Source organism: Cornus florida, unplaced genomic scaffold (assembly GCF_030987335.1).
Source record: "Cornus florida cultivar Cherokee Brave unplaced genomic scaffold, ASM3098733v1 CherokeeBrave_3.0.0_Hap2_Chr11, whole genome shotgun sequence".
NCBI lineage: Eukaryota > Viridiplantae > Streptophyta > Magnoliopsida > Cornales > Cornaceae > Cornus > Cornus florida.
In genome coordinates, this window is record NW_026775581.1 from 97,179,683 (window position 1) to 97,323,861 (window position 144,179).

At 35.8% G+C, this 144,179-nt stretch overlaps 4 protein-coding genes, 1 long non-coding RNA gene, 1 other non-coding gene and 4 pseudogenes across 6 annotated transcripts; 5 read left to right on the forward strand and 5 right to left on the reverse strand.

Moving 5' to 3' along the window:
• The first annotated feature begins 6,121 nt into the window (after positions 1–6,121).
• On the forward strand, positions 6,122–12,778 carry LOC132286156 (plastidic ATP/ADP-transporter-like). Its single transcript, XM_059788424.1, has 5 exons — positions 6,122–7,217; positions 10,523–10,777; positions 11,198–11,341; positions 11,439–11,786; positions 12,104–12,778. The coding sequence occupies exons 1-5, from the start codon at positions 6,456–6,458 to the stop codon at positions 12,455–12,457; spliced, it is 1,863 nt and encodes a 620-aa protein (XP_059644407.1). The 5' UTR covers positions 6,122–6,455; the 3' UTR covers positions 12,458–12,778.
• Positions 12,779–32,647: 19,869 nt separating this feature from the next.
• LOC132286282 (uncharacterized) lies at positions 32,648–37,311 on the reverse strand. Its single transcript, XM_059788591.1, has 7 exons — positions 37,111–37,311; positions 35,842–35,957; positions 35,637–35,755; positions 35,221–35,383; positions 34,901–35,127; positions 34,475–34,796; positions 32,648–34,376 (listed from the first exon to the last, which is right to left on the reverse strand). The coding sequence occupies exons 1-7, from the start codon at positions 37,267–37,269 to the stop codon at positions 32,834–32,836; spliced, it is 2,649 nt and encodes an 882-aa protein (XP_059644574.1). The 5' UTR covers positions 37,270–37,311; the 3' UTR covers positions 32,648–32,833.
• A 1,847-nt stretch (positions 37,312–39,158) lies between these two features.
• On the forward strand, positions 39,159–45,042 carry LOC132281625 (pleiotropic drug resistance protein 1-like; annotated as a pseudogene).
• A 128-nt stretch (positions 45,043–45,170) lies between these two features.
• On the reverse strand, positions 45,171–69,833 carry LOC132281626 (pleiotropic drug resistance protein 1-like; annotated as a pseudogene).
• On the reverse strand, positions 48,227–48,325 carry LOC132287357 (small nucleolar RNA R71; annotated as a pseudogene).
• LOC132287218 (5.8S ribosomal RNA) lies at positions 60,492–60,647 on the forward strand. The gene has a single exon (XR_009472950.1). It is a non-coding gene; the product is annotated as a 5.8S ribosomal RNA (ribosomal RNA).
• Positions 69,834–70,784, reverse strand: LOC132281628 (uncharacterized). The gene has a single exon (XM_059783318.1). The coding sequence runs from the start codon at positions 70,782–70,784 to the stop codon at positions 69,834–69,836; it is 951 nt and encodes a 316-aa protein (XP_059639301.1).
• Positions 70,785–71,140: 356 nt separating this feature from the next.
• Positions 71,141–72,592, reverse strand: LOC132285621 (uncharacterized). Its single transcript, XR_009472580.1, has 2 exons — positions 72,219–72,592; positions 71,141–71,393 (listed from the first exon to the last, which is right to left on the reverse strand). It is a non-coding gene; the product is annotated as an uncharacterized LOC132285621 (long non-coding RNA).
• A 25,281-nt stretch (positions 72,593–97,873) lies between these two features.
• LOC132281631 (pleiotropic drug resistance protein 1-like) lies at positions 97,874–119,043 on the forward strand (annotated as a pseudogene).
• An 8,305-nt stretch (positions 119,044–127,348) lies between these two features.
• Positions 127,349–127,870, forward strand: LOC132281632 (uncharacterized). The gene has a single exon (XM_059783321.1). The coding sequence runs from the start codon at positions 127,349–127,351 to the stop codon at positions 127,868–127,870; it is 522 nt and encodes a 173-aa protein (XP_059639304.1).
• Positions 127,871–144,179: the final 16,309 nt, after the last annotated feature.

Below are 144,179 nucleotides of genomic sequence, written 5' to 3' on the forward strand. Positions count from 1 at the left end.
TCGTGAGACTCCTCGGTCGTTTGGCGCAGAGCCTAGATCCGGTCATAGGTGGAGAGTCGTCCTTGAGCTACAAGCCAAAGGGATCCAGTAAAATTGGGAAAATTAAAATATTTAGTGCATGTTGAAAAAGTGGGGTAAGATAAATAATTTTGTGAAAATGGAAGGGCATCTTTGTTAATTAAGGAAAGCGAAACCTTTTTAGCAAGTGAGACCCTCTGATTGGATGGGCTTAGTTAGCCTAGGCCAATCCAATGTGCGCCCATAGATAAATAATTGGCCGAGACAAACTTATTTGCACAAATTGGATGAAAGGAGGCCCTGATAAGAGCTAATTGAGCATAATGGCTCATTTTAGTGGTGCATCAACTGCAAATTGCATAAAAGATAGCCATTATGACCTAAATTATGCAAACTCACAGATGATAACCAGAATCCTTATTGCGGCTAGTGGTGCTATTTTTTGTAGTTACATGGTATATTAATTAATGTATATGATAAGATGACTCGTAAAAAAATTTAAATTATGTTAAATGGTGTACGGTGTGGAGAATATATATATATTTTTTTGGTTGGGTCCAATGTGGGAAGAGATTCTTCTTTAATACGGAAACAAGTACTAAATCTTTTAACTTCAAATCAATTGGCTGAAATATCGAGCAAGACGAGACGAGAGGGAATCTATAAGCTCACAAGTTAAAATATGCACATTTTGCCAAATCTTCCAACGTTTAAGGACATAAGATATATTTTGGAAATTGAGCGTGAACATATAGTATGACAAAGAAACCCAATTAGGAGGCGGTCCTTAACTTATGTATGATATTATACATATATGTGCGTGATAACAATACTAATGATATTTGTTGAACTTTGTTCTTTTTATTACAATTTTTAATACATTAGTTGACTAATATCATCTATATACATCATATTCTCATTGCTTTTACTATGTTTTACTTTTGTGTATATTACATCATTACATTCACATTTCTAATAAAAAGCACATTTACACTGGTGGTCTTGTTATTTTATTTTTTAAATATTCTCCACTGTTATTATATTATTTTTATTTATCATAAAAATTATATGATTTTTTTATTTAACTTTAGGGGGGGAATGAATTAGAAAATTTTATTAAGGCTAGTGTGATTTTGATGGAGCTGTAGCATTAGTGGTTCCTAACTAACTTCCAAAAAATTGGAATTAAGAAGATGGGATCATCGTAGACTATGACGTGTCACAACTGAATGCCGTTTTTGTCCTCAGTAATAATGGAGAGATCACGTGTTGGACTTCGCGCTTTACGACTCTCTAGGTCTTGTGACTGGAGAACTTTGCCCGTACGCGTTTGGTCACGTGAGTTAGCTTCCAACGTTCATTTGCGGTGACATCCAAAATTTTGGACCGCTCAACTTGGTTGGCTATCTATAAAATTACCTATATATCTTCAATGTTGTTTAAAATTAGAGGTGAAAAAATAATCCATGAATATTTTTGTTTTTGGGAGGTAAAATAATCAATGAAATTTGTTAATTGGATTCAAGTAGTACGGGTCGAATTTAATTATTACACTCACAAATTAGTAGCGGATTTAAAAATATATATATTTGAATTCATAATTCAAGGATCGAATCACGAATTGAACTGTTAAAATCTGTTCCGATTCGATCCTTGAGTTTGATTTATATATTCAAATAATGTATTAATTAATTTTATTAGAATATCTCCAACAGTCTGTTAAAATACTATTTTATGTAAAATATACAGTGTTACGTATAATGTGTAAAATTTTTTTTATCTCCAGCAATCTCTTATGTATTTTACATCATCTTTTTACACAGTCACATCAGCATATTTCATTTTTCCTTTTTCATCATTTTCATTCTATTAACAAATCAACCATATATTAAATAGTTCGTAAAAATGATGTGAGGTCTGGCATGACACTGGTTGGTTGTTATTATGGAATATATTTTTACACAAAATATATAAAACAACCACTAGAGCTAAAAATAAATAATTTAAATTTTTTTTAAAATTTATTATGACACATCAAATATACAAATATATATATATATATATACACAGACAACGGTTGTAGATGCTCTTAGTTAATAATCATTTAATGAACTCTAAAAATGTATTAATTAATGAATATTTAAATATATAAATTGACGTTAATAAATTAAAATTTTATCTATTGATTATGATTAAAAAATAAACAATATTGGATTATTTTGGAAAAATTTCAACCCGCAGATCCGATCCAATCCGTTATCCTACAAATCAGTGGCGAATTCAAAAAATTTCAATTTGTTGGAAGTAGAAGGGATTAAGATTGATATCCAATCTAATCTTATCCATTGCCACCCTTATTTAAAACTACACAAATGTTGCAGCCTCAGTAGTTATAAACTTATTGTATGGAAATATAATTTATTTTTTCCAGATCCATCTTGTCCTATCATTATAATCACCCCCATTATAAATTTTTTTAAGAAAAATAATTTAAATTTTGAACAAATTTAAGATAATTTTTATGAAAAGAAAAACAAAAAGTATATACGAAAATTGTAATGTTAAAAAAGTTGTTAAAATTTAAACCTTTCATAGAAATAAAGAACAAAAAAGAAAAAGAAAAATTATAACTAATAAAAGAATATGTATTTATATATTTATTATTAATCAAGAGGGGTTGATGACTGTTTTAAACTCTTAAAAAACTAAACATAGAAGTAATCTCCTATTAAATTCAAAATTACAGTTAAACATAATTTTCCTTCTTACAGCTAATGTTTCCATTTATAGCATTAAAAGTAAATAAAAACAACTTTTATATTCTTTTTAGGTGGGTTCAGTTGATGCCAAATCTACTAATGTGGTCCAAACACACCAATTTGTTTGTTGCTCTCACGGTTTGCAAGCAACTCAATTCTTTGACAATAAATCCTTTCTCAATTTACAGATTCTATTTGGTCAAATTTGAATTAATAATAATTTCTCATTCCTACCTATGATTTTTATTATGGACAATAATGAATCTAAATGTACAAAATATATAGAAATTGTTAGATTTACTACTTTATTTAGCTAAGATGCTTATTGTTTTAAAATTTCTTAAATTAACTCTTTAATATATCTATTTAAGAATCTAAAATAAATACCAATGGTTAGTGGCCAGTGGCTAAGTAGTATCAAATCCCTACTTTCAAAAAGGAGGTAAATTTAAAATAAATAAAGATATAATAGAGCCTTTTGTATGTCATCAATACAATTAGAGAGTGTCATAAAAACAATTAAAGAATATTCACGCATATAACTGTCATCAAATCTTTTATTCACGCGATATGGGACTTTATAATCACGAATTACCCTATGTTAGAACCCAACATTTTAGTTGGTCTGACTTGTGATATTTATTTGTGTTACTTTTTGAAAAAAAAACAGAGAAAAGAAAAGAAAAAAAATTTATTTGTGTTAAACGCACTTTAAAAAACGTAAACTATTAAAAGAGACTGTACAAAATGAATATCTACATGCTGAGGGACAAATCCTAACAATATAAATTAGTGTACAAGGGAAGGCACCAGGCACATACATAGTTGCACCCATTGAAATTTTATTTATTTATATCATTACTTAAAAAGGCTAAGTAAGTGATGCGAGAAAAAAATTAAATTCTTATCTTTATTTTTTTTATTTTAGATATATTTTTCATTAATATATATATATATATTTTTTAAGCTCCCCAGCCCCTCAAAAAAAATTCATAAGCCCCGAGGGTCCTGCCCTTACCCAAAATTTTTTGTACTCAGCTTGCACTTTGTATGACTTATATCTCTATTTTTTTAATTCTTTTTTTTCACATCTCTATCTACCAACACACACTCTAAACAAGCGATTTTAAGTAATGGCCAATAAGCTTCAGGGTGGACCTTTGGTAGGCAAGCAGCCAACCAGGCATATAAATATCAAACTTCACCTCACGCGTGGAACGCATGGAACCGTTTATTAAATGATTAATCAAGGAGCTTGAAATACCCATTTGGAAAAAAATAAGGGAAAATTGGAACAAGCTTCCAAGGGCACAGGTTTTATGATAATTGGGCAACTTTGGAACTACATTAAGTGTGTGTGTGTACTCCCACCAATTCAAAGGTTTATTTTATGCAATTCAACTAATTATATATAAAATAATATTTTGACAATAAGTTAAAAAGTAACCCTCTCATTAAAATGAATTAGCTAAAGATGAAGTTTCATTTATGCTAATATATATAAAGTTTGAATGAAGTTTAAATAAATTTTAATATGAAATTTTGATTGTATAATTCTCTCTCAAATAATAGTAGGTTTGAAATTTATTACATAATAAAAGTAAAAAGCAGGAGTTTTGTGCGGTAGGATCAATTTCTTGAATTTGAAATGCCCAACTCATTCTTTTTAATTTCATTTTTTTGTTTCTTGGGCACTTGTGATGGCATGCTTGAATGAATATATACAAACACCCAGAGTAATCTAAATATTACTATTATATTTATTTCCATAAATACCGATGTATTAATTTAAAATAAGAAAATGACATATTTGACAACTTTTTTTTTATAGGATAATTAATGATTGACATAAATATTTAAGAAAAATTTCAAATGAGTACCACCATTTGTGTTTACCATGTGTATCATATAAAAAGCGAAGGCGGCGAACCTTTTCATATCTTAACCCAAAAAAAGAAAAGAAAAGAATGTTTTTTCATGTAAATAAATCATTAAATAGTCTCAAAGAATCGAAATATTTCATTTTCTGGTTCCAAACACCCCTGAAGAATTGTATAACCCACGGGTTACCTGTTTTGACTTTGAAAAGTTTGGTCTGAGCTAAGAACGTTGAAGGAAACAGACCAAAAGCACCAAAAGCTCCAAATTGGTGGTTGTGGAAGGACAAAATAAAGTTGTATTTGTTGACAAGGACTCACAAAAACACACTTACGCAAACAGAACACCAAAAAAATAATACAGAAAAAACATTAAAAGTAAAAAAGGAAATAATAATAATAATAATAATAATATAAGGAATGGGGCTTTTTTTAATAATTATTATTAATATCACATTTATATACTCTATCGTTACATTTATATATTCACACACCAATTTATTGTTAAATTTATTTAGACATTTTAAGATAAATATGCATTGGATTGTTATCAACATCAACTAACCTGATTTTGTTGGAATTTCAACTTAAATTCAAATAATTGAGCGTAACTCATATGAGATAATTTGAGTTAAAAGCTAAGTTTGTGAAGATTTTATATTTCAAGTTAAAAATGTTTGTCACACATGTGACATAATTAAAGATGATTGAATTGAAAGAAGAAGAAAAAAAGTCAGAAAGATATGCAAATCTCTCGTGCTCATTAATGCATAATATCATTCAAATAATATTAAAGGCAATACATAATATTTGAGTTAATTGTTCATGCTACGAATATTACTGTATTTATTTATTTTTTTAATTGGCACTTTTTTGAGCATAAAATTTAATGTACGCCTTATATCATCGTTTGATCATATTAAAATGAACGCATTATAAAAATATTATATTAAAATAATATAAAAGTTAAATGAATTTTGTTAATTACTTATGATATTTTAAGAGATCACAATTCATATATTTCACAATTCATATATAAAAACAATCTCTTCAACCTCACACATGCTAATTCCATTTAACTTGACCCATTTTTTATTTTATTTTTGCTTAGGTTTAAAAAAAAAGAAATTAGCAAAAGACAAAATGTCCCCAGATCAACACCACACGTCAGAAATCGAGGGTTGAGTACTTCCAATACTCAAGTGAAAAAAAAATCTCAAGTGCATTTTGGCCATTTACCATACCAGGGCATTTTGTGCAAGAGACACACACATGTATCCATCATGTGACTACCTTCACTCTTGGGGAAGATCCTTTCGCCACACCCTTTAATTTTCTTGACTATTTCTTTAACAACACCACTGACCACACTTTTACCTTACATTTGTATTTAATTCCGTACTTATCTCAAAAACTTAATTTCCAAACATCATTGTTTTTACAATGAACCGAAAGTTCAACCATTTGCTTACCCATTAATTGAGAGCTTTTTCAGAGTGATTACTGAAACTTCAAAAACAAAGAATTTCCTTTCATATTTCTTCTAATACCAATTTTAAAATTTCGATATCTTATTGTCACTTATCTTTCCCAGCCCTTAAAAGGGCTTTGGTTCTGCACTGATATATATATATAGAAAAGATATTTGTATCTACAACATAACCCCTCTCAGAGAACAATCGCCTCCTCTCCACCTTATCCCTCTCTGTCTCTCTCTGATGCTCTCTCAAAAATCTTATCTTTGGGTTTCTTGAGAGCGTTAGTTTGAGAGAGAGAGAGAGAGAGAGAGAGAGAGAGAGTCATGGAGGCTGTTCTACAAACAAAAGGGCTTCTTTCTCTTCCTTCAAATCCCCAACTCAGGGCTTTCAATCGACCCCAAAGTGGACTCAGGAACAGATTCATCACCTTGAAACCCAAAAATCTTGGTGGGTTCTCTCTATCTGTCAATGGGTTTCAAAAATTTCATGGGTTTGTCACAAAACCTCATGAGATTGGCCAAAAGAAGAGAAGTTTTCATATTTGCAGGGCTGAGGCTGCCGCAGCAGCTGATGGGCAGCCACTATTTGGAGAAAAGGAGTCACCCAAGTTTTTGGGTATTGAGCTTGTAACCCTCAAGAAGATTGTACCTCTTGGGTTGATGTTCTTTTGCATACTCTTCAATTACACAATCCTTAGGGACACCAAAGATGTTTTGGTTGTGACAGCTAAAGGATCTAGTGCTGAGATTATACCATTCTTGAAAACTTGGGTGAATTTGCCCATGGCTATTGGGTTCATGCTGTGGTACACCAAACTGTCTAATGTGTTGTCAAAGCAGGCCCTCTTTTATACTGTTATAGTCCCCTTTATAGCCTTTTTTGGGGCATTTGGGTTTCTCTTGTATCCTCTCAGCAATTATTTTCACCCAACAGCTCTTGCTGATAAGCTCCTTGCAACGCTTGGACCAAGGTTCCTAGGCCCTCTTGCAATAATGAGGATATGGAGTTTCTGTTTGTTCTATGTCATGGCTGAGCTTTGGGGAAGTGTGGTCATCTCTGTGTTGTTTTGGGGGTTTGCCAATCAGGTAAAATTCTGTCATCTAGAATATAATCTGTTTCTCTTTTTAATTTAGCTGCCTGCTTTGTTTTTTGAAGTTTTGATTTTCTGAGATTCTGATTCTGATTTTGCTTCAAGAACTTTTCTGTTTGATTCTTGATCCTTTAAAATTGAATTAATGGTTTCCGGATTCGTGATAGTTTTGCTGCTTAAAGATATTCAAGCACCTATGGTATCCGTATCTGCGATGGTAAAAGTTGGATCTGTCATTGGTTGAATGGTAATATTATATGACTAGTCTATTTGGTTGGGTTGTGAATTTTTTTTCTTTCTAAATGAAATAATGTGTGTTAAGGGCATTATGTTTGGGGATTGGTTCATGCTTTTGCTAACTTTAGCATCTCTATGTATTATGTGTGGTGCATGTATATTTTTGTTGAACTTCTGGTTTGAGATTCTCGGGATTGTTGTGTGGATTGTTTCGCTTATGTAAATTTTGTTTTTGATGCAGATGCTAGATCTTGTTAATACATTACAGTGTGATTGTTATAGGTGATGTATGTATTTGGCTCATGAATTCTGTTGCTTGCTAAAATTTTAAAGCGAAAGTGCTTGCACGTTTTCTTGTTCAAAACAATTTTGATGTTATGTTGTGTAGAGTCTGCTCAAAGACTAGGGGCTTTTGTAAATCTTAAAATGGGATATAGGATGTTCTGCCTGGCTCTAAAGTTCAATCAATTTGATTGGCTTGATGTTTATTTCTGATTAGGGAGATAATTTAATTCATCGTTATTATAAATGATTTTCGAAGTCATTATTTGCTTTGTCTGATTTTTCTAACTAAGGTTCTAAATGAGGGAAAAATACTGGTTGTATTTTTGTTTTGTTTTGTTTTTATTTTTTATTTTATCTAAGTGGGCCTTCCCTTTAATAGGAATGATTAAATAAATTTCTTTCTAATTATTGGTTCTTCACTATGACGTGGCACTTTTTTGTACCCTAATAAACTCAATATGGTAGAATACCTGGTTATCTGTTGCTGAGTGTCCTACACTCCAATTATTTTCTCCATGTGTAACTAATAGTTGGTTAAGTTGGGGCACTTTTTATATTGTTTTATTTTCCTGATTGATTTGAGCTGAAAGTATTTAATTGTATCTTCTATTGTGTGTCCCCTTGCTCCCTTCTTACCTCACGATTTTGGAAAGTATAATCATGGTGTCTGATTTTCATAGAAAGCAAGCAGGGAATAATATTATCAGGATTTACATTTCTGTCATAATTTTGAATTTGGAAATTGTGGTTAGGGTTGGACAGTGGTATTTCCTTTAAAATACGGAAGAGCCCGCTTTTTGTACCTCAAAAATGTGCTAAAGAACAAAAAAACTATTTCTTCTTGCTATGCAACCTATTCTCAAAAACTTATTACTTTCTTTCTTCGTTGGCAAAAACAAATGCATTGTTTAATATAGAAAATTGACAATAACACATATGCCTTTTGTCTTTGGGTTGAGGTATTATGAAGTTGGTGTTCCTTATGTTTCTGTGCAAAAGTCATACTCCTGTCCATGTCTACAAATTATTTGTCATCATCTTTTCATTTTAATTATAATTTTTGCATGTTGTGCAGTGTAAAATTTTATGTTAGCAGCAAGGGTCTTTACCTCTAGTAGCCAGATTACAAAAATTAATTTGTTCCATCATTACCTTAAGATGATTTGTACACTGAGAGAATTTATTATTTGAAAGTTTTGGTTGACTTTTTGTATGGTTCACTCTATTTGTATTAGTAATATCTCTTACTGAAAGGTGGCTGTATTCTCTATCATATCATGTATGCATCTAAGTAAATGGGTATTACTCAGTAGTCAGTACTGATATTGCTACGTGGGGTGTTGGATGATACCTTATATGTAGTTGTTGCAGTATGTAACTATATCATAAGTACACCTCCCATATTGGTTTAAAAAATTAACGTCAGCACTGCATGTGGGGTGCACTCGAAGTCTCGAACTTTGTTTAGCTTGAGAACTAAGTTTTCTGCTTTATTGCCAAGAAAGCAGAGGAAAAAGAAATAGTTGAATATTTAAGGGAAAAGTATATTTATACTTATCAAAAAAAAGAAAAAGGAAAAGTATATTTATGCCGAGTTGCAACATTGTCACTAGGCATAGCCTGCTTGTGGGGCCCACCATGATTTCTGGGCCCACAAACATGCTGTACCTGGTTGCAATGTTGTGACTCGGCACAAATAGCATGGCTCATATTAAAATTGTTTTGAATTGGGGCGTTATCACGAGATTCCTATTTTTTTCTTTAATTTCTTATTTTATTTTATTTTTTGGTTCCTTCTGTTGTCTTGGGAATCAAATGTAGCACGTGAAGATTTACCAATTAAATACATAATAGGAGAGATAACTTGTAGTAGAAAAGAGTGGAAAAAGAGAATTCAAGAAAATGATTGAGAAGTGATACTGGATGCTTGCGGAAAATGTTGATGAAACTTGCATTAAGCATAAAGATGCATTTAATTTGTTTAATGGCTGTTTTACTAAGATATTGAACTGATGTTGTCAACGTTGGAATGGAGTTGTGTAGCTATACAATCAGGATACACATGGTTATACTGCTGACATTGTCCAATAGAGATTCAGGTTCGGACATGTAGAAATCCGATAGCTCAAATGTATTATAACTATTGACCTGGGCGGGATTTTTGGGATCTAAATTCTAATAAGCATATGAGGGACCCAAAATGGCAATAATGGCTATATAGTTTCTGATTCCTCTGGTTCTGGCATATTAATAACAACATGCAGCGTCATGGACGAACTAGTTTAGTTTATCAAACTGAAGATATTTTTATCTGTATGTTTGCTTTTCTTTTTGGTTCTTTTTCTTCAGTTTCCCGTCTTTTATTTCTAGTATTATTAGATGTTGGAATGTTCAAGTTGTTTGAAAATATAAAAACAAAGTTAGGATTAGGATAAGACATAGTTATCATTACGTGTCCATGGTTCTTGCCAACGGTATGATGTTACCACTCTAGTCCACGGAAGTCTTCCAATTTCTCAAGACTTTAAAGTCTTTATTCTATATCGTTTTTTTCTAAAGTAAATGTTGACTTCAATCCCCATCCTAATGTCTTTGCAACTAGACTGGGAAAGATTGTGAGTTCTTTTATATTTGTTTGGTCTACAATTCTTTTCGTGCTAATGTTAGTAGTTCATAGAATATTCTATAATCTAGTTTTGAAAATATGTTTTTTGAAATTTCCCAATAAAATGAAGTGGTTGGTGCTGCAATTAATTATTGTTACATGAGATATTGCAGATAACCACTGTGGAGGAAGCCAAAAGGTTCTACCCTCTTTTCGGACTTGGAGCCAATGTTGCCCTTATTTTCTCAGGTCGGACAGTGAAATATTTCTCTAATTTGAGAAAACATTTGGGTCCTGGAGTTGATGGATGGGCCGTCTCCCTGAAAGCGATGATGAGCATTGTGGTGCTGATGGGGCTTATGATCTGTTTTCTTTATTGGTGGGTGAATAGGTTTGTCCCTCTTCCAACTCGTAGTAGGAAGAAGAAGGTAATCTTCAACTAGAAGACTCTCTCTCTTGCTTTATCATGCCATCTTTATGTTCATCTGGGGCCAAAAAATTGATTTGAAATCGCTTCTGTGTATTTCTTTACTATGGTACACTTGACACTCCGTCTTCATTAGATACTGTGAAGACAAAATTGAAAATTTATTGAACAGAGCATTGTCACTTCTAATATGAACCGTCTTCCACTTTATTATGGAATACTGGCTTTTATCATGTTTTGCCACTGACTGCTTGACACAAAAATATAATAGTGACTTATCAACGAGAAAAAAAAAAAAAAAAAAAATTTTAGATAAAATTATTACCCTATATAAGGTATTCAGTAAGTCCAGTCTTGTCATTAGGCAGTTTAAGTTTTTTTGAGTAATAGTTTTCATAACAGAGCACTGTTCCTTTGGCAGGAGAAGCCGAAAATGGGGACAATGGAGAGCTTAAAATTCTTGGTGTCTTCAAGATACATCAGAGATCTTGCCACTTTGGTGGTGGCATATGGTATTAGCATCAACCTTGTTGAGGTTACATGGAAATCAAAGCTCAAAGCTCAGGTAAAGTAAATAAGGCTTTTATAACATATTCTCATCTGAAATTTTCTATTATTATAACTTGCTTTCTCTCTCCTCTCCCTCTCACTATATTGTGTAGTTTCCAAGTCCGAATGAATACTCTTCTTTCATGGGTGACTTCTCGACTGCTACTGGAATTGCAACTTTTACAATGATGCTTCTTAGCCAGTGGATATTTGACAAATATGGTTGGGGAGTTGCAGCCAAGATCACACCCACAGTCCTGCTCCTTACAGGAGTTGGTTTCTTTTCTCTAATTTTGTTTGGCGGCCCACTTGCACCTATTATTGGGCAGCTTGGGATGACACCACTTCTAGCAGCTGTGTATGTGGGTGCAATGCAAAATATTTTCAGCAAGAGTGCCAAATACAGCTTATTTGATCCTTGCAAAGAAATGGCTTATATTCCTTTGGATGAGGACACCAAGGTTCGACTCTTTACTGACCTTAAATTAATTGAAAAAAAAGAATCTTTACTTACCATGTAAGGTTATGAATATTCCTTCTGTCATTTCAGGCATGCTTAAATTGATTTTTATTTATTTTTGAAATGCTAGATTATCCAAGTAAAGAAGCTTTACTTAGATAAGGAATAAATATTTTCCAAAGTAGTTTGAATGCAGAAAGAATCATTAAAATTCTTGGGATATCACGGAATCTAAAATCCACATTTCACTTGCTTTCCTTTTCGAGGTTCCATCGTCTTTTTCTTCAATTGAACTTAGTCCCCAACATCTTGTGTTAGGTTAAAGGGAAGGCAGCCATTGATGTTGTGTGCAACCCGTTGGGGAAGTCTGGTGGAGCTTTGATCCAGCAGTTTATGATCTTAACCTTTGGGTCACTAGCAAACTCAACTCCTTACCTTGGAGGGATACTTCTGGTAATTGTTCTTGCATGGTTAGCGGCGGCCAAGTCCTTGGATGGTCAGTTCACTGCAATGCGTCGAGAGGAAGAGCTCGAGAAGGAGATGGAAAGAGCATCTGTGAAAATCCCAGTTGTGGCTGAAAATGAAGGTGGGAATGGTTCTCTTGGGAGTGGGTCGGCACTAGGGGGCTCGTCCAGCAGTTCATCTGAAACCTCAACTCCCCGCAATATATGAATATTGTTCCAATACTCACGAGACAGGAAGAATAAGCCAAGGGGCAAGCGATATTGTCAGGTGATCTGTTGGTTGTAGGAATATATATATTTTTTTTCTTTCCTATTTATAGAAGTAATTAGAACCTGTTGGTTGTAGGGTTTTTTCAATTTATAGAAATAACTGGAACGAATGTGGGGCATATGGAAGACTTTTTAGTCGCGTCTTACTCCACTTCTTCATAGTTTTAATTTAATTTAATTTAATTTGACTTTGCAGAATTTGCTTTGGTCTTAAGTTGATGGATTTTGCTAAGTTATTGAAATTTTTTGACTTTATTCATACTGGTAGAGATTGAAGATGATGTTACTGGTGAAATTAAATAATGATTGGTTTTAATATTGTGTGCATGATTTATATATGTAAAGCTGAGAGGTTTATTTTATAAAATAGGTATTAGAGTAGTTTTAGTTAATTGGAGAGAATGTTAGATGACTAAGAAAAATCTTTATGTTCATGAAAGAAGCATAGTTGAAGTGCAGATGTTTTAGATGGAATAATTTAGAAAAAAAACGCATTTGAAGTATAACCTATTGAAGATAAAATACTAGAAAATTTATTAAATTAATATAGTTTAATTACATAGTGGAGAAGTGGAATGCCAAAATTTGCAAGATTGTTGAGGAAAATCTGAGAGCCTAAGCTTTTATGAAGTTATAGAATGTTGAAGCCGAACCTGTAGAGATGATCCGAGTATTTTGAGAAAGATTTTGTTCAGCTGATAATTTATTCCATAGCTCTTGAACATTTTAAATCTCTGGTCATGCTTATTTTTAATCGCTGATAATTTAGAAATGAATGCATTTGGTTATGATGATGAATGCTTTCAGGCTATGTCTTTCTTATGATTAGAGCCTGTTCTGTTGTGACACTGATTTATGTTGGGTGCACTGATAAAAAAAAGTTTGGTACTAATGTGAAAATGCAGGTTTCTGACAGCTATTTTATGTAAATAATGTCAAAAATTAGGATTACTGCTTAGACTATAATGTCACTGATTTATATTTGGATAATACTTGTTTACTCTCCATTGAACACAAAAATTCTTTCTTCTTATCATTATTTTTTTGTTGCAATACTTGTTTACTCTCTTGTGAGTAGGAAATTCTTATTTTACTGGTGGGTGGCAAAAATAAGAAATGTTAGGACACTTTTTCATGTTTGATTTTATTACTCACGGAATAAGCCAAATAATAATAATAATAATAATAAAAAAATAAAAAAATCTAAACCGTCACTTGGATTTAGTCATAATTGATTACACATGACTCTGATCCGAAATTCACATCAAATCATGATTCTGATCCTAAATTCACATCAAATCATGGGATCTGGTTAATTTGTAACTAAAACAATTCTAAAAAATTAAGAAAATAAAAAATTATTTTTTAAAATTTATAAAGAGATCATTTTTATAATTAGTTTTCAAAAAATCAAACTGAACAATCAACGGTCTAATGACATATAAGTATCAATCTCTTAAAGAGGGATCAGGTTCAAATATCATAAGAGAGAAGAGTGTCTACCAGCTAAAAAAAATAAAAAAAATGAAGTGAACAAAATTTTTTTTATATAATTTTTTATTTTATAATTTTCTGAAAATAAAAAACTGTTCAAAGTTCCAAATCAAGCACTCTAATGCCATTTTCATTTCAGTTTTCATTATCAATAGAAATCTTTAGAAGTTTTCTGAAAACTTCTCACAAATGGACAGGCGGTGTTCGATAAGCATGTATTTCGGCCATGGAAGTTTTGGCTTAGACTCATGCCATCTGTCAAATCTGCCGAAGCATGGGTTTTTGCAACAACCTAGTTTTTTTTTTTTTTTGGGATAATTAATGAGTTTATTAAAAAAGAGACAGAGTACAAGTTTCCTCTATCTCAAGTATTTAGAAGGTGATTTTGGAATATCTAGAAGGTGGGTGTGAGAGAGGGATAAAGATTTAGAAGATTTGAGATCTAAAATGTCATGGGTCTAGAATTTGGGTCGTAATTCGGGTCTAGGGTTTGGGTTGTAGTGTCTGAAATACACAATTGAGGGGATAGAAGAGAAATTGAATGGAGAAAAGAGAGCAAGGGTTGTCGGTGATGGCGGTGGGATGAGGTTGATATGTATAGAGAGAGATGGTGGCAACGGTTGGTGGAGGTGGTGCCGGATGAAGAAGGCGCCGGAGGTGGAAGGTGATAGCGGCGGTGGAAGCTTTCTTCCTCTTGCCGCTGAGCTAATCAAGGGTTAAATGGAGAGGAAAGAGAATTAAACAAGAGAGAAGAACGAGGCGGAGAGAGGACAAAATGAAAATTTAAAAATGGTGAGGGTAATATTTTAATTTGAAATGATTTTTATAGGGTGTGTTTGGTAGGGTTGATTGGAGGGATAGGGAGAGAAAAAAAAAAAGAGGATAGTGTGAAAGTGTGTTTGGGTGGGTTAAGTTGAGAGAAAAGAGATCCCTATCTTATCCCTTATATGCTTTCACTCCCAATTTGAGAAGATAGAGAGAGAAATAATAGTAGAGTAAGTTATAAATTATTAATACCAAAAATGCCCTCTACAAATCAACATATAGAAAAGTAATTTAATTTATGTCTCAATATGCTCAGTAGAATGCAAGGATGTATGACCATGCTAAAAGTTATTAAAAATTTTAGGATGGGAAGGGATTGAGTCGGATAGGTATAACATATACAACAAAAATAAAATTTTCACATGCATATAAAAAATGTAAAAAACTGCTTTTACCTTCAACCATGTTGAATGGTTCATCTTAGCCTTGTGATACTTTTTCTTTTTCTTTTTCATTTTTATTTTTTAATTTTGTTTTTACCTATGGAATTGAACAATAAAAAAGAAACAAGATTTTGGAAATGGATAATGTATGAAGTCGTTATGAAAGGGTATGACAGTAATTTGGTCATTATCGTTTCTTTTCTTTCCTCTTTCCTACCTTATCCAAATAAGAATAACTATCATTTCTTTTCTTTTTTCCCCTATCTATCCAAACACGAATAGAAATTATTATTATCATTTTTTTTCTTTTCTTTTCTCTCCTAACTAATACTACCATTTTTTTTCTTTTCTTTTCTCTCCTAACTAATACTACCATTTTTTTTTCTTTTCTCCCCTATTTATCCAAACACACCCTTAGTTAAAATATTATTAAACCAAATGAGGGTATAAAGGATATTTCATAGTATTAGGGAGTTAAGAGTAATATAAACTTAAATTAGTAGAAGTCAATGTAATTTACCCTTGTTTTTTTATATTTTAATTTTATGTATACTAATAATAAACCGACTCAACTAAATAAAATAAAATTGGATGGCCCACGTTGAACTCACCCCCCTCCCCCCTTTTTGTCAAGTTGAAAAACAAAATGAATAAATAAAAAGGTCAAAACATGATGGAGGTGTTATTAACTATCAAAATGAGGCATTTTCCCTTATTTATTATAAAAAATTTTAAAAGAGTTTTTCTTGATTTAGTTCAGAAACCTCCTAACTTATTTTATAATAATATTATACTACACTTTAGACAATTAATTGATAGGAATATTTATTTTATATTTAATAGTTGAGTTATTTATTTTATAATTATTACAAGAAATATAAAAGGGAAAAAAAGAATATTTGAGGAGGCCTTGGTGGAATTAATCGATAAAAGAAATAAAAAAATGCAGTGAAAAAGAATAAAAAAAGAAAAAAAAAAATAAAGGTAAAGGGTAAAAAATCCGCTCAAACTATACTCTCCCTTCCAAGAATTCCCTTGAACTTTTATTTTTATGGTTAACCCCCTAAACTTTTTTTTTTTTTTTTTCACCAAAAACCCCGACCTTCACTATTCCGACTATATAGTAACGGCACGTTGCCACGTGATCAACCCATTTATTCAAAAAGACATGATTGCCTTTTAAAAATACACAATGGTCACGTCATCAGTTTATTTCAGCAAAACAATCATCTCATCTCTACCTGGGCATCTTTCAAATTAACGTCTCTGTATCTTGACTCTCTTCTCAAAAGTCCAGTAAATTCCATCCCTCTTGCTTCCAATTTTTCTTTCTCAACCCTGATTGCTAGTTTCTACCACGTAGAGTTAAAGGGAGAGGATCCCAATCCCTAAGTCTTCTCATCTAGTCACAACCATGGAAGAAGAAGAAGATGTCTCAAACCCTAATCAAAACTTCACTTCCTGATAGCCATACCCAAGTTATAAAGTTCTATAGCATAAGTAGCTACCTCATTCCCAGATTTACACACTAACGTACACTCCAATTATCAATGATAAGAAAATGGGTTTATGAAATTACTCCCCAAAATCCTATAATTTTATGATTTTCAGCCTCTTAAAGGGGTTTGTCATACCCAAGTTGATGAGTTCATTCATCCAACAAAAAACCATCAAAATTCAACCAATTCTTTCATTTGGGTCTCTCAATTGCTCTAAAATCTTCAATTTTTGTGAGTATTTCGTATAGCTTTAATCGGTGATCCATACTGTTACAATGGACGATCCAAATGATGCATTGGTGAGTCAACTGGGAGAGAGCATCAGGGACATTTCTGGGCTACCCGAGTGCCGACACACCTTGAAGAAGATGTATGGAAATTTGGTTCAGAGGGTGAAGCTATTAACTTATCGAAAACAAAAAGAGTGAAGCTATTGAGCCCTCTGTTTGAGGATTGAACGACGGCGACGAAGAGCTTGGCGATGATGAGGTCCAAGGACTCGAATCATTAAGGGTTGCTTTGAATTCAGCTAAAGAGCTTATTTGATCACACCAACCCATCAAAGAAAATAAACCCATGCATACCACACCAACCTATCATCACCTCCAATTGTCCAAACAAAACGTTTTTGCCCAATTCTTCAAACCCAACAACTTAGGACCGCTCAATCATGACGGTGTCAGTTTCCGAAGATTCATATAGAAACAATAGCCATGGATGCTTGGAGAGGACAAGCAGCAATGACAATAGCAAAATACAGAGCTTCGCTCCATCAATGATTTAATTGAGGTTGATTTTGTAACTAATTTAGTTTGATTTGATCAATCAGGTGCGGAGAATGGCAGTTGTCGTTGGTCGTGGGCTGGTCGGTGAAGTCGGCTGCCGGAGGTTGCTATTGGTCGGTTATATCATCGGTTGCCGGAGAATAACATTGTATAGAATACAGAGAGTGTAAAGAGAGAGGGAGTTCTGTACATATGGCGCTAAAATAAGGGAGTGTTAGGTGGCGATTGTGATAAGGTGATGTGTCGCACTGCTATTAGGGGTTGAGATTGCATTTAACACATCATGAAAAATAGCTTCTAAATCATTAAAATTGCTTTTAAAAGTAAAGTGTAAATTTGTAATTTAATATTTGTGGTAACCTCCGGTAGGACAAATTTTTATTTTGTCCTCAAACTACACTTTTTTTAAAGTTTAGGGGCTGATATTTTAGTTGAAGAGGGTTTTATGTTTTTGGCCAATAGTTTGAGGGGGTTATTTGCTCTTTACCCAAAAATTAATGATGTTAAAAGAGGTCAAGAGCTACGAGCTCTTCATAATTTACCAATGAAATAATAATTCATTTCACCTTTGCTAATTTTAAGAAACTATCCCGATCCATTAATTACTTATGGAGAGTTGAGAGCATTACTTCAAATATATATATGTATTAGTGGTGATAAATGGGCGGGTTTGGGCGGGGTGATAAATGAACGGGTCAAATATTGGTCAAGAGTTTATATATACACACACATATATAAAGTAATCTTTTAAATAAATAAATCAAATTAAATATCACACAGGCACACGGCATGTGAAATAGAGAGGCATAAAACTCTAGGGTTGCTGTGAACTATAATCTCAATATATTTTATGTATGTATTTATTTATTTATTTTGATACAATTAGTATAACCCCTATATAATCGAGTCTGCACCCACTTATTTTCAGCGAGTCCAACAAACTACTCTCTCTCGAGCGGGGGCGCCCTAGCCCTAGGTTTTTTTGGTAAGTGGAACCCTAACCTAGTCTAATATATATATATATATTCCTTAAATAGAGCCAAAGGTTTGTTCTTTCAGATAGATTCTAGATATAGCATACATTAATACAACCATACTCTCAAGTTCTTACAGTACTCATCATCATCTTGTTTCAATTTTCAAGAACTGAAGACGAACACGTAAGTTCGTTCTTTTCTTTAATTGCCTCATTTGTATCTGCCTTTTGTTTGTTGTATATTGATCTGCGTATGTATTTACATGATTTTCTATATTGATTAATAAGTATACTTACAAAGATTGTGAACAGATGCCATTAAAACGATCGATTGATATTTAAGTTCTGTTCAAGATTTCTTGGTTTACAAAAAAAACTTTGCATGCATATAAATTAAGTTGGTTTTTAATCCGTTGATCGAGTAGTCTTAAAGCAGTATATACGTACGTAATTGGTAAAGAATAAAGATCTTCAAAGATTTGTACGTAGGAGTCTGTGTATGATATATAGAAAATATTAATAAAAAAAGAAAAGAAAAAAAAGGCGTGAAATCGGTCTCAAGTACTGTATGAGGAATTAATATATATGCGATGTGTGTTATTGTAGTGGACAGAAGAATATGACGGGTCAGAGTTGTGAGGGTTTTTGTGATGGTGTGCTTCCTTGTCCTCCGTGGGATGAAGCGGCGTTCTTGCTTACTAAAGACATTGTAATGGATCTGTCAAGAATGTTTGACGGCATCGACGACAATGGAAGTAAGTCAATATTCAGGGTTTTAGGGTTTGTCAATTTTCAGGGTTTTAGCTAGGGTTTGTCGTTTTAAATAATGATTAATTATTAATTTACTTTATTAATGTTATGTAGACATAAAGCAAAATCTACATCACGGCAGAGGCAAGAATATCAACATAATCACTCATGTTCTAAAGCCACCCACGGAGGAGATGAAGAAGCCAGAAAAGCTCATGATTCCTTCAGATGAAGTTTCTTTCGAATTTAAATTTGAGTCCACCAAGAGGAGACTTCGAGAATCCTATGAAAAAAATGACAAGGGTTGGTTATTATTTTGTGTGATATATTACTTTTTTTCACTTTCTATCCTCCGATCCTCTTCTTTTTTGTGAGTAACATCTTAATTCTGACTCTAAAGGTTTTTTTTTTTTTTTTTTTTTTTTTTTTTTTTTTTTTTTTTTTTTTTTTTTCTGAACAGCAAAGAGGTCAAGGAAGATTCAGGTTATTGATTTTCGGAATCTTCCCACGAAATGTCATAAAAAACCATTGTGATGAGAAGTAAGTGAGATAATCCATAAGTTTATTTAACATATATATATATATATATATATATATATAATTTTAATCTCCTGAAAATTGGAAGTAAAAGTATTGTTTAACAACAACAGGTCACGGGGATCGATCAAATGCTCATGAAGAGGGACAACGGACCACTGTCAATGATAATCATAGTAGTGAAGATCAAGGGAAAATCTCCGGACACCATAAATGATACTCCATTGTGAAGTTGTTTGAATATGTGGTATATATAGGGGGTTACCCATGGTATAGTATATCCCTGGGAGGTCATTTTGTTCCAGATAATTCATGGAAGTCTTTGTACATGTAACTCTTTTTCTTTTATATATATCACTAGTAGATTTTTTTCTTATGACAATAGTACCATAACTAAATCATTAGCTCCTTAATTTGTATGCATTTAAAAAACCGATACAGGAATGGCCTAGATATATATATACTCAATTACCCATTATATTAATTTTGTGGCTTCCTCAAAATGACTATAGGAAGAATAGGCTGCAAATGAATTGAGCTGTTCATGAACAGCTCGAGTTTGGGCTCGGCTCAGGCTTAGGCTCGTTCGTTAAGCAAACGAGACGAGCCGAGCTCGAGCCCAATTTTTAAATTTGTTTAGTAAACAAGTCGAGCTTGGACAACATTGGGCTCGGCTCGCTTAGGCTCGTGAACATGAGCTCGTTTAGGCTCGTTAATGTTCGTGAACAAAGCTCGTATAAGGCTCGTTATATTTATATACATAATATATAATATATATTATATATACATGATTTTATTATAATTTATAATATAAGTACCCAAAATAAAATAGATTAAATTACAAACTATTGCACACCTGTCAATTGCTCAAAAGTGGAAGAAGAATTTGATTGCATTGTGTTTGGCTCCAGCAAGTAATATATCCAGCTCATACTAATTTGATCTGCCGAATGAGTATATAATATTTACATATTGGTTCTTAGATAAAGATTGTGGAGCAGCCCACTAAAGTATTTGCCAGTGGACAGGCCCACTACAGTATGACCAAGATATAACATAATGAACCATTATGAAAATTTGCAAAAAAAAAAAAAAAAAAACCATTATGGAACTCTTAAGTAAATTTAGATGAACAAAGTTACAAAAGAGTGTATAGAAACAGAGCTTTCGCTCATTTATCATTCAATTCTAAAGAAATATTAAAGCTCGCCCATCAAAATTTTTAATTTTTAATTTATTTATGGTTACTAGTTATTAAAATTGGATTGCAAATGAATTTACTTGTAATCCCTTCAAAGTCTAATCAATCATTTGGTTTAAAATTATCAAATTTAATTTAAAAAAAATTGGTTAATTATTATTGTAATTCTTTGTTATAAAATACTGTATCCATTCATCATATACACACATATAAAAATTTGACACTTGACAAACCAACTGTTCTTCTCTCTATTTTCATTCTCATATAAGTTAAGAGACATGTTCTTAACAATATATATTAAAAAATGCACAAACAAAATCTTTGCAATTATTTAATTTTATATTACTCATTTGACCCCAAATAAATATTTCCCTGACAACATACCATTAGAAGTAAACTCTCTTGTGGATGTTAATTTCAAGAACGACGAAAACTATAGGAGGATTGCTTCAATGTGGAGTTTTAAATTTTCTGCAAATTTTAAGCAAAGCATGTCTACAGACAACTGTTACTCACTTACTCCATGTATAATTCCAAAGGTCCCCCCTACTTCTATAATGTTTTAAACTTTCACGTACATACTATATATATATTTATTAAAGAATTGTAAAAATTACAAATACATGGACTTTTGGAGCTTAATTTACAAATAAATGTAGTCAAAGTCATGAATTTTTTTTTTTTTTAAATGAATTCTTTTGAAATGCTGATGTAATGAGAGTGACTTTCCTTGATAAAATCTTTTTGCTTTTGATATATATATATATATATATATATATATATATATATATATATATAAACCTGTTGCACTGAGTTTTCAATTGAGTCCCAAATTGTAGTCATTGCTTAGTTATGATTTGTGATACTTGCAATAAGTCACTCTCATTATGAGAGTGAACTAACATTTTTTTTACATAACACACTCAATTTTATGTGATTTTAATTTTGCAATGGGAGTGATCTTTAGGAGTTTAGGTTCTATGATAGAACCATCAATTTTACTTTATTTTTTTCTTTTTTCGTTACTTTTATCATGCATAAAAAAAGTAATGAAACCTAACATTTTTTTTTTTATGACTTTTGCTCATATATGTATATATATTATTCAAAATTTGAGAGTGAACCCAATTTTAATCACTATTCTATTAATCTCGTTAAAATATTAGAGTAAACTAAAAAATTATGAAATCTTTCAGTGTTCAGGAGTAGGTATAATAATTTACTTCTACTGCTTATACTTTTATCTATGAAAATTCTGAACTGATTTGGTTTTTTTATTTTTATTTATTTTTATTTTTATTATTCATCTGCGCACAATGCAAAGTTTTTTTTTTGACAATTTAATAACGATGGAATTAAGTCATCTAATCATGTTCACTTTTTTACATTTATTTTTGTTGATTGTATATCTATTTTGTTGTTGCTTTGATTGTTGCACTATTAACAATTTTCTAATTGAAATAATGAAATTTGATTGATTCTGTAAATATCCGTACGGAGTAAAAAACTACGCAGAAAGAATGAAAGTCAACTTGGTATATAGATGTTATTTTTATAAACTTACCAAGAAATCTTGAACGCGCACGTAGGTATTGAGTTGTAACAAGAAAAATGGCAAGAACAAGAAAGATGCGTACATACTTGAATTAAGAAAGTTAGGGTTGTGTCGGTTAGATGAAGTGGATAAATATAATATCAGGTGTGATATTTTTCCCATATATATATAGATATATTTTCCCCTTATATATATATATTTTGATAATTCTTGGTCACTAAGTAATTGTTTGAACTCTTGAGACCATATTTGGCCAACGCAGTGATTTTTTATATTTTTTTTACTTGTACTAACTTATCATTAAATAAACAACTAAATTATTAAATATAGAATAAAAAACCATTATTCCTGTATATCAATTTATTATTATTTTTTCTTGAAAGGTAATGAAAATATTAAAAACTACATATATCAAATTCTTGTTTAAAATGTAGTGGTAATATCATTATAAAAGCACCAAGGTGGTTTGCTCAGCTAAATAAAAAAAACCCTAATTAGGGCAAGTGCATCATTTTGGTAGTTAACGCCTCCATTGTGTTTTCAACTTTAGCAAAGCAGCTCACTTTTCTTTTCTATTACGGTTCATATATATATATATATATATATATATATATATATATATATATTTCACAATTTTATTTATTTAGTTCAGTCTGTCTATTAATACATCAAAACACTTCCGAGTCAATTTTTTTCTCCTTTTGGGCTGGATCTTATAACCAGCCCAACCATGTACATTTTTCCCTATTAATTCAGTAATAATAAAAAAAAAAATTTAAAAAAAACTTCGAGTCATTCTTTTCTCCCTTGGGCCTTGATCTTATAATCAGCCCAACTGCTATAAGAAGAGATTTGTCCCACATCGGATCCAGATGGGAGAGTGATTGGGTATATATGGGCTAAGTCTTAGTCCCACTTAATAGATTAGACTTTTGAGTCGGATCGCGAAGCACTCACCCATTACAGTTGGTATCAAAGCCAAGCGCTCGGCCCAGAAGGCGTGCCATGCAGGTAGGCAAGTGGTCCGACTGCAACGAGAGAATGTTACAAGGGGAAATTTGTTCCACATCGGACTCAAATGAGATCCAAATGGGAGAGTGATTGGGTATATATGGGCTGAGTATGTGTTAGCCCCACCTAGTAGTTTAGGCTTTTGGGTCAGATCGCGAAGCACCCACTTGTTATAGTTGGTATGAAAGCCAAGCACTGGGCTGGAAGGCGTGCCTTCCAGGTAGGTAGGTGGCCCGATCACAATGAGAGAATGTTATAAGGAGAGATTTGTCACACATCGGACTTGAATGAGATCCGAATGGGAGAGTGATTGGGTATATATGGGCTGAGTGTTAACTCCACATAATAGTTTTTGAGTAGGATCGGGAAACGAAGTTTTTTTTCTTTATTATATATATATATATATATATATATATATATTTAAAAACGAGTATCAAGGATTTGGATCACACCAACAAAAAAATTTTGATTAATTTTTTTCTTTTTCTTTTGGGGGTAAAAAACGAACTAGCTAGGTGAAGTCTTTGTAAACTAGTCAATACTAGGGATGGCAATTTTGTCTTGCAGGGATGGGTACTCGCCCCATCATGCCCCGTTTATAGCGGTTTTGGGAGATTGTTTGGCTTATTTAGGCGGGGGATGGTTTTTATTAATGAAAATCCACGTGGATTCGAGGTAGGGGAAGGTCACCCTGCCCCGTCTCATTTAGGTAGCTAAATTACTAAATTACCTTTATTTTATTAATATATATAATTAGCTCTAGAAACTCTAGGTCACATTCACTCACTTTCTGAGTCGTTTTAGAGAACGGCAGAGTCTTACGAATTAAGAATACTCATACTCTTGTATTTTATGTTAAATTATTGATTGCCTATTTTTTAGTGAATTTTTTCAAAAGTTATATAATTGTATTTGAGGAGAAAAAAAAAAATTAAAATGAGGAGAAATTCTGGAACTAAATGGAGCGGAGCGGGTGCCCACGGGAGTAAAAAAGTTAAACGGGGGTGGGAATGGGGTGAAAAGTCTCCCCGTTTAGGCGGGGATGGGGCGGGGGTTTCTAAACAGTTGCGGGGGAGGGGGAGGTGTTAAAGTGTTTCTTAAGTTCATCATTGTGCTTTATTTGAGGTGGAGCTATGAAGAGATCCTTATTCGAGGTGGAGCTATGGAGAAACACGTGAAGATTGAATTTTGAGCCAAGGTGGAGATTGTTGGGTTTGTGGCTCAAAATTTGTGTGCTGAAAATTAGTTTCCTTTTTCCTTTTTGAAGGTCTTTGTAGAGGAAATTGTATCCGATTATGTTTATATTTTAGAGTTTTGATCATTATGATAACTCCTTGTAGGCAAGTTGAGTAATACTAGTCCAACAAGGAATTGGGTTTTGAAGACTATATAAATAGAGATGGGTGTGAGGGGTTTAGAGAGAGAGAAGAGAGAAAAGATGTAAGGGGTTTAAGGTGAGTGTTGTGAGGAGAGGGGATAATATATGTAATTCCGGAGTGTATACAAGTAGCCTCATAAGAGATGATGAGTGAGTGAGTGGGGTTTTGACATGTGGTTGTATATTATCTTTCTTGATTTATAATAGTGAAATCTCTCTCTCCCATGGACGTAACCCTAGAGTTGGGTGAACCATGTAAAATATTTTGTTGTGCGTTGATATGTATGATTATTATCTCCATATATGCTTGTATTGATGTGATATGATGATACTTCCGCTATGTGTGATGAATGGGAGATTTAACTCTCAACAACAACCGACTGTTGAGTGGGTTGGAGGGAGTTAATTTTTCCTAACAACTGGTATCAGAGCCGATGGTGGGTTAGAGCCTGTGATTGATCCTGAAGATTAGTAGAAAAAGATTACTGCGAAGTTTTTCAGAGCAAAAGATGATCGTGAAGTGCTATGGAGATTCAATTAGAGTTGATGATGACACGAAGGTATGAAGAAGGTGATGGTGTGAAACCCATGAGGAACAAGTATTGGGACAAGCTGGATGATGCTCATTTTCAAGGTGGGGCAAATGTGATAGAGTTTAAACGCACGAGGAACAAGTTTTGGGGACAAGTCAAGAGTGAATTTAGTTCTCAAGATGGGGTAAGGGATGTGAAGAATGAAGGGGTTTGTTTTAAGCCCGATAAAGAGCAAAGGGGAATATGAAGAGTGAAGAGGAGAGGTTTGTTGCTTTGATCCAGAAAAGCAATTAATGAAGCTGAGTTAAAGATTGGTGGGTTGCCATGCGTGAGCAATTGGACACCAATGGGATGGATAGAGAAGATAAAGAAAAAGAAGAATGATGACATTTGAGAAAAGATGGAGATTGTTAGAGTGTTTCTCAAGTTCATCATAGTACTTTATTTGAGGTGGAGCTATGAAAAGCTTAAGGTGGAGCTATGAAGAGATCTTTGTTCGTGGTAGAGTTATGAAGATTGAATTTTGAGCCAAGGTGGAGATTGTTGGGTTTGTGGCTTGAAATTTGTGTGTAGAAAATTAGTTTCCTTTTTCTTTTTGGAAGGTTGATATTTGTAGAGGAAATTGTATTCCATTATATTTCTATTTTAGAGTTTTGATCATTATGGTAACTCTTTGTAGGTAATTTTAGGAATACTAGTCCAACAAGGAATTGAGTTTTGAAGATTTTATAAATAGAGGTGGGTGCGAGGGGTTTAGAAAGAGAGAAGAAGAGAGAAAAGATGTAAGGGGTTTAAGGGTGAGTGTTGTGAGTAGATGGGATAGTATATGTAATTCCCGAGCGTATACATGTAGCCTTATAAGAGATGATGAGTGAGTGAGTGGGGTTTTGACATATAGTTGTATATTCTCTTAATTGATTTATAATAGTGAAATCTTTCTCTCCCATGAACGTAATCCTAGAGTTGGGTGAACCATGTAAAATATTGTGTTGTGTGTTGATGTATATGAATGTTATTTCCATATATACTTGTGTTGATGTGATGTAATGATACTTCTGCTGTGTGTGATGAAGGAAGGATTTAACTCTCAATAATAGCTGATCGTTGAGTGGGTTGAAGGGAGTTAATTTTTCCCAATAGGAGGGGGATGGTACACTGGCCCCAAATCGCCCCAGTTGCCATCCATAGTCAACACGGTGTTGTTTTCAACTATTACTTTTTCAAAATAAAAAAAAGGTGTTGCAAAAGTTTTCAATGAACTATGTGTTTTTTTTTTTTTTGGTAATTAAGTAATAAATTGCAAAAAAATAAAAATATTTACAGAAATACGAGGGGCATACGGCATACCCCCGACCCATCAATGAACTATTTGTTATTATGTATATATCATATATGTATATATATTTTGATGTATTAATATACAAATAAATAAAATAAAAAGGTCAAAATACATCGAGGCACTTGACTCATTTGCATTTATTTATTAGAAAAAATAAAAAAAGATTTTTTTTTGTTGAATTAGTTAATCAAACCACCTATCTGATTTTTTATATTTACGGTTTGCCCCCTAGGCATTTTATTCAATAAAGAATGTATCTCTGGTATAATGATATTACTAATAAATTGATAGGAATAATGATTTTTTTATTTATATTTAATTAATAGTTTAGTTGTTTATTTACTAATAAATTTGTAGAAGAAATTTAAGGGGAAAAAATAAAATATTTCACAAGGCCTTGGTAAAATTCCCTTCATAAATAGATTAGGGTAAATTACATTGACACCCTCTGAAATTTTGGTCAATGCCACTCAGCAGGCGGTATATGGGCCTTTGATCAAAACCCTAATCTTGATCATGAAATCATACGAAATTACCTTTTAACCATTTAACTAGTCAAAAAATCCATTTAAATCATGAAATTACAAATTTAACATCCTAATTAAATTTAATGAACCAAACTAATCTCTTCATCTCTTATATATATATATATATAGTTTATATATAATAATACTTATACTACCATAACCACCACAATAACATAAAAATAAAAATAAAAATAATTTTTTTTTATTTTATAAAAAATAACGGATAATTGTACATCACCATAACCACTACCACCGCACCCAAACACTACGATATAAGAGAAAAATGAAAACAACCATGGCCAACCCATACTTATACGTCCCAAACGCCATCAGAACTACCACCACACCAAAACACCAGAACCACCACCACACCCAGACGCTACCAGAATCACCACCACCACCACCAAAATAGAAAAAAAAAAAATAAATATTTTGAAACACCTTGATAATCTAGACAACACAATAACCACGACAACCACACCTAAACCACACCACAACGACCACCACCAGAGTAGAAAAAAAAAAAGAAGTTAAAAAAGCCATAGCCAGCCTAGATCCACCACAATAGGGAAAAAAAAGAGAGTAGCTATGTCTTAGATTGGGAAGAGTGAAAAGGAGTGTCGGCATGTAACGACCCAAACCCGGGAGTCTGGATCGCTAACCGATCCCAACCCGACCCGTAAACACCCAAGGGTAAAATGATCTATATGACCATACAAGGCATTAGAAGTCTAAATGAAGTCAATTCTAATAATTTTAGATCGCTTAAGAATGAGAAAATCAACCCCTGTCACTATTCGGGTAACTTAGGGTTACAAGGGTAAATTGGTCTTTTTGAATTGTGCAACGCATTGGGGAGTATATAACTGTCTTCTAGGCTATATATAGTTGCTTATGTTCGTTTGTAAGTGAAAGAAAACAATTTGGTTTAAGGTTGCCTGTTTTAAGGCTTAAAAGGGCAAAAATATCATTTCTGACCACTTTGCTCGTTTCCTGGCGAGGCCGTGGGAGTTCCAACCTCTCAAATACCCTGTAAGACCCACACGAGGAGTTTCGGAGCCATTGAAAAAGGGTAAAAAAAAAAAAAAATTTAGTGCCCTCACCCTAATTGGGAGCGCTCGTCTAAAATTCATGATCTCAATCATGGTAATTATGAAATAAACCTTCATATTTTTGTGGTCAAATTCTAAATGCACTTAATTTTTTTTGGTTATTGGCTCTAATATTAGTTTGTGGCTCTTGATATCCTTCGGTTTTCTAGTCTAGTCTTATCTTCAACCATACAAAGACAAGACAAAACCCTAATCTTGATTATAGCTGTGTTTTTTTTTTTTTTTTTTTGGTGATGCCCATTATTAGAAGATACTCTTTCCTTTTTTAAAGCCTGTTCTCATATCTGATCAAGATAGATATCAGGAAAAAAGGATTTGTAACATCTATCATTTTCCTATGTTAACATATATGCATAATAATATACTACTCTCGTGTATTTTGTGGTATGGTAAATAAAGAAAGTATTCCCTCCTAATGAAAATACTCTATTTTTTCAAAGAAATAGGGAGTTTTCAAGAGAAGTGAGAAGTTTTCATTGGAAGGGAGTATCACCGGAAATGATCTTTGTTTGAAAATTTCAGTGTTAGATCTGCACGCTTAATCTGTGACCCATATTTAGTCCGGTCATCTTCTTATTAACTGTATCACTTGAAATTTCACTTGATAGGATAGCATGCCTTAATTTGTACCGCGAGATTGAGCCCTGTTTAATCTACCACCAAGATTCTCGAGGAGAGGATCCTTCTTAGGAGTATCATAGAGTAAAGTATCAGGAGTATTGTAAGTATTTAATGTTGTCCAAACCATGGTCTAAGTATACCATATATTATAGTATTATTTATTTAAATATTATCTGTAAATATAAAATAATATAATGCTTATATATATAATTATTATAAAATAATAATCTATATATATAATTACTTATAATGTGTAGTTTAATATAATAAAATAAAACCTATAAAATAAAAGAACTTGATTAAAAGTCGAGGTTAGAATTTGATTCTATATCCTTAAGACAGATTCGCCCCGCTATGGTGCTAACAGACTCAGTGACGTCTATCTCCTAGGATACAACGACTTGTCTTTCTTCGGTAGTAACATTGCAAACCAAAGGAATAGGCAAACCGGCTCGGTGTAGTACTCTCTGACTCGAACTCAGACTTGGAGTGACTGACTAAGGCTCGAACCCAAATACTAAGGTTCGAACTCACAGAGTAAAGAGAGAAGGAGGAAGAAGAAAACTCAGAAGAAGAGAAGAATTATCTGAATTTGGTGTGATTTGTAAATGATCCAAAGGGGGGTATTTATAGGTAGTAAGGTGCCTTTTTGGGTGCGTGCAACTATGGGTTATGATGGTTCGAAAAAATGTGTAACCCTTTGAAAAAACTAAAAAGTGATTTTTTAATTTAAAAGGTGTAACTCTTTAGAAAAACTAAAATATGGTTTTTTAATTTAAAATGTGTAACTTTTTAGAAAAACGAAAAAGTAGTTTTTTAATTCAAAAAACTAACCACCCAAAAAACCCACCAATTTGTGAAACCCATCCCTAAAAATAGGCTCAATCCAAAATTTCATTTAATAAAAGGAATAATCCGGACTTTATAATTAGGCCCAAGCCCAAGCCCCAATCCAAGCCCAAGCCCAAGTTTGACTTATTTAAACTTTAATTGGTTTCAACATTTTTTTCCATTTAGGTTTTTCAAACACCTCACTTTGGATCTAATTTCTCATTCACCCGGAAACGGATTTGAGAAAGTAAATATACCACGCTCATCTCCTTGCGAAGAGGAACGCGTTGGTCAATAGATCCGCAAAAAATTATTAGCGGAATCTATTTCAATTCTCATCTAAAGTTTATATTTTTAATGCCTCCGTTTCCAACATTTAACACCTTAATACTAAAATTAGAGAAAAATTAGTATGGTAGGACCTGGATTCCGGTTGCCAAACACAATGTGATTAAATTCTTCTTCGATCTTATAGTCATTTCAAGGAAGTCACATAATTATTAATGTAGAACGTATGAAACCAGAAATTTTGTAGGAGAGATGTTCCAGTACTTTACCAATTTTTAATTATTTTTACCATCCAAAAAAAAAAGAAAAGAAAATTGTATAGCACGTATGGGTGCAATTGTGTAGGCCATGCCTGTTTCGATTTTTAAAATTCATATAAATGAGCTAATGATTTAGTTACCATTGTCGTAGGAAAAGTCTACTGATGAGATATATAAAAGAAAAAGAGTTTAATGTACAAGAACATGCCAGACTTAATTCCATGAATTAGCTGGAAACAAAATGTGAACCCGAGGCATTACTATACTATACCATGGCTAGCTATCCTCCTCCTATACCATATATTCTTCCCTATTCAAACTAGAAGTGAGCCATGCAACTTGAATTCTGGCACACGATAACATCCTGCTCTTCTTCACAATTATCATATACATGGTGTCCGGAGATTTTCTCTTCATCTTCATTATTATGATCATCATTGACGGCCAGTGGTCTACGGATCTCCATCTTCATGAGCATTTGATCCGCGTGACCTGTTTGTTTTAAAGAATGCTTTTAGTTCCATTTCTCAGCAAGCACTGAATAAATTTACGAAATTGAAATTATATGATATATGTTAATTAAATAATTAAATTTATGAATGATCTTACTCTTAATTACTTCTCATCACAATGGTATTGTTTGACATTGCTTGGGAAGTTTCCGAAAATCGATAACTTGAGTCCTCTTTTGTTTTTTTGCTGTTCAAAAAACATAAAAGCATACCTTAATTTAGACTCAAATTAAGAGAGGAGGACAGGAAGTGAAAAACAGCAAACACACAAAATAATAACAAACCATTATCGTATATTTGATAGGCTTCTCGAAGCTTCCTCTTGGTAGAATCAAATTTAAATTCGAGTGAGGCTTCATCTAAAGGGATATTCAGCTTTTCTGCCTTCTTCATGATCTCCTGTGTGGGTGGCTTTAGAAGCTGGGTGAGTATGTTGATATTCTTGCCTCTGCCGTGACGTTGATTTTTCTTTATATCTATAGAACATGCGTCAAAGTTTAATTTCATCATTAATTAATTAATCATTATTTAAAGCCCAATGCCCAGAAATTTGTTAACACTGCAACAAATAGGGCAACAATAACATATATAAATGATTATATACTGAACAAGATTGAGACGACTTACTTCCATTTTCGTCAAAGTCATCAAAGAACTTTATTTGCAATCGGCCACCCATTAGATGCAAAAGAAGAAAAAGTGGGATCAAATTAATTAGTAAGTTTAGAATTTTCAGAATATGATCGATCAATGAAAAGTATACGAAAAACGAAATTATTGTATATACGTACCCTTGAAGGATCCATTGCAACATGCTGGGTGATTTGGAAAGCTTCTTCATCCCATGGAGGACAAGCAAGCCCCCATAGTTCTTCAGTTTCACCATCGCAGAAAACCTCTGAACTCTGATTATTAGACATATTTTTCTTTACGTCCAAGAAAGTCGGTTAGATGAAGTATATATATATATCCGATAATACTTGGTCAGTAAGGAATTGTTTGAATTTGCCAACCCTGCGATTTTTTTTTTTTTTTTTTGAACTTATCATTAAATAAACATTTAGATAGTTAACCGCCTCCATTGTGTTTTCCCCTTTAGCAAAGCAGCTGACTTTTCTTTTCTATTACGGTTCATATTTTATTTATTTAGTTTTTTTTTTTTTTTTTTCACAATTTTATTTATTTAGTTTTTTTTTTTTATTTCACAATTTTATTTATTTAGTTCAGTTTGTCTATTAATACATCAAAAACACTTCCGAGTCAACTTTTTTCTCCTTTTGGGCTGGATCTTATACCCAGCCTAACCGTGTACATTTTTCCCTATTAATACAGTAATAACAAAAAATTAAAAAAACTTCGAGTCATTCTTTTCTCTCTTGGGCCTTGATCTTATGACAAGTCTAACTGTCATAGGAAGAGATTTGTCCCGTATTGGATCTGAATAAAAGAGTGAGTGGGTATATATGGGCCGAGTGTTAGCCTCGATTAATAGCTTAAACTTTTAAACGGTACTGTATTCGTATTTAGCCTCACTCAATAGCTTAAGCTTTTAAACATGCAAGTACCTTGTGAGCATATGCTTTACCACATTCCTGAAATAGAGCCGTTTGAGTAAAAAAAATTCCTTGTTTAGATCTTCTTAGAGCCGTTAGACTTAGATATGGTATAGAGATAAAATTTTCAAACTTCTGATAGTGAGGAAAAAAAAGGGTGAAAACAACAAGCTGTTATTGCAAATCCGGCACACAATCTAACTTATACACAAATCAAGCACAGTAGAACAATTAAATTTCTCACACTTATTCAGCTAAAAGAGCTAGCTAGACTCTTTAACTAACAGAACTTACCAAGAAACAAAAATGCAATATAATTCCTATGATTAGACAGTAATAAAGGTTTATATCTTCACTGCTTTCTTGATTGTCTTGATGGATGACTTAATGAAGCTGCTGTTCCCGGTGGCGTGATCCTCATTGCCATCATCATCACCAATTACCAAAGGCTTCTTTCTCATGCAATCCACTCCCTTCCGCATACCACCCAAGATTAAAGATGGAGAAGATGGAATTCGCCGAAATGTTCTGGCACTCTCACTCCTCTCAAGTCCTCTTTCCTTCCCATTCTTCTCTCCTTTCTCCTTACCTTCAAAGCTGTTTCTACTTCCCACTCCTTTACCAACACTATCCACTTCATTTGCATCACTTTTATCCATCTGTAACTTGTAGGGAGGGCTCTTTAGGATGGTACTACTACTAGCTTCAATCTTGACAATCTCTACTTCTCTTTTCCCAGAGTCTTTCATCTGGACTATTTGCTGGTTCTTCTCCTGATGAGCCTTTAATTTGTAGGGAGGGGTCTTTAGGAGGGTACTACTACTAGCTTCAGTCTTGACAATCTCTTCTTGCCTTTTCCCAGCATCTTTCGTCTGGACTATTTGCTGGTTCTTCTCCTGATGAGCCTTTAACTTGTAGGGAGGACTCTTTAGGAGAGTACTACTACTAGCTTCAGTCTCGACAATCTCTTCTTGCCTTTTCCCAGCGTCTTTTGTCTGGACTATTTGCTGGTTCTTCTCTTGATGAACTTGTTTCACACGCTCCACATCTAGTGATTCTGGAAACCTCAAAACCTTGATCTCTTTCTGTGGGTATTTGAGGTTCAGCTTCCTGATCATTTCATCAGTCCCACTAGCTTCATTTCCACCGGCATTTTGAGGACTTGAATCAGTACCTTCTTGCGTGTCCAACAGCATTTGGAGCCACTTCTCCACATTTCCTTTTCCACGCTGCTTCCTGCTCTCCTCATCTTCCTCTACTTCTGCTTCACATATGACAGGAATTCGAATGTTGTATGTTTTTCCCCCCTCTTCTATCTTCAATGTCCGGAGCTTTTCTTCAATTGGAAATCCATCCTCTGTGGCAACTATGGCTTTATTACATTCCTCAGGCTGCTTCTCTTTACCAACATTGTTGTCTTCACATCCTATCTCTTCTATTTCTTCTTCCTTCCGCTCTTCGTTAAGAGACAAACCTGCTTCAGATGCTTTCTGCTCCTCTTCTAAAAACACTCTCAGTTCCTTGTGCAAAGGGATCATCCCCTCTACATTCTCAGTTCCTGGTAAAAAGAGGACAGGTTTATCATCTTTTTCATTGAGTACAGTATCTTCCATTTCCTTCGGTGAAGATGCCCTTATCTTGTTTCCTGGTAAATACAAAACAGTCTTATCTTCTTTCTCTTCATAAAAAGTATCATCCATTCTTGACCTCTTCCTTGCTTGCTCCCATTGTGGCCTGATCTGTTTCTCTAGCTCATCTCTTTGTCTGAACCTTCTATGCAGTTCTTTCTCGGAGGAGTCACAAATTGTTTTTTGGGCTTCTAGTCTTGCCATGAGAGCATTGCTTGCTGCCTGATTCAACCTCACTTGTTCCTTATAAATGACACTCCTGCAGGAAGAAGCATTTTAATGGTTGAATGATTTGATTACATAACAAATTGGTAATGAATTTATTCTCTTTTGAAAAAGGGTTTTTATCAATCTTACTGGTGCATAGCATCTCTGATCATCTTCTCTAGCATTGCCCTGTATGAAGACTGTGCCTCTGCTAGACGACGACACTTCTCAACACGCCTTCTTCGTTTTATTAGCACCAATTCCAGTTCTTGGATGGCAAACTTCTCCTCTTCAGCCCTTTGCTTCAAATCATTCACTTCATCGTCCAACTTCTGTATTTCTGACTGCATCTTTGCAGTTTCTTCTCTGTGTCTCAGAGAGTCTCTGGCCAAGACTATGGCCTGATATGGGTTAGTAACATTGTCTGGATTTTCATTTTCTTTCGATGTACTTAATTTTAATTTTCTTGAAGCTGTCACAGCCAAACAAAGAAAGACAATGAGGCAGTAGTTTAAGAAGTTCAAAATTATCATTAAAGTAACATAAAGGTGAAGTATTTGATTTTCCTTTACTAACCTATTATGGGGGTGTTTGACCTTGGTCTTCTGTTGATATCCAGGGATTTCAGAACTGATGAAGAATCATAAGATTCTCTTCGAGATGAAACAACAGCAGCCGGAGCAAGGCCAATTCGTTCTTTTGATTCGATGAAGTGTTGAGGGAAAGTATGTGAGTCCACTGTCAGTGAATCATTTAGTTCTTCAGTTTCACCATCAGCAAACAACAGAGAAAATGCCCTATGCCTGTCAACAATTTTAAATTAAAGAAACCATTAGACCACTTCTGCGTAATTGGGATCAAAATCAATCTGAAGATGGAAAAAGAAAAGCTCCCACCTGAAATCCGAGTTTGAAGAAGCAAAGATAGACAAGAACTGGTTAATGGATATACCCACTTGGAGATCCCACCATGGAATGAGAAACTCAAGCTTGTTATGCTTCTTCTTGCCCACTTGCCACTGCAATATCCTTAGATTGCTTGGAACAGTCAATCCTCCCCCTGCACATCCAGCAAAAAACTGTTTTCAAAACCAAGAACTTTCTCCCCCGGGAGATGTGTGACATCACAATCATTCCCTCTCGCCCAAAGCTGTGTAGATCTGTCTGTTTTGCACCATGCTCATGGTTTTCAAAAATGCGTCTACACAAGTACTTTTCCCACGCAATGTGGGACGTCACACCATAAATATATATAGATAAACAGATATGAAAGTTCATAGATCCATAGAAAGATAAAGATCAGTAACAATTACTTGAGCAAGGAAACCAATGATCAATGTCCCAAGCAAGGGGTGAAGCAGAATCAGCATGATAATACAAAACATTGCCGTATGGGTCCACCCGAATTACTGCAGGATCAAAGCCAGCATTCCTAAAGTTTTGAGATAGCAAAAAGAGTTAGAAACCATTTGATTACATCCGTAGATTTTTTTTGTAGAGAACAATTCAAGAGGTTACCCAAGGTGGTTGAGTTGTTTCCACAGAAGACTGACAAAAATCTTGGGCTTTGCTGTGGGTTTCGCTTTTGGGTCGATAATTGGGAACATCTCATCTAAATCTCTTGTTGTCAAAGCCTACAACCAGATAATTTCAAAAAAAATCAAACATAAATAAAACCAACAAAAATTTCCTTGCATTCAAATGACAATCAATAGGGAAAGAAAGAGCCACCAAAATTCCTATTGGGTTGTGAAAAAATTGCAAAAAAGCAAAAATAAAACCACAATTTTGAACCTTAAATTTATCAAAAGTCAGAAAGTGAAAAAGAAACAGAACTAATTATCAGAATTTGGACTAACTAAACATTAAAGACACAATCATAGTAAAAATTTACTTTCACTGTAACAATTTCGGTGAAAGGAGCTATTCACGAACAGCTCACACTCACTCATTAACGATTTGGCTCGTGTTCATTTCTAATGTAATTCAGGATCATTTAACAAGTCTAAGTCCAGAAAAGAAAAACTTTAATTCACCTCCTTAGATTTGTGAACATTTGCGAAATAAAAACCTTGAACATGTTCATAAGTTGTTGTGAACAACACTTGGTTTATTAAGGTCATTTGGGCTTTGTAACTGACTGATCTCGTGCTTACCTAGCCTAGCTCGAATCACAATTTCTTGACTAACCCTCAATTACTCAGCTCCACTCGCGCTTGAGCAAATTTTGATCAAATACAGTTTTTTTTTTTTTCTTTTTCCTAAGACATGTTCTAGTAATTAAATAATCGGCTTGACTTGGTTCCTTTTGAGTTCCTAACAATTACCATTTTATAATTTATTGTCTGGAAACTAAAATTTGAGCAAAAAGAAAGGCCTAATACAAGCGTTATGATTTCCATGAAATTCTCTTGTCCAAAAACACATAGTGAATTAAAATTACTTCCAAAAATCACAAAAAGTCTTAAAATTCCACAGAAATCCAGAGAGGATTAAAGAAATAGGAGAGAACAACAAAATTCAGAGTTTGTTGCCATGAAAATGTGATTGATGAAAAACTAAATTATTAAATCTCAAAATTGACTCAATTTGTTAATCAATAAACCGAATCCACAATACAACCATGTCTAATATAAATTTATAATTTTCATGAACTTCAATTTTCACACTAAGAAAACATAAACAACCCACATAAACAAAATTCCTACTCTTAAAAACTATTCTCTTCCTGGGTTTTTTAAGACACCAAACAAACAGTGATAGGCCATTAAAGTGAGTGTTTCTCACCTCTTGTTGTTGCAGAGCATAGGGAGTGAAAGTGAAAGGAGGGCCATTGATGTACGGACTGATACTGCGATCTCTACAGAGCTTGGCGTAGGCTTTTGGGTAGCCAAGGCCTTCGTCAATCGCCATCTCTTCGTCAGTGAATACGAGATCGAACGCCATTGTCGTCGGGTATCTTCTTCTCTTCTGTAGAGAGAGAAATAAATGGATAAAAGAGCAGTGAGCTGAGAGGCAGGTGTATTGATGGAGAAGAAAGTAACGGTCGACAAGTTTGAAAATTTGTATTCCACGGTGGCAATTGTGGGAGGTGTAACGGCTTCATATGTGGTTGGACCCACAACAATAAAAGTATAAAAAACCCACCTCACAAGAGTCTCCCTCTCAGTTCCAATTTCATTTACCAATTTCTTGAAAGACCAAAGTTGCCCTTCGGATATACTGAAGATAATTTTGCTGATCCTGACTCCTTTTCTTTTTTTTTTTTCTTTTTTTTCTTTTTTTTTAACAAATTTGGGTTGGGAGACTGATCTCATGTTTGTGATCAAACCTTATAATTTTTAATGAAAAAAAGCCTTGTAATTTTTATAGTGACAAGTGAAATTGTTTGAGTTCAATCAAAGACCGATTTAATTTTTTTAACAATTAGTTTAAAAGATTGATTTTGCACTAAGTTCAACTTCTCGATTTAACAATTACATACACGAGTTTATAGTGAAAAGTACTTTTGTAATAACTTATTTCAATTAATTATTAATAAAATGGAAACTAACATATCTGTTTGTATTATCTGTAATCAAAATTTCATTTGGTAGCAATGCTTATGGAGGGAGCACACTCCATAGATTTTAGTAAGACTTCGGTATTATTTTTTTTATTTTGACGGGTCTGTATCATTGAGAATGTCTGATTGATGAAACGTCCGTTAAGGGCAATATGTAAAAAGCAATTGGGAAAAGGGTAATTTAGTCAAAAGGGTTTGTACCGTAGACCAAGTCCAAGTTTATAACCATTCAAAACTTAAGAAGCAATGATTTTTTATTCATCATTTTAGTTTGAACATAAAATGAAGGGCATAATCAAACCAAAAGCTATGAAAAAGTCCCTTTCAGTTTCTAGGAAGATGTGACCAAATTAAGGGACAGCAAGATGGGCCAGACTGATCCACTTTTTGTTGGCATTTGTAAATGCAAACATTTTGGGTTGGATGCAAAATTACAAGTCCAGCCCATAGGGAATGATCCAATCACACAAATGCGCGTTAAAAACTAAAGTGATCTGATAATGGTAAAATTGCCACTTAATATATATATATATTTTTTTAAATTTGGTTTTTTAAAAATGATTTTCATTTATTTCCTTCTAATTTTTTAAAAATATAAGAAAAATTTAAAAATTTAGCACCATCAAAGTGATATTATAATGACAAAAATTCCCCTTAATATAATTTTTTTTTAAAAAGTTTTCTTTAAAGTGATTTTCATTTTAGGTTTTCTTTTCTTTCTAATTTTTAAAAGTAGAAAATTTAAAAAATGTAAAAATAGTTTTAGGTATTTTCATTTTCTTATAGACCCTTCTAATATATATATATATATAAATCTAATCCATTTAAACAAAAAAATTCAAAAATTGTTTTTAACAACACCATGTCAAATGAGTTATTTGTATTAATGTTAATCTTTTACAAATTACGCAGTTTCATGCAAGAGTATTAAAGTCTTTTACAAATTACAATTTTATACATTTTTTTAGAAAAATACTGCATACGTTTTTTTTTTTACGATACACCCTTAACTTCAGGGGTCGTTTAGTCCATTTCAACTTGCCGTTAACCTCATACCAAAACATTGAAAGAAGCATATGACGATTCTACATGATGTTAGTGGAATCCATCAAGCCTTGCAGGTGAGTCTGTGGCGGCCGGTCGCCTTGGGCCTCAGATTTTAGAGGGCCTCAAATTTTGAGGCCCATAGGGGATGGACAAAAATAAAAAATAAAAATAAGTCAGGGCAAGTTTCAAATGACACAATCTGCCTCGACGTAGAAAGAAGCATATGACGATTCAACATGATCTTAGTGGAATCATCAAGCCTTGCAGGTGAGTCTGTGCTAGGGCTGGCCCTGGCCCAAGGAGACCAAGGCGGTCGCCTTGGGCCTCAGATTTTAGAGGGCCTCAAAATTGGGATGGAAAAAATAAAATAAGATAGGGTAAGTTTCAGACGACACAATCTGCTTCGACGCTCCCCAGGGCACAGCCTCCGCTATCGCCTCAGGTGACAAGGTATGTTCATCCTCTCTCTCTCTTGTGACAGTCTCTTCTCTCTCCTTTTGCATGAATCGATCTTTTATATATGTTTCTTTCTTTCGTTCATCTCATCATTGTTTTGTTCTAACTTTGGTTAGTTTGATTCGGGTCTTTACCTTTGTTCTAATAGTGAAAAGTAGCTAGGGTTTTGTTCGTGTCACTGTGTGTGATGGCTATCAAAAGCTGAATGAATATATTATGGTTCTCTTAGTATTTTAATATATGTGTGCCTTTCTACATGTGTCTTTCATGGCGATCGAGTCCATAATCTATGGCAGGTACTTTTTTTTTCCCTCTCCCTAAGTCCACTCTAATCTCACAACGGCATCAACCATACCCCTTTTCCTCATAATTTTTTGCATTTTCACATTCAATCCCACGAAAATTAAGGATCCCTTCGAGTGGGTTGAGGTAATAATTAACTTTTTCGATCTCTAAATTATGCTCATACTTAAAAAGTGCAAAATTAAGGGTTTGTTTTTTTATTTTTATTTTATTTTTATATGAAGATACATACCACCATTATTGATGTTATTTGAAGTTGGCTCAGCTAGAATTTCAGTTAATAATACTGTCATAGTACTTGCCATCAGAATGTACAAACACATGGAAATCAAGAGCAGGCTTTAACAAAACAAAAGTTAATGGTTTCTTCTATTAATTTGCACAGGTCTTCTGTAGCAATGATCAATCAATCACTACGGGTAATTGGCTCCCAAAAAACACACACACAAAGTGTAGTGTAGTTAATATAAAGAGTGAAAGACAAAACTATATATGACAGTGGATGCCACGTATAACCTAAAAGCCCCACTACTTCTTCAGTACTACAAGTTCAGCCTCTTATATAAATATATAGTCACCTCATCTCCACGTATTTTTGTCATCTGTTATCATCAAATTTTAATAGCTATATAAACAATGAATGTAAAAGAGGCTGCAGTTTTTTGTTCTCTTCATTTTTTATTTTGTGCCTGTGAAAATTTCACTCTTTAATTGATAAATGTATTGTTATTAGTTAGCTGTCTTATGCACACTGCACATGCGCACAATTATTTATTGGTGGTGATAAAAATTTATAGTTATTAGTTAGTTATCTTAAGAACACTGCACAGACGCACAATTAATTATTGGTGGTGATAGATTTATACTTATTAGTTAGTTGTCTTATGCACATTGTACAAGCGCACAATTATTTGTTGGTGGTGATAAATTTATAGTTATTGGTTAGTTGTCTTATGCACAATGCACAGGGACACAATTATATTAGCTATAGAATTTGAAAACGTCGTGTTAAAATATCGCACTCTTATAATTCTTTTTTGCGCGTGTGAAACTCAAGAGCCTCACATTTGAAAGTTCGCCTCTCAAAATAATTGGAATCTCAGACAGGCCCTGGTGCTCCCCGTCCGATTCGTGAATCAAATTCTGATTAGTTCAATTCTCTTCCCATTTTCATGTTCATAGGAAGTTTGTCTTTTTGCAGAATGACATTGCTTTTAGGTGAAAGACCACTCTGTTGTTAGCTTTAGCCGAAAAGCTTGATCCAGTCATATATTATTACTGTTGCCATCAAAGAAAGATTAGAAGCAGTATTGGCAGGGTCGGCCCTAACCCAAGGTGACCAAGGCAGTCGCCAAGGGCCTTAGAATTTAAAGGGCCTCAAAATTTATAGGCCTATGAGTGATGGGCCACCAAAAAAAAAAAAAAATTTGTAACCAAATGCAGCAAATCATTTAAGGGGCCTCAAAATTTATAGCCCATGAATGATGGGCCACCAAAAAAAAAAAAATTTGTAACCAAATGTAACAAATCATTTAATGGGCCTTAAAAAAAAAAAAAAAAAAAAAAATTTAGGGTAAATGTAACAAATCATTTGAACCTCACCTCCAAATCCAATCTCCATTCTCGTTCTTAACAGACTCAACTCTTAAGCTTACCCCCTTTCTCTAATCTGCAAGACTGCAACAATCAAAAGTTTTTTTTCCTCAAAAATCAAAAGTTCAAAACCCAGAAAACTGAAAACATCATGTCATCATCGTCTTAACTCTTCTGTTCCTCTCTCTCTCTCAGTTCCAGACTTCCTGTTCGGGTTTGTAACTCGCAATAGTTGCAAGGGTTGTTCAAGGTCAACACTTCGACTCGTTCAACCGCTTTAGCGTTGTCTCTAACTCGTTCCGAGTCAGCTCAAACGCAGAAGACATCGTAGCTGCATCATTATCGTCTTATTCTTCTGTGTGAACTCACTGAACACTGTAAGTTTTCTAGTTCTAAGACAAGTACAGTACTCTAATTCAAGTAGTTCTTAAACCGAAAAATTATTTTGATGGATTGCTTGCAGTTAATATTAGTTTAGTTTAAATTGTTTAAGGGTTCAAAATCTATATCAATATATTTAATTTTTTTAATCATGATAGATATTGAAATAATTATGATGGTCCATTGAAGTTGTATAGCTATGGGACGGGAATGTAAAAAAAATGTTACACTTAGATTAATTAATATTGAAGAACTTCGGCAGAACGTCCCAAACAATAAAATTAAAAAAGAATGGAAAGAGAATGGTGCCACCTCAAATTATTATTTTATAAAATAGAATGCATAAAGTTGAAAGTTCTTATGGAATTATTGTTTGACAAATGAATTTGTTGTAATACAGGAGTTTCAATCTAGCAATCCTTCACTTGAAGACATATCATTTAGACATCTCATGAAATATTTTTGTTTTTCTGTAAATCATATTATTGCATATTGAGCCATTGGTAATCTATATTTTTTTTCAGCAAAACATTTTTTTTTTGAAAGTTTAGTTTTATGTTGATTGTGTTTCCTATTATTTAGATTTCTAAGATATCAAGATTTTTGACAATTATGTCTACAAGAAAATTTGAATCTGGGTATGAAAAAATAAAAAATAAAAAAATTGATTAAATCTCAAAAAGGCGCTATTCATAAATTTTTTAGGAAGAAAGCACAAACTGAGAGTTTAGTTGAAGATTTGGTGAATGAAGAACATATGAATGAAGAAAATCTTAATGAACATGGAGATTCAATGAATAGGAATGATGAGAGTTTAGTTGAAGATTTGGTGAATGAGGAACATAGGAATGAAGCAAATCTAAATGAACAAGGAGATTCAATGAATAGGAATGAGAATCAATATGAACACTTTAATTGATAATTTTTCAGCTCAAAATGCAAGACGATCAGAATTACTTTAGGCTCCGTTCGGTATGACAGAAGAAAATTGGATGGAAGGGAGAAAAGAAGGGAAGGATGTCAAGGATGAGACATCCTTAGGGAAGAGATTATGAATTTCCCTCATTTTGTTCAGTTGGATGAAAGAGAAGAGAAGAACCTACCAAATTCCTTTGTTTGTTATGAGAGAAGGAAAGAGAGAATTTAAAATTATTTTTACCATTATACCCTTCTATATAATATCTACAAAAAATTAGAAATCACAGTGTAGCACAATTACCTAACATCTACACAAAGAACTCAAACTTTTGTACCCCACGCTTGCCTTGAACCTGATCTAATTTTTTTTTATTTTTTATTTTTATTTTTATTTTAATATACCAAAATAAATAAATAAATAATGGCAGATGGAAAAATGCTGGTTTATGTGAAATTATTGGTAAATTTTCAAATAATTATTCCAACTGGAAGATCAAAGTCATTGATTTATTGCTCTTTGAGGGTTACATTCTTTTTATTTCATCATTTGCATCGTTGACTTACGACATGCTATACATTGGATGTGCCAATTGAAAAGTTGTTTGTTCTCTTAATGGGTTTAACAAGACAATTAGTTACACAAATTTTATCCTCCCTGGATCATTTACTCAACTTGTATGCAAAAGTACAGAGTTTTAGATTTCTTCATTGGCACGATTCTGGATGATTGAGGGTGAAAACTTAGTATATCAGTAGCACAAGAAGTTAAACATGATTTTCAATAACTGTGTATTAGGGCAACCCACTCTGTATTAGGGCATCAAAAAGTTATATATATATATATATATATATATATATATATGTATGTATGTATGTATTAGGGCAACCCACTCTGTATAACCAGTCACCTATATATATTATAACACATGAATCAAATTTGCTTGTAAATGCTGTCGATCTATGTATTTGTACAGATTGAGAAAGAGCAAGAGAGAGTTTCTTATGAGAGATCGCTGGAGAGAGCGTTTGATAGAGTTCAACGTGAAGGTGAGTTCTTCTTGATAGGGTTTTGCGTGAGACGAGATGTGTAGGGTTTATTTTTTAATATTTGGGAAGGATAATCTTGTAATTTAGTATTTTTATAATAGTTCCGCTTGTTTTCTCTCGTGTCTTCCACCCAAATTTGGGCGGATGAAAACTTGTAAAGGAGGGATAAGCCATCCCTATTGTCCTTTCTCTCCGTGCCTCCTTCCTACCGAATGAAGGAATTTTGTTCCTTCCCTCCTTGCTTATCCCTCTTATTGTCGTTTCTCTCCGTGTCTCCTTCCAACCGAACGAAGGAACTTTGTTCCTTCCTTTCTATTTTCCTTCATTCCTACCGAACAGAGCATTAATGAAAATTTCGCACTTTTATTATTATTATTATTATTATTATTTTTTTTTTTTTATTATTATTTTTTTTTTGCATGTGAAACTTATGTACAGAGGGCCTCACATTAAAGTTTGCCCAGGGCCTCTCAAGATTTTTTCAATATCAGGGCCGACCTGAGTATTGGGCATGTAAAGATAAGCCTTACAGTTTTGTTACAATTCACAAATTTGCTAAGGCGTTCCAGCCATTCCCTGTTGGATAGAAACTAGGAAACGAGCTTACAACCCTATATGACAAGACCAAAAGTCACCCTGCTTTGTCGACCAAAAAGTATGGTATTAGCAAGAGAGAGCTCTTGAAAGCGTGCACCTCTAGAAAATTTTTGCTTATGAAGAGAAATTCATTTGTCTACATTTTCAAGCTCGCACAACTATGCCTTCCTTCGTATATCTATATAAATATTCTTATTTTGGTCTTAAGTGTCATTATTAACAATAAATTTCTCTCTCTTTCTTATAGCTTACTGTAATGGCATTGATTACAATGACCCTCTTCCTAAGAACTGAGATGCACCGAAATTCAAAAACTGACGGAAGGAAATATACTGGTGCTTTGTTTTTCACTCTGATTATTAACATGTTTAATGGATTACCCGAGATTTCCTTGACATTGCAAAGCTTCTAGTCTTTTAAAAGCAAAGAGACGTTTTGTTTTATCCCCCATGGGCATATGCACTTCCCAGATGGATCCTGAGGATCCCATTGCATTATTAGAGGTTACCATTTGGGTTTCCCTCACTTACTATTTGGATTCGATCCAAATGTTGGAAGATAAAAATTAAAGAAAAATGAATCTCTCAAAGACTTGTTCAACTTAGTTCCCCATATCTGCTCTAGATGATAACTAGTCAAATGTTCTCAGCAGATTTTTTAGACAGTACTTGCTTATCTTACTTGTCAACCGGATGTCTTCTGCATTGTTTCGATTTATAGGGGCAATGGGTAGGAACATGATTATTGCAAATTCATTCAGATCATTTGCATTGCTCACACTTTTCACATTGGGTGGCTTTATCCTATCATGAGGTGGAAAACATGAATCAATCTTGAAACAATTCTTCTTATATTTTTTTATGCAAAAGAGGATATAAAGAAATGGTGGATTTGGGGTTACTGGATGTCACCCACATATATATACATATATATATATATATTATATTATATTATATGAAGTCTTAAAAGTATGAGAAGAATTGTTTCTCAAGATTGATTCATGTTTTCCACCTCGTGATAGGATAAAGCCACGCAATGGGAAAAGTGTGAGCAAAGCAAATGATCCGAATGTATTTGCAATAATCATGTTTCGGCCCATTGCCCCTATAAATCGGAACAATGCAGAAGCCATCTGGTTGACAAGTAAGATGAGCAACTACTATCTAAAAAATCTACAGAGAACATTTGACTAGTTATCATCTGGAGTAGAGGGAAATACGGGGAACTAAGCTGAATAAGTCTTTGAGAGATTCATTTTTCTTTAATTCTTACCTTCCAACATTTGGATCAAATCCAATAACATAGTAAGTGAGGGATACCCAAATGGCAACCTCAAATAATGTAATGGCGATCTTCATGATCCATCTGGGAAGTGCATATGCCTATGGTCCCTAAAACAAAAAGTCTCTTTGCTTGTAAAAGACCGGAAGCTTTGCAATTGTCAAGGAAATCTCGGGTAATCCATTAAACATGTTAATAATCACTCGCTCTTTTTTCTCTTTGAATTTTTGTAATGGTTTTTTTTTTTTTTTTTTTGGTCTGTGCTATTGCGTGTTAAGCTTAGCAGCGGCAATACTCATGGTTTAATGAAGGCAAGACTCTTCCACGGATTCCGTGTATTTATAATGTTCATTGCTGTCTTTATCCAGGCAACAATTATCCTATTACAAATTCATCAACTCATAGAGGGTTTTAATTAGACTAGACTGCCTAGTGGGTCATTAAAAACCCTTTCAAACCTTGAGGGTACATCTAATTGATAAAAATTGAGGGACGAATAGCTTAATTTTCTCTTTCTTTTTCTTTTTCTATTTTCCTGTCATTTATTAGTTGTAGTTATGTACTAATTTTGTTTAAAGAATATATCAGCTTGAAGTTGATTTCTTGACTTTCCAGAATCAATACTTCCCAAAAAAGCTAAATTCTCTGCCTAAAATGATGTTATCCATGTCCACCACTTGATACGGTATAAAATTTGGGGTTATTGAAGCTTGCTCATGGGTTGAACCAGGAGCAACAGAGAGTCTTGACAGCAGATTGAAGTCGCTGAAAAGTCTAGGAAGAAGAGGTTAAGACCTTATAAATGATAAGGTCTTAACCTCTTAGTTTCTCTCAAAAACTCTCTGTATTTTTCTGCCTCCACTGTTACGTGAATATCTAAACCTTTTGCAAAATATACACACGTATATATAGGCTGTTATAGTTTAACCTAATTTTAATTACATAAGGAGAAGGAAAAGAAAAATATAATATAATATAAAATAAATATATATATAAGTCTGCTAACCTACAACGTGATGTATATGTATATATGCATAGAAACACTATATATGTAAATGTCATCAAGTGAGAAAAGAGAACCGAGGAGGTGGATGAAAGGTTTGAAAGGGCTGTTTTGACCAAAAAAAATAATTTTAACATTTTATAAAAAGTTAAAAATTTGTAATTAATGTCTTCATTAATTACAATTTTACGGACGAATAAAAATAGCGACATGCAACTCTCCTCGTAAGATAATTCCATTAGAAAAATGGCATGTTGACAAATGCAAGATCAAATCAAGTGGAAAAGATCAGATCAAGTCGGGGACAACCAAAACCGACATAAATCAGAAATCTAGTCGGAGAAAAAACTGCATATCCACTCATACTAGCCGGAAGCAAGCCCAACATGAGCAGATCTAGTTGAACAAAAGCAAAAACGACGAGAAAAATACCCATAGGGCGACTGAGATGTAACATGTGGTAGAATAGTGAATTGTGTCTTCTTCATCACATGGTTTCAAGCCATCTATGAGTTTTTCAAATCTGTTCAAATCTTATACAAAGAAATAAAAATTACTAACTTTCTAGATTTGATATAAGGCATACATATATGTTATACAATCATGGCAAACACACAATATAACACACAATTAATCCTAAAACATTCTTTACCTCCATTTGAGAAGAAATCTCAAATCCCCACCAAATGGAAACCGCTCCGAATCCGACGAAACTCCTAGGTTTTGTCGGGGACAACACCACGAACAAGAATCCGAAGAAATTCCCCATCTAAAACACATCTTGACTTCAAACCCAAACTCAAGAAATGGTCCTCATTGTCTGTGCATGTATAGCAACCATTATATGGTCATCACGTGTCTGCAGTAACACTTATATGTTCGTTATGGTCATTCTATTTTTGTGAGGTGTTGTAATGTTTATAGTGATGTGAGATCTTGTTAAATATGGTAATTGGATTTTAAAAATCTCCAAACCCAATAATACAGGGGCACGATTGAATATTCATCGTCTAAAGAATTGTTTGCCCTTGATGTCACAAGGGATCGAACATTTCTAATGTAGACTTATAGAGCTGCAAATGAACCAAGATGAGGAGCATTGGGCTGATAAGGTTTGGCTTGATCTTGAGTCAAGCGTCATTAGTCCTGTTCGATCTCGGCTTGCAATCGTTTGGCTATAAATAAGCAAACTCTTAGATGCCGGAATCATTTACCCAATCTCCGACAGCAAATGGGTGAGTCCAACTCAAGTAGTTCCCAAAAAATCGGGGATTACGGTGGTGGAAAATGCAAAGGGTGGGGAAATTTCTAAGCGTACCGCCAATTCATGGCGTGTATGCATTGATTACCGCAAATTGAATCCCGCCACTCGAAAGGATCACTTCCCCTTGTCATTCATTGATCAAATTCTAGAAAGATTGGCCGGGCAACAATATTATTGCTTCCTTGATGGCTATTCGGGGTACAATCAAGTAACACTCGATCCACTAGACCAAGAGAAAACCACCTTTACATGTCCATTCGGCTCCACCGTAAAATATACGGACATGTCGAAAGAGGTTTTAAGACTCAAAATTTTTTCCATTCACTTTAAAAGACAAGGCAAAGTATTGGTTTAACAATCTTAGGCCTTTTTCAATCACTTTTTGAGTAGAAATGCAACAAGAGTTCTTAAAGAAGTACTATCCGGTTTCTAAGACTAATGCCATGAGAACCTCAATTCGAGAATTTTCACATGGGGATGGAGAAACGTTTCATGAGGCATGGGAACGCTTCAATGAATTGCTTAGGAAGTGTCCACATCATGACATGCCCAAATGACAATTAGTTCAATATTTCTTTGAGAGCTTATCGGACAACTATAAGGGTATGGTTGATGTTTCCATGGGTGGCTCATACATTGATAGGCATGAGAATGACGTATGGCGTCGGCCCATCATTCGTACACTCTACGATTGATCACACCTATAGTACGATTAATCGCACGATGAAAGCAAAGAGGGACCAAAAGAAGAGGAAGGTTACTCCGACGATTCCCCTGCAAAGGCCGACCAAGAAGGCAGAATGGGAAACCAAGGAATTGGTTCCAATAGGTGTTGCTTCGGAGTACAAGCCAAGGAAGGTTTCTTGTGTGCAGGATTGGCCACCATATTGTGGACCTAACACAACTTCGGTGGTGCTCGAAGCTGAACCAAGCGGAGAGGAAGACCCTGAAGAAGATTTGGATGGAGGAGATACCGGAGCATCCAAGATGGAGGGCACCAGAGTTCAAGGATGACTCACTACAACAAATTTGGTCTTTGGCGACAAAAGAGTTTGTGGCTAAAAGTCCATATTTTGTCGCGAAAAGATTATCGCGACAAATTTTTTTTTGTCCCCAGCTCGTTGCTAGAAGCTTGTCACAATATGTTTTTCGTGACAAATTTGGATTTGTTGCTAGAGGTAAGATATATCGCGACAAATTATTTTTCGTCACAAAATGAGTAAAAATTGCGACAAAATATTTGTCGTAAAATATTCAAAAATTGTCGTCTTATACCCTCCAAAACTTATGAAATTTGTCGCTATTCATCACTATTTTGTGACGAAAAGAATTTTTGTCGCTATATGTACTCTCTTTTGTGACAAAAATTTTCACTATAAGATATTTTATTGTGACAAAATCTTTCGTTACAATCATATGTCCCATGTTGCGACAAAATTATTGTCGCTATAAGCTATTTTTACTATGACAAAATCATTTGTCACAATATAAATACCATGTTGCGACAAATATTTTTTCATAATATAAGTTATTTTATTGTGACAAAATATTTCATCACAATATATTTATCATGTTGCGACAAAATTATTGTTGTTATAAGTTATTTTTATTGTGACAAAATATTTCGTCACAATATATTTATCATGTTACGACAAATATTTTGTCACAATATAAGCTGCTTTATTGTGACAAAAAAACTTGTCGCAATATATGTACTATGTTGTGACAAAATTATTATCGCTATAAGTTATTGTTATTGTGACAAAATACTTTGTCACAATATATGTCCCGTGTTGTGACAAAATTATTGTCGCTATAAGCTGTTTTTATTGTGACAAAATATCTTGTCACAATATATTTACCATGTTGCGACAAAATTATTGTTATTATAAGTTATTTTTATTGTGACAAAATATTTCGTCACAATATATTTATCATGTTATGACAAATATTTTGTCACAATATAAGCTGCTTTATTGTGACAAAATTATTATCGCTATAAGTTATTTTTATTGTGACAAAATACTTTGTCACAATATATATCCCGTGTTGCGACAAAATTATTGTCGCTATAAGCTGTTTTTATTGTGACAAAATATCTTGTCACAATATATTTACCATGTTGCGACAAATATATTGCCATTATATACTATTTTATTGCCATTATATACCAAAACATGTTATTTGTCTTTGCTAGTGCATGCATGGTCGTAGGTCATTAAATCCTACTATTGTCCCTCTTAATTTTCATCTTGAATCGATTGTTTGTAATCCTAGGGGAAGAGGTAGTTCTCATCACTCCATTTCACCAATGGAGGATTGCCTTCATTGAGGCCAATTTCTTTTTTATGTTTACTTTCGGTGGATATCAGAAGAGCATAAACCATCAGACCCAAGTTCGATCGATCGAACTAATCGGGGAATGTTTTTAAAAATAGGTCGATCCAACCCTCTCTCCAAACCCTAACCTCGAACGATCCAATGAATTGTGGCGACAACTTGCCACTTTTCCCGAACCTCATCAATCCTTTTCATGGAGAAACTCTCAGAAAAACATGGTCTCCTACCTCAAAAGATAGCGGTCGTCTCCGCCTATCTGCATAGCTCTTCTGTCAGCTCTGAGCTGTGAGCAACACCTGTGACGACCCTGATTTTTAGGCCAGCGTGTCCTGTGATGAACCGTAAGGATGATCCTATAACGGATCCGAATGCGGAAGCGATGGGCAGCTATTTAACTCATCTTCTGTAATTTTGTTGTATATGCACTTCCTGCAAACTATTATGAAAATCAAAAGAATCAAAATATCAGATATTAATCGCTTGTCATCTAACATGCTATGTGCATATTTTACGGGTTTTAGTCAGCTTATGTGATATCCCTCGATTCTAGAGTTACGGGTGATCAAATTCGAGCATAGATCAGAGGGATACTGTAACGACCTTAACTAATGCCAAAATGTCGATCCAGCTGCCGAGCGTTTAGACATAGACTTAGAGCACCCTGCAGACGATGCAAAGCAGGACTCTCCAGCCAGGTCGCCCATTCATGAGCAGGAGCAGACTCAGGAGCTTGTACTATTCATCCCGTTGGATTTCCGACTTGAAATTCTTGATGTGCATGATATGTTGTTTCATATATATTAAATCTAGAATATTTGATTGCATCCGGATCTTTATACTTTGGAGGAGTGCTGTGCTGAATGATAGCACTAACATTTTCAGTTAACCTCACTTTCTTTGGCAAATGATTTTTAGAAGTGCGCTTTTGGGTGAGGGACAATCCCCCGTACTAGAACTATGCCCTAGCCTTAGTCATAACAACGACATCCCAAGTTTCCAAAATCAACAATTTGTGCAACAATGCATATATATTAACATAAACATATATATACAATCTCAAATTGGGTAGGGGATGTTTTAGGATTTTATATGTGTTTTATGGAGTGTTTTCCATGATTATACAACTTGTATGCACGTTTTTGTTTAAGTCATAGAATTTAATTTAATTAATTTCTATGGTTAGGAAGCATGAGACAACCTACGGTTACATAATACACTGGTAGGTGGAAGGTTGAATAATTAACTTAAGTTGCTTACTGTTTTAGCAAATTGGTTTCTTTGCATGATCATAAATTGGAAATCATGTCCCGTGAGCCACAACCAAAGAAAGGGAATCAAAGAAAAAGGATCATGAAATTTTGAGGCATATCAATCGTACATGAATTTCACAAATTCACAAACCATACCATTAAACGAGAAATGCAAATGTCCCCTTCTTCCTTTCACTTACTTTTACAAAACATTGAGTTTAGAGTAGGGAATGGGATGAAGTTCATGATGATTACAGATCTTTGGTGTGATAACTAATCTTTAATCCAGGGATTTGGACAATAATGAATAAAAAGAAAATAAAATAGAAAAGGAAAAAGAAAAATTCTTTGACTGCTTCTTTAACCATATTTGGGGCAATCGACCTGAAAGACAATTGAAACAAACAAATAAAGCAAAACTGTACATTATCGCCAGCTAATGGACTTAACTAATGCAAATAAGGGTGCCTTTGGCTTTATTTTCTTTCTTCTTTCTTTACTTTGCTCCTTTCTTTGTTTAATTCCAGAATTGCTTCAATTAAGCTCTTATTTAGCTGAGTTAGCTTATTTTCGGCTTGTAATTAATTTGGGACATTAATTGAACATTAAAACAAGTATTTAAAATAATTACAGAGGCCTGGGTGTTGCCGGAAGCAAGGAAGACAAAGCAGAAAAGTGCAAAATGCTTCAGAGAGGGAGAGAACAGGCTCCCAAAGGAGGGAGCCAGCTCCCTTATCAAAGGAGCCCGCTCCATGCCCTAAGTATGCTTTTTACATCTTGATTTATGTATTTTTGAAGGGATTTGTATTGTGATATATGTTTTGACATTTTTATATACATAGATCTTGTTTATTCAATGATTTGTGTGGTTTAATACAGCCTTGTTGCGAACGTACTCCACGGCTTTTTCTTGCCTCAACCTTTCTTGATATGGATTGAATGCCATGGATATCAATTAATAAATATTTTTATATAAATAAATAAATACTGAAACTCTTTGCATATTTAATATTTAATTTTTTTAAATATATCCTTGTCTAATTAAATTTAATTTTATTAAGAAACTCATAATAAAAGTTAATTTGTGGTAGAGTTTTAGAAAAATTATTTTATTTTATATATCAATTAATAAATATTTTTTATATTAATAATTCTTGTCTAATTTGATTGCGCACAACTCCTAGACAGAGACAAAACCCACAACAACGACGTCCCTGCCAAGACTAGAACAAACAAGAAGGGGTATTTTAGTTTTTGCATCTATCTTACTTTCATGTTTTAGTCCTAATTTATGTTTATGAGTATTTAAGGACAATAAAGTTAAAATGAGCTAAGAACAGTACCTTTCGTGCATTATTCTCATCATCCCGGAGTGCAGTATACTACGAACACTTAAACTTCTTTCAATCCGCATCCGATCTTCAATATTTGAAATTTTAAACCGAAAAATTACAACTCGATCGGATAGGTGCACAATCCCACATTACCTGAGTGTGAAATGGAAAAGTGTTATATATGTAAGGTATGTCACTCCAATTGGTATGACGTCATTTGGGGTAAAGCCTAAGAACAAAACCATATGAGCTCGGACTCAAAGCGAACAAATATCATACCATATGATGGAGTGAGTCGTTATAATATCGCCCATATCACTCACAAAAAGTTAATTTGATACGTCAATTTGTTAGTCAGATCCAATCCATGTGGATCGGATCACATCTATTGTACTGCTTAAATTGGATCTCAATAATAGCTATCCTCTATATTGTGTAGCGCATCAAGTACTAAGTTGAGCTTGAACCATAAGTTCCATTAATACAAGACGAATCAGTGCCCACCATAAAATTTTGTTGGCAAAATGACTTAATGGGCTTTGCTAGAAGTACTTGTGGTTTTTGTTAGGATAAAAATTAACTTTACTAGTTACCCTTGAGAAATAATTCATTAATGGGCTTTTATTAGAAGTACTTGTGGTTTTGTTAGGACAAAAATTAACTTTAGTAGTTAAGTTACCCACGAGCAGTTATTCATTATAATAGACAACTACAAACACTCCATCAAATTAAAGTGGACCTAATTTGATGGACCTACAATAGAATCAAAAAGCTGATATATGCACCTACGAAAGTGATTAACGTTTGACTCGGTAGAAGCGATCCATTGTTTCATATTTGTATTTGTGTTATTAAGTTGTATTAGGCACAATTTGAGGTCCATGGCTCGATTAGAGCTCACAAACAGGTATAGACTCACAAATACATTCATAAACATAAAGCTTATTGTATAGGTTCATGAACATGTTCATTAAAATATAGATTTGTGTAGGGTGATGACAAATTCATCTTGTCACCAAATCAAGAGATGACTAGAAGGAAATTCTAAGAGTACATGACTTGACGAAAAGTGAAAATGAATCCCGCACGAGGATCCTGGCTGAAAACGAGGCATTTTGCAATATTTAGACTTGAACTCTAGGGCATGGTTTGTGTGAATTCAACCTTACTTGTGCATGTAAATTGATTCCTAGACATTAATTGAGATGTATAAGTTTGGTGGTCATATCTCTTTCATTCCTAATCTAAATGGGGTGATTCTTGAGCCTAAATTTATGAATTTTGAGTCAGCTTTCCAATGGTACCAATGCCATTATCGGATTTCAGAATGGAGGAAATAACACATTATTTCACTGGAAGTGATTTTCACCACTTAATATGATGTATTGTGGAAAATTTCGATTGTAATAAAAACTACCAGTCTACAAAATGACATTTCATGCTAGCATTCGCATGAAATGGAAACTTGAAAGTTACACGACATCCAAGCAATGCTAGGCGTCACGAACCAAGTCTTAGTACTTGAAATATGCCCAGTATCATAGGGGTGAGTAATATAAAGCTACTCGTAGGAGATGAGCATGCATCGACCTAGCATTTTACAAATTTATCACCTTAAGGTGAAACATGATAAAGGGATTCATGTCACCTAACGTCTATATCGAAATGAGACTCAGGGAGCACAGGCCAGTCAGACTTTAGTTTTTTCAAAAATAGGGCAGGGAGCTTGCTTCTATTGCAAGCAGTCAGGTCATCTCAAGAAGGATTGTCCAAAGTTGTTGAATAAGTCATGTGGTGGCACAGATTCACAGATGGTACCAGCACAGTCTGTAACCCTTTGAAAAAACTAAAGTGGTTTTTTAATTTAAAAGGTGTAACCCTTTAGAAAAAACTAAAATATGGTTTTTCACTATCCATAGTAATTGGGTTTAAACAGATAACATATTACATAGATCATTGTCCTATGATGACCTGAAACGGATCCAAAATGTGGAAGCAAAAGAAGAAAGGTGACCTCTAGAGATGTACGTCATCCTAAAGGCACCAAAAATGACTCCAAAATGGTCATTCCACACTGAAATGGGTGTCACTGTGCACACCATTGGAAAGACAACGAAAAATTAATAAAGATAGACTCAAGAATCACTTGATTCGGAGTCCAGACGGCAATAGCACGGATCACGAGACGGCGTAGATGGATGAAAAAGAACCAAAATGAGATAAAATGAATAATGGAAGAAACGGCGTCAAAAATCGAGTTTCGAGCTCAAAGATATGCCCCGAATAAGTTCGGTAACAATCGGGGTCAGAATCCCTAAAACTGGGAATACTCCGTAATGCAAAACACGTAAAGTAAACAAAATACTCCGTAAGCTACCCATTTTTTTTTTATATCATTAAATCTTGGGAATTCTGCCTTCGAAACCACACCGACTATGTTGATTACACAAGTTCTTTTGTAAACATCTTGGTACTCGCATATGGTCTTGCTAACATAAGCACGCAGACATGACATCACACCAGGACATGATAGCAACCTAGACCATGTTATCAGGAAGTATATATACACATAAAATATGCTTAAAAAATAATAGATGTCTCAAAACACCTGAGCATGTGAACATGTTATCATACAAGACATGTTATCAAGATATAAATGGCATATCAAAGTAAAGCAACGTGAGCATGATATGCACCCAAAACCCCAAGTTTTGGGAAATTCTACATTTTATCACAAAATATATTTTATCACAAAAGTTTTGGGAGGACTACGACTTTGAGTTGCAGTATCATCCGGAAAAGGTCAATGTGGTGGCCGATGCAATGAGCAGGAAGTCACGGAGTACTCTTGCTAGCATTTCCGTTCACAGATGGAATACCCCTACCTCCATTTGAGATGAAATCTCAAATCCCCACCGAAAGAAAAGTGCTCCAAATTCGACGATACTCCTAGGTTATGTCGGGGACAACAAGGTGAACATTAAACACCAATGAGGTCCTATCAGGCTCAAACTTTAGGAACAAAGCTCGAGCTTTCTTGAATTATTGCTCGATCTTCACAAGATGGTGCTCGATCTCCAATTATGCACTTAGTCAAATTTCTTCGATGAATCCTCTCTAACCAAAGCACGATTTTATTTGGAAGGTATCGAGTCTATAGAATATTAGTGAATTATTTAAAGTTTAAATATTTTCTAAATTTAATTGGATTAAAATCAAGACGTTTTGTATGCATTATATCATGTAAATGAATAAAATAAAAACCCTAATTATGAATGATTAAAAATTGAGTGGGAGCGGGGATTTTTATACATTACCTTATGGCCTTCATTATTAACACTATTGTAATTAGATTTTCAAAAATAAGGCCCCACGCATGATTTGAAAACATTAGTCGTCCCAAACAGCATAACACGAAACTCATAAGAACCATATCTCGTGAGAAACGCTGTCTTAGGAACATCCTGCTCCCTAACCTTCAGTCTCAATAGATCAATTTATGCAAATACAAATTTTCTATTTATTGTTATATTTTTTATACATAATATCCTTAGTAGTTTATTTGTCGTCTTTATATTTCGAATTATTTTTTTGCTAATTATTTTTCCAAAGTAAGTAATTTTTCTCTTCTCATGAATTGAACCATTTTCTTTCTAACGTGTTTTCTACCTAGTTTCATGGATTGAACAATAATTCACGTTATGTGGCAGCTAGTGATGAATGTCAACGCAACAAATCGAACTCCCGTTCGCCGGCCGGCCTCTTCCAGCCCTTACCAGTACCATCGCAGGTCTGGGAGGATGTATCCCTTAATTTTGTGGATGGGTTACCCTCGTCGGATGGGTTAAATCGAGACGGATTTCGATTTGGAGGTCCCCTGAGTCAATTTTGCCCATTACGACTCCTCGCTCGCATTCAATATCTACTCCTGTCAGAGCTGTGGTTTTCCTTAAGACTAATGTAGGGGGGGAGTTCTTAGCACCAAGAGCTGCAAGCAAGGCCATTGCTTGCTTTGCAGTCTCGATTGCTCTACTAGTGAATAGTAGATGTCATGGTTAGCTTGGAACGAAAAAAAAAAATTTCAGGAAAAAAAAAAAAAAATTTTATTGGATGCCTTGGTCTTCATATTCTTTCTCGGCTATTTCGAAAAAAAAAAAGAAAAAAAAAAATTCCGGGAAAGAAAAAAAAAAATTTATTTTTTGTTGGTTGCCTTGGTCTTCATGTTCTTTCTCGAGTATATGAGAAAAAAAAAAAAATTTGGATGCCTCGGTCTTCTTGTTCTTGTCCATCATTTTCTGCAACAATTAGAGCTATAAACCTGGTAAGCATTAAAAGATCCCCGGATGATTCAACTAAATAATTGCTCTTTAAAAAATTATAAGAACCCACAAATTTGTGACGTTGGTAGTTTTGCAACTTGCCGACCGATCCATCAAAAAGCCCCGGGGTATCATTTAGGATGTGTTGATTAAAATTGATAAATTCTTTTTCTTGGTCGGGTCAAAGGTCACTAATTGTTTGATTTATCAGGAACAGTTAAAGTACAATATTGCGTGATGTATCGGTGTGACAGGGTGGATGCAGATGGTTTGTCTCGGGTGCCGCCCTGCGCCCGCGGGCGCCCTCTAATTTGCAGAGATCTGTTCACCCACTCCATGATTTTGCTCAAATTTGTCCCATTTCCCAAAATGTGTCGACTCTTGGAGATGTTTAGGAAACGGAGCCTTAGGCTCATAAGACGTCGCCACATTTGGGTTGACAAGCTTGGAATTTTCAGCATTAGACTTTGGATTTTCAGGGTCCCAATTTGGGATTCAACCTTTGATATGGATTGAGAGTGGGAATGCAATAAGTTGGTATCCTTCTCTAAGCTACCCAAGGCCATCAAAATCTTAATCTTTTACAAAAGATAAATATTAAATAAGTTTTCCAATTTTTATTCAAAGTCAATTTTGCCACGATGAATTAGGGACGACATACAAAGTTGTGGCAAAATGCTATTTGTGCCACGATTTTTTGTTCGTGGCAATTGTATGTTTCTTTCGCCATATACATATTTTCGTGGTAAATCACTTTACAATTTGCCATGATGTTATTCTCGTCACAGTCTCGTGGTGGTATAGGTTATTGTCGACCTAGCATTGGTTTTTGGGGTAGGTGGATGATCACCTTTTGTTTAGGCTCTCGTGAGGTGATTCATTTGGCGTTGCCATAGTGCTGGATTTGTTGGTTTATACATACATGTACCATATCTATAATATTAATTCAAGAGAGAAAAAAAAAAGGAATGTTAATATATAAATAAATATATTTATAATGGCATGGTTGATTTGCCAGTGCATAATTATATTGCTATGTGTTAACTGTAACGTCATTAATTTCCAGAGGCATAAGAGCTTATATATTGCAGTTACGTGTCTCAAGTCTCAACCTACTACACTAACATATATTCAGACTACATTTTCTCTTCATGTTAAATGAAGTATAACTCAAATTCCATTATACTTCTAGATATAATTTTTTTGTTTTCTGGAACTCCATGATATTGCAGCTCCTCACTTTCTCTTCTTCATTTTCGGGTATCTCTCTCATTCTCTAGCTTTTCCCTCATTTTCTCCTTATAATTATACATATATATGCCATTTATCATTCAAGCTTTGATTTGGAGTGATAGTATGTTTTTAGCTTCAATAAAGCAGACCAGTGTTTAATGGATGCTGATGCTCGACTATCGAATTACTAAAACTTGAATATCTTGAGCTACAAGAAGAATCTGAAGCACTAATTAGTACCATTGGAAAGCTTATTTCGACGCGATCAATTTAGACTCAAGAACGGACCAAGGTAGGAAGAGTGTTGGCTTACATCAAGTCGACCATTCAAATAAAATAGCCGCCGAAATGAAGTCTTTATCTCAAAGGTTTGATCAATTTTTGATGTAGTTCCTCACTTCTTTTCGAACCATCTCTTGCATCCCTTTAGTAAGGGAATTAGGTTTTACGAGCCTCACTCAGCTCGTCCCTTTAGTAAGGGATTAGATTTTTGTCAAGCGTCGGGAATGCCAAGTATGAACAATTTATGATTACTATTTATATTCATGTATTGATCGTTATCACATACATATATAAATATCTCTTGTAATCAAGTGAACACTATCAATTCTATAATAAATCGAAATATAATACATTGAATTCACCAATTGTATAAAGCATAAATATTTCAGAAACGTCAGGAACATATGTTACTTTAATTGCTCTGTTTTCTCACAAGTCTCTGTTATGTTGCTCTGCCTTCACTGTGCCATGAATAGGGTTCTAAAACCCTAGGCAGACGACAGAATTCAAGCCTAAATTCAGTGGTGCTCATGGTGTAATCATTTGGAGGTCTTAGTGCACGAGGTCCGACTGTTTAATTAAAACAAAGCATTGCGATGGTCCCTGCGGATGCTCACGCAATGTGATTTCTGCCCAGTGCTCTGAATGTCAAAGTGAAGAAATTCAACCAATCCATTCACCATGCCTTAACTTAGTTCCTCTCATGGTGGAACATCCACACACCAATTAATCTAAATTATCATAATTACAGTCCCAAAATACATGGTTGAGATTTAAAGTCCCTGTCTTTCCCATGCCTTATGGAATGTTTCCCCATCCCCGTGTGAAAACTCTCGAATTCAGGTTCTCATGGCATTGGTCTTAGAAACCGGATAGTACTTCTTCAAGAACTCTTGTTGCATTTCTGCCCAAGGCATTCTGGGCAATTTACAATGCATTTTTTTTTTGTTTTCGTCCACGATCCGGGGTAGAAAACTTGATTTTAGGGGGGGTTTCTTCTTTAAGTTTCCAAAAAGTCCATTTAGATGCCCGTTTTTACTCTCAGTTGTAGCAGTGGTGACCTTTCTCCCTCGTCCGGACTCCAAATTGAGTAATTTTTTTTTTGAACTTGACTAATTTGTCATTGTCTTTCCAGTGGTGTGCTCGATAGCACCTGAATCCACTTTTTGAAAAATGACCATTTTGCCCCTAGGTTCTTTTTGTCTGTTTTTGAAACGACGACAGAAGAGTTATGCGGATAAGCGGAGACGGTCGTTATCCTTTGAGGTGGGAGACCATGTTTTTCTACGGGTTTCTCCACGGAAAGGATTGATGAGATTCGAGAAAAGTGGCAAGTTGTCGCCACAAATCCACAAATAAATAAGTGTGCTTCAGTCTTACTTGATTTAAAAAAAAAATTCGGACAAGAACTTTTCTGTTTTAAATTGGAACATAAATTATATATACATATACATATAATTACAATGAGATTATGAGATTACAATTAGAAACTAATAGCCTTATATCTCTCAAAATCCATTATACGATAAACATCATATCCCTTATAATTCCACATAGATATATATTATATGGATAAAACATGAATTCAAAAATAATATATATATATATATACACACACACACACAATATATATCTGGGGTGTTACATTAATTCTTGTCTTTAATGCATAAAAATGTTTCAAATGGACCTCTTTGAAAAGTTTTGATTGATTTGAGTGCATTGTTTTGGTAAAATGACCATAAAATGTTAAAATACTTTGTGATTACACTTGTTGGGGTCGAAACCTGCACAGCAGAACGACCCGCGAATGCGTTTTACAACGACGGCGGCCATCTTCCCCAAAAATAACGAACCCCAGGGCGAACCGAGCCAAGGAACATGAACGAAAGAGCGAGCCCGCGAAGCCCTGTCCGCGGGCGCGATCGTGGGGTCACGTCTTAATATCGAAACTTAACGACTCTCGACAACGAATATCTCGGCGCTCGCATCGATGAAGAACGTAGTAAAATGCGATATTTGGTGTGAATTGCAGAATCCCGTGAACCATCGAGTCTTTGAACGCAAGTTGCGCCCGAAGCCATCCGGCCGAGGGCACGTCTGCCTGGGCGTCTCACATCGCGTCGCCCCCCCGCACATCCCGTGCGACAGGGGCGGACAATGGCCCCCCGTGCGTTGCCAGTTCGCGGTCGGCCCAAAAAACAAGTCGCCTGCGACGTCGGTCGCGACAATTGGTGGTTGAGAAAATAAAAACTCTCGAGCGTTATGTCGCGCGCCCAAGCTCGTAGGGAAGCATTTGCACATCAAAGGATCATTATTAGTATTCAAAGCCATTTTCAACTGAAAATGGTAGATGTGATCGACCGGATCGGTTGTTCCGTCAAAGCAACTAGCATGCTTTTCAACAAAAGTAAAATACCAATGTCATAGAAATCAAATATCATGAATGTATGCAAAACTGGAATCAAATCTGAACACTATAAGTGAGGTTACGTAAGGAAAAATGATAAACGGGAAAAAGACGAAATAGGGAAAAGACAAAATAGGAAAAAGATGAAAAAAGAAAATCGCGGAAAATGGAAAAGGAGGAAAAGGACCGGGTCATTACAGGGAGTCAGCTCCCTCAGGCCGAGAACATGCTCTCTCAGTTGAGAGTATGCTCCATCAAGTTGAGAGCTTGTTCCATTGAGGATAGAGCTTACTCCATTGAGGACAGAGCCTACTATCTCAAAACGAGAACATGCTCCATTGCTGGGAACTTGTAGATTTTGGTTTTTAAAGGTTTGGATGGTTATGATTTTCTACAAATTTAGAAACTACGTACTTTACCTTTGTCTTGTCATATCTGATAACCATTCGCGCACTACAATTGGTTCGTGCTTCAGCCTGGGGAGTCTTTCTAAATACATCCCGTTTGTCAGTCCCCTTCACACATTCCTTGAGAGTATGCTACGCGGAAGTCTTAAATAATAGAATCCTAGAGACACTTGAACCTGGAGTGCTCTGATACCAACTGTGATACCCCTCGATTCTAGAGCGACGAGTACCAAAGGCTCTGATACCAGTTGTTAAAGTCGTACTACACAATCAACCGGATTTGATACCAGTTGTTGTGGTGGCATGCTTAAGGGGGATCGCCTCAATCTACTTAGTGAAGTACTCTGTTGCAACAAGAATCCACATGTGACCTCGCACCGGTGAATGTTATGTTGATGATTTGGTGGTTAAGACGAAAGAATGAAGGAATCATTTACAGGATCTACGTACAGTTTTTAATCGCCTCCGAAAATTTCAACTCAAGATGCCACAATTCAAATCAAAGTTATATATCATCATGAATTTTAAATCTTATACAAAGAATTAAAAATTATTAACTTTCTAGATTTGATACAAGGCATATATATAAGTTGTATAATCATGCTCAACACTTAATACAACACACACAAAAGCCTAAATCATTCCCTACCTCCATTTGAGATCCCCACCAAAATAAATCGGCTCCTAATCCAACGAAACTCCTAGGTTTTGTCGGGGACAACACCACGAACATGAATCCCAAGGAAGAGAGAGAGAGAGGATGATTTTTAGGGTTCTGGAAGGCTAAGCTTGCAACAATGGTGAGAGAGGGGATTTTATTCTCTTCTACAATCCTGGAGGTTGTTGCTATATTCATGAGAGGCTAAATTCGTTTTAAGCTACTGCCCAAAGAAAGGAAATGGGGCTTCGGAAGGTTTTGAAATTGCCTAAATTGAAAATACAACCTTAAAATACACCCACAAGACTCTCCGATCAATCTTGAGAGATCGATCGAAGGTGTCCATAGGGGTATGGATGTAAAGTTCTTTGAAATTATTTTCTTTTTTTGGGGTGTTTTTCGTAAATATCTTTTGAAGATATTTTATTTCAGGGGTTTTTAAGAAAATATTTTTGGAAGATATTTTCATTCTGGGCCATTAGTGCAGTTTTCACTTTTTGGAGGGGCCATTGTGCAATTAATGAAAGTTATTGCTAAATGCCTTGTTTTGAGCCTGGATCCTCGTACGGGATTCATTTTCACTTTTCATCTCTGGAAAGACATCAACAAACTCCTCAACAACTGTCAGAAGAATACGGCCCAAACTGCTATCCTCATCAACTAGCAAACTAGCCAAGTAAGATCTGTAGTGACTCTAGTAGCCAAGAAAGGACGGTCGGAAATTTAACTTTTTGGATTAGAAATCGGTTCCGTGTCTATGACAACAAAATCGATCGGGAATAATAATTTATCAATTTTTATCAACACATCTTCAATAATACACCGGCGCTTTCTACCTTAGTTTTATTGAAACCGGCTAATAGACTTAAGGTAGATTTAATGTGTGAGACATCTACCCCAAGTTGCTCGAAGGTCCATTTGGGGATTATATTAGCACTACTTCCCGGGTCTATGAGGACTCTTTTTATTAGACAGCTTTGATGTGTGAGACATCTACCCCAAGTTGCTCGAAGGTCCACTTGGTGATTATATTAGCACTACTTCCCGGGTCTATGAGGACTCTTTTTATTAGATAGCTGGCTACTAACAGGCTGATAACTAATGGATCTTCGTGTGGTATCTGGACTCGTGGTAGCCCAAGGAAGGCTGCCACCCTTCTTCTCTCCATTAAACCTCATTCCCTTTGTTAAAAAGTCATAGTGCCTTTGCGTTTTGTGTTTCTCTTGATGACGCGCATCTTTCCCCCTTATTAGAACCCGTTTTTGGCCATTTTTTGAGTTCGGGTTTGAGGTCAAGTTAGGATTTTGGTGCCCCTAGCTCAGTAAGGGGTCAAAAACTCAAAAAAATGTAACTTTGCACCAAGTATGCATTTGGCCCTAAATGCATTTCTAGGTTGAAACGAATGTGCACGCAAGTGTATTTAGTGTTTTTAAGTGCACGGGCATGGTCCGCGGCTCCCGAGAAGACCCGATGCAAAATCCGACCCAACCATCCCTAGATACCAACTCCCGTGCCAAAAATCCAACACTGGACAACCCATATGACGATTCCAGGAACCAGTTGATGTAAAATCCCAAGTGGGTTTAAAGGCATTTTCCCTTTTTCCCTAGCATTCAATGTACTTGTTATTTGCCCAACTTGGGTTTCTAGCTTTGCAATGGATTGGGAATGAGAATGAAGTAATTGGGTATTTGCCTGGAGCCGGGCGGAGAGGAACGTGATTTACTCATCGACACATACCGCCGGTTTACCCAATTGCCCGGCGAAGAGGAACGTGATTTACATTATCGCCGGAATCTGACACACACCGCCTGCCATGGCTGCCTGCTAAGAGAGGGAGAAGATGATGAAAAATTAGATTTTTCATTTAAAGTCACTTTATTTATAGAAAAACCCTAAAAGTGCCCTGAACGGGTCCCGTAGGGTCTGGTCCGTTCTTGAGTCTAAATTGACCGCGTTGAAATAAGCTTTCCAATGGTACCAATTTCAGATTCAGATTATTCTTGTAGCTCAAGATATTCAAGTTTTAGTAGTTTAATTTGCTTTTATTTCATATTTTGTCTAATTTAAGTTTGTTAAATCGTGACAACCATCAAACTCTATAGTCAAGGTTGGGATAATCCAAGAACACAATAAGAAGGATGCTAGAATACAAGAATCACATTATCAAATGCAATTAACATGATTGGGAGACTAATTTAAGTTTCTTTTATGGAGGCTAAAAGAGAAGGGTACTATTAAAGCTTTACTTATTAAAAAAATAACTAATTATAGAGACTAATTAGTATTTAAAGTATTTTAACAAATTTACATTGGCGTGAGCCTCATGCACATGTACACTGTTAGTTCTTTTTTATTCTAGTATTTTACAAGAATAAACAATTTTAAAAAATCTTTCAGCTGTAGTTTCTGAAATCAACCTCGTGAGCAACAATAGAGAATGGTGGGTGGACACAGGAGCTACTCGTCATGTTTGCTCTGGGGTGTAATTGAGGATGTTTTGATTAAGATTGACAAATTCTTCTTTCTCGTTGATTTCGTTGTCATAGACACAGAACCGGTCCCCAACCCTAAGAGCCAAATTCCGGTTATCCTTGGCTGTCCTTTCTTGGGATCATCTGAAATATCTCCCATTGCAGGAGCCATGTAGGATGATTTGAAGGACGACAGTGGCCCAGGTGGAACAAAGTCTATAATGAGTTTTTCTCTGTCAGTGAAGTAGTAGGTTACTGTGTTTTTTTTTTTTTTTTTTTTTTTTTTTTTTTTTTTTTGTGCAAATTTATGTGTCATACTATATTTACACACAAAAAAAATTGGACTATTAATTTTTAACTCCGGTCATTATTTTATGCACAAGACTTGTCTACTCACCTTGAGCAGGTCATCCTTCACGTCAATGGTGAGAAGGGACCTACTAGCTGATGAGTAGGCAAGTCATTTTGTGTAAAAATGCATCCGCCAATAACAACCAATCACCGAAACCATGAACTTGACCCAAAAGAGTAGATTCATGAACATGAATGCAAATTAAACTACAAGAGCTTGACGAGAGCGTCTTTATTTGTCGGAGGGGTCTCGAGCTTCGATTCGACCTCCTTCAGCTGGTGTTGAAGCTTCAGTCTTTTCTTTCTTTCTTTTTTTATTTATTTATTTTAAGGTAGGGTTATCATGATTTCTATTTTGTTGCCTCAGTTGACATCATTATATACTTAATGATGTAGTCATTGATATAGATATTGTAGAGTCCTGAAGATGAATTATCACTGCATTTCTTATAAAGTGATAAGAAATAGCTCCAGATCATAAGTCGGATGGACACTTGCCCATTTACCCAACAACTTAAGCTTTTAGATAGTACTACATACTCACTCATTTATACCTAATCACTCTTTCATCCGAATTCGACGTAGGACAAATACACCCTTGTAACACCAAGCAACTCTTATTTTTTGAAAAAATATAGCCAACTCTAAAATTTAATTAAGGAAGAAGGTCGTGAAAGTGAACATTCAATTTATTAATGGCCTTATCTGTGATGAACATAGTGGATCACCTTGTTCATAAGACCAAAGTGTGACTCTCACTCTCTCTGCACAACACTCTTGCATAGTATTCTGATAACTTGATTGATGTTATCCTATTACGTTGTTTTTTTCTTTTATCTTTATCACAGTTCTTTTTACCTGCAGGAAAAAATAAACTCAGTCACTGACATCCTTAAGGAAATTTTAAAACCTGTAGTTGATGAAGTAGAAGAGATTCCTTGGCCTCCTCCCCCTTATTGCTGTATTAATTCAACACTAAAGATCCTTGAGTTGACGCATTCCAATATCGTGTACCAACCTTTTGAACGTCGTAGTTGGTAGTGCTTTAGACCCTTAACTAGTGACTAGTGAGGGTAATGTGTGTTGCAATATTGATGTGTGTGTGTGTTTGGTTGATTCAATTAGCAAGGGTGACCAATTAAGCATACATTGTCTAATCAATATGTGAAAAGCACAATAGAGTGAAAAACAAAGCACCAGTATATTTCCTTCCATCAGTTTCTGAATTTCGGTGCATCTCAGTTCTTAGGAAGAGGGTCATTGTAATCAATGCCATTACAGTAAGCTATAAGAAAGAGAGAGAAATGTATCGTTAATAATGACACTAACACCAAAATCAGAATATTTATATATATATATAGATATATGAAGGAAGACATACTTGTGCAAGATTGAAGATGTAGACAAATGAATTTCTCTTCATCAGCAAAAATTCTCTAGAGGCGCACGCTTTCAAGAGCTCTCTCTTGCTAACACCATACTTTCTGGCTGACAAAGCAGCTGGGTGTCTTTTGGTCTTGTCAAATGGGGTTGCAAGCTCGTCTTCTAGTTTCTGTCCGACATGGAATGACTTGAACGCCTCAGCAAATTCGTTTACTATAAGGCTCATCTTTACATGCCCAATACTGCTTCTGATCTTTCTTTGATGTCACCTGTAGTAATATATATAGTTAGTTTTCACTTTTTTTTATGCTCTGCATCTTATCAAAGGAAAATGGGATTGTAAGGACTTACACTTCGCGGGACTATAAATCCTGAGAATATGTTCCATAATCCATAAAATGCAGAAGCAACAATGGAAGCAATATGATGGTTCGGAGTCACAGCCACAGTCATCATGCCATAAAATGTGTACTATAATAATGTGAAGTACATGAAGAACAAGTACCAAAAGAATTTGGCAACACTCCATTCAAATCCGATCATTGCATAAACTATAACACCATATACTGCAGCTTGTGCAAAAGTATATGGAAGCTTAATAGCAACCTGCAAAGGAGGAAGAAATTTCATTAAGGGACATGACCAAATAAGATATACGTCATTTACATGAATTGTGAAGTTTGTAGTGAATGAATACTAGATACCTGACCAAAGGCATATGGCAAAGCCGAGTACATTCCAGCAGCTCTTTCTCTGTAGAAGACTGTTCATTCAACAGCCACCACTGGCTGCACCGGTGAGGCATTCCTTAAGAAGAGAGCAACAGCATACATAGAACCCATAGCATTAAAAAGATCTTGTTGCCTTGTCCTGCAATATACATCAAGATTAGATTGAAATGGAAATTGGGAATACAATAGTTTGAACTTTTTAACTGCTTTGATTCTATTTTTATAACTCACCTTTTGGAACCAAGGCGCCAGAACATTGTCCCAAACATCAATGCTATGAAGGTTGTGAAAAAAAACCTCACTGCAGTATATGGTGAATTACGCCAATATGACCAATGTTGCTTCCATCCATGCATTGGGTGAAGAATGACTGTGAATATTGAGTAGGAGGGAAATAAAGGTCCTTTGAACCAGGACGAGGTGTGCTCAATTCTTTGATTAAAGCTTTGTTTCACCTGAAAATAATATCACAAAATTTAGATGTGCAACAGGGAAAGGCTATTAAAATATTTATCAGATTTCTAATGCTGGTAAGGATAACTTCTCAATCTCATTATGTGCTTTATATTTAAACCAAACTATATAATTCTGAACTCCTATAAACTTCAGTGAAATCGACCCCCAAAGCTGTTTCCTGCGCTGAAGTAGTAACTTCCAACATTCAAGTTGCTGGATTGTAGCCGTCTTTAATTTGACTTATTCCTTCAATTCCCTTGTGAAAAAAGCAAGTGATGTGCTAGTGAGTAAATTTTGACCAATTAAAGCTAGAAGTATATTGTCATTAGTCGTAGTTTCCTTTATATTTCATTTCATCTCACCTCAAAATAATTGATTAGATGACAAGAATGGCGACCTAGTGGCCTAACATATATCTCTTGTCCTCCTCGCTTCATTAGGAAAAGCTGCAAGTCAATTTTTTATATGTCAATATATATATATGATAGAAAGAAATCATAGAAAATGCTAATTCTTATTATAGATTAACAGTTCTTACCTCATCAATAGCTTCAAATATGTCAATGCCTGGTTGATGGATGGTACATACAACAGTTCTTCCTGTGTCTATAGTATTCCTAACCTTTCTCATCACAATTGCAGCAGCTCTTGCATCTAGCCCTGAAGTTGGTTCATCTATAAAAGTTATGGAGGGATTTGCCACCAGTTCAACAACAATGGTTAGTCTCTTTCGCAGCTCAGTTGAATGGCCATTAACACCCGGCAACCCAACAAGTGCTTCCTTTCATGGGGTCAGCTCCACGAGTTCCATGACCTTCTCAATGAACATCTGCCAAAATGAGTGAGTTAAATAGTCAAATGCAACATTAGTGCTCTTTTTTATTTTTTTTATTTTTTCAACCCATCCTTCAGCCCTAGAAGTTTCGTATAGTGATTAGTTGGTGGTTTTAGAAGAAAAATAAATAATTGAATCTAGAGACTTCTGCTGCTATGTTTCCACTCACATATAGAACCGCTCATTTAGCAAATCCAGTAAAACTCATCTAAAGCCAGTTTTGGACAATTTATGTTTTCATTTAGCTTATAATTCCAGTTTTCTTTTTTTTTTTTTTTTTTTTTTTTTTCTTTTTTATTTTATAATAATAATAAATAAATAAATAAATAAAATATCATAGCAAATGAGTAGCTTTAGCAGCACCATGTGAGGCAATGTGAAGGTATCTTCTCAGTTCAACAACAGAATAGTAGATTAAGGCAAAATGCTCAATTATGCTAAGTGATGCCCATGAACTCCTTAAGCATGGCTACCTTAGCAGTCAAACCAAGAAGACACAAAGTTCAAATCTGATCAAATTTGGACCAGCTGAAATTGCACAAAAGTAGGTTCAACTTTCTTGTTGAATTCAAGATAAACTCCCGTACGACTAGAGCACAGCCAAGTCAAGTTCAATAACCCGATTCTCTGTCTCTTTTGCTTACTCACAACTCTTACGAAAAATGCTTCAGAAATACTAACCTTTCTGGTTTCAGAATTGACTTCTAGAGGTAATCGTAGCCAAGCTGAGTAGAGCAAGGACTCATAGACAGTAACATGAGGGGAATGGATATCATTTTGCTCACAGTACCCAGAAATTCAAGCAAATGCTTGTTGCTTCTTTGGATACCCAGAAATTGTATTGTTATCCTCAATACATCCACCAGTTTTCCTACCAGCGAGCACGTCCATCAGAGTTGTTTTACCGGTACCACTAACACCCATTAGAGCTGTAAGAACCCCTGGCCTGAAAGCTCCACTAACTCCCTTCAGAAGCACCAATCTATCTTCAAGGACACCCTGATCTTTCATTTCCTACAAGTCATATTTATACAATCACTCCTTGCTTTTAGACCGTGTTACCTTAAAATAAGTAATTCTCTGCCTTCAAACACACACAAACACATCGATTGTGCAAGCTTTTAGTTACCTGTGGCATGTCAACAGAGTATTTAATTTCATCAAAGGTGATAGAATGCGGTTCAAATGGAAGAATCATTCCTCTATTCCTATTCGGATTGGCGTCAACAATGTCGTTTGTCCTCAACGATGAGGATCCCACTGTGATACTTCTCCTCCTAATTTGATCTCCTCTCTCAGCATGCAAAAATAATACTAGTCAGTGGCGTAGCTAGGAATTTCCTTCAGTGGGGGCAATTTTTAATAGCAATAATATATATATATATATATATATATATATATATAATTTGAACAAAAATAATATATGTAAAAACTAAAACATTGATTCATAATATTTCTATTCAGTACATTCACAACTGCCCTCGACGATTTTTCATATTCTGAAAGCGTTGAATAATAATATCATTGTCAACAGTACTAAATATGTCTCTCTCAATATACATAACCATCATATCATTCATCCATTGGTCTTCCATTCAATTGTGCAGTTGAGTTTTCAAAATATTCGTGGCAGAAAAAGCCGTCTCCACTGTGGCAGTAGCAACCGGCAAAATCAATGCCAATTTCAAAAGCAAGTAAACTAATGGATAAGCCTTGTCTCTTTTTGTCTTAACCATTCTTCGAGCAAGATCACCAATTCCTTTTAAATTTGAAAACTCCTTGTTAGAGCACATATCAATAATATAAGTGTTTAGTTGATCACCAAGTTTCAGGAGGTCTAACGGAGCAAAATCTCTCGGATAAAATTCAGCAAGTCGGATTAGTTTTTCCTTGTCAAAAGAAGCGAATGAATTATCTGGACACAAACACGATATACAAATAAGCAACTCAGTGTTTGACTCACTGAAACGACTATTCAGCTCTTGAAGTTGCATGTCCAACATAGCATAAAACAATTGCACACGATAGTAATGCAAATTTGTGATTTCATTAGCTTTACGTCGTGATCGCCCTGGAGTTACAAGTGTATCATTCATGTTAGGAACTTCAATACCATGTTTTTCACAAAAAGAAGAAACTTGATCGAGTAAAGAATCCCAACCATTCTCTCTCATCATTTGAAGTTCTTTTTTGCATACTTTAATCAAGGACATATCATTTACAATGTCTTGATTTTTCTTTTGTAGCGCCTTTGACAATTCATTTGTAACTCCCAATATAGCCCTCATCAAATGGAGAGTAAAGACAGAACTGAATGACTGCATGAGTGTCAATAAAATTTTTGCTTCAGATCTCTGTTCAACATATGATCCATCATCTGTAATTATCTTAAGCACATCAATAACAGATGAGAACATAGAAATCAAGCTGATTAAAGTATCATAGTGAGAGCCCCAACGTATATCACTAGCACGCTTCAAAGTGGTATTTTGATTAAGACCCCGTCCACTTTCAATTTCACCATTATTGAGTGCTTCAATAACCATGGTAGCTTGTTTTTAAAGAAGAATATCACGACGTTTACATGAAGCCCCAAAAACATTGACCACATTAGCAACATAGCTAAAAAAAGTGGTGATATCAACATGACTTTTTGCAACTTTCACAAGAGCTGACTGTAGTTGATGAGCAAAACAATGGACATAAAAAACACATTTATTTTCCTTTAAAATTAGTGTTTTTGTAACGTCTCAAAACTAATACTTTTTAAACAAAAAAAAAAAAAATTCGGCATGACCTCCCCTAAAAATAGGCCTATCACAACCTGTTTAATTGCATTTTTAACCTGTCACGGCTCAAATTCCGAATTCACTGCAATAGTAGATTATAATACACAATCAAATGACCTCGATAATACCTCAAACTAGTATTACTCTCCCCATGCATCAATAAGGTTTACATGTTATCAAATTCACATCCAAAATATCATCAAATACCTTACATTACATAACAAAGTTTTGCAAAATATACATATACACCTTCACACTTTTAGTGCTTTGCAAAAATAATGGGAGATATACAAAAGACACAAAAGTGAGCTTTTAGTATCGCTCAAGCTTGAGGTGGGTTGTCGTCCACCGGTTCTTTTCCAAGACCTGAAAAAAAATATATAAATAGTAGGGTGAGCTATATGCTCAGTAGGTGACACTTAAGACACAATTCTTGTGTCCTAATGAATCCAATCAAAGCATAGGCCAATGGGAGATAGGGATCATACAACATAGGGGATCGAATACAACATACAATTCAATTCCAATTATAAATAATGCAATGCAATGCAATGAAATACAATGCATGTCAATGACACTCCCCATTTTCATTCTCAAAACCATCACTTTCAAACGTTAATACAGCCCGCCCTTTGGTAACCCCGCCGCGACACGAGAGGAGGATTGGCTAGTGTCCCTGACCCTTGGTAACCCCGCGGCGTCATTATGGGGCCCAGCTAGCTCAACCACACTAGGGCGACTCCCTAGTCCCTTCTAGGCTATATTAATCTCCGGCCCGTTGGTAACCCCGCAGCGACCGGGTTTGTCAAAACCAATTTTTTTTTTTCCAAAACATTCATTCCCAAATCCCCATTTTCATTTCAAGACAACCACTTCCCTTTTTCATGCAACCCAATGAGATGTAGGCTCATGTCATGATCTCAATATAATGACAAATGGGAACTTAGCACAATAATAAATAAGCATGTTCTCATAGCATCATTATAGCATGTTAGTAACCTAAAAAAAAAATGTAAACAACCATCACATAGACATACTTTTCATTCAACCATGTTATACACATTTACATAACTAGCATGTTGTCAATTAAATCATTTTAATCAAAATCAACAACAATTAAACATACTATAACACACATAGAGGAGCATGATTCATTATAGAGCAAGATTCCATGGCTTAAGATGTCCCTACCTCAAAAATGAGCAAACCCTAGAAAATGGGTCCTAAATTTCGAAGTCCAAAGGGTGCACCAAATCTGGAATTGTTGGTATGGATGTGTAGAGCTCGACACAAGCTTCGTTTTGCCTCAAACGGCACCTCAATCCGACAAAAGATGAAGGAGTAATCAACAATGGAAGCTTGAAATGAAAAGAAAAGAAAAAAAAAAAAAAGACAAGAAGGAGAAGCAGAGGCGTCTGTCGGGAGAGAGAGAGAAAGGCAGAGACCAATTTTGGTCTAACAATTCACTTAAAAAGTGATGTGGGTCCCACTTCTTTTATAATTTCTTTTTCTCATTTCCTTTTTCATTTAAATCACACACCACACACACACAATTATATACAAACATCACAGTTTTAAGACCATTAAATTCACCTTGCATATTACTAGCTCCATCATATCCTTGCCCGCTAGTTATACTCAGTCCATGCTTACAAAATAGTTCATCAATTGCCATCTTAAGTGAAAGAGCAGTGGTACTTGTAACATGTTCCACACCTATAAAATGTTCAATTACATCACCATCCATATCCACATAACGAAATACAACAGCCATTTGTTCCTTTGTTGAGATGTCACGAGATTCATCAATCATGATAGAAAATAGTTCATCTCCAATATCACTAATAATAACGTTAATAGTTTCAATGGCAGCAGCATTCACAATATCCTTTTGAATATCAGGTGAGGTTAACTTAAGATTTTCAGGAGCATTCTTTAATGCTACTGATTTAACATTCTCATTATGATTAGCAAGAAACTTTAAAAGCTAGAGGAAATTTCCTTGATTACTTGAATGCTCAGATTCATCATGACCACGAAATGCAAGCCCTTGTTCTAACAAATACCGAATGCAATCAATTGATGCAGTCAAACGCTTTCGATAATCAATTCGAGTCTGGTCTGATTGCTTGAAAATTATTATTTGAATGTGTTGATTTTGATTCTTTAAAGCTTCATATTGATTCCAAGCTTGGTTGTGGGCACTATTTGGCCCTCCAACATGAATTTGAAGTCTGTCTTTCTTCTTCCAATTTGAAAATCCTTCACTAACAAAAGAGTCACCACCTGATTGTTCTCCTATATTATGCTTAAAAAGATAGCAATATAAACAAAATAATGCATCTTTTGAAATGCTGTATTCTAACCAATTAGAATAATCATTAAACCAATCAGGATTAAATCGTCTTAACGCTGATGCTTGTCCAAATTTCTTTTGTGGAAATTTATGTTTCCGAGGTTGACAAGGACCCTTTAGTATATGTGCTCTACGAATTTGGTCTTGAATATTGGGATTGTAATCTATAATCCTAGTTAGTAACCTAGGATCTGAAGGAAGATTTGGTAAGTCAATTTCCATACAACTTTTTTTTGGGTTGTCATCATTTCTTTCTTGAGGTTGATCTGAAGGAAGATTTGGTAAGTCAATTTCCATACGACTTTTTTTTAGGTTGTCATCATTTCTTTCTTGAGGTTGAGGGAATGGTAATTCTTGTATTCCTTTGTAATATCTTTTCAGAGTATTCATTGCTGTTTCAAAAATGAGTTCATTCAAATAATGAACTAAATATACTAAAAAAAAAACAATCATATTCAATGAATGAAGAATAAAATATGAAAAAGAAAATAACATAGTTACTCAAATCTTACTCTTCTAATATATTCTATATCACATATGAAAAAATAACTAAAAATAAAATTACAAGATAATTGATGACCAATTTCATTCCAAAAAATTTCATGTTAACAAACATTCTTAATAAGTAATAACTACCATGTCTATCAATCTACTCATAATAAAAATTCATTCATATTAAAAATAAAATAAAAAAACAAAGATATGAAGATAACTAACCTTATAAGTTAAAACCATATAATCCAATCAATCGAAAAATTTGATAGAGTAAGTGAATATGTGATTTCATTGATTTGGGCTGCAAGTCTGCAAATTAAAAAAAATACAATTACACAAACTAAATTTTGAAAGAACAAGCCCTAAAATAATTTTGATAGAAATAACTAATAATTTTTCTAATTAAAATAATAATATCAAATAACAATTGTAAATTTAGATGATAAAAAAAAAATAGTACGACTTACCAGAGTCTCTGTCTACTGGTAAAATAGTATGCTTGCTCCGCTTGCTTTTTTTGAATTGTGAATTTGTGAAATGTTGAAGACTTGCGTAAAGAAAAATATTGAAGAGTGAAAAATTGAAAATGCGATGGAAACAACGCATTTGCCTATGGTAAAGTTAAAAAAGTGATAATATCTTGTATTTTTTGAAAAAAGTGGGGAAAAATATTATATTTGGAAAAAGTCAAAAAAATATCATATTATTTGGGAAAGTAGAATATAATATTTTAGGAAAGTAGAAAAAATATTATATTTTGTGGTAAAGTGTAAAACTGTGAATGAGCTTTTGATTTTATATATATAGTATATATATATGTGCACTGTCCAACCATAAAATCTTTCCATATAAAAAAAAAAAAAAAATAAAAAAAATTAAAAGTTCAGTGGGGGCAGTTATCCCCACTTGTCCCTCTGTGGCTACGCCACTGATTTTTATTCATCATTTTGGTTTGAACATAAAATGAAGGGCATAAATAATCAAACCAAAAGCTAAGAAAAAGTCCCTTTCAGTTTCAGGGGGGGCAGGTGACCAAATTAATGGGCCAGAGTGATCCACTAGTTTTTGTTGGCATTTGTAAATGCAAACATTTTGGTCCGTGGTTGGATGCAAAATACAAGTCCAGCCCATAGGGAATGATCCAATCACACACTTCTATGAACATGCACATTAAAAACTAAAGTGATCTGATAATGGTAAAAATGCCCCTTAATATAATTTTTTTTTTTAAAAAAATTAGGTTTTTAAAAAATAATTTTCATTTGTTCCTTCTAATTTTAAAAAAACATAAGAAAATTTTAAAAATTAAGCACCATTAATATATGTATTTTAAAAGTTTTCTTTAAAGTGATTTTCGTTTTAGGTTTTCTTTTCATTCTAATTTTTAAAAATAGAAAATTTAAAAAATGCAAAAGAGTTTCAAGATATTTTCATTTTCTTATAGACCCCTCTTATATATATATATATATAATTGATTTTTCTGCTCCAGTATAACATTTTCTAATAGAAAAATGATGAAAAGTAGTAAGGTTATGTTTTACAGATATGAAATTGGAGTTTTAAAATTAGTAAAATTGGAGAAAAGCAACGAACCAAAAATTTCTCCAATTTTTTACTGCCTAACACATTTTTAACAATTTTCTTTTCACTTACTATTTTTTCTTTCCCGATCAAGAAGTAATTTTTCATCTCCTCATTTCATTTCCATTTTGAGTTCAAGAAGCATCAACTATAGGAGGTGGGGAAGGACCATCAATTGTATTTTACAAAGAAAATGGCATTAATGATGGTGACATCTTCTTGTTCCTGCCCATTATCTTCCACTTCTTCATCTTCAAAATTTCAAAGAATAAAGTATAAGATGTAAGAACAAAATTGCATTTAACAATTGAAATAAGTTCCCAATATATTATTGTGTTTGGCTCAAAAATCTTAACCTCCATTGATAATCTCAATGTATTGTGTGATTTGGTTTGAAAAGAAAGTCGATCACATTTCAGTATTAACTCATCAATTATTCACTTATTAGCTTTTTTTAATTTTAATTTTGATGACTATTCATCACTTTGTGGTGCGCAATTTTGTTTGCCAGTGGCCACTAAAATCTAATTCTTCCTATTCTTTATCATTTTATTTATATATTTAACTCGATATTAATTATTATAATATTGCTTCAAAATTTTAAAGTAATTATGTCACAAGTTAAATTAAAAACTACAAATAATATTACGCCATCAAATAATAAATCATCTAGCCTTAACCCCTTTTTTTTCTTAAATAAAATGCGCTCATAAAATTCTAAAAGTTATAATATTTTCTTATATTTATCTCATCTATACTTAAAAAACTTTCGAGTGGGACTTTGTTGACACCTATTTTGGCATTTGGATTGTAGACCCATTTTAATACATGGGTCATAGAAGTTATTTGGTCTATGAATTTATGATTGGGCTGAAGAAGGTTTGGATTAGCAATTTAACTGGCAAGGACGTGGATTGTGAGAAGATATTGGGCTCAAGGATGTAGTAAGGAATTCGGGCTTGGAGGCATTGGTGCAGTGACGTGGCAGATTATACACAAGGGCATTACTAATCAGATTGAATATTTTTTGAACTTTTTGAGGAATAAGTTTATGTGATTTTTTGAGTTAGTATTTATCTAGAATTAGTTATTTTAAAAGTGGTAGTTAGTTAGGCTATCTGTAGGATTTGTTTAGTTTGAATAATATAGAGTTTTATTGTAATTAGAATACTTATTTGAAGGTATTTGTTTTGTAATTCATTCTAAAAATAATCAAAGAGGCATGCTTTGCAAGAGGTCTAGAACCTTCAGAATCATTATTATTATTTGTTTGCTTTCTCAAGCTTTTCCAAGAATAGCAACCTTGCTATTTCTTCTTTCTCTTTATCCCTATTTTCTTATTCTCGTTCTCCCTCTTTCCTTCTATCTCTCTTTCTCTCTCTCTCTTGCTATATCTATTTTCCTCTCCTTTCTATTCTCTCAATCTTTTACTATAATTTTTCACTGATAAAGTCTTTTTAACTAAGGCAATTCTGAACTCAAAGGGAAGTTTTTATTATTCCTTTTTTCCTCGCAATCACCTGAAAGTCAACTTTCTCAAAGGGACTATAGTTGACAATTTACATTTGAACCATATATTTGGTTCTGGCACGCCCGGTTTACATCAATTTGAGATCGGCTCCATATAGCCGATTTTAGAGTCAACATTTTTGGCACGCCTGGTGGGACCTATCAGGTGAGCAAGTTATAGTAAAAATGCCTCCAAAGCTAAAAAATTCGAAAGGTGTGACTACAAGTGACAATGCTGACGAGGAGAACCAGCAACTCGACATTGGTGATGATGCCGACTTATCTATTCCATCCGATCTTCCTTTGGGTCGGGTACTGGAATCGATTATGCAGAAAATTGATGCCCAGCAAGCACAGATCGGTGAAATAAGGTCTTAGGTGGGGGAATCAAATCAAATTTTGGTTTATCAGATACATGAGATGAGGTCAATGACTGGAGAATTAAATCAGATGATGTACGCTCAAATGGAGAAGTTGAATCAGAGGCTTGAAACCATTATATCGGCTAATCAAAATCGACATGATCAAGCTGAAGCATCTCATATTAATAAGTCCATATTTCAGCGTATGACGGCACCATTGATACATATTTCCCAAGGGCCTTTAACAAGCATTGTACCGCCAAGTGCAGGACTTGGTATTACTATCGGCAATGTGCCGAATCATACACTCGGCATGCCAATGGGGAATCCACCAATCTTATCAGATCCACCGATAGTAAATACTGTGCCAGTATACCAGCCACCAATGACTGATCAGCATAATTAGAATGTGCAGCGTCCACATATACAGCTGATTCCACCAGCGAAAGATCAGCAAGAAGTGGTAGGTAACTTAAACCAAGGTAGGGCTAATCCATTGATACCTCCAACGGCTGCTGGGGGCAAGTAAATGCCGATCATCAAAGGGAATGGGTTAATCCATTCATTCCGCGGCACCCAAATGATCCTCCAGGAAGAAATGCAAGGATTGATAGGGCTCAGATTTTGGCTTTAATACAGGCTAAAGTAGCACAAGATCGCAGACGTGCTCGGCCGGTATATAGAAAGCCCTATCCTGATCATGTCGATGCTCATGAGTTGCCTAGAAATTATCGGTATCCCGATTTTTCTATATAGAGTGGCGAAGAAAATTTCTCTACGGTGCAGCATATTGCAAGGTTCACTGCACAATGTGGAGAAGCTTGTCCTAGCCCTTGGTTAAGGATGAGGTTATTCTTTAGCTCTCTTGCCGGGGTGGCGTTTGAATGGTACAGCAATTTATCGGCCAATTCTATTCAGACTTGTGATGAGATGGAAGAGGTGTTCTGTAATGTCTGTAAATTAAAAAGAAAAAGAAAAAGAGAAAAGAACAAAAAAAAAATTGTGTGGGACCCATGAAGTTTAAGTGGTCATAAGACTACGTTTTTTTTTTTTCCTTTTTTTTTGTTCTCTGTTGTTTCTTCTCTCTCGCAGCTCTCTGCCTCTTTGTATTTCTTTTTTTCTTTTTCTTTTGTAAGTTTTCACTATTGATTTCTCCCTCATCTCTTATCGGATTAAGGTGCCGTTTGAGGCAAAACGATGAGCACGACGAGCTCTACGTGCTAGTACTAGAAATTCCAGTTTTGGTCCTCTTTGGGAGCTTAAATTTAAGAACCCATTTCTAGGGATTTTGCTCATTTTGAGGTAGGGGCATCTTAATCCACTCCTTTCTTGTTCTATTGTGAATTACACCTCCTTGTTGTGTCAAACATGTTTAATTGGGAGTTAATTGTATTTATGATTGTATGAATGATGTCTAGAGAATTTTCAAGAGCTTGATTATGACTTGTTTCATGTGTAAAATATGTTTAGATGTTGTTTTATCATGTCCACTATGTGTTAACATGCTGAAAATGACTAATGAGAACATGTTTATTTAGATTGTGCTAAATTTTCCATTGTCAAAATATTGAGATTATATGTACATCCATGCACATGTCATTGGGATGCATGAAATGGGAGAATTTGTCTTGAAATGAAAATGGGAGAAATTTTGGGAGAAGAGTTTTGTCAAATAGTTTTGATAAACCCAGTCGTTGCAGGGTTACCAACGGGCTGGAGGTTAATATAGCCTAGAGGGGACTAGGGAGTCGCCCTAGCGTGGTTGAGCTATTCGGGCCCCTCGATGACACTGCGGGGTTACCAAAGGTCTAGGGACGATAGCCAATCCTTCTCTCGTGTCGCGGCAGGGTTACCAAAGGGCGGGCTGTATTAACATTTGAAAGTGATGGTTTTGTGAATGAAAATGGGGAGTGACATTAGCATGCATTGTATTTCATTGCACTGCATGGTTTATAATTGGAATTGACGTGCATACTGTTTTAATTCCCTATATTGCATGATCCCTATTTCCCATTGGCCTATGCTTTGTTTGGATTCACAAGGACACAAGAATTGTGTCTTAAGTGTCACCTACTGAGCTTTATGCTCACCCTACTATTTATATTATTTTTTTCAGGTCTTGGAAATGAACCGGTGGACGACAATCCACCTCAAGCTTGAAAGTTGTTAGAAGGTTGTTTGCTATTTTGTATTTTGACCGTTTTATGTATATTCATAGTTGTGGGGATGTAACTAAGTTAGTATTCATGGCCTTGTAACTTAAGAACGAACTTATCTTTTATTTGATGTAAATGAAACTAATGAAATTATGGTATATGTTTCCATGCAATTGTATCATGTAACGTTATAAGATAGGGACTTTAAATCTTAACCATGTATTTTGGGACTGTAAATATGATAATTTAGATTAATTGGTGTGTGGATGTTCCACCATGAGAGGAACTATGTTGAGGTATAATGAACAGATGAATGAGATGCTGGATGATATTATGTGTTTTGTGTATTGGGATAGGTTGTTGAAGGCCCATTTTTAGGGGAAGTTATGCCGAATTTTTTTTTAAATTTTGGCATCAACTAGGGTCATTACAAATTTGGTATCAGAGCGATGGTTCGAATACCATTAGGACGACGGGTAGAGGCTTACCTAGGGTTGTCTGGGAAGTCATTTGCATTGTTATTTCCTTGTTTGGAAAAGTGTTTTGCTATGTGAAAAAGCATACTTAACTACTTACTTGCTTATGTGTTTATATGCCTATATTAATGTGTTCATTGCATAGTATTACATGTTAAATGTTTGTACAGTATCTTTTTGCGTTGGTTATTCACGGTTGGACCTTAGTGTTATCGTTATTGAATTGTTTCCTTTGTTTTATAGAATGATGTCATGGCGTGAGGAAATCAGGGAAGTTGGCCCTTGACCGACTAGGGGTGATGTTGGCGAGAGCTCCAGCTCTAATCCGGAGGAGCTAAATGATGAGGACACACTTCTTAGGGACTTGATTCCCCCGAGAGTTGTCCCCACAAGGAGGGATAATGTTGAAGTACCCGTAGAAGTGGGTGAAGGTTCTGTGGCACTGGAGTTGAATCGTTTGTTGCAAAATGTCGTGAGGGCAACGATTGCTGCTTAGTCGCAGTCGGCACTACAACCTACAGTTCAAGTTAAGGAAACGCCAGCTCAGAAGCGTCTCAAGATTATTAAGGGGTTTTCTCAGCTGATGCTGGTTATGTTTGAGGGCGGTGCGGATCCAATGATAGCAGATGACTACATGGAGCAAGTTGAAACTCAATTGATTTCAATGGATGTGACGGAGGATCATTTGAAGATCATCCTAGCTACTTATAAGTTTGCTAAGGATACCAAATTATGGTGGAAGTCGGTTACGAGCTGGTACAAGGTGGAGGAGATGAGTTGGGACAAGTTTAAGGAATTATTTTATGAAAAGTACTTTCCGCTTTCCAAAAGATGGGAGTTACAAGACCAGTTTCATAACCTTATCCAAGGGAGCATGTCAGTGACAGAATATGAAAACAAGTTCACTTCACTTTCTCGCTTTGCTCTAGAAATGGTGAGAGATGAAGTTAACAAGACTCGGAAGTTTGTTTCTGGTCTTAATGATCGGATGAGGCCGTTGATCACGGTACAGTTCATCAAGGTATATTCTGAAGCAGTGGAAAGGGCTTTAATGTTAGAAGTGGATAACAGAGATAAGGATGCGAGAAGAGAACAGTGGAAGCAGAAGAGGGGTGCAGGGCCATCCTCAGAAGGATCTTCTTGGAAGAAGAATAAGGGTGGTTCATTTCAGTTTCAGGGGCAACAATCTACACGATCTGTTCCTACCACTCCTATGCCAGTTGGATCTGACAAGGGTGAAGTTGTTTGTTATCAATGTCAGCAGCCTGGGCATTACAAGTCCAGTTGTCCCATGAGATTGACTTCAGTTTCTTCAGCTCCGAAGGCTTGTTATGGGTGTGGCCAGCAGGGCTATTTGATTTGGGACTGTCCGAGTCAGGAAGCAGGCACCACTAGTGGTAGAGGGTCACGGCAGAGGCCGTTACAGTCGGCTATGGTTCAATTAGGTTTCAGACCACCGCCGCCACCACCACAGCCTGCCTTGTTTTCTCAGGGTTCATTACCAGCAAGGAGGGATACTCCTACTGTGTCGGCACAACAGTCTGGTGTTCAGATTAGTAGTTCATAGGCACAGGTACCGCAGGGGCGTGTCTTTGCCCTTGCACCGACTGATGCATCTCCTGGATCTTCTGTTCTCTGAGGTATATTTCCAGTGTTTGGTTCTTAGGCCCGTGTTTTGTTTGATTCTGGTGCATCTCATTCTTTTATTTCATCATCATTTGCACTTGCATCGGGGTTAGAGGTCAGTTTTATGGATTAGGCGTTGTGTGTTGATACGCCAGTTGGAGTTTCAGTGTCTTTGAGCCGAGTCGTGAGGGACTGTTCCATTGTGATAGCCGGGCGGACTTTTGTGTTTGACCTTATCCTCCTGGAGATGACTAGCTTTGATGTCATTCTCGGGATGGATTGGTTAGTTTCCTTTCATGCCACGATCGACTGTTTCAGAGGAAGGGTTACAGTTTGTACTCCCGAGGGAGACTGTTTCTTTTTCGTGGGAGATCGGAGTGATTCCCACATTTTATCGTTTTATGGAATTCATGGACAGAGTCATGGTGATTACTTTTTGGCTAGCCTTATAGCCGAAGAGGATGATGTTGTGGAAGAATATTATTCTGCAGTTGTTCGTGATTTTCTGGATGTGTTTCCAGAGGATTTGACAGAGTTGCCTCCACACCGAGAAGTGGAGTTTACTATTGACTTGATGCCAGGTATCGCACCGATTTCTATGGCACCGTATCATATGGCACCAGTTGAATTGGAAGAATTAAAGAGGCAGCTTGATGATTTGAGGATGAAGGGTTTCATCCGACCGAGTGTGTCACCATGGGGCACACCGGTCTTGTTTGCTAAGAAGAAAGATGGTTCTTTGAGGTTGTGCATCGATTATCGGAAGTTGAATCGCGCCACCATCAAGAACAAGTATCTTTTGCTAAAGATAGATGATTTATTTGATCAGTTGAGGGGAGCCAGTTGTTTCTCCAAGATTGACTTGAGGTCTGGCTATTATCAGTTGCGGGTTAGGGATGAGGATATCCCGAAGACTGCATTCCATACACGGTATGGACACTATGAGTTCCTTGTTATGCCTTTTGGCTTGACTAATGCTCCACGGCATTCATAGACTTAATGAACCGTGTCTTTCACGATTACTTGGACCAGTTTGTGGTAGTTTTCGTGGATGACATTCTTGTGTATTCACGATCTCGGAAGGAGCACGAGATCCATTTAAGTATTGTTTTACAGATTTTACGGGAGCACCGGTTGTATGCCAAATATGAGAAATGTGAGTTTTGGCTACAAGAGGTGAAGTTTTTGGGACATGTTTCAAAAGGCGGAGTGTCAGTTGATCCATCAAAGATTGAAGCTGTTTTGAATTGGGAGCAACCCAAGAATGTGTTTGAGATCCGTAGTTTTCTTGGTCTAGCGGGTTACTACCAGAGATTTGCGAAAGATTTCTCCCGTTTAGCAGCGTCTATGACCCGTTTAACCCGGAAAGGGATTAAGTTTGCATGGAATGAAGCCTGTGAGTCATCTTTCCAGGAATTGAAGACAAGATTGACTACAGCTCCAGTGTTGGTGATACCTGAGCGTGGCTTGGGTTATGTGATCTATTGTGATGCTTCACGTGATGGTTTAGGGTGTATGTTGATGCAGGATGGTAGAGTAGTGGCTCATGGGTCTCGACAGTTGAAGACTCATGAGTACAACTACCCTACTCATGATGTGGAGTTGGCGGCAGTTTTGTTTGCTTTGAAGTGTTGGAGACACTACTTGTATGGTGAGAGATTCGAGGTGTACTCGGATCATAAAAGTCTCAAATACCTTTTCTTCCAAAAGGACTTGAACAATAGACAGAGAAGATGGGTTGAATTCTTGGAAGATTATAATTTTGACTTGCAGTATCATCCGGGCAAGGCAAATGTGGTAGCAGATGCCTTAAGCCGAAAATCTCGTGGAACTTTGGCCTGTCTGGCTATTCGGAAGTGGAAGATGCTTAAGGATTTGGCAGAGATGGGATTGTATTGTTTTGATGATGATGTTGACAGTGAGCCAGCATTCTTGTTTAGTCTTGTGACTCAGTCTACTCTTGTTGTACGAGTGATTGAGTCACAGAGACAGGACCCGGATTTAGATGCCATTCACGCTTTGATCTCTAGTGGTGAGACAGTGAAAGATTGGGCCTTGTATGCAGATGGGGGTCTATGGTTCAGGGGTTTGTTGGTGGTTCTTACGGTTTGTCTTGAGGACGTCCTACGGGAGTTTCACACTTCCCGCTTTGCAGTTCATCCAGGTGGTACCAAGATGTATTACAATTTGAGACGTCAGTATTGGTGGAACGGGATGAAGAAAGATGTTGCACAGTTTGTGGCTAGATGCCTTACCTGTCAGCAGGTGAAGGCCGAGCATCAGAGACCAACCGGTTTGTTGTAACCATTACCTGTAGCGCAATGGAAATGGGAGCATATTGCTATGGATTTTGTGACAGATCTTCCAAGGTCATGAAGGGGCAATGAGTCCGTATGGGTCATCATTGACAGATTGACCAAGACAGCTCATTTTTTGCCTATTAAGGCCACAGATGATGTAGAGAAGCTTGGTGTTCTTTATGTGAAGGAGATTGTAAGGTTACATGGAGTTCCTGTAACCATTGTGTCAGATAGGGATGCCAAGTTCACTTCGAAGTTCTGGGAAGGACTTCAAGCAGCGTTTGGCTCAGCGTTACATCTGAGTACGGCATTCCATCCATAGACTGACGGTCAGTCGGAGCGTACTATCTAGATTTTGGAAGATATGCTTCGAGCATGTGTGCTTAACTTGGGTGGTAGTTGGGATGATCACCTTCCACTTATTGAATTTGCTTACAACAACAGTTATCAGACGAGCATTCAGATGGCTCCATTTGAGGCGTTGTATGGTAGACCTTGTAGGTCTCCTGTTTGTTGGACTAAGGTAGGCGAGATAGCCGCCTTAGGACCCGACATTGTATTCGAGACTACTGAGAAGATTAAGTTGATAAGACAGAGGTTACTTACAGCTCAGAGCCGACAGAAGAGTTATATGGATAAGCGGAGATGGTCGTTATCCTTTGAGGTGGGAGACTATGTTTTTCTACGGGTTTCTCCACGGAAGGGATTGATGAGATTCGGGAAAAGTAGCAAGTTGTCGCCACGATTCATTAGACCGTTTGAGATTTTGGACTGTGTAGGAGAGGTTGCCTACAGACTTGCTTTGCCACCATAGTTAGATAGGGTCCACAATGTTTTCCATGTATCGATGTTACGGAAGTACGAGCCAGATCCATCTCACATTTTGAGTTGGGTTGATGTAGACATTGATGTGGATGTTTCCTACGAGGAAGGACCAGTTCAGATTCTTGACACATAACAAAAGGTGTTGAGGAACAAGACGATACCAATGGTGAAAGTCCTTTGGAGACACCACGGAGTCGAGGAGGCTACTTGGGAGCTCGAACAGGGGGTTCGCTCCAAGTATCGAGAGTTGTTTTCTTCTCCAGGTATGTCTTGATTTCGGGGACAAAATCTTTTAAAGTTGGGGAGAATGTAATGTTTGTAAATTAAAAAGAAAAAGAAAAAGAGAAAAGAAAAAAAAAAAATGTATGGGACCCACGAAGTTTAAGTGGTCATAAAACCACATTTTTTTTCCTTTTTTTTTTGTTCTCTGTTGTTTCTTCTCTCTCGCAGCTCTCTGCCTCTTTGTATTTTCTTTTTCTTTTTCTTTTACAAGCTTTCACTCTTGATTTCTCCCTCATCTCTTATCGGATTAAGGTGCCGTTTGAGGCAAAACGATGAGTACGACAAGCTCTACGTGCTAGTACCAGAAATTTTAGCTTTTGGTCCTCTTTGGGAGCTCGAATTTAAGAACCCATTTCTAGGGATTTTGCTTATTTTGAGGTAGGGGCATCTTAATCCACTCCTTTCTTGTTCTATTGTGAATTACACCTCCTTGTTGTGTCAAACATGTTTAGTTGGGAGTTAATTGTATCCATGATTGTATGAATGATGTCTACAGAATTTTCAAGAGCTTGATTTTGACTTGTTTCATGTGTAAAATATGTTTAGATGTTGTTTTATCATGCCCACTATGTGTTAACATGCTGAAAATGACTAATGAGAACATGTTTATTTAGATTGTGCCAAATTTCCCATTGTCAAAATATTGAGATTAGATGTACATCCATGCACATGTCATTGGGATACATGAAATGGGAGAATTTGTCTTGAAATGAAAATGGGAGAAATTTTGGGAGAAGAGTTTTGTCAAATAGTTTTGATAAACCTGGTCGTTGCGGGGTTACCAACGGGCTGGAGGTTAATATAGCCTAGAGGGGACTAGGGAGTCACCCTAGCGTGGTTGAGCTATTCGGGCCCTTCGATGACGCTGCGGGGTTACCAAAGGTCTAGGGACGATAGCCAATCCTCCTCTCGTGTTGCGGCGGGGTTACCAAAGGGCGGGCTCTATTAACATTTGAAAATTATGGTTTTGTGAATGAAAATGGGGAGTGACATTAGCATGCATTGCATTTCATTGCACTGCATGGTTTATAATTGGAATTGACGTGCATATTGTTCTAATTCCCTATATTGCATGATCCCTATTTCCCATTGGCCTATGCTTTGTTTGGATTCACAAGGACACAAGAATTGTGTCTTAAGTGTCACCTACTGAGCTTTATACTCACCCTACTATTTATATTATTTTTTTCAGGTCTTGGAAATGAACCGGTGGACAACAATTCACCTCAAGCTTGAAAGTTGTTAGAAGGTTGTTTGCTATTTTGTATTTTGACCGTTTTATGTATATTCATAGTTGTGGGGATGTAACTAAGTTAGTATTCATGGCCTTGTAACTTAAGAACAAACTTATCTTTTGTTTGATGTAAATGAAACTAATGGAATTATGGTATATGTTTCCATGCAATTGTATCATGTAACGTTGTAAGATAGGGACTTTAAATCTTAACCATGTATTTTGGGACTGTAATTATGATAATTTAGATTAATTGGTGTGTGGATGTTCCACCATGAGAGGAACTATGTTGAGGTATAATGAACAGATGAATGGGATGCTGGATGTTATTATGTGTTTTGTGTATTGGGACAGGTTGTTGAAGGCCCATTTTTAGGGGAGGTTATGCCGATTTTTTTTTAAAAATTTTGGCATCAGTTAGGGTCGTTACACGTTCCATACCCAATTCTACCGAACAGAGATAGAAGCTACGCTCGCAGACGTATCTCGATTATCTTAGTTGCCGAGCGAATTAGTTGAGACTTTTGTTACCAAGTTCAGAAAGGCTAACCTCAAATGCCGAGTAAGTTTGCCAGAACTAGAATACATCAAGTTAGCATTGAATGGTCTAGATATTGAACATCGAAGAGGTTTGATGGGGTTGAGTTTCAAGATCTCTTTGACTTAGCAGACAAGGCTTCTCGGTATGAGGAAATACTAAAAGAAGAGAAAGAGAAAAAGAATTCTTCTAAGGGTACTTGGTATAAGGACCCTAATTATGAGGTATTTTCGGCAGAAGTTGGAGATGAATTAGAAGTTGACATTGCAGAAGTCAATATCAAAAAGCCATACGTTTATGAGGCGTTGGTTAAACTTAAACTGACCACGGGGGACAATTCATCATCAACATCAACATCGGCAGCAAGGAAAGGTCTTGCCGATACCGGGAAAAGTTATTCTTTCGACTTATCGAAAACAAATCAAATCTTTGATCACTTGATGGTCGATAAAGTGATATCTTTGCCTAAAGGGCATAAGATTCCATCGGCAAGTGACTTGAAAGGAAAAGAGTATTGTAAGTATCATAACTCTTGGAACCATGCTACGAATGATTGTACTGTTCTACGTGGTGTATTACAGAAAGCTATTGATGAAGGTACTTTAAAATTCCCGGAGAAAACTTTAGAGACCATGAAAGTGGATACTAATCCATTTCCTACAATCACATCTACAAATGTGATAAGTTTAGCCAAGCGAGAGAATTAGCAGGAGGCTGAAAAGATATCTGGTGAGTTCCTTTCATCAATTGCGACACCTAAAAAGATGGCAAAATTGTAGAAGCAATTAAGGGAGGCTCAATTAGCCTTGATTGACCATGGTTGTTGCCCAAATTGCAAAGGAAAACAAAAACCAAAGGAAGATGTGCCAATGGAGGTTTAACCAAAGAAGAAAGGAATTCTTAAGAGGCTTATTTTCCCATTGAATCCTGGGGAAAAGCCTCGGCAAGGTGGTCCCAGCAACAGCCATTTGACAGCGGGAAAGCAAACTCAGCAAGTAGATATATGTAATACCCCTAATTTAACAAGGATAGTTCTGGAATTTATTTAATTATTTAAATTGTGTTTTTATTTATTTAGTTGTGAATTTGTTGATTACGTGTGACTTTATTTGTTTTTATTTATTTCGTGGTGGTTTGTGAATTAATTAATTAGTTTTTATTTATTTAGTGGTGGTTTGTGAATTAATTAATTAGTTATTAAATTGTATTTTATTTTTTTTTCTATACTTCGTTAATTGAACTTAGGGTTTTGTTTTATTTTTCTTTAGCCGACTTATTTGCCTGTCTAGTATTAGGACTAGAATTAGGATAACCTTAATCCTATAAATATATACATTAAGGTTTACCTAGGGTTTTAGAACTTAAACACGTCGGTGGAGGCAGAGAGAGAGAACAGAGGAAGGCTTACAGTAGTCGGAGTTCGCCGGAGAATTTAGGAAGCAACGGTGCAAGGTTTCAAACTGAGACCTAAAGGCAAGTTCTAATCCTAACCCCTTCCCATTGCCTCGCGTTCTTTGCATGTCTAACACATCCCCAGGGAACCGTTAAGGATTAAAATTAAACTGGATTTCTTGTACCTCTGTTGTTTTAAAACTGATTGTAGTTGAAACGTGTATACTGTTTGTTTAATTTCTTCCTTGTGTAACCTCTGTTTAATACGTGTAAACTGATGAATAATGGTTTTAATTAGTTCTATAACATGTTGGGAAGCACTAGAATTAATTTAGGTTGCAAGTTTGATTTGCTACAACGGTCGATGCTCCGGAATGCTTAAACTGCTCGTATTAAATTCTTTTTGCAAAATCCATTTATTAGTTGAGTTTGGAAATTGAACAAAGAATTTAGTGAATTATGGATTAATTTGGAACCTAGTTTAATCATCTAAGTACCTTAGGAATGAAATTCAGATCAACAGAAACACACCGGATGTGGAAGGGATGAAGAACAGAGAAGAGACGGCTCAAGATTTCAAAGAGCCGGTTCTTTGGAGCAAAGAGCAGGCTCCATGGGAACATGGAGCCGGATCTAAGGGGTCTTGGAGCCGCCTCCAAGACAAGGAGAGCCAGCTCCAAGTAAGAAAGAGAAGGCTCTTTCTTTTGAAAAAGCAGGCTCTTCAACCGGCTTCCAGTTTTAAGTTTTCTGCGATTGGTTTGGCTACGGAACTCGGATTTTGAAATTTTTAGTTTCTGTTGGAGGCTATACTGAGGTGTTTCAAGGTGGTCTAAGCTTGATTCAAATCCTTGAGAGAAGATTTATGCAAAATAAAACAACTTTGTTTTAGTGCGACAGTGGACAATGCTTAATTAATCAGTTTACTGTGTTTTTGTTATGAAAGGATGCAGAATTGCTTAACACTTAGACTAGCAATTCTTAGCAATAAAATTCTCAATTAAACCTATCCCAATGTTATAAAATAAGCATGTGAATTTAAATGGTTTAGTATGCTTATTTGGCCCTAAGTTGGTTTACAGTTTGGATGGGAGGAACTGCAAGATGTTTAAGCTTTGGTATTAAAATTCTTAGTGATGATTTGCAGTTAGTCATGTTCCAAAATTACTAAAAATAAACCTGTGAACATTTATATTCTGTTATGGTTGATTAGAATTAATTGGTTTACATGTATAACCTGTAATATCAAATAGTGGACATTTCAGAGTAGTATGGATTAAGCTTGTTAATTGACAATTATTTTATCATGCTTAATATGGAACAATTGATATTTGTACTTAATGTTTTATTGTCAATTGTGGAATGTATGGATTGGTTGATAGTTATATTTTTATTTATTCTATTAACTGCCGGATGGATTGGATTGTATGCACCGGTATGGGATGGTGACATACTAGGTTTGGATTGGCTCAAAATTGCTATATCCTACCTATACGGAATAAGGGAATGGATTAAAAATAAATCCTACTTATATTTAGGCTAAGTCAAAGAAGCTACACAAGCTGAATGACTAGCTGGATTTCTGGTTATCTATGTTAAGTCTGTGCAGTTGAATAAACTGAACGACTTACTAGATTTATTATGGATTGTTATGAACGGATTTTAAATTTATGTTTATGGTACCACGAGAGGAGCTTGAGTCTCAGACTCGTTGGTTAGGGTGCGTATATGCAGTGGATGCGTAGCTGGCTATAGTAGTTTGAGGTGTACCCTGTTAGGTATAGGTACTCATACCCACCTTTGGGTGCGTTTTCACATGTTGCCTTCTATTCAGGTTGAGACCCCTACTGTAGTCCAGTGAATGTCCCTTAGTATGGATATATATATATATATATACACGACTTATATAGTTATTGTTGAGTTGGTTAGAGTGTATATGCGTATCGAGTCTCTGCTTGGATTGTAGTAGGTTAGAACTTGTTCGTGGGCATGACCCACTCCTATTTTCCAGGTGTACGTCAGTTCCAGGCTTGAGCTTGTTCGTGCTGGGCAGAGAAGATCTTCCATTCTACCAACGATGTAGGACTTCTTTCTAGATATTTGATTTGGATTTTATCTTCAGTTTACTTTCATTTTAGTTTGGTTTTAGGGGTCCACTGGAGATGGATTCCCGAGTTGTTAACTTATGGAGGTTTTGGATTATTGGGATTTAAGTATATTTAATATTAAAGGTTTTTATATTTAGTTTTCTTTCAGCTTAAACTTTATTTATCAAATTCATTTTGTCATCTGTGTTCGTATTACATATTAATTGTTTGATATTTCCCTCGGGTTTGGGCTTGGGCCTGATCAACCCGTGTCTCGGATCCAAGGGGTATCACAATATATCTAGCCGATTTCATCCCTAAAATCGGCATCCCAGTTTTAAGAGGCAGTCGCCGGTTCAGTCAGAAATTTGGGTACAAAAAGGAGCCGATTCATATAGAGTACGAACTGTGAAACCAATGACAGACTCAACTGAAGATAGATGGACTCGAGTTAATCATCTAAAATTCCCTAAAGCTTAACAATATCAGAATGGGGGCCTAACTCGATCTCAGAAACGTGGGGATCAAAGGAGAAGAGCTGAGGAAAAAAGGAAAGCTGAGGAAGGAAACAAAGTAGTACAAGTCGAGGAATTCGGCACTCTAGATAAAGATGAACCGGATGAGGAGCATCAGCTGATGTGGCCCAGACGCAACAATGAGTTCAGAATTCAGTTTGGCAGTTTCCCAGATGAGATATAATGTAACATGGCATTTGTATTACTATAATATTTCAGGCTCCATCAGCATCAAACGCAAATACTGAGAAAAATGAGAAGGAAACTCAGCCGATTCAGAATTTATCAATTCTTTCTTCAGAATCGGCAGAGAAAGTGGTTTTTGAAAAATCTTTGTTAGCAATGACTTAACAACTTAGGCCTTTGTATGTTAAGGTATGGGTAGAAGGTCAACCTATTAATCGAGTCTTGGTAGACAATGGCTTAGTTCTGAATGTTATTCCAGCAAACACATTGAAGAAACTCGGTAAGAGTATGGAAGATGTTATTCCTACTGATGTAGCAATTTGTGGTTTCAACGGAGGCTCTACTAGCACTAAAAGGATCCTTCCCTTAGAAGTAGAAGTTGGAGGTAGGACATCTTTTGCGGCATTCTTTATTATTGAATCCACGGCTTCCTATAATTTGTTATTAGGCCGTGACTGGATTCATCCAAATATGTGCATCCCATCATCATTACACCAAATGCTGATTTTTTGGGATGGAGATAAGGAGAAAATAGTAAATGCCAACGATAAGCCATTTGTGGCAAAAGTGTATTCGGCAGATGCTATTTTGTATGACGAAGAATGTGTTCCTATTCGATTTGTGGGAACAGGAGCCGATGGAAGACCAACAAGTCTTGCCGATCATGAAATCGGCGAGTTGCAGCAGGAGAATTCCAGGCCAAAGGTAGAACTCCCTCAGCTTGCTATAATTGAAGAAGTTGTTGATGGAAGTGAAACTTGAAAGGGAAGCTGCTCGACAGCAGGCCTTTAGGGCCGCTTGTATTAGGCTACAAGCATATATAGCTGAGAAACGGCTAGAAAAAGAAGCAATAATAGAGCCAGGACCATCGGTTAATCTTACTGTGATCGATCGGTTCAATAATGAAAAGTTGGATGCAATTCAGTTGGAAGACTTGGAATTGGCACCAGCTAAGCTCGATGATCTTAAAGTAGAAACTCAAGATCCATTAAAGGAGGAGAATTTAGGCACTGACGTAGAGCTTAGACCAACTTATATCAGTGCACTGTTAGAACCAGAATTGCAAGCCGAGGTTATCGGCATGTTGAAGCAATACAGTGACTGTTTTGCTTGGAATTATGAGGAAATGCCGGGTTTATCCAGAGATCTGGTGGAACATCAGCTGCCCATTAAAGATGGCTATAAGCCATATAAACAGCCACCTCGTCGAATGTCTCAAGAGGTGATAGATAAAGTCAAAGTTGAAATCGAACGATTGTTGGATGCTGGCTTCATTTGAACTATAAGGTATGTTGAAAGGTTATCAAATGTAGTCCCTGTTATCAAGAAGAATGGAAAATTACGTATATGTGTTGATTTCTGAAACATAAACCTGGCAACTCCAAAAGTTGAGTATCCAACACCGATAGCTGATCAGCTGATTGATGCGGCTGCAAAGCACCAAATTATGTCTTTTATGGATGGACACTCAGGCTATAATCAAATTTATATAGCCGAGGAGGATATTCCAAAGACAGCTTTTAGGTGTCCCAGATCGATTGGAACTTTTGAATGGGTGGTAATGCCTTTTGGGTTGAAGAATGCTGGTGCCATATATCATCGGGCCATGAATTCTATTTTTCATGATATGCTCGGTAAGTTTATGGAGGTGTATATTGATGATGTAGTGGTAAAATCAACAACAAAAAAGGAGCACTTGGTTCATCTCAAAACATCCTTTGAGAGGAAGAGGGCTTATAAGCTATAACTGAACCCAATAAAGTGAGCCTTTGGAGTATCGGAAGGAAACTTTTTGGGTTTCTTGGTTCATCAAAGGGGTATAGAGATCGATAGGAATAAAGCTAAGGCAATTATTGATGCCAGTGCGCCGAGAAGCAAGAAACAGTTGCAGAGGTTACTTGGGCAAGTGAACTATCTTAGGAGATTTATTGCCAATACAGTTGGGAAATTACATGTGTTTTCCCCTCTACTTAAGTTGAAGCCGATGGAAGAATTCAAATGGGATGATACATATCAAAGGGCATTTGACCAGATTAAGAAATACTGATCGAGTCCTCATGTCATGATGCCACCAAGGAAGAAATGGCCAATGAAGTTATATTTATCGGCTGTTAAAGAATCCATTGGAGCTATGTTAGCACAAGAGAATGAAGCAAGAAGTGAGCAAGTAATAAATTATCTCAGCCGAGTTTTAACTCCAGTCGAGTGTAAATATACACCGATTGAGAAATTATGTTTGGTTTTGTATTTTGCAGCAATGAAATTAAGAGTCTATATGTTGCCTGTTTTGGTTTATATTGTTTGTCAAACCAATCTTATAAAGTATATGCTATCAAGGCCATTAATCACAGGCTGGATTGGCAAGTGGGCTTTGGCACTAATGGAGTTCAACTCTGCATATGTTCCACAAAAGGCAATTAAGGGAAAAACATTGGTAGATTTTCTTGCTGATCATCCCTCGCCTGAAATTGAGTCACAAGTATTTGATGAGCTTAACTCGGCAGCCATATTCATGACCCCATGGACTTTAATGTTTGATGGGTCGAGTACCAGTGAAGGGTCCGGAGCTGGCATTGTGCAAATATCCCCAACAGGTAATCAAATTTCATTTTCTTTCTTTTTGGATTTGAGGTGCTCAAATAATTAAGCTGAGTATGAAACATTAATTATCGGCTTGGAAATTCTACTAGAAATGGCAGTCAAAGACATCCACATTGTGGGAGATTCGAGTTTAGTGATTAATCAAATCTCAGAAGACTTTAGATGCTTGAATTGGCAATTAAGACCATTCAATTCATTGGCAACCCAATTAGTCAACCAATTTCATAATGTGACTTTGGAATATAGACCAAGGGCCATGAATAAAATAACTAATGATTTAGCACAGACTGCTTCAGGAGTCAGGGTGCCGAGTGGTATGAAGGAAAGGATAATGAGGATTACACGCCGATCTCTTCCATCGGCTGAAGCAAGAAATCAAATTATGGAAGAAGTCTTTGCCACTGATTTTGCCGAGTTGGATGATGATGATTGGCGAATCCCTTACATCCTGTTCTTGCAACATCCAACTCCAGAAGTCGATCGAAGAATAAAAAGAAGTGCAGTCGATTATGTTCTTATGGATGGAGATCTTTATAGGAGATCGGCTGATGATGGATTATTATTTCAGTGTATTAACAAGTTTGAAGGTTTAAAGATTATGGCAGAAGTGCATGAAGGAATATGTGGAGCTCATTAAGTCGACATCAAAATGAGATAATTGATACGCCGATATGGATATTATTGGCCTGGAATGAGAAAAGATTGTATGGCCTATGCAAAGGGTTGTACAGATTGTCAAAAGCACGGCCCAATACAGTGGGTTCCAGCAATAGAGATGCAATTGTTGGTTAAACCGTGGCCTTTTAGAGGTTAGGCCATGGATTTAATCAGCAAGATTAATCCTCCATCTTCAAAGGGTCATCATTGGATAATTTTAGCTACCGATTATTTCACTAAATGGGTAGAAGCCGAGGAATATGTCTCAGAAACTCATAACACGATGATACAGTTTCTGGAGCGATATATCTTTCACCGATTTGGTTTACCAGAACCAATCGTTGCCGATAATGGATCTGTGTTTCGAGCAAATGAAGTATTACAACTCGGCCGTGATATGCAAGTAAAAATAATAACTTCAACACCCTACTATGCTCAAGGGAATGGCCAAACAGAGGCTTTAAATAAAGTTGTTATTGAAATTATTGAAAAAATGATAAAAGATAAGCCAAGGCGTTGGTATGAAACCCTTTCAGAAGCTTTGTGGGCTTACAGAAATTTAAAGTGAACAAGTACAGGGACAACTCCTTATCGGCTTACATTTGGCCACGACGCTGTGTTATCGATGGAGTTAAATGTAAAATCGGCAAGAGTAGCTTTACAACACAATCTTATACCTGCCGATTACAACGAAGCTATGCTTGCCGAGTTAGAAGATTTAAATGAAGTCCAAAAACTTGCTTTAGACCACCTTATGGTTTATAAAGCAAAAGTAATGAGGGCTTACAACAAAATAGTGAAGTTCAAGTCATTTGCAGAGAGTGATATGGTTTGGCAAACAATTCTTCCACCTAGGAAGGTGGATAGAGTTTATGGCAAGTGGTCACCTACTTGGAAGGGTCCATATTTGGTTTATCAAGTATTGCACAAAGGCGCTTACAAGTTAAAACACAATCTTATACCTGCTGATTACAACGAAGCTATGCTTGCCGAGTTAGAAGATTTAGATGAAGTCCAAAAACTTGCTTTAGACCACCTTATGGTTTATAAAGCAAAAGTAATGAGGGCTTACAACAAAAGAGTGAAGTTCAAGTCATTTGCAGAGAGTGATATGGTTTGGCAAACAATTCTTCCACCTAGGAAGGTGGATAGAGTTTATGGCAAGTGGTCACCTACTTGGAAGGGTCCATATTTGGTTTATCAAGTAGTGCACAAAGGCGCTTACAGGTTAAAAGATCTAGATGGTGAAATCCATGAGAGACCAATAAATGGAAGATACCTTAAAAAATATAAGCCAACTATTTTTGAGCTCATGGAAGAAAAGAAAAATTCCAGTAAGTCAAGATAGTGTGGATTGTATTTTATGCAAGTTGTGTAAAGATAAAATTTGCTCTTGTGATAAATAAATAGTAGCATCAATATATTACTTCCCAAAAGATGCAAATTGTTCGAAAACCACATTACAGATCCATAATAGTTGTTATGAGATAATAAAAGTTCAAGGTTGGTTAAAGTTCTGATGAAATTCTTCAAATTGGGCTTTGAAACTTGCCCATGATACTCTGGTTTGATCAAGCTTCGCTTCTGCCTGCTTCTTGGACTGCTCCAACTTTGGCATTTAAGTCTGGAGTGCTTTGAACTTGGGGGCAGCAACTTCTGCTTCTTTCTTTAGTTCTACCACTTTGTTGTTGAGTTGGGATTTGTCTTTTTGAAGCTGAGCTAGTTGTGCCTGAAGCTTTTTCTCCCTTGCATCCAGTTCAGTAGCTTCTCTCTTCAAAGACAAATGCAATTCTTTTCCATTCTTCAAAGATTGAGCAAGCAATTCTTTTTTCTTGGGTTTGAGCAGCACAATGGTTGAGAGCTTGAGTAGACTCGGCATAAGCAGTAATCATGGAGGGGACTTGGAGTTGGAAGTTTTTGAAAAAGGTCTGGTCCTCTAGGGAGAAGCTAGGGTAGCTACTCAGAAAGGACAGGGTCTCGGTAAGGTCTTTCTTAAAGGAGGGGACAGAGGACAAATCTTATTGAAGCATGTGGAGTAGTATCTGTACAACTTTAATTACTTCCAAGGGAGTTTCAGAAGTTCTTTCAGGTGGGATCTCAAGAGACTCAGGATCTGGTGAGTCGAACACAGAATCGACTAGCGAATCAAGGGTTGCGAAAGGAGAACTCGGGTTGATACTAACAGGAATGGTTGGAGTAGCCGAGTCTTTTTGTACTTGAGATATGTTGGGTTAATTACAGTTGTTACAAGTTTACAAGAACAGGTTATAAAAGTTATAACTTACTTCATCGGAATCTCCAATTTGTTCATTAATTGAAGTCGCAGCCAAATGTGGAGAAGACAATGGGGACTTTTGCTTTTTCCCTACTGATAAATCAATTTTTTCTTCTTCATCAACATGGTCTGTAGAAATTTCTTGAATTGATTGTTGGTTTGAAGAGAGTTGAGTTTTCTAAAAATAGTGCCGATTTAGTTATATTATAGAAAAAAAAAGAAGGTAATATGTGAAATCAGGCAAAGAAGGGAAGTACATTGGGAGATTCAGCAGCAGGTTTGTTTTTCTTGGATATGACCTCATCATCATCAACTTCATCATCATCGATCAATTGAAAGTTTCTTTTGGCTCTTGCCTTTTGAGTAGGTTTCCTTCCTACAGTCTTCCTTCTTGTTGTTTTCTGAAAATGAAGGATTAAAAAAAAAAAAACAGTATGCGTTAAAGTAAATATGTGGTTCAGTTGCGGGTGTTACCTTAGTAGCTGAAGATGGAGGTATACTTTGGAGAGGGACATAGAAATCAACATGGGTCTCCTCAGACTTGGTGGGTATGGATTTGTCTGGTGCATTGGAATGTGTGCCTGAATTTATGATTAGTAAGCGTATAAACAAAATAGAAGTTTATATGGAAAGGACGAAGATGTAAAACTTATTCTGTTGAGAGTGAGATCTGGTCCTACCTGCTGGGGCTGTAGGAGGAAGACAAGTTAGTGCCACATTTGTTGTATTCTCTGGTTCAGGAGCGGTAGAAAGGGCAATGGGTTTAATGGAATCCAAACCTTGAAAATTAAGGGAAATGAACTTGTAGGAGCCAAGAAGATTGCACACAAGTTGACTGGAATCCACGGTCCTGGTAAAAGTGATATAGGATGCCCACCAATTCTCAAAGTTTGGGTCAGTACGCGGTTCTTCTAGGAAGGGTTTATACTGAAACCCTTGAAGGAGTTGAGTGAATTGATTAAATACATCTTGAACTTGTTCACTGTTTGAAAGCTTCACTCGCCGATGATAGTTCTTGTTATAAGAAAAATGAGGAGGTACTGGGATCATTTGGGTTAGTCCAAATTGCCGAGCTAACTGGGCTGGGTTATTAAATTCAACCCCAATTCGGCTCTTGGGCAGATGGGGAGCAACGGTGTTGTAAGGTATATCTCTTGCAATCAAGAAATGGCCCCATGAATTGGTGTAGAGGTTAATCTGTTCAGTTGAAGACTCGACTGTAGGAGGAAACAACCAGGATGGAGCTAGTTGACATTTGGAAAAAGGAAGGAATTAGGATTGAGTCTTGATCTTGCATTGATGATAGAAAAACTAAAAACAGTCATTAAATGAGTGGTCTTTGGGTTTGACTCTAGCATACCCGAATGACAGCAAAGGATCGTTTGGAGCAGGTCGAATGGGGGAGGATAACTCAGGGAAATATGCATGCAGCCAGAACTGGTATAGCCAAAATGGGCCTCCAAATCTTGCAAAGTTGGAAGTAATAAGATCAGATAAGCCTCTATACAAGGACGCTAACAGAAATGGAGCTAAGGCCATGGGTTTCCCTTTGGATAATGCGATAGCCAATTGGGTAAGGTCCTTGGTAATCTGGATAGTAGGAGTACACAACAAATACCTACATAACCATAATAGTAAAAATCCTATATGTTCTTGTTCATCTACGTCAGTCCCTTCTTTTCCTAACATTTCTTTCAAGAATGGTCCATGTGATTGCACATAGGGTTTAACCCCTTTTTGTTCTGGAAAGTAAAAGGAGGTTTCCTCATCCTGGAGGAGATAATTGATTTCATCTCCTCCAGGCTTTAAACCCGTTAGAAAACAAATGTCCCTCAATGTAGGGGCCATCATTCCATAGTGCAAGTGTAGTGAATTAGTTGTGGGGGACCAAAAGTGCAAATAGGCAAAAAATAATGCTCGGTCAAAGGAAAAGGGAATCTTACTAAGCTAGATGAGGTCAAAAATACCCATCCTTTTCCACTGCTTTCCTTTTGCTGCTGATACAAGATCCACCCAATCGTTCCATTGGAGCATTGGTGGATGCCAATTTCTGACGGAGAAAGTTGGACGATCCCTTTCACTGTTAGATAGAGAGTTTTGGAGAAAGGAATGTACGGTTCGGCTTATGGATAAATTGGAGATAAGGAAGGGGGGAATCGATTAGGAAATGCTGGGCCAAGTCCCTTAGCGTTTTCAGAGACGTCGATCAACGTGTTGGAATCCAGTTCGCTTTGATCTAGGGTTTTGATCGTTGATTTTATTAGTTGTGTATGCGATGTCGCTTCGGAAAAGGGTTTTCCAAGTTTAGATCACTTTGTTTCATTTGTTTTGAAGTCATTGTGCAGAGAAGGGTTAGACAGAGAGAAGTTTGGAGAAGAAAGAGGGGTGATAGAAAGAAGAGTCTGCAAATGGAGTTAGTTTGTGGAAAAGCCGTGTGTGGTTGAAAGGTTGGGATTACTGTGATAATTAATGAGCGATAAAATGGGTTATCATAATTGATATGTTTTGGGAAGTGAATCAAGATAAAGCTGATAGAATTATAAGATGTATACAAAGTTACGATGCAATCGGTGTATTTGAATTTTGGAAGCCGAAGAGTTAAAACGGCTACCAAAATTGGGGGGCATTGTTGACACCCATCTTGGCATTTGAGTTGTAGACCCATTTTAATACATGGGCCATAGAGGATATTTGGTCTATGGATTTATGATTGGGCTGAAGAAGGTTTGGATTTGCAATTTAATTGGCAAAGACGTGGATTGTGAGAAGATATTGGGCTGAAGGATGCAGTAAGGAATTCGAGCTTGGAGGCATGGATTAAGCACTGGACTTGGGTTGCAGATGGGATAGCATTGGTGCAGTGACGTGGCGGATTATATACAAGGGCATTACTAATCAGATTGAATATTTTTTAAACTCCTTGAGGGATAAGGTTTATGTAATTTTTTGAGTTAGTATTTATCTAGAATTAGTTATTTTTAAAGTGGTAATTAGTTAGGCTATCTGTAGGATTTGTTTAGTTTGAATAATATAGAGTTTTATTGTAATTAAAATACTTATTTGTATGTATTTGTTTTGTAATTCATTCTATAAATAATCAAAGAGGCATGCTGTGTAAGAGGTCCAGCACCCTCAGAATCATTATTATTATTTGTTTGCTTTTTCAAGCTTTTCCAAGAATAGCATCTTTGCTATTTCTTCTTTCTCTTTATCCCTATATTCTTATTCTCGTTCTCCCTCTTTCCTTCTATCTCTCTTTCTCTCTCTCTTCTTGCTATATCTATTTTCCTCCTCTTTTTATTCTCTCAATCTTTTATTATAATTTTTCACTAATAAAACCCTTTTAACTAAGGCAATTCTGAACTCAAAGAGGAGTTTTTATTGTTCCCTTTTTTCCTCACAATCACCTGAAAGTCAACTTTCTCAAAGAGACTATAGTTGACAATTTACATTTGAACCATATATTTGGTTCTGGCACGCCTGATTTACATCAATTTGAGATCGGCTCCATATAGCCGATTTTAGCGTCAACAGACTCGAATACTTGTGTTAACAGTTCTCTTAGCCGAAGCTTATCACTCACACATCCACTTTGCTCATTTGGAAAGTCGAATTCTCACCATTCACTTTGAGAGGTAGAGGAAATACTATTAGGTCTTATAGTTAAAACTTATGCTTAATCATCTTGAAAGAAAATTAATTGAACTAAAAGCTATTAATAAAATCCAACAAATATATATATATAGATTCATAGAGTTTAGTAACCAAGCAGCGCACAAACTCTATAGATTTGCTTTTAACTTTGTTCTTTCTTCTTCTGTCACTGATATGGGGCCTCTTCTACCCTCGCGCGTGAGGGATGCCACTGTCCTTTTGTTTCTTAGCTTTCTGTCCCTATTGCTTTGCCACACCAAAAAAAATAAAAAAATAAAAAAATAAAATAAAATGATATAGAGTTTAGTAGAAATTAATGATACAAAACTATGTTTATACTAGACTTACGAAATAAATATTCACATGATTCTTGTGTCCAGGTCAAGACTCAAAACCACCCATTGTTCTTCGAGTCCCCAAAAAAAGGTCAAAATTGAAATGAGTGGTACAAATGTATTGGACTCTTTTGTGTGCAATAATATTAAATAGTTAGTGGTTGAGCCACGGCCTTAAATTCAGTCACATGAAGAATATTTGTTGGTTTGTAAGTATCACAAAATTTGGAAGGAAAACACGTGGCCTTAAATTTTAGATTTTCTAGTATATTTGAATTTGAATTTTTATATTTTTCATTAATTTGCATAAATTCACCTGGAGGATTTGGAACTTACAAGGTGAAAGGAACCAACATTTAAAAATAAAAAAGAAAATTCAGCTAGAAAATCAAGGACTAATTATTTACATCATATCACTTAACTTGTGAAGGTTAAATGTTAGTTCGAATTTAACCGTACTTGATGTAATCTCTACTACTTATTACATTTTGAGAGTAGTTTTAAAATTTTGTTCTTTTCTAGTATTGGTACCATCTCAAATGTAGATCTAATTAATTTAGATGCTAGTATAGTTGAATTGGATTGAAACATTTTTGACATTATTTACCTAAAGTGTTTATTCTCATATTTTGATAATTATTTTCAAATGGTCATATTATAGGTAGCATTAACAGGATAACAATGACCCTCAATATAATAATTGGAATCTGACGGTAAAAATTAGCCCTTTTATTTTTCCCAATTCATATGGTTTAACCAATTTTTTTTTTTTTTTTTTTTTTTTTTTTGGAATTTGATGGTAAAAATTAGCCCTCTTTTAGAGCTCCTTTTTTTTAAATATATTTTTCATTAATTTGTATAAATTCGGCTGGAGCATTTGGAACTTTAGTGCAAGGCAAAATGGGCTAACATTTGAAAATAAAAAAAGAAAATCCAGCTAGAAAATTTAGGACTACCTAATTATATACACCATATCAATTAATTTGTGAAAGTTAAATGTTAGCTCGTAATTTTGTCTTTATCTATTAAAATTAAGATTCTTTACATTGAAGACAGTGGAGATTACATAGCATGTGATGTAATTTCTATAAAAAGAGTGAACCTCAGATGTGATGTGATCTCCATTCACGTGAATTAAATTGGTTAATGCCTTCAAATCATTTTTTGGTGGGGTTGTATAATTTTATCCTTTTTCAATATTGGAGAACATCTCTAATGCAGATTTAATTATTTAAAGTATAGATGAATTGTGTTCAAATTTTTATTTTTATTTTTTGTCATTATTAACCTAAAGTGTTTGTCCTCATATTTTGATAATTCATAGTTTAATTTTCAAATGGTCATATTATGGTTAGCATTAACAGGAGTAATTGGAATTTGATGGTAAAAATTAGCCCTTTTATTTTCCCAATTCATATGGTTTCACTTTTTTGTTTGTTTGTAATTTTTTTTTTTGGCAGTTAAAGGGCCGTTAGAGCATAACACGTGGAATATGGACTTTTAAGCACACGCTGTTCAACCCAATCAAATACTTGAAGCATTTAAAGCCTCATCTCCTCTACATCTGTATCTGTTGTGTTCTACTTCACCCTATATATATATATATTAAACGAATTTGTATATATGGTGTGTGTGCCTCGCTTGCATTTCCCTTAGCAAGAAAAGTTAGAAATGTCATTGATACAGGAGAGATGTAGCATTACAATTTGGATATAACTTCCACAAATTTACAAGTGTTCTTGAATATTTAATTTCTCAAATACCTTTTGAACATGGGTAGAGTTTGGAATATACAGTAGAGTTACAATTTGGATCTCTCTTATTAAATAAGAGGGATTAAGCTTATCAGAGTACTGAAAAAAAAACAACACCCATCTCTGATATTTGAGCATATTTGGCAAAAAAATTATTTTCTTTAATTTTTGTTTTTTTTCTTATTATTTGGGTAGTCACGGATGGTGGTGAGCTTTGGAGCAATAATGGCATGGAAATTTTATCGCGATCTTCGAGAGACGAAGACGACAAAGAAACTCTGAAATGGGCTTCTCTGGAGAAACTTCCCACTTACAATCGCTTAAAGAAAGGCTTATTGTTGGGATGACGTGGTGGTGCTGCAAGTGAAGTCGATGTTCACAACCTTGGATTTCAAGAAAGGAAGAATTTAATGGAGAGATTATTGAAAGTTGTGGAAGACGATAATGAGAAGTTCTTGTTGAAGCTCAAGACCCGGACTGATAGGTAAGAGTTATTATATAATATATATGTATATAAATATTATTATTAGGTAAATACTCAAACACACATCTCAAAAATTGTCCAGCACATTGACCACTTGAAGGCCCAATTCAATTTAGACCGGAGTGAATTTACATGAGTGTAATAATATAAACAAAAAGCTTTCTTTTTACCCTCTTTCTTGGATTGAGATGGAAGGGTAAATTGTATGAAGCTCTTGAAATATAAAATATTTACACATCACCTCTTATACACAATTTTTTTTAGTACATAGCCATCCTGAATTATGTTTAATTTGTATGTGACAGCCCTTCTATGAATCTGATATTTCAGAAGTAATGTGGAAGTGTATAAATTATTATTATTTAATTTCGTATTTGGCCTTTTTTATTTATCACATCAATAGTCTAGAATTATAAAAATTTTGCACATTACTCTCATAGTAACATTTTATAATTCAAACGTATTTTAAGCACAGTGTCTAATAACCCAATTTAACACTTTAATTCTAAACAAAGTAAGTGCTTATTTGAGTATTAATTTAAAAGGTAATCATTACAAGAAATGAAATAAATTTTTAAGCTTCAAATTTTTCTCACTTATCACTGAATATTGCTGAACATTAAAAATAAAAATAAAAAAAATTATAATTTTTTATTATCAGTGAGAAATTTCAACACTTAAAAATCCAATATCTAGGTTGTGAATAAAGGAGAGAGAGTGACATGTTTGATAAGGCCAAAAGCATTGAAAGTCACTCTCAAATATATTATTTTGTTGCCATCAATTATTCCATGACAAATGAAAAAATATAAGGCAAATTTCTCAAAACTCCCATCACTTTTAAAAAATATCATAAAACTTCAACCAGTTTTGAAAACCCTCAACAATATAACAACGTTATTATTTTACCCCAATTCTGTCAATGAACCGTTAAAGGTATGTGAAATGACTAAATTACCTTTATGATATTCCACTTTATTTAAAAAATAAAAAAAAAAATCATATTTTACAAATTACAATATTATCCTTTTGGTTTAATCCAGCAGTGTAATTAAAAATTATAATTAATAATTAATTAACAACTAATTACAATCCAGCAGTATATACACACACATATATATCTATACACACACACACACACACACATATATATATCTATATATATATACACACGGCGGCTGCGAATCAGGGTACCACCGGCGGTTTCGATGGCTTGTGAGTTATGGATTGGAGGTGGCGGTGGCCGGATCTTGATGCCAAAATTACGAACCTAGGATCAATGGGTCTGTGAAAGGGAATCGGGATTCATTATCTTCACCTTCTATAACGGGTCTGTGAATGGGAATCGGTGATATTCGACGATGCGCGATGTTGGTGAGCAATGGGATCAACACTCTTCGCCTTCTTCAGCCCCTTTTTGTTAGGAATTCGAATGGGGAAGAAGCATGAAAATCCGGCCGTGTTTCCGACGAGCAACTAGGTTTTCTGGTCTTGGGTCTAAGAATGTGTTAAAATTCGGCGGTGTTTCCGACGAGCAACTAGGTTTTCTGGTCTTGGGTCTAAGAATGTGTTAAAATTCGGCGGTGTTTTCCGGTGAGGCGCAGACGACGGCGAGAACTTGTAGGAGGAGCCGATTAAGGATTAGAGAATGGGAAAGAAAGGCCACTGGTTGGTGTACTTGCCGTTCGATCTTGTACTTCTTCTTGAGAGAGAGAACATGTGACATGTTTGGGGGTAGGTAACCGAATCTGAGATTAAGACGGTGAGAAAAGGGGAGGGAAAAGAAGTTAAAGGTTGATGGGGGGAGAGGAGAGTCAGAAGGAGAGGGAGAGAGAGAGAGAGATGATGATACCACGTTGCAGTAAATCGATCAAAAATCTATCAAAAATGCTGATTCCAAGTTGCAGCAAATCGATCTTAAGAGTGGGAATTTGATTGCGGCTTGGATTGATTATAAGAATGATCAGAGGGCATTGGATGTGGTATTGAGTTATTCAAGTTTCAAAATGAAAGCTCTGCGAATATGTGCCGCATTCAAATTACAATCAAGACCAAAATTATTTATTGGGTTTCTGTATGTTGTAGTATTTTAATTATAAATTGCCACCCAAAATCAAGAACTTCACTTTAGAAAACTAATAGATTATAAATGCTGTAATTTTTTAATTACAATTTGCCACCCAAAATTAAGAAAATGGGATGAACTAGGGTTTCCTAAAACTATTTCACGCATAGAGGAGAGAAGGGATGCTTGGGAATATTTTCGGAATAACACATATAAATCAATGTCACTTGTTTGGCACATGTGACAACAGGGGTATTTTCATCTCAAAAGTCAATTTGGCAAAGCAATTGTTAACCGCGCGTTGGTTAACGGCCCCAATTGACAGAGTTGGGGTAAAATGATAACCTTGTTATATTGCTAGGGGTTTTTAAAACTGGTTCAAGTTTTATTATCATTTTTTGAAAGTAGTGGGGATTTTGAGAAATTTGCCCAAAAATATATATATATATATATATATCTCATATTTGATTTTATGATGTGACAAAAATATTGTTCTTGCATTAACGACAGATCCTGTTCACATGGATAAAATTGCCATCTAAGAGCAACTCCAATGGTCTCTCATTTGGGCCTCTCAAACTCAAAATATGAGAGTTGGGTAAAAAAAGGCCTTTCCAATGCGCTTTTATTTGAGCTCTCAAATTTTGAGATTCTCAAATTTCTTTTCACATATAACAGCTACCAATTTTTTTTTTTTGGCAAGTCTCTCATTTCCCATACGATGCCGTTTCTCGTCACCCACTCGCATCTCTCTCTCTCCTTGTCTGTTGCAATATAGAGAGAAATTCTGGGAAAATCATCCGATCTGAACCAGAGGAAGAAAATCGTTGGGAACGGATTCTTCTCTCTCTCTCTCTCCTTGTCTGTTACAATATGGGTTTTGAACTTCTAATTCTTGTTGATTTCGTAGTTTGCACTTGCACAGAGAGAGAGAGAGAGGGCAATTTCAGAGTTGAGAACGAGAATAGAGATGGAGGCGACTGGGGAGGCTGAAATGATTTGCCCTAAAAATATTTGCAATCTGGGTTTTGAACTTCTGATTCTTGTTGATTTTGTAGTTTGCAGTTGCAGAGAGAGAGAGAGAGAGAGAGAGAGAGTGGACAATTTCAGAGTTGAGAACGAGAATAGAGATAGAGGCGATTGGGGAGGCTGAAATGATTTTCCCTAAAAATATTTGCAATATGGGTTTTGAACTTCTGATTGTTGTTGATTTTGTAGTTTGCACTTACAGAGAGAGAGAGAAGGGGGGCAATTTCAGAGTTGAGAACGAGAATAGAGATGGAGGCGATTGGGGAGGCTGAAAGTATTTGCCCTAAAAATATATATATTTTTAATAATAATTTAATCAAACATATATAATATATATATATATATATATAAATTTCCAAAAAAGAAAAAAAAAATTGTATAAAAAAATTAATTCACAAATAGTGGTAAAAAAATTATAAAAAATTTGTTTGTTTGCTTTTTTTTTTTTGGTCCTTTTTTGACCAGATATTTTAGATTTTTGCTTCTTTTTAATTAGGTTTAATTTTAGTTTCCTTTTAATGTCTATAATTTGACTTGGAATGTGCCTAATATTAATATTACTGATTGAAAATATGAATGGTGAGAATGATAGTTGAAAAAGAATAGTGGTTGTGTTAAAAAATAGCATTTTACATGAAATGCACCATTGGAGCAGAATTGCTAAAATGTAGCATTTTGACACTGTAGCACCTGTCAAAATATAGATTTGGCATGCGAAAATAGCTTTTAGCATTGGAGATGCTCTAAGGCCTATTCAGTTTTCCCAGAATTGAATTTGAGTTGTTGTCACTTCAAAGACAGAAAAGGAAAAATTGAAAAGGAAAAAGTGATGGTACATGATTAATAGAGATGTGACCAACAGATAGTAAGTTGATCAAAAATCAGGACTGGTAAAAAACTTTGTTCTGATGCTTAGATAGAAAAGGGTTACCATGTGAAGTTAAAAGCTAGAAAATTGGATGTCTTTTGTTGAGGATTTGCTCTAATTTTATTGTGTCCGATTCTGGCCATTTTGCATTTGGGTTTTACCTAAATAGTGATGGCTTCTCCATATGGAGTTTGTTGCACGAAAAATCAATCCTCGGGAAGTCCAAACCACCGAGAGACTTCGGAACTTTACCGGTGAGCATGTTATGAGATAGATAAAGTTCCGGACCTTGCCGGAGAACTTTCCGAAAGAATCTGGGATTTTCCGGGTGTGTTTGTTCCGGTCTAAGTGAATTGCGTCGAGTTTAGGGAGCTTCGACAGAGACGCCGGAATTTCACTGGTGAGGTCGTTGAATGCGAGATCGAGGAAGGTAACGTTTTTGAGTTGACATACACAAGTACATATATACACATGCATATACATATATCCATCCATATATATAGAACAAAGGTTATCATGATAGATCCATGACGGAGAGTATTAGAATTAAATATCTATGTAATTTAAACTAAATAGAGCATCAAAATCCAGAAATTAATAAATAAACGAATAAAATAAAGCATAACAAGAGGAGTAAGAAATATATTATACCTACAGCTGGTCGATATGACCTGCAATAAGTATATAATGGCACCAATTATCAATTGCCAGATGCTCAAGCTTAATGCCACAAGATCAGAAAATTAAACTTCACTCGGAAAAGAGTGATCATTGACATAATCATCCAAACTAAACAGAAAATTACTTAAAATGATAGTAGAAGGGCATATATAATTTTTTCCTATTATTATTTAAAAAAAAACTGAAATATAAGCTGTGATACCCCTCGATTCTAGAGTCACGGGTGATCAAGTTCGAGCACAGATCCGAGGGATACCAAACAATTAATATGTAAACAAGCAGGAATAAAAACTGAAGTAAGGATAAATTAATAATACGCTGAAAGAAATCCTAAAAATAAAAATTCTCAAACTTTAAATAATAAATTAATATAATTTAAAGCCTTCAAATCCGTACAACTCGGGAATCCATCTAGTGGACCTCTAATAATTATAGAATTTAAATCCAAAACTAAAAAGAAAAGAAAATCCCACGTAGTCGGAAGAGTGAGTGTATGTATCTGCATCAACACGATCAAACTCTAAGCCTGGTACTGGCGAACACCTGAAAAATAGGAGTGGTTAGGTCCACATGCAAGTTCCAATCTATTACAATCCGTACATAAACCCGATACGCAGATACATCCTAGATAGCTCAGCAATATCTAAAATAGTCCATATAGATATAGATACACACTATATGATACTCATTAACCTATAGTCATCACAACTGAGTAGAAGGTAACACGCAAAACGCCGTAGCGTAGTCATGTACACCTAGATCTACCAGGGAACGTCATTAGGTCCAGTTATCCATCTAGGCGATATACGCACCCTAACCGTGATCAGGAGACTCAAGCTCGTACCACGGTACTATAAGTATATATATAAATTCCTTCCTAGTGCAGAAAAAATAAATAAATTATCCATTATGTCGTTCAACTGTTTTAGTTGACAAGACATAAATCCATGTAGGATTTAACTGTTTTAGTTAATCCATTACGTATGTATGAATGGGTATGGATTAACGTTTTGATCTAATCTGTCCCTCCGTATGCCACCGTCCCATACCGGTGCATATCATGCAAATGATCCGTAAATGATGCAACATTTTAAGCAGTTCATCAACTAATGTCCACATATCCAAGTAGTTGATAAATGCAAAATTTAAACAGTTCATCAACTACAAATCCAGAATCCGTTCACGTAACTTAATGAGACAAAATCTAATAGTTCATCATCCAGATAATTGACAGAAAATATATAACTAATTCTGTAATTAATTCCAGGCCAACATCCAATTCGATTGATAGAACTTAAGTATTAGTTCAGCAATTTAAGTCCAAACCAAAATCCAATAATTTCAGGGTAGTGCTTAATATTACAACAATTATAACCCAAGCTCACATCCATGTATAGTAGAAAAGAATTTAGTCTTTCAACAATTAACATCCAAGGTATGCATAGATCAAACCTATTAATTAAATGATCCTAGCAACCAAAATAAGATTTATAAATATATACATATTCCGTTAAATTGCTAAAATTAAATTAGGCAATTGAACTCCTTCCATCCGTTAATAGCCTGTACCGTTGTATACGTTCCTATGTTTAAATCCACGGGTACTAAGACCTTAATTTATTATGTGTGGCTCTAATATAGCATGGTAATATTATTTGGAATCCATGTTCCAACCCTTTTTAATTTCTAGACACAGTTGCACAATTAAATCCTTCCGGTCCGTTAAGTCCGTAAACAGCTTGCGACTTGCTTTAGATTTTCCTACGGTTTAAAACATTAGCATATAAATAAATTTATGCATCCTAGGGCTCTAATACTCCATGAATTAATATTTAAAACCATCACAATAACCCAACCACAGTGGGAAAAAACCCAGTTTGAACCAAACAAGGCGTAATTAAGCTACTGTAAGCCACAAAACCACAGAGCCTTCTCTAAAAAAAACTGGAGAAGGCTTTAAACTACCTAGAGCCAGCTCTAAACTGGAGCTGGCTCTCCTTGTCTAGAGCCGGCTCTCTCCTTGGGAGAGTCGGCTCTCCCCCTTGTGAGAGCCTTTTCTACTCCTCTGCTTCACCTCTGCTCGTGCGGTTGATGTCTGTGTTTTCGGCGAAGCTTCCAGCCACTGTCCCAATTTTTTTTACATCCCTAGGGTTCCATTTAAGTTCTTATAGTCCTAGAAACTCTTAACATTCCACTATGAATAAATTTACAAAAGTTTAAATTCATATTCAACATAGTATGCAAGATACCAATTTCAGTTCTTTTAAACGAAAACAAACTACAGTCTGGTATAATATGCATCATCCACCATGTTTTAACAATTGAATTAATCCCTAGAGACTATAAAGAATGCACAGAACACAAGTTTACAAGAAAGGAATAGAATGAAATTTGCCTCACGATTCCTGTTTGAAACCTTCATCGCCGTCTCTAAGTTTCAGAATTTCTCCAAGACCGTTCCTTCCTCTAATCACTGCTCCAGTTCTATCTCTCCATCAACCTTTTCCTTCCTCCTTGACATGAGCTTAAATCCATAGCCAAAGCCCTTTCCCAGTTCCCTTCATGTTTTTTTCCCTCACCTCTCTGTTTCTCTGTTTTCTAATACGTGAATAAGGTGTCTTACCAAAAAACCTTGAAGACATAATGTTCCACATATATAGACTCATGAAAAAACCCTAAGCCTAATCCCACGGCTCATTATATGTCGGCTAGCTAATCCCCAAAACCCTAAATCTACACTATATACACTACCATAGAAAATATACCAATTGAGTCATTCTAAAACACACGTCAATTAACCTAATTTTAATTAACTAAATTAAATCACAAATTAATCAAATAATTAAATTAACTCACAAATAAAACAATTACAGTTAAAACCACAAACTAATCAAATAATTAAATTAAAACCATTTCCATTCAACAATTAAATTAAACACATAAATAATAATTAAGCAATTAAGCAAATACACATAAAATAATTTCACCAAATAAAACAATTAATTTAAACAACTAAGTCATAAAATCAAATAAAATGAAATAAAAATCAAATTTTAAAATTAAATTCCCATTTTATCATTTTGAAAACTAGGGGTATTACATAAGCTAAATGAAAACATAAATTGTCCAAAACTGGCTTTAGATGAGTTTTACTGGATTTGCTCAATGAGTAGTTCTATATGTGAGCGGAAACATAGTAGAAGAAATCTCTAGATTCAATTGTTTATCTTTCTCCTAAAACCACCAACTAATCACTATACGAAACTTCTAGGGGTGAAGGATGGGTGGAAAAAAACCAAGAGCACTAATGTTGCAATTGACTATTTAACTTTCACTCATTTTGGCAGATGTTCATTGAGGAGGTCATGGAACTCGTGGAGCTGACCCTATTAAAGGAAGCACTAGTTGGGTTGCCGGGTGTGAATGGCCTCTCAACCGAGCAGCGAAAGAGACTAACCATTGCTGTTAAGCTGGTGGCAAATCCCTCCATAATTTTTATAGATGAACCAACTTCAGGGCTAGATGCAAGAACTGTTGCAAATGTAATGAGAACGGTTAGGAATACTGTAGACACAGGAAGAACGGTTGTATGTACCATCCATCAACCAAGCATTGACATATTTGAAGCTTTTGATGAGGTAAGAACTGTTAATCTATAATAAGAATTAGCATTGTATATGATTTCATTCTATCATATATGTACAATGTATTGACATATAAGAAATTGGCTTGCAGCTTTTCCTAATGAAACGAGGTGGACAAGAGATATATGTTGGGCCACTGGGTCGCCATTCTTGCCATCTAATCAATTATTTTGAGGTGAGCTGAAATGAAATATAAAGGAAACTACAACTAATTAATGACATTATACTTCTAGCTTTAATTGGTCAAAAATTACTCACTAGCATGTCACTTGCTTTTTTTACAAGGGAATTGAAGGAGTAGGTAAAATTAAAGACGGCTACAATCCAGCAACTTGGATGTTGCTTCCGCACAGGAAACAACTTTGGGGGTCAATTTCACTGAAGTTTATAGGAGTTCAGAATTATATAGGCTGGTTTAAATATAAAGCACATAATTGCCTAATGAGATTGATATGCTATTCTTACAAGCATTAAAAATCTGATAAATATTTGAATAGCCTTTTCCCAGTTGCACATCTAAATTTTGTGGTATTATTTTCAGGAGAAACAAAGCTTTAATCAAAGAATTGAGCACACATCATCCTGGTTCAAATGACCTTTTATTTCTCTACTCAATAGTCAGAGTCATTCTTCACCCAATGCATGGCTTGCCTATGGAAGCAACATTGGTCATATTGGCACAATTCACCATATACTATAGTGAGATTTCTTTTCACAACCTTTATAGCATTGATGCTTGGGACAATGTTCTGGCGCCTTGGTTCCAAAAGGTGAGTTATAAAAATAGAATCAAAGCAATTAAAAAGTTCGAATTATTGTATTCCCAATTTCCATTTCAATCTAATCTTGATGTATATTGCAAGACAAGGCAACAAGATCTTTTTAATGCTATGGGTTCTATGTATGCTGCTGTTCTCTTCTTAGGGGTCAAAAATGCCTCATCGGTGCAACCACTAGTGGCTGTTGAACGAATAGTCTTTTATGGAGAAAGAGCTGCTGGAATGTAGTCGGCTTTGCCATATGCCTTTGGTCAAGTATCTAGTATTCATTCACTACAAACTTCACAATTCATGTAAATGACGTATATTTTATTTGGTCATGTCCCTTAAAGAAATTTCTTCCTCCTTTGCAGGTTGCTATTGAGCTTCCATATATTTTTGCACAAGCCGTAGTATATGGTGTTATAATTTATGCAATGATCGGATTTGAATGGAGCGTTGCCAAATTCTTTTGGTACTTGTTCTTCATGTACTTCACATTATTATACTACACATTTTATGGCATGATGGCTCTGGCTGTGACCAGTGGCGTAGCCAGGAATTTCCTTCAGTGGGGCCAATTTTTAATAGCAATAATATATATATATATATATAATTTGAACCAAAATAATATATGTAAAAACTAAAACATTGATTCATAATATTTCTATTCAGTACATTCACAACTGCCCTTGACGATTTTTCATATTCTGAAAGCGTTGAATAATAATATCATTGTCAACAGTACTAAATATGTCTCTCTCAATATACATAACCATCATATCATTCATCCATTGGTCTTCCATTCGATTGTGCAGTTGAGTTTTCAAAATATTCATGGCAGAAAAAGCCCTCTCCACTGTGGCAGTAGCAACCGGCAAAATCAATGCCAATTTCAAAAGCAAGTAAACTAATGGATAAGCCTTGTCTCTTTTTGTCTTAACCATTCTTCGAGCAAGATCACCAATTCCTTTTAAATTTGAAAACTCCTTGTTAGAGCACATATCAATAATATAAGTGTTTAGTTGATCACCAAGTTTCAAGAGGTCTAACAGAGCAAAATCTCTCGGATAAAATTCAGCAAGTCGGATTCGTTTTTCCTTGTCAAAAGAAGCGAATGAATTATCTAGACACAAACACGATATACAAATAAGCAACTCAGTGTTTGACTCACTGAAACGACTATTCAGCTCTTAAAGTTGCATGTCCAACATAGCATAAAACAATTGCACACGATAGTAATGCAAATTTGTGATTTCATTAGCTTTACGTCGTGATCGCCCTGGAGTTACAAGTGTATCATTCATGTTGGGAACTTCAATACCATGTTTTTCACAAAAAGAAGAAACTTGATCGAGTAAAGAATCCCAACCATTCTCTCTCATCATTTGAAGTTCTTTCTTGCATACTTTAATCAAGCACATGGCATTTACAATGTCTTGATTTTTCTTTTGTAGCGCCTTTGACAATTCATTTGTAACTCCCAATATAGCCCTCATCAAATAGAGAGTAAAGACAAAACTGAATGACTACATGAGTGTCAATAAAATTTTTGCTTCAGATCTCTGTTCAACATATGATCCATCATCTGTAATTATCTTAAGCACATCAATAACAGATGAGAACATAGAAATCAAGCTGATTAAAGTATCATAGTGAGAGCCCCAACGTATATCACTAGCACGCTTCAAAGTGGTATTTCGATTAAGACCCCGTCCACTTTCAATTTCACCATTATTGAGTGCTTCAATAACCATGGTAGCTTGTTTTTCATGAAGAATATCACGACGTTTACATGAAGCCCCAACAACATTGACCACATTAGCAACATAGCTAAAAAAAGTGGTGATATCAACATGACTTTTTGCAACTTTCACAAGAGCTGACTGTAGTTGATGAGCAAAACAATGGACATAAAAAAACACATTTATTTTCCTTTAAAATTAGTGTTTTAAGACCATTAAATTCACCTTGCATATTACTAGCTCCATCATATCCTTGCCCGCTAGTTATACTCAGTCCATGCTTACAAAATAGTTCATTAATTGCCATCTTAAGTGAAAGAGCGGTGGTACTTGTAACATGTTCCACACCTATAAAATGTTCAATTACATCACCATCCATATCCACATAACGAAATACAACAGCCATTTGTTCCTTTGTTGAGATGTCACGAGATTCATCAATCATGATAGAAAATAGTTCATCTCCAATATCACTAATAATAACGTTAATAGTTTCAATGGCAGCAGCATTCACAATATCCTTTTGAATATCAGGTGAGGTTAACTTAAGATTTTCAGGAGCATTCTTTAATGCTACTGATTTAACATTCTCATTATGATTAGCAAGAAACTTTAAAAGCTGGAGGAAATTTCCTTGATTACTTGAATGCTCAGATTCATCATGACCACGAAATGCAAGCCCTTGTTCTAACAAATACCGAATGCAATCAATTGATGCAGTCAAACGCTTTCAATAATCAATTCGAGTCTGGTCTAATTGCTTGAAAATTATTGTTTGAATGTGTTGATTTTGATTCTTGAAAGCTTCATATTGATTCCAAGCTTGGTTGTGGGCACTATTTGGCCCTCCAACATGAATTTGAAGTCTGTCTTTCTTCTTCCAATTTGAAAATCCTTCACTAACAAAAGAGTCACCACCTGATTGTTCTCCTATATTATGCTTAAAAAGATAGCAATATAAACAAAATAATGCATCTTTTGAAATGCTGTATTCTAACCAATTAGAATAATCATTAAACCAATCAGGATTAAATCGTCTTAACGCTGATGCTTGTCCAAATTTCTTTTGTGGAAATTTATGTTTCCGAGGTTGACAAGGACCCTTTAGTATATATGCTCTGCGAATTTGGTCTTGAATATTGGGATTTTAATCTATAATCCTAGTTCGTAACCTAGGATCTGAAGGAAGATTTGGTAAGTCAATTTCCATACAACTTTTTTTTGGGTTGTCATCATTTCTTTCTTGAGGTTGATCTGAAGGAAGATTTGGTAAGTCAATATCCATACGACTTTTTTTTGGGTTGTCATCATTTCTTTCTTGAGGTTGAGGGGATGGTAAGGCTTGTATTCCTTTGTAATATCTTTTCAGAGTATTCATTGCTGTTTCAAATATGAGTTCATTCAAATAATGAAATAAATATACTAAAAAAAACAATCATATTCAATGAATGAAGAATAAAATATGAAAAAGAAAATAACATAGTTACTCAAATCTTACTCTTCTAATATATTCTATATCACATATGAAAAAATAACTAAAAATAAAATTACAAGATAATTGATGACCAATTTCATTCCAAAAATTTTCATGTTAACAAACATTCTTAATAAGTAATAACTACCATGTCTATCAATCTACTAATAATAAAAATTCATTCATATTAAAAATAAAATAAAAAAACAAAGATATGAAGATAACTAACCTTATAAGTTAAAACCATATAATCCAATCAATCGAAAAATTTGATAGAGTAAGTAAATATGTGATTTCATTGATTTGGGCTGCAAGCCTGCAAATTAAAAAAAACACAATTACACAAACTAAATTTTGAAAGAACAAGCCCTAAAATAATTTTGATAGAAATAACTAATAATTTTTCTAATTAAAATAATAATATCAAATAACAATTGTAAATTTAGATGATAAAAAAAAAATAGTACGACTTACCGAGTCTCTGTCTACTGGTAAAGTAGTATGCTTGCTTCGCTTGCTTTTTTTGGATTGTGAATTTGTGAAATGTTGAAGACTTGCGTAAAGAAAAATATTGAAGAGTGAAAAATTGAAAATGCGATGGAAACAACGCATTTGCCTATGGTAAAGTTAAAAATGTGATAATATCTTGTATTTTTTTGGAAAAAGTGGGGAAAAATATTATATTTGGAAAAAGTCAAAAAAAATATCATATTATTTGGGAAAGTAGAATATAATATTTTAGGAAAGTAGAAAAAATATTATATTTTGTGGTAAAGTGTAAAACTGTGAACGAGCTTTTGATTTTATATATGTAGTATATATATATGTGCACTGTCAAACCATAAAATCTTTCCATATAAAAAATAAAATAAAATAAAATAAAATAAATTTTAAAAATTAAAAGTTCAGTGGGGGCAGTTGCCCCCACTTGTCCCTCTGTGGCTACGCCACTGGCTGTGACTCCGAACCATCATATTGCTTCCATTGTTGCTTCTGCATTTTATGGATTATGGAATATATTTTCAGGATTTATAGTCCCTGCTATTTAAGTACTACCTACACCGATGAAACTAAAACCATCTTCTTGAGAGTTGAGATTGCTGCATATTAGCCTCTCTTTGTAACCAAATACTAATGTGAGTATTGGATGATCTCAACTGGAATGACGCCTTATTGCTTCTGGAAATTGAATTTTATTATGGAAAAAGGCAAAGATGAATGCAAAAAGAACTGTAAAACCAACTACAACAGCTGCTACCACTCTAAACAATTCATGTTTGAAATCAAAGTATCTCTTCAAGAAATCTTCAATTGTTTCATCCGTGTCAAGCATGTCCTTAACATCTCCAAACTGTGAAGTAACTAGTCCTCCAAGCAAATGGGCAAGCCCAGTTATACCATCTCCACCATACCGGCATCTTCTGTTGTTGGCAATGAAAATTTGCTTCTGCATTTTATGGATTATGGAACATATTTTCAGGATTTATAGTCCCGCGAAGTGTAAGTCCTTACAATCCCATTTTCCTTTGATAAGATGCAGAGCATATAAAAAGTGAAAACTAACAATATACTGTCCTTTTTATTTCTTTTGATAACTTCAAGTCTTCAACCAAGATCAAGTATATAAGTTGATTGTTCTTTCCAAACATTTGCAGAAAAGCTAGCAGAGTTGTCAAGAAGAGAGAAAGCCGTAACTATCAAGCCTGATCCTGATATTGATATCTTCATGAAGATAAGAAATGAGCTAATTCAAAAAAATTCTCTAGGAAATGCACAACATTGAAACTAGTTTCAGGAGAAGATAAGTGAAACTAATCCTCTCTAAACTAATGTGACACATATAGATCAATGAGTTCTTGAATCAACATGGAGTTTCCACAATCTGATTCCACTTTCTACGTGAATATTGTGTTTTGATCTCCGACACAATAGCCGTGTTTTTTTAAGCATGAATTGTTCTTACATTTGAATTTCATATATTTCAGTTTAAAATCAACTAGAGTCAATCATGAATCATCACTATATAGTTTTAATGTTTTTGGAACTTGTTTTCCTTGAAATAATTCTATTATTGTTTCTGATCGAATATCCAGGCAATAGCAACAGAAGGCGAGGAGGAAAATGTGATCACTGATTATATTCTAAAGGTACTAGAACCACAAAGCTATTTACAATATCTGAGGGTGGCATATAGCGCTGCACAAATTTATTCATTTCTATCTCTCATAAACTATAGGTTTTAGGACTGGAAGTCTGTGCAGATACTATGGTAGGGGATCAAATGATAAGGGGTATTTCTGGAGGACAGAGGAAGCGTGTTACAACAGGTAAGACATCTCGATCTCCAAAGTTAAAAAAAGGAATACAAATTTCTAGTTCTTGAATTTTACACAAATGGTAAAAATATTTCCACTAATGTGTTTTAGGAGAGATGTTGGTTGGACAACAAAGATATATGTTAGGCCACTGGGTCGCTATTCTTGCCATCTAATCAATTATTTTGAGGTGAGGTGAAATGAAATATAAAGGAAACTAAGACTAATGACATTATACTTCTAGTTTTAATTGGTCAAAAATTACTCACTAGCACATCACTTGCTTTTTTACAAGGGAATTGAAGGAACAAGTAAAATTAAATATGGCTACAATCCCGCAACTTGGATGTTGGACGTTACTACTTCAGCGCAGGAAACAACTTCGGGAGTCCATTTCACTGAAGTTTATAGGAGTTCAGAATTATATAGGTTGGTTTAAATATAAAGCACATAGTTGCATAATGAGATTGAGAAGTTATTCTTACAAGCATTAGAAATCAGATAAATTTTTGAACAGCCTTTACCCAGTTGCACTTATAAATTTTGTGATATTATATTTAGGAGAAAGAAAGCTTTAATCAAAGAATTGAGCACACCTCGTCCTGGTTCAAAGGACCTTTATTTTCCTACTCAATATTCACAGTCATTCTTCACCCAATGCATGGCTTGCCTATGGAAGCAACATTGGTCATATTGGCGCAATCCACCATATACTGCAGTGAGATTTCTTTTCACAACCTTCATAACATTAATGTTTGGGACAATGTTCTGGCGCCTTGGTTCGAAAAGATGAGTTATACAAATATAATAAAAGCAGTTAAAAAGTTCAAACTATTGCATTCCCAATTTCTATTTCAGTCTAATCTTGATCTATATTGCAGGACAAGGCAACAAGATCTTTTTAATGCTATGGGTTCTATGTATGCTGCCGTTCTCTTTTGAGGGTTCCAAATTGCCTCATCGGTGCAGCCAATGGTGGCTGTTGAACGAACAGTCTTTTACAGAGAAAGAACTGCAGGAATGTACTCCGCTTTGCCATATGCCTTTGGTCATGTATCTAGTATTCATTCACTACAAACTTCACAATTCATGTAAATGATGTATATCTTCTTTGGTCATGTCCCTTAATGAAATTTCTTCCTCCTTTGCAGGTTGTTATTGAGCTTCCATATATTTTTGCACAAGCTGCAGTATATGGTGTTTTAGTTTTTGCAATGATCGGATTTGAATGGAGGGCTGCCAAATTCTTTTGGTACTTGTTCTTTATGTACTTCACATTATTATACTACACATTTTATGGCATGATGACTGTGGCTGTGACTCCGAACCATCATATTGCTCCCATTGTTGCTTCTGCATTTTATGGATTATGGAACATATTTTCAGGATTTATCATCCAGCGAAGTGTAAGTCCTTACAATCCCATTTTCCTTTGATAAGATGCAGAGCATATAAAAAGTGAAAACTAACTATATACTGTCCAAATTTTCATTGCCAACAACAGAAGATGCTGGTATGGTGGAGATGGCATAACTGGGCTTGCCCATTTGTTTGGACCTTGTATGGACTGGTTACTTCAGTTTGGAGATGTTAAGGACATGCTTGACAAGGATGAAACAATTGAAGATTTCTTGAGGAGATACTTCGATTTCAAACATGAATTGTTGGGAGTGGTAGTAGCTGTTGTAGTTGGTTTTACAATTCTTTTTGCATTCAATTTTGCCTTTTCCATAAAGAAATTCAATTTCCAGAAGGGATAAGGCGTCATTCCAGTCCAGATAATCCAATACTCAGATTAGTATTTGGTTACAAAGAGAGGCTAATATGTAACAATCTCAACTCTCAAGACGATGGTTTTAGTTTCATCGGTGTAGGTGGTACTTAACTAGCAGGTTTGTTGTGTCTTCGCTGCAGGCCTAAGGCCGAACCACATAAATGCTTGTCTCCTATTTTTTGTGAGTGCCTTTTGTTATTTCTTTTACGACCATTCTTTTCTCCTGTTCTCAATAACTCCATTCAATCCTATCATAACATGTAAGTATATCATAACAATGTATACATGTGTGTGCTTTCATTTGGCTTAGCAAGAAAAGTTAGAACTATCTTTGATTTTGAACAAAAGGGTGAGACAAAGCTTGGTCTATACATGAGATATATAGCATTACAATTTGGATATAACTTCCCCGCCAGTTTCAACAATAAAAATAAGTAAATAAAAAGAAATTTGTGATAAATCTCTCAGTCTGAAGCATTAAAAGCCGTCTCTCTTTTACATCTGCCTCTCCAGTTTCAACAATAAAAATAAATAAATAAAAGGAAATTTGTTATAAATCTCTCAGTTTGAAGCATTAAAAGCCGTCTCTCTTTTACATCTGCCTCTGTTGCTAGCATTTGCCTATATGAAAATTTAGAAGTGTCCTTGATTGTGTAATTTTCTTCAATAGCTTTTGAACAAGGGAGGATTTGGAATATACAATTGGGATCTCTCTTTTATAAACCAAGAGAGATTAAACTTATTGATGTTCTCAACCTTGGACTTCAAGATTAGGGAGAAAAGCAATGGGGAAAAGAATAATTTAGTCAAAACTTAAGAAGCAATGATTTTTATTCAGCATTCTGGTTTGAACATAAAATGAAGGGCACAAATAATCAAACCAAAAGCTAAGAAAAACTCACTTTTCAGTTTCAGGGGAGGGCATGTGACCAAATTAATGGGCCAGGCTGATCCACTAGCTTTTGTTGGCATTTGTAAATGCAACATTTTGGTACGTGGTTGGATGCAAAAATACAAGCCCAGCCCATAGGGAATGATCCAATCACACACTTCACTAATATATAGGATGACACTTCACTAATAAAAAATTTCAATTGGATACGTTACAGTTCTACTACGTATAATTTATTTTAATAGGTACATTTATGTTTTACGACTTTAGATTCTTCAATGTTCAAATTTTTTATAGGGTTCTCTTTTAATTTTCAAAAAATATAAGATTTTTAAAAGAATTAGGCACCATTAAAGTGATGTTATAACCTCAATATAATTTTTTTTTTTTTAAATTTTTCTTTAAAGTGATTTTCATTTTAGGTTTTCTTTTCATTCTAATTTTTAAAAATAGTTCCAATGTATTTTCATTTTCTTATAAACGCTTCTAATATATATATATATATAAATATATAATTTTTAACAACACCATGTCGGAATTGTTTGTATTAATTTTAATTTGAGTTGGTATTTTCCTTATACCAGTTTTATTAAAGATCCTACGTCTATCAATCCGGTATAAATAAATCAATTGTCACAAAATCTTAATACCTAAATAGGTCATTTAAGCAAAAGACACCTGAATGGCCTCAATGCACAATTCTTAAATAAAATCAATGAACAAAATAAATCAAGTTGACCAATATCTAAATCAACAGATCGAAATGATAACAAATCCTTGAATGTTTCGAATTTGCTACTGAAGAAATCCTAATTTGAGATACAGAAATCCTTCATAAATGAAAAAAGAGAAAGACATAATTAGAGATGAAAGAGTCCTTTCATTTTAAGAAACAACAAAGTATCACATGAGAATTAAATAAAAACCCAAACCAAAACACTTGCATTGCATTTGAGATGAAGTTTATACATACATACACATCAACCAACCTTGAAGAAAACCCAATTCTTCAAGTATTCAACAAACACGTACAATAAGTGCTTGGAGATATTGACGAGTTAAAAGTGAAGAAGACCACTTCTTCATTACAAGATATTGACCCCCAGAAAAATGGTTAGTACCGTGAACAAAACTAACCATCAGTCATATTACCAAAACTGATTTAAAGACCATACAATTTAGGGGTGGCAAAAGTTGACACCATCCGTCAATATGACACGAGTTAAACGGTTTGGGTTAACCTTAAATAGGTTTGGGTAAAAAACAGGTCGACACGATTAACCTTTTTAGTTAATCGTATCATATTTGAATTAAAGAGTTCAATTCGTTTATACACGTTTAACTATATATGTGGTAAATAAATTTCTATTTAAATTTCTAAAATCCTTGTTTATACTGATCTTTGAATACTTGTTCCTCATAACAATTAAACAAGCATTCAAAGATCAATATAAACAAGAATTACAAGGAAACCCTCTTAACTAGGGAAAAACTTAGTTCTTGGCCTCAGCCAATATGAAGTCCACTAATAGTTGTATGTATCTTGTTACACATTTAGCTGTCTCACTCTCTGCCCACACCCAAGTACAAGAATAGATATTAGTTTTCATAACCAATACACACACTAGTTCATCACAGTGCACACAAGTACTCCCCCTGTCCTAAGCAACCTTGCTTGGACCCAGTAAGCTTTTATAGCCCACCACACACTCCATTACAAATGTAAATCAGTATAAATAAGTCTTTCCTACAATTGAAATAGGTTAGACAATACAGAACTCCAAGTTACTACCTCAAAACCACAATATACTGCAATTAGGGTTTGAGGGGTAAAATGGGAATTTCCTCTTGAGATCAATTCATCAGCACCTTACACAGTCTTCTTTCACTGTAGTACTTATGTTCATAACTTTAAACAATCAAATATAGCATAAGTATATTACAAAATTGATTCACAGCACTAACTTCAGCTTAGCACAGTCCACAGTTTGGGTTTTCAACACTCAAGTCCAATGTATACCACAATAAAATTCCATAGCTAACTTTAACAGCTTGATTCATCAAAATATATAACACTCAAATAAGTCATTAAACAACAAGTCTTAATCATATTGTACTCAAATCACAGCAAAAAACCAGAAAACAGCCTTAAGCACAGGTATTAGAGATTAAAATCACTTTCAGCTTGTTTCAGTGCAAAACAGTGTACTGAGCAAGTGTAAATAACTTAGTTATACATGTGACAGCCCTTGGAAATGACCACAACAGCTTAGAACTCAAAATCACTACTCAATCGAGCCCTTACACCAGCAAACTTAATAGCTGCATCATTTCAGCACTTTATACAAACACAAGGGTTGATTCAGTGAGTTTTTCTTGCATGGATCATCATCAAATAGCAGAGAGAAAAACTTGGTTTTCATTGGGTGCTCGAGGGTTCTCAGCTGCAGCTCAAGGCTTAAACCTTAATAAACCTTATCACAGCATATATATATAACCATACAGCACACAAAACCCCTTTTGTGTGCTCATAGCTAGAGCATACACCTGTCACCTTCTACCAATCCTTGAGAGAGAATAATTCAGATATTTTCAAGGCAATGAACCAATTTAGGCCTGCCACCTCAGCTATTTTGTCTCTATTCTCACCAACTACAACAAGTTCCAGGTTATAAACTGCAATTGCATTTTTATCCAGACTTAGCCTCCAAGAAATGCAATATATACTATCTCTCTAAGACCACTGAGACGTGTCACACTCTTGAATACAAATAGAAATGACCAAAATACCCTTGTAACAATTTATACCCTTCTCAGCCAACAAATAGTCCTAAGAATATATAATTCACAATGTAGGCTCAATCAAGGCTGTTCAGTGCAATGAAGCTATCAAAGCGAACGTATATCCACGGAATACAACTGAGAAAAGACCATAGTACCCCTGTGAGCACCTGTAACTAAATTTGAAGTACTAGACTCCACTGTCACAGTGATTTCAGCCAAAACAGCTGATACATTGTAATGCACTATTACAGACCAGTGAATAAAATGTGTTACAAAGTAGTAAATGACAATACTACCCCTGGACCTTATTTCAAAACACAATACAGATAGAGTTCATACTTGAAGCTAGCTATTGAAACAATACTTTTTGACATTAAACAGGCAAACATTCCTTAAGGCAGCTTAGGACCAATAAATTCCTATATAAACTTGTGTCTTATAATTTAATCTTTTGTAAATTAGAAACTATTTAGTAATTTGGTTGATTAAAACTTATATTTTTTTTAGTATTTATTATTTTATTGAGTATTATTAATAATTTAAATAATATAATTTTTTTTATTTTTTGGTAAATAGGTCATTAAACGGGCTACACGTATAACCCGTTTAATAAACAAGTCGGGTTAGTATTGAGAATTCCTGACACAATTATTAAACGGGTCGTGTTCGGGTTAAACTGTTTAGTATAATACCCTAAAGTTGACATGACACAATTACGACCCGCAAATACAAATTGTCACCCTTACCATACATACATACGTACACACTGATGAGATTAGATCTAATTTTATTTTTTTTATTTTTTTATTTTAGGCTTCGTTTGGATAAACATAACAGAAAAGAAAAGAAAAAAAAAAAAAAAAAAAGTATAACATTAGTTAGAAAAGAAAAAAAAGAAATGATAACAATAATCTCTATTCATGTTTGGGTAAATTATGAGAGAAAAAAAGGAAATGATAATATTCTTGTTTGGAAAATATAGATGAGAGAAAATAAAAGAGATGATAAGAATTAAATTACTATCATAACCCTTTTATAAAATATTATTAGTTAGGAGTGAAATGTTGTAAGAGTCTAGTTTTAGTATTATGAAAATACTACTTATTCACTATTTTTTCTGTCCAAATCTTCTCAATTTTAAGAGGATAACACATAAGAGCTGTCCCTCTAAATCTCACCCAATCTCTTCTTTTCTCTTCACTAAAAGCTATCCAAACATGATTTCTATAATTATTATTATTATTATTATTTTCCAAATCCCTCCAAATAACTCAATCCAAACCAAACTTAATGTATAGGTAATTGTGAAAGTGGAAGAAAGTTATTGTAATGTTCCTATTTTTCACCAATTTTCGTTTTTCTGGAATTTTTGTTTTGCAAGGGCATTTTCATCTTTTTTCGTTTTGTGTGCCGGACACCGTGGGGTGTGTCGGGTGTGTTTGAGAGTTGGTTGGGGCATTTCATTGAGTTCAGGACTCTTGAAAATGCACCGGTTGTCATTTCGGCATTTTTTCTTTTTTCGGGTAGGACGGTCTCGGGTGGGACCCGCTACCGGATTTGTTGTGCAGGGAGATTGTGTCACGGGTCCACTGCATATCATACATATTTATTTTGTGTATAATTGTATTGTTGTGGATTAAATGTGTGGTTGGGATTAATTAAATTCATATATATATATATATAATGGAAAAGTAGGATATTTTTGAGTTAGTGATGGGGCCCACTCCCCACTCACTTTATGTTAGTAGCCAAGAGTGTCATTTCTTCCTCCTTCTCCTGGCAGCTTCTCTATCTCTCCTCATCTTCATTTAAGCCTTGATTGTGAGCAAACCATTTGGAATTTGGTAGTACTTCCTTTGGCAAAGTTGTAGAGCTCGTCAAGGTCTTCGATTTGATAGGAGCCAAGCACCGTTTTAGCCAACCTTGAGATTTCGCAATTAGGGCTTAGTGTTGAGAAATTTGGGGCTTTTCTTGTAATGTTTAAGTTTATATATATATATATATATATATATATATATATATATATATATATATATATATATATATATGTATGTGGTGTAAGTTAAAAACAAAAAGAAAAAGGAAAATAAAAAAAGAAAATGGGTGGGACGCACAAGCACTTAAAATGGTCATGAGACACTTTTGTTTTCATTTTTCTCTCATTTCTCATAAGCATCTCTCACTCGTTTTAGAAACTTCTTTTTTTTTTTTTTTTTTTTTTTGTTTCAATCTTCACTTCTTGATTTCTCCTTCCATACTTAGTGTTTTTAATAGCCATTTACGGCTATTCAAAGCCCACGACGAGATCTACAAGTTGATAGGAGCAATTCCTTGGTTGGTGCACCATAGAAAATTCGAAATCCTAGGGTTTGAGGTGAAGAAATTGGGGGTTTTGCATAAAATTGAGGCTGGGGTCTTTAATTTGCATTTTCTTATTCCTTTGTGAGTGAATTCTTGTTATTTGATGCCAACATGCTTAATTGAAATTAATTACCTCTAGAATGATTTTCTTGTGGGTGTAAAGTTCATGACTATATGTGTAATTGTTGATTTGTATAAGAAATATGCTTCATTATTAATTTCTTTATGTTATTGTGTTGACAAAATTGCTAAAAAATGATACATGGAAGCTTATGAAAATTTTCTTAGAATTATTGTAAAGTATGCTTAATATGTTAATTTTTTCATGGCTACGATGCTTAATAATTTATTGAAAATTTTATGTGGAAGTATGCTAATTGTGTGATAATAATTTTCTCCATTTCCATAGTATTAAAAAGACATGTGATATGCATTCATAGCATGGGTATGGAAAAGGGTACAATGATTTGATAAGAATGAAAAGGGGAATTTTTTGGGAGAATTTGATGAAACGGTTTTGAGAAAACTCGGTCGCCGCAGAGTCACCAAGGGCCGGTGTGTTAATATAGCCTAGAGGGAACTAGGGAGATTGCCTTAGCGTGGTTGAGCTATCTAACCCTCAAATGACGTTGCGGAGGTACCAAAGGTTAGGGTCAATAGTCAATCCTTCTCTCGTGTCGCTGCAGAGTCACCAAAGGGCGTTATATTAACAGTTTATGAAGTGATGGAAGTTTTCTAAAAATGGGGAGTGACATGCATGACATTGCATTCATGGCACGACATTCATTTGTTTTGAACTTGCAGATTTACATTATATTTTCCTCAGTTTAGCATGACCCCTCTCCCTATTGTCCTATTCATTATTTGGGTTCACGGGGTCACAAGAGGTGCGTCTTACGCACTACCTACTGAGCTTTATGCTCACCTTATTATTTAACATTTTTCAGGGCTCGGAAAAGAAGTGGCGGATGACAATCCCCCGCAAGCTTGAAGAAGATTAAGAGTTGTATTTTGTTATCTTTTGTATCTTATCCTTTTTTTTTTCTTTTTTTTTCTTTTTTTTTTGTATAGTCTCAAAACTAGAATGTTGTGTATTCATTTTTGCAAGCTAAGGTCATGTATTATAAATCATTACTCTTGTTGGTATTTTGAAAGGAAGCGAGACTATGTAAATGCTTAAGTTGAATGGGATGACAATGATGGGCTAACTTGGGGAGGTTGTTGATATTGTGGTATTGGGGAATATATTATAATTTTTTTTTGTATTGTATGTTGAGACAGGTTGGATAAGCCAAGAAAGGCCATTGCATTGATTTTTTTTTTTTTTTTTTTTTTTTTTTAGCAGATTGTTGTAAGCCCCTTTTTAGCAAAGGTCATGCTGAATTTTTTTAAATGGTATCGGTTTAGAGTCGTTACAAATTTGGTATCAGAGCGATGGTTCGAAAACATTAGGACGACGGGTAGAGGCCTACATAGGGTTGCATGGGAAGTCATCTGCATAGTTTATGTGATTAATTGTTAAAGTGTTTTGGTATATGAAAAAACATGCTTAATTGTTTACTTGTTTATGTACTTATGTGCTTATATGCTTATATTAATGTGTTCATTGCATAGTTTTGTATGCTAAGTGTTAGTATAGTATCCTTTTGTGTTGAGTTGTTCATGGTTGGACCTTAGTGTTATCGTTATTAAACCGTTTTCTTTGTTTTATAGAACGATGTCATGGCATGAGGAACCAAGGGAAGTTGGCCCTAGGCCAACAAGGGGTGATGTTGGAGAGAGCTCTAGCTCCAATCCAGTGGAGCCAGTTGATGAGGACATACTTCTTAGGGATTTGATTGCCCCAAGAGTTGTTCCTGTAGGGAGGCATAATGTTGAAACACTCATTGAAGGGGGTGAAAGTTTGGCGGAACTTGCATTGAATCGTTTATTGCAAAAGGTCTTAATGGCCACAACTATTTCTCATCCGCAGTCGGTATCTCAACCAGTACTACAACCTATAGCTTAAGTTGAGGAGACGCCAACACAGAAGCGTCTCAAGTTGATTTCTAGATTTTCTAAGTTGATGCCGGTAATGTTTGAAGGTGGTGCAGATCCTATGGTAGCGGATGACTATATGGATCAAGTTGAAACTCAATTGATTTCTATGGATGTGACGGATGATCACTTGAAAATCATCCTAGCCACTTACAAGTTTTCAAAGGATGCAAAGTTTTGGTGGAAGTCGGTCACAAATCAGTATAAGATTGAAGAGATGAATTGGTATAGGTTCAAGGAGCTGTTCTATGAGAAGTATTTCCCTGCTCCTAAGAGGTGGGAGTTAAAGGATCAGTTTATTGGCCTTATCCAATGCAATATGTCGATGAAAGAGAACGAGAACAAGTTCACCTCACTCTCTCGCTTTGCTCCAGAGATGGTGAGTAATGAAGTTAATGAGGTTCGGAAGTTTGTCTCCGGATTTGACTACAAGATGAGGCCGTTGTTAATAACACAGGGCATCAAGGTTTATTCTGAGGCAGTGGAAAGAGCATTGATGTTAGAGGCGGAGGTCAAAGATAAAGATGCAAAAAGGGAACAGTGGAAGCAAAAGAGGAATGCAGGGTCATCTTCAGAGGGACCTTTATGGAAGAGGAACAGGGGTGGTTTATCTCAGTTTCAGGGGCATCAGTCTGCACGATCCGCTCCTACCACTTCTATGCTAGTTGGGTCGGATAAGAGTGGAGTTGTTTGCTTTCAGTGTCAGCAGCTTGGACATTATAAGTCCAATTGTCCTTAGTTAGGTAGTCTAAACATGTTCACCTTTGATGGATCATGCTTGCTTGAGATTTAATGTACATCTTGTTGATTATATGGCAACGATGTGTTGCTATATATTTCTTGACCATTATATATTGTTTTTCCCCAATTTAGCTCTAATCTGGCATGTGTATAAGGATAGAGGCGGATTCACTTCCCTAGTCCTCTTTACTTGTATTTCATCTCATTTAAATTCTTGCAAGCTTTTATTTTATGCATCTTAATTTCATAAGCTTAAGTGATAACCAACAAATCCTCTATGAACACCCGTATCATTTTAAAAAGACTCTAGACACTTAGGTTGCCATAGATTAGCGCAGTCCTAGTGGTTCGACTTACCCAACCAATAACCCTATTTTACAATGATTCGTGCTATTGCGAAGGTTGATGTATAATTGACAACCGATCAATTTTTGGCACCGTTACCGGGGACTGCAAACGGTTTAGCAACCGAAGTGCTAGGGTTAATTTTGGTTTGGTTGTCAATATTGTGAATTGTGAATATTTCTTGTGTAGTTTGACCATCTTGTGTTGTAAGTGAGATTATAGGGACTCGAAACTCTCCGAGGGAAAGCTAACTAATTTTTAAGTCTAGAGGACCCCAGGTAAATCTCTTGACCTTCTAGTTTCGACATTGTGAATATTGTGCATGTGTTAAATTTAGTGATAATTTAGTTTTGAAGCCTTTGTTAAGGCTATTATCTTGTTTAAATTTCGTGTACAAGCATCGGTACTTGTCGTGGCCATTTAAATTCTGTCTTGATAATTGAGGAGAATGGGAACATCGTATGTGGAGTTGTGAATGATGAATAGTTGCGTTGATAGCATTATGTATTGTTGATGTTTGGCCATAGATCACTCTCTCTACCAACTCTTGACTCGCCAGTTGACATAAATTCACTTGAAAGAACTCTTAGACGAAACCTTAGGGAATCTTCTAGCGTAAGAGAACTTGAAACTGAATTTAACACAATGGCTAAAAATGTAGGAGATGTCAGAAATAAGGGAATTAATAATGATAGGGCCGAAATTCCAAATGTAGAGCCAATGACTCTTAGGGACCATTTCATCCCTACTACCTATGCTTCACCTTCATGCATAGTGATGCCAAATATCGATGCGGTTCAATATGAGATCAAATCAAGTACCATTTAAATGCTTCCATCTTTCTATGGCCTTGATAATGAAGATCCGTATAAGCATCTTGATGAATTCCTTGAAATCTGTTCGACCGTCCGGTTGAGAGGTTTCCCTAAGAATGCACTCCATCTACATCTTTTCCCATTTTCTTTAAAAGATAGGGCAAAGTATTGGTTGAACTCACTCACTCCAAATTCCATCATTTCTTGGGCTCAATTACAACAAGAATTCCTTAAGAAGTATTATCCGATGAGTAAAACCAACCAAATGAGGCGTTTCATTCTTAGTTTTTCTCAAATGGATGGAGAACAACTCCACAAGACTTGGGAAAGGCTACAAGATCTTCTTAGAAAATGTCCGCATCATTTGATTCCAAAATAGCAATTAGTGCAAGCTTTCTATGCTGGCTTGACCGAACCCCATAGATTCATGGTTGACTCTTCTTGTGGTGGGATGTTCATGTCCAAGAATGCGGATGAGGCTTGGACCAAACTGGAGAATTTAAGCAAAAATTCACTTCAACATAATTCTCGTAGGGCTCCGACCTCAACCAATGCAAAGAAAACTAACCCTTGTCAACCAAAATCCATAAGGGAGGAATCATCTCAAGTGGATGCCATAGCTCATAAATTCTATCAATTGATGGCACCACATCTCTCTCCTTCATTATCTCAATATTTGGCAAGTTCGGTGTGCTCATCATGTACTAGTCCATTCCATCTCACGGAAGATTGCCCCACACCGGAGCAATTTTCCAATCCAAATCAAGAGCAAGCTAATGCCATGTTCTCAAGATCCGGGAATAATTCATATTCCAATACCTACAATCCGGGTTGGCGAGATCACCCGAATTTCTCATGGAGGCAACAAGCCCCACAAAATTCGCAATTCCAAAATCCGGGGCATCAAAATCAGCCCCCTCCTTAATTTCCAAATAGGCAATTTCCAACCTCTTCAAGCTACCGTCCTCCATACAATCCAAATGTCTCCAATCAACCTCCGGTGTACCCAACTGATGAAATTGTGGCTGCAAACAAGCAAATGATGGAATCATTAAACAAGTAAATTATGGATTCCAACAAGCAACTCTTGACATCTTTGCAGCCTACTCTTCAAATGGTTCACTCTCATACTCAATCCATAGCTAAGCTCGAAAATCAAGTGGGCCAAATAGCTAACTCTGTGAACCAATTGCTTTAAAAGGATAAAGGTAAGCTTCCCGCTCAACCATTTGAAAATCCTAGAGGGATGCATGCGATTGATGAAACCCCTCCATCGAGTGGGCCGAGTCATGAGCATGTTCAAGCAATCACCACCCTTAGGAGTGGTAGAGTGGTTGACAACAAGGTTGATGGAGACAAAAATGAAAAAAAACCTCCTTTGAAAAATCCAAATTCAAGCTCTTCCAATCAAATTCCAAGCTCTTCTCATCCAAATACCATTCACGAAAATCCCACACATGTTAACCCAAATGTGGAAACTACTTATAAGCCAAAAGCTCCGTTTCCTCAACGTCTTCAAGAGTCAACACATATTGGGAACAAGAATTGTAAAATTCAAGACATGTGGGAAGTTTTTAAGCAAGTGAAGATCAACTTGCCCCTCTTGGATGCTATCAAGCAAATCCTTCCCTATGCAAAATTTCTCAAAGACTTATGCACCCCAAAGCGTACTTCTAAAAATCATTTGCCAAAGAAAGTGAGGTTAACTGAAAATGTTAGTGCTATCATTCAGCACAGCACTCCTCCAAAGTATAAAGATCCGGGTGCCCCTACAATCTCTTGTGTCATTGGTGACAACGAAATCGAGAGGGCCCTCCTTGACTTAGGAGCTAGTGTGAATTTAATTCCATACTCAGTTTACTTACAGCTTAGTTTGGGAGATCTAAAGCCGACTTCCGTGGTTTTGCCACTTGCCGATAGATCGGTTAAGCATCCGCGAGGCATTCTTGAAGATGTTATCATCCAAGTGGACAAATTTTACTTCCCGGTAGACTTTGTGGTTCTTGACACGAAACCGGTCCATGATCCAAAAAAGCACATTCCCGTTATCCTTGGTAGGCCATTCTTAGCTACAGCTAATGCATAAATTAATTGCCGAACCAGGGTAATGGACATTGCTTTTGGAAACATGCAAGTTAAACTCCATATCTTTCATGCAACTCAACATCCTTCCAATGATGATGATTGTTTCCTTGTTGATGTCATTGATGAAGTGGTCGAAGAATCTCTCCCCTTTATTTTAAGCAAAGACCCCTTTGAAACTTGCATGTCTCATTTCGACTTCTCAAACTTTGACATTGATCAATCTATCCAAGAAGTTAATTCTCTGCTTGATGTTGCTGCTATCATGGACATTCCCCCTTGGAAAATTCCAAAAGAGCTACTTCCTCAGCTCTCCACCACTCCTCCGGTTCCATCTCTGAAATCTCCACCATAACTTGAGCTTAAGCCACTCCCGGCCCATCTCAAGTATGTATTCCTTGGTTCAAATCAAACTCTCCCGGTCATCATTGCATCGGACCTTCTAAAGGACCACGAAACCAACCTTTTAGCGGTGCTATAAGAGCACAAAGAAGCTATTGGTTGGGCAGTGGCTGACTTGAAACGAATTGACCCCTCCATTTGTATGCACCGCATTCATATGGAGGAGGACGCAAAGCCTACTAGAGAGGTTCAGCGCCGGTTAAATCCTCACATGAAGGAAGTGATAAAATTGTTAGATGCAAGAATCATCTACCCCATCTCTGATAGCAAGTGGGGAAGCCCCACGCAAGTTGTTCCCAAGAAATCCGGTCTCACTGTTGTTGAAAATTCAGCGGGTGAGCTCGTGCCGCAACGAACCACCACCGGGTGGCGTGTGTGCATTGACTACCGGAAGCTCAATTCGTCAACTAGGAAAGATCATTTTTCACTCCCATTTATTAATCAAATCCTAGAAAGGCTAGTCGGCCAAAGCTATTATTGTTTTCTTGACGGTTATTCCGGCTATAACCAAGTGGCAATCGCCCCCCAAGATCAAGAGAAAACAACATTCACATGTCCCTTTAGAACCTTTGCATATCGTCGCATGCCTTTTGGGCTATGCAATGGTCCAGCAACGTTTCAAAGGTGCATGATGTCCATATTTTCCAATATGGTTGAAAAATTCTTGGAAGTTTTCATGGACGATTTTTCTGTCTTTGGCTCCTCCTTTGATTCTTGTCTCAAAAATTTATCTCTTGTGCTCCAAAGGTATAAGGAGACAAATCTCATTCTAAGTTAGGAGAAAAGCCACTTCATGGTCCAAGAAGGCATTGTTCTAGGACATGTCATTTCGAAACGGGGAATTGAGGTGGACAATGCAAAAGTTGAGTTAATCTCTAATTTTCCTCCTCCGAATTCCGTCCGTCAAATCCGTTCCTTTCTTGGCCATGCCGGATTTTATCGTCGCTTCATCAAGGACTTTAGCAAAATTTCTCGGCCCTTGTGTAATCTCTTAGCCAAGGATGTTCCATTCAATTTTGATGAAGCTTGCATGGAAGCTTTCATTAAACTTCGCACTCTCCTCTCATTTGCCCCAATAATAAAACCGCCCAATTGGTCTCTTCTTTTTGAGATCATGTGTGATGCATCCGACTATGCATTAGGCGAGGTTTTGGGCCAACGTGTGGACAAGCTCCCATACATCATTTATTATGCTAGTCGAACTCTTTCTGATGCTCAATTAAATTACATCACTACTGAAAAAGAGTTGCAAGCTGTAGTTTATGCCTTGGATAAATTCCGCTCCTATCTTCTAGGTTCCAAGGTCATAGTCTTCTCGGATCATGCCGCCTTTCGGCACTTGTTAACGAAGAAAGAAACCAAACCCCGCTTGATTCGATGGATACTCTTACTTCAAGAGTTTGACATTGAAATCCGGGACAAAAAAGGGACAGACAATGTTGTCGCCGATCATCTCTCTTGCTTACTCATTGAAAAATCTTCAGATTTCGCCGTCGTCCGTGATTCCTTTCCGGATGAGCAACTTTTCCAGATTTCTTATTCGAATCTTCCATGGTTTGCAGATATTGTCAACTACCTTGCGGTAAGTAAAATTCCAACTCATTAGTCCAAACAAGAGAAGGACCGGTTCTTCTCCCAAGTCAAGCATTTCTTTTGGGAAGATCCAGAACTATTCAAATATTACCCGGACCAAATCATCCGGCGATGCATTCCTGAAACTGAGACCACAACCATCCTCAATTTTTGTCATACTCTTGCTTGTGGAGGCCATTTCAGTGCCAAAAAGACCGCTCACAAAGTTCTTCAAAGCGGATTCTATTGGCCCTCCCTGTTTTGAGATGCATACAATTTCTGTAAATCATGTGAAAGATGCCAAAGGCTCGGATCCATGTCCCGAAGATACATAATGCCCCTCACTCCTATCTTAATAATTGAAATTTTTGATGTGTGGGGAATCGACTTCATGGGACCATTTCTACCTTCTTACGGCTATAAGTAGATCCTTATAGCGGTGGATTATGTTTCCAAATGGGTGGAAGCCGCAGCTACCAGAACCAGTGATCATAAAGTCGTGATTGAGTTCATTCAATCTAACATCCTTAGTCGTTTTGGTACGCCCCGAGCAATCATCAGCGACGGCGAATCACATTTCCGAAATCGTTATCTTAAATCCATCCTTTCTAAGTATTCTGTCATTTATAAGGTTGCTACACCCTACCATCCTCAAACGAGTGGTCAAGTGGAAGTATCTAATCAGGAGATTAAGCACATCTTGGAAAAAACGGTTCGACCGGACCGCAAAGATTGGTCGTTGAGACTAAACGATGCGCTTTGGGCTTACCGGACAGCATATAAGATGCCCATTGGCATGTCGCCATATCGGCTTGTCTTTGGAAAAGCTTGTTATCTCCTAGTAGAATTAGAGCACTGTACTTTTTGGGCCATAAAAAGGCTCAACTTTGATCTCAAACAGGCCGACTCTAATCGTGTTTTGCAATTAAATGAACTCGAGGAAATGCGTAATGATGCGTATGAAAGTGCCAAAATCTATAAGGCAAAGGCCAAAGCATTCCATGACAAGCACATTGTCAATAAGTCTTTTACCCCGGGATAAAATGTTTGGCTCTTCAATTCCCGCTTGAAACTCTTTCCCGGTAAACTCCAGTCAAGGTGGGATGGTCCATACCTAATCAATTCTGTCTTTCCTTATGGAGCGGTTGAGCTTCAAGATCCTGCTAATGGATCTCTCTTCAAGGTTAACGGCCAACGCCTTAAGCCTTATGTTGATAGCATAGTCCCTATTCGAAAAGTTGAGAAAGTCCTATTGACGGACCCAATTTATGAGGACTAGTGCGCCATGCTAAGCCTGGTTCGTCTAGTTATCGATATTAAATTTAGCATTCATGAGAAGCAATTCTTCCAAATTCTTAGCTTCCGTCTTCTACATGTCCAGTGACAAGACTTCTCCGAGAAGTGGCGAAGTCGACTAAGAATGTGCATGTTTCTTGAAATGGTTCATCGGGCACTTCGAAAATTCCATTTGGTCATCTTCATCATGACCCTATCTTTGTTCAACTTCGGGAAATATTCGAAGCCGTTTGGACACGTTTCCCATTCTATCCAAAGTTCTTAGTGTTTGTATCTTATGACCGTTGCGGTGAATTAGTTCGTTCCATTTCATTCTTCGCAGTCATCACGACCCAGTTGCTCTCCAATCTATGTTGGAAGTTCATGTGCTTCTGCCAGTGTGTTGGAAAACCTGAATTATCTGCACAAGGCAGCATTACAAGAGCTCCGCGGGCACCCGTCACGCCACTGCGGGCGCTCGCGAATCATGCTAGTGCACTCAGCAGCACCGCGGGGGCCCGCCGAGCGTCCGTGGGCGCCCGCGGTTTCCCTCCGCTACCAATTAAATGGGCTTTCAAGCCTATTTGGTTTCTTTTAAACTCTTCCCATTCTCTCTACTCTCGCCCTCTCAAACCCTACAACCATTCGTCTCTCTCTCCCAATATTCATCTTCCCATCTCCAATCTCCATCATCATCATCCAATATCAAAATTCCATCCTCCTCATCCATCATTCAAGCTTGCAAAGCCTTGGTTCTTCCACATTGGGTAAGTCTCTCTTCTGCTTCTTTTACTTTTTTGATTTTGTGATCAATAGAGGATGGGATTGATGTGGTGAAGGTTGGTGAAATTGTTGGAGTTGTGCATGGTTGATTTTAGGTATAAAATTTTTGGGTTTTTCAGTCTCTAACCAACATTTTGCTCTTTTCCCAATTGTGCTGCACACCAGGTGTTCGCTAAAAGTTCTGAACCAAATTTCTTCATTCCCATGGCTCCTAGGGTTATTTCCAAGCGTGCTAGGTCATCCGAGGGCCCTTCTAATGCTCTTCCGCCCCCAAATTGGGCTGAATGGCCAATTGAAACCGAAGCTCGTTTTGACATTACACCTACTTTCGAGAGCAATATGGAGACCGCATGGTCCGTCCACGAATTGAGGGCTCGTAGCCTATCCTCTATTTTCAAACCGCGCACTCATTCGTACTTCCCGCGTGTGGTTCAGCTGTTCTATGCCAACATGGTCCACTCATGTGAGGAACCGGATAAAATCAAAACCACCATTGATTACTATGATTATGAATTTGACCTCGATGACCTTGTTATGGCTATGGATTGCCCCTTGATTTCGCCAGTGGATGAGGCGGGCCTCCCCCTTTATGTTGAAGGTCCCGATCAGCCTACCTTAGCGGACATTGTGGGAGAAATTTGTCATGGTCAATTCACCAGAAACAGAACCACAAGCACCAATAAATCTTTCTTACCTTGCCAGCTATGGTTTCTCGATTCAGTCCTGGCCAAGAACGTCCTACCCGTGCCAGACCATTCTGAGCGAAAGGGGGAATTTTTGAAAACCCTCTACTATGCTGAAAAGGAGTGTTGGTTTTCTGTCCCACAACTTGTCTGGGACCAATTACTTAAAATCTACAAGGAATTAATCTCGGTTCGGTCGTGCACCACCACAACCTAGGCATTCCCATTTCCATACCTTATTACAAGGTTGCTAAAAAATATGGGGTTCCGAGCTCCCTGTGGTGAACAGAAAGAGAAAAATGTGTTGCACTTCAACCTTAGGGTCTGGAAGTCCAGCATAGCTCAACTTCAGACGTCCTGTCAGGCCCGCATTGGTGACGCGCTGGATTAGGGTGCTCCGGCCCCCCTGTGGCTCCTGCTCCTCCTCCTCCTGATGCCCCCGCTTCTCCAGCTGCCACTTTTGTCCAACCGCCGGATGTCATGACTCACGACGACTATCTCGCTTTGGATGCTCGTCTCGATGCTTTTTCCTTGCGCTTTGATGCTATAGAGGGTGCCGTCCAAAAAACCCAGGAGAATCAAGAGATTTTACAGGCTATGCTCCAGTCATTGATAGACCGAGCGTCAGGCGCACCTGGTGCTTCTTCCTCCGCGCCAATGGAGGATTGAGTTCCTGTTTCTCGTTTTATTTCCCATTTTGCAATAGTATTACTTTTAGACTTTTTTTGGGCCGCGTTTGGCATTTCTTTTCTAGTTCTTTTTAACTTTTAACTGCATCTTTTTTGTTAGTTTGCATGGATTTTAGCTTTGAAATAAATTGCAGTTATTGTTAGTAATTTTTGGATTCATTTGATTCTTGCTCTGTATAGATGCTTTTGACAGGTTTTTGATTTCAAGTTTGGGGGTATGCTCTTGGAATTCACAAAGTGGCTTATTGTTGCACCGCCACTCTATTCCTCCTTAACTTGGTACTATTGTTCTTCGCACTCTCCAATTTTCTTTCTAATTCTTTTATCCTTTGTCTTCTCACATTGAGGACAATGTGACATTCAAGTTTGGGGGTGCATGTGCTTTCATTCGTATGATTTTTGCTCATTTTTTTTTTTATGCTCATAAGTTAATAAAATCATGTTGTTGAAAGCAATGATAGTGTAACCATGGAACTTGTTGAAGGTTGAAGCATGTACTTAATATTTTGTGTATAGAAGCCAAGATAATTTTTGAAAATAAAGAAACTTTTGAAATAAGCAGGTTGATTCATAGTTGGTTTGTATAAAGACTTCAATTAAATTCTTGTCGGATTTCATACTCTTTTATGCTTCACATTGCACATTTCCACACCGGAAACCTAATCGTGAGGCATGCAACCCAAATTGACCTTGATCGGGACTCAGTGATCTGAATTAATGACCCTAATGAATGGATACCCTTGGCATATTAAAAAAAAAAAAAAAAAAAAAAGAAAAAAAAAAAGAAAAAGAAAAAGCAATCAATGACCAGTCGAAGTTCGTAGCCTTTCCAGCTCGAGTTATTAAGCCCTAGGAGTGTTTCTATACTTAGCACCCTAAAACCATCTGGTTTGGGAGTTGTTGGCCTAACACTTGTTACATGAGTTGGTTAGAAAGCTTAAAGAACTTAGACATTGCACGGTTATTCAAAAATAAATAAATTTGGTTCGTCGAAGTTCGTAACCTTTCCAGCTCGAGTTATTAAGCCCTAGTAGTGTTTCTACACTTAGCACCCTAAAGCTATCTGGTTTGGGAGTTGTTGGCATAACGCTTGCTACATGGGTTGGTTAGAAAGCTTAAGGGATTTCGGCAGTGCACAACCAATAGTATGCTTTCTTTTGTGTTGAACAATAGAGTTCTCAATAAGCAACAAAAGTTGCATTGTGAATAAACTACGCCATGGGGACCTCATTTTGAAGGAGATTTAAGGATGTAAAAATGTGCTCTTGTGATTGGAAAAAAAGGGTAAAACCGCATATTGGGAATTCGGCCCACTATCATTGAAGTTAAAGTTCATGTTATTCAAGAGATGATAATTGAAGTTTTTATATAGAGCTTAATGATTGATGCATTTAAGATTGAACTCATTTTTGCCATTTTTGCCATTAGGCTTCATATATGCAAGGTAGTCTGTTTAATGGAACTTCCTCCAATATTTTTTTTTTTTTTTGTCATTCCATGTTACATTTGAGCTTCATAGATAAATTTCTTGCTTAATGATTGATGCATGTTGCCATTTTTGTTAGATTTTATATTTTATTTTGCTAAAGGACTAGCAAAATGTAAGTTTGGGGGTGTGATAAGCGCCGAATATTTCATATTCAAGTGCCCTTATTTGCATTAGTTAAGTCCATTAGTTGATATTAATGCATAGTTTAGATTTATTTGTTTGTTTTCATCTTCTTTCAGGTCGGTCTCCCCAATCATAGTTAAAGAAAGCGGTTTTGACACTCTTTTGAAGAATCGAAGCCCGCCGTTGCTAGGGACCGTTATCTAGGCCAAGTTCGTGAACCATCATGTGCATAAATATTGTGGCATTGATTCAAGTATGACGATTGTGTCATCGGGCCAATCCAAAATGGCCAAAGAGAAGACTGCAGGTTATGAGTACAGACCTCCGCGGGCGCCCACGGAGCTCCCGCGATGCGCTCGCCAATAGCTCACCTCACTGCCTTGTTTCGCGGCGCCTTGCATAGCAACCGCAGGAGCCCCCGCGCCCTCCCCCGGGCGCCCGCCAAACACTCCAAAGCCATCCTCGCGAGCCGCAGCTTCCACGGGCGCCCGCCGTCCCTCTGCAGGTAGTTCACCTGCCCCTTTTTTTTAGCATTTATATTCCCTTATCTTCTTTTTTTGTGGTTGAGATTGAGCCACAAGGGGGAGCTCGGGATTTTGGAGTAGGGGGAGTAGGTTTTGGAGGATAGAAAAAGGGGATTTGATTTTTCATTGGATATATCTCATCTTGGCAAGATTTTTGGAGAGGGAGAAGAGCAAGGAGATAGAGTTCTTGTGGCTACAAGGAGGGAGCTCGAAAATGGAGGTTGGATCCAAGCTTCTTCATTCTTCTAAGGCTCCCATGGGTAACTAAACCTCCATCTAGGGAGGTGATGAGGCCCCTCCCTTGTAAGCATGTTCTAATTTAGGTCATATTTTGGGACAACAATGTATATTTTTGGTCTTTCCATGATCTAGAGCTCTCTATTTATTGTAATGGATTTTAAATGTTTATAAATGGTTATTTTGAGTTATTCATCTTGTCTTAGATGGTTACTTTTCCTAATCATATTACTAGCACTTTCATAGTGACAATGGAAGTTAGATCATGGAATGGTTTTAATGGCATGAAATTAGAGAACTTTGATAGATCATTGCTTAGGTGATGCCTTTGATGGTTTATGCTTATTTCTTACCTTCATGTGCTTCATCATTTTATCTAGGGCTCAATAATCTTTCATTCAAGTAAATATGGTTAAACTACATCTTAGTTAGGTAGTTTAAACATGTTCACCTTTGATGGATCATGCTTGCTTGAGATTTAATGTACATCTTGTTGATTATATGGCAACGATGTGTTGCTATATATTTCTTGACCATTATATATTGTTTTTCCCCAATTTAGCTCTAATCTGGCATGTGTATAGGGATGGAGGTGGATTCACTTCCCTAGTCCTCTTTACTTGTATTTCATCTCATTTAAATTCTTGCAAGCTTTTATTTTATGCATCTTAATTTCATAAGCTTAAGTGACAACCAACAAATCCTCTATGAACACCCGTATCATTCTAAAAAGACTCTAGACACTTAGGTTGCCATAGATTAGCTCAGTCCCAGTGGTTCGACTTACCCGACCAATAGCCCTATTTTACAATGATTCGTGCTATTGTGAAGGTTGATGTATAATTGACAACTGATCAATTATCCTGCAGTTGTTTGTGATTTTCTAAATGTGTTTCCGGAGGATTTGACAGAGTTGCCTCCACACCGAGATGTGGAGTTCACTATTAATTTAATGCCAAGTACCGCGTTGATTTCTATGGCACCATATCGTATGGCACCAGTTGAATTGGAAGAATTAAAGAAGCAGCTTGATGATTTGAGGATGAAAGGTTTCATCCGACCGAGTGTGTCACCGTGGGGGGCACCGGTCTTGTTTGCGAAGAAGAAAGATGGTTCTTTGAGGTTGTGCATTAATCACCGGAAGTTGAATCATGCCACCATCAAGAACAAGTATCCTTTGCCAAGGATAGATGATTTGTTTGATCAGTTGAGAGGAGCTAGTTGTTTTTCGAATATTGACTTGAGGTCAGGCTACTATCAGTTACGGGTTAGGGATGAGGATATCCCAAAGACAACGTTCCGTACATGGTATGGACACTATGAGTTCTTTGTTATGCCTTTTGGCTTGATTAATGTGCCAACGACATTCATGGACTTGATGAACGGCGTCTTTCACGATTACTTGGACCAGTTTGTGGTAGTTTTCGTGAATCACATTCTTGTGTATTCACGATCTTGGGAGGAACACGAGGTCCATTTGAGTATTATTTTATAGATTTTGCGGGAGCACCGATTGTATGCCAGATATGAGAAATGTGAGTTTTGGCTACATGAGGTGAAGTTTTTGGGGCATGTTGTTTCAGAAGGTGGAGTGCCAGTGGATCCATCAAAGGTTGAAGCAGTTTTGAATTGGGAGCAACCCAAGAATGTTTTTTAAATCCGGAGTTTCCTTGGCCTAGCGGGTTACTATCGGAGATTTGTGAAAGATTTCTCCCGTTTGGCAGCGCCTATGACCCGTTTGACCTGGAAAGGGATCAAGTTTGTCTGGAATGAAGTCTGTGAGTCATCATTTCAGGAATTAAAGACAAGGTTGACTACTGCTCCAGTGTTGGTGATACCTGAGCGTGGCTTGGGTTATGTGATCTATTATGACCATTTACGTGATGGTTTGGGATGTGTGTTGATGCAGGATGGTAGAGTAGTGGTTTATAGGTCTCAACAGTTTAAGACTCATAAATACAACTACCCTACTCATGATCTGGAGTTAGCAGTAGTCGTATTTGCTTTGAAGTGTTGGAGACATTACTTGTATGGTGAGAGATTCGAGGTGTACTCGGATCATAAAAGTCTCAAGTACCTTTTTTCCCAAAAGGACTTAAACAACAGACAGAGGCGATAGGTTTAATTCTTGGAAGATTACAATTTTGACTTGCAGTATCATCCGAGCAAGGAAAATGTGGTAGCAGATGCCTTAAGCCGAAAATCTCGTGGAACTTTGGCTAGTTTGGTCATTCGGAAGTGGAAGATGCTCGAAGATCTGGTAGAGATGGGATTACAGTGTTTTGATGACGATGTTTACAGTGAATCGGCATTCTTGTTTAGTTTTGTGGCTCAGCCTACTCTTGTCGGACGAGTGATTAAGTCACAGAGACAGGATCCGAATTTAGATACCATTCACACCTTGATCTCTAATGGTGAGATTATGAAGGATTGGACCTTGCATACAGATGGGGGTCTACGGTTCAGAGGTTTGTTGGTGGTTCCCACAGTTTGTCGTGAGGACATCTTACTGGAGTTTCACACTTCTCGCTTTGCAGTTCATCTAGGTGGTACTAAAATGTATCACAATTTGAGACGTCAGTATTGGTGGAACGAGATGAAGAAAGATGTTGCACAGTTTGTGGTTAAGTGCCTTACTTGTCAACAGGTGAAGGCTGAGCATCAGAAACCGGTTGGTTTGTTGTAACCATTGCCTATAGTACAGTGGAAATGAAAACATATTGCTATGGATTTTGTGACAGGTCTTCCAATGTCACAGAGGGGTAATGAACCCGTATGGGTCATCGTTGACAAATTGACCAAAACGGTTCACTTTTTGCCTCTTAAGGCAACAGATGATGCAGAGGCGCTTGGTATTCTTTATGTGAAGGTGATTGTAAGGTTACATGGAGTTCCTGTAACCATTGTTTCAGATAGGGATGCCAAGTTCACTTTGAAGTTCTGGGAAGGACTTCAAGTAACATTTAGCTTAGCGTTACACCTTAGTATGACATTCCATCCACAGACAAACGGTCAGTCGGAGCGTACTATCCAGATTTTAGAGGATATGCTTCATGCATGTGTACTTGATTTGGGAGGCAGTTAGGAGGATCACCTTCTACTCATTAAGTTTACCTACAACAACAGTTATCAAGCGAGTATCCAGTTGGCTCCATTTGAGGCATTGTATGGTAGACCTTGTAGGTCTCCTGTTTATTGGACTGAGGTAGGCGAGTGTAATACCCCTAATTTTAAAAGGATAGTCCTGGCATTTATTTAATTGTTTAATCCTTTATTTAATTGTTTAATTGCGTGTTATTTTATTTAATTGGTTATTTTAAATTGTGTGTTTATTTTATGGTTATTTAAATTTGATTTTGTTTTACTTAATTAATTAATTGCTTAATTCTTTTATTTTAATTAATGGATTATGTTAGTTAATTATTTTTGTTTAATTATTGTAAATTTCGTGGGTTATTTTAATTGGATTAAGTTTAAGGTTTTATTACAATAGGTTATAGTGTTAACTGTATAATGGAGTTCGTGAGTAGCCGACACTGTTTTAAAGCGTGGATTTTGTTATGGGCCAACAGGGATTATAATTAGGGCTCTGTCTCTACACATACAGGGAATAGGGTTTATTTTACGTCGCTATATATATATAGAACAGTGTGTGGATTTAGGGTTTTTAGAATACAAAAGCATTGTCATGTACCAAAGATATAAAGAGAGAAACAGAGAGCAGTTGTGAGGAAACAGAGCGAGGCTTAAGAGGAATTGTACAGAGAGGACCAAGGAGGTTGATTAAGGATTAGAGACAGAGTAGTAGGAAGCTTGACGGCGGTCAGAATTGCCGGAAAACTTAGAGACGACGCCGGGATTTCATAATTGAAATCACAGGCAAGTTCTTCTCTTCCTCATTCCCTTTGGCTTGTGTTCTGTGCACCTAGATAATCTCTAGGGTTTAATTAATAATTAAATCGGAACTTACATGCTTACTATATAAGATATTGATGATATTTACGTGTTAAATTTGATTCTGGTATAATGCATGCAAGCTTGTTTCAAATCTTGATTAGTTTTCTGTTTTAAGCATGTTATGTTGTTAAGCAATTTTAGTCTCTGTGATTGCCTTTAACCTCTGTAAATAAATCATGGGGATGTTAATATGATGATATGAGATCTTTAGGTTCAGGGGTGAAGAGGAACAGAGGGGTTAGAATGGAATGAATGTTGCAAGTTAGTTTAAATTTCGTACTGTAAACATGTTAGTTTAATAGCTAAATCTAACCTCTGTAATTGGTCCCAGTTATTATAAATAACCTTGGGGTTGCTTCTAGACTCAATTAGGACTCCTAAGATTAGTTTTAGAACCCAATAGAGTGGTAGGAATTGATCAGAGAGGGAACAGACGGACTGAAACGGAGCATAACGAGGACGAAGGCTCTCAAAGGAGGTGAGAGCCGGCTCCATGGATGTGGGAGCCGGCTCCCACACAAGTAGAGCCGTCTCTAGGCTGAAAGAGCCTACTCCCAAAATTTGGAGCAGGATCCATCTTCAATTTTGCATTCTGATATTTTTTTTTAGTTTTTCTACATACTGTTTAACACTGTTGGAGCATGGAGACTATTTGAGTGGATCTGGAACTTCACAGAGGGACTAAGGAATGAATTTTGGGTGTTATAAAGACCCTAAATTGATTAAAGTTTAATTCTAAATTAACGGAACAAACCGTATAAAATTTATGCACATTGTATACGGTTAATGGATGGATGATGATTTAAATGTTTAAGCTTATTTTTGGATTTTCCAGTGGGATCTATTATGTTTGAAAAATTGTTCTAAATGCATCATAGGGTCATTGATGTATTGAAGTTGATCTATACATGCTTTGGAGGCTATTGTTGAAGTATTAAATCATTTATGCAACTATATGGATTAATGCTTGGTTTTAAATTGCTAAAGCATTAATCAATCTTCTGCAGTTATTTTAGCAATGTATCGGACTATAATATGATTATAGAATTTATTTAAATACATGATGGAGTCATTGATATATTAAATTGGATCTATACATGCTCTGGATGTTAGTTGTTGATTTATTAAAGCGTTTCTTACAATTATATGGTTAAATGCTCGGATATAAATTGCTGAAATTTTAAACATATTTCTACAATTATTTAGATAATGGTTTTGGTCTGTAAATTATTAAACTGTTATGTATGTTGTAATTTACATGGATATGGAGGATTGTATGTACCGGTATGGGACAGTGACATATTAGGGACGGTTTAGCTCAAAACGCATAA

What these genes read in the sequence shown, in the direction of transcription:
- LOC132286156 (XM_059788424.1), top strand. Translation starts at nt 6,456, where the DNA reads ATGGAGGCTGTTCTACAAACAAAAGGGCTTCTTTCTCTTCCTTCAAAT. An exon ending in AATCAAAGCTCAAAGCTCAG is followed by an intron (nt 11,342 to 11,438) that starts GTAAAGTAAATA and finishes TATATTGTGTAG; the next exon opens with TTTCCAAGTCCGAATGAATA. An exon ending in CTTTGGATGAGGACACCAAG is followed by an intron (nt 11,787 to 12,103) that starts GTTCGACTCTTT and finishes ATCTTGTGTTAG; the next exon opens with GTTAAAGGGAAGGCAGCCAT.
- LOC132286282 (XM_059788591.1), bottom strand. Translation starts at nt 37,269, where the DNA reads ATGGCGTTCGATCTCGTATTCACTGACGAAGAGATGGCGATTGACGAA. An exon ending in AAACAACTCAACCACCTTGG is followed by an intron (nt 35,756 to 35,841) that starts GTAACCTCTTGA and finishes TCAAAACTTTAG; the next exon opens with GAATGCTGGCTTTGATCCTG. An exon ending in TCATTGGTTTCCTTGCTCAA is followed by an intron (nt 35,384 to 35,636) that starts GTAATTGTTACT and finishes CTGGATGTGCAG; the next exon opens with GGGGAGGATTGACTGTTCCA.
- LOC132281628 (XM_059783318.1), bottom strand. Translation starts at nt 70,784, where the DNA reads ATGGTTATTGAAGCACTCAATAATGGTGAAATTGAAAGTGGACGGGGT.
- LOC132281632 (XM_059783321.1), top strand. Translation starts at nt 127,349, where the DNA reads ATGAATTGGTATAGGTTCAAGGAGCTGTTCTATGAGAAGTATTTCCCT.